We start from the raw sequence: 105,992 nt of genomic DNA, 5'->3' as shown, positions 1-105,992 counted from the left end.
TTCAAGATGGGACACGGTAACAACCAGTACCTGGAATGAGAAGAGATAAATGTATTGTTATTCTAGGCCAGGGGTGGCTGAGGAATTCTGAGAGTTGAAATCAACAAGTCATAAAAGGGCCAAGTTTGAAGACCCCTGTCCTAGACAAAGGAAATGTGCTAAAGACCAGTAGAGCCTCCAGAGAACTTCATTTTGTGTTAGAGATACACCAGAATTAATAGATATATTAATCAAGGAGGTTCATGGGCAGATAAATATATTGCCTTCTGGTGGAAATCAAGCAATGAAGAAAGATTCTGTTTAGGAAAGCCTTTAATTGCTCTTCTTAATCAAAGCACAATGCTGAAATCTGCTGATGTGACTATATTGTATCTAAGAGAACTAGGCTCAATATTTTCCTTAATGAGTTTTATTTTTAAAAAAGTCCAAATAATAAGATTTAAGCTTTCCCTTCAGCAGTCCTGATCTGTATCAGCCCTTTCTGTGTTTATGCTAGAATAAAGTTGCATTCTTGTATGGGGTGTATTTTACAGTACCTCTCCTTTCCCTGAAAAAATAGATGAAAAGCCAGTCCAGCCTGTGAAGGTGATGTTTGGCATTCTCTTTTTTAATGTTTAAAAGAAGAGCAATGCTCATTGTTCATGTTCAGTAAAGTGCTTTCTTTAAAACAAGGTCATGAAGTGAGCCTTAGAATAAAGATTAGATTAAACAGTGCATGTTGCTGAGCTTGTTTGTATTGATTGATTACATAAAACATTGGAGAGAAGTACTTTCAACTCAAAGAGATTTTCCTACTTGTTCATAGTTACAATGGCCAGACAAAATGATTTTTACATGGATCATTTCAGAAAGCTCAAAGACAATTGAATTGCATAGTTCTACTACCAAAAATTCATCTTGTGCCGAATTATAACTAGGGATGTGTAGAATAATGCAAACTATAGGAGGGCCCTGAAACAGCTGCTTTTAATAAAAAAAAGCACACCTGATTTTTTTTTCTCCCTATATTCAGTCTGCAATTATTTATTATTCCTTTTTCTCATTTCCACATGACTGGTTGATGATGATTCATAGCTATAGAATTTATTCAATGCTGGAAGCCACCAAAAGACCTTTTATCTTGAGATTTTAAAACTGTCAGATTCTATCTGTTGAAAACTGTATGGCCATCAAAGGTGAGCCATTATTATGATACTGATAAGGGTGTAATGCTTTGTCCAAGAATTTTGTCTCACTAGCCAGTTATACACAGCAAGTTCTGTGGAAAGAACAGAAATTGGTAAGTAATACGTTCAGATTTGAGACTGCAGAATTCATAAAAATAAGCATTGAAAGTTTTGCGCAATATATGTGTCCATCTATAACCACTAAGCCAATGCATTCTAGAACCCTCCCAATCATTTTCAATAAATTTATGTTTATAAATTCTGAAACCAGCACAGTGCACACCAGGATGGTTGGTTATACCTTTAAATAGATTCTGATAAAAACAGGAGGAATTTTTGCAGAAACATTTTAGCCAAAAGTAGTGAATTATTGGGTTTCTAAATGCTCTGAGAAAAAAGTTCCCAGATGGTAAAATGAAAATTTGGAACATTTTTTTTTCTGCCAGATGGTCTGTGCTGCTTTCTTTAATCCAGTTCTTTCAGCTAGCCTTTATGCATCTGAAACATTGCTAAAGGACTAGAGTCTTTTTGCTGAACTTTAAAATACAATCATACCTTATTATGCTGTAGCTATAAAAATGAATCATCTTAAATGTAATCTATAGCATTAATTGCCAGAACCATGCATTTAAGCATAAATCACTTTACACAAATAAAAATTCCCTTTGTGGGTCTCTTGATCCACAACTTTTTAAAACTGTATGCACCTGCCACATGGTGTTTATATTAAAAAAAATTGTACAGGAGCCTAATAAATATGTTTGTGAACAATATATCACTTTCTGATTTTTGCATAAATATATTTGCAAAACCAGAACAAATTATATGAAGTAGCATGTAAACATGTAAACATCATATTTATGCACTTTTAGTTTGGATATATGGGAGATGTCTCAGTTTGAGTAACAAGTAAGTAGTTCAACTCACACTCAAAACTTATAAACAGTGCAGTGTCATTAGCTCGAAGAAAAACAAGCAGCATAGAAGAACTACCTCAGGCATGTATTAATGTTCAATTAATAACTTTATTTTACAAGCACAGCAAAGAAGAGTGAATGCAGAACTTATTGTATGAGAAGAAAATAGACTGGCTTAAGACAATGTGTGAATCTATACAGGCAGTGCTCAACTTACAACCACAATTGAGCAAGAAATTTTGGTCATAGTTCATTGAGGTCATTGTGGTCCCACGGCCTCTTGATTTTACAACCATTTTTATAATGTTCATTAAGCAAATCATGTGGTTGTACATTAAATCTGAATCCAGCTACCCAGTGTTTTTTGCTAGAGAATAACAAAAAAACATTGCAAAATGTGATGCCCTTGGACACTGCAACTAGTTATAAATGCGAGCCAGTTGCCAACTGCCCAAAATGCAATCATATAATGGTGAGGATAATGTGGCAGTTGTAACTTTGAGTATGGGTCATAACTTTTTTTCAATTCTGTCATAGCTTTGAACAGGCATTAAGCAACCAGTCATAAGCACTACTTGTACATGGAATGGGTTAAGAGTCAGAGATAACAATGGATGTATTCTGGGCAATGGGAAGAAATATTTAACTTGCTGTTACTAAAATCAAACAACCAAAAACAATCATGAAGAACTATTGCAAATAGTTTATGTATTAATTTGTATTTCAGGAGAATAGTAATATTTCACATTTGAGACTTCCCTATGAATTATTTCTTACTAATTGGATACAAAAGTCTAGAGTAGGGGTATGAAACTGCCGGCTGGCAGGCCGGACATGTCATCGGGAAACCCATTGCCAGCAATGGCGAAAAAGCTCTGATACATTGCGTGACGTCGCGAGTTTGACATGTCTGGTCTAAAGGTAGTCCTTGCTTAATAACCAATCATTTAGGAACTATTCAAAAATATGATGGACCTTCCCAGAACTACTTATGACCCTCTTTTGAAATTCTGATGGCCACAAATGCACAAATACACCCTACAAACACAGGATTGCATGTTGGGCACTTGGCAAGTGGCTCGCATTTAGGACTATTTGCAGCATCCCATGATGAGAATGATGTCATTTTTGGTGGGTTTTGCTGGTTTCCAGCATTTACTTTCCAGCAAAAACAAAAGAGGGAAAAGAAGTTCACTTCTCAATTGTGTTCATTTCACAACCACTGCAAAAAAAAGGTCGTAAAATTGGCCATGGTCACATGGTGATCTTCTTAACCACTGTGAATTACAACCATAATTCCAGGCTCAGTTATGGTTATAAGTCAGAAACTACATGTATATGGTTTTTTTCAGACTAATTACTGGGTTGATGCATATACCCATCCTTAAATCAACCCATCCCATAGATATATCAATAATAGTAATTGAAGAGAAACAAAAAAAATCTAATTTATAAAGTCTAAACCAAATATAAGGCAACACAAAATATGTATAGAAAGCTGGCAAATCTTAAATTCATCAGCCTAACCAAAAATATTGAGATTTGATGCTTACAAGAATTTAGACCACATATATCAAAAAACCATTTTTAGGGCACTTCTTATTGGCCATGAGCTGGCTTGGTTTCTATTATTTCTATTTCAGATAGCATTGATTAGCTGGATGTGATTGTTGTGGGTCCATTTTTTAATTAGATCTCAACAGTGGCAAGAACACCCACACAAATATGCTAAAACAGTAGGAAGATTGTGGGCATTATGAGCTGATATTAAGAAGATATCAGGAAGATGAGATCAACAGCTATATGGAATCACATGTCCAGCCCAGCACTTTTCCCTTTTGATTTTCCTCTCTCTTCGCTAGAAGTAAGAATGAGTGCTGCCAAATTTATTTATTTATTTATAAAATTTATATGATGCCCAATCCCTAGGGACTCAGGGCGGCGTACAAAATTAAAACAACAAATATAACAATAAAAATGAATACATTCACACAGCATGTCCCAGTCGAATCCCCCCCCCCCGGGGACATCAACCCCAGGCCTGCTGGAACAGGAGAGTTTTAATAGCTTTCTTGAAGGCCAGCAAGGTGGGAGTAGTTCGAATCTCGGGGAGAAGTTGATTCCACCACGTCGGAGCCACCAAAGAAAAGGCCCTTCCCCGAGGGCCCGCCAGCCGACATTGTCTGGCCGACGGGACCTGAAGGAGGCCCAATCTGTGGGACCTCACTGGTCTCTGGGAACTATGCGGCAGTATGCGGTCCTGTAAGTAACCTGGTCCTAAGCCATGAAGGGCTTTAAAGGTGACAACCAACACCTTGAATTGTGTCCGGAGACCCACAGGAAGCCAGTGCAGCTCGCGGAGGATAGGTGAGACATGGGTGTACCTTGGTGCACCCACAATCGCTCTCACAGCTGCATTCTGAACCAACTGCAGCCTCCGAATGCTCTTCAAGGATAGCTTATATCAGAAATTGCTCTTCTGCATGTATCTTATGTGCGATAAAAAAGAGGAACTGCTGCCCAAGATGTGGAGATCATGCTCTTCCGTTTCTAATCAGGACAGAGCTGCCACCAAAATTAAGTTCTGCCCCTGTGTAATGCTCAGCTTTTTTATGCCTCTCAGATGCAGAGAGGGCAGGGAAATGTACTAATTTCTGCATGCTTCTACTGTCAACTACTGTTACGTTACAATGGTTTATACTAAACCATAAAATACCAACATAATGAAAATAACCTTTACAACTAAAACACTAAAATATGGTTAAAATGGTTATCTGGTAGCAGCTCTCTTGCAAAGATCTAAAAAAATAAACTGCTTTTCCTGGGAAAGTTCAGCATAGACTTGCTTGTTTTGACACCTTTTGTTAGAAGATCTGATCCACCCACAAATGCAAAGAGAGCAGCTTTAATGTAGGAGGATTAAATACAAACAATTGTAATATAGGGAAGCATATAGAGTACTGTATTACATTAAAACAGTGGAAATGCATGTTTAAATCCCTCTGACTATTGGGCTGAGTCACTAAATCCCACTTTACAGTGTTGTTTTGAGAATAAATTGATGGAGGACCATTGTATGTATTTTAGTATACATACCATATAAGGGAGAATGGAACATGAGGATCTTTTCAAAAGATAGTGTCATACAAAAATTAGCTATTTATCTTGGCTCAGTCTTCTAGTAGTAAAAGTTAAATTGGCTAATTCTGGGTGATTGAAACTAAACTATCAACATCTGTGATGCAGACAATGAATGCCATTGCAGACCATTTGTGTGTTAGGTGATTATGTCTTGTAAATATTGGTTGTAAGTAAAGTTGTAAGTAAGAAGCATGGTTTAGGTCACATATGCTTAGTATGATTAAGCTATAAAACTTTATTCCAGTATATGGGATATTGGAGCACACCCAGTTGTTCCTGGCATCATTTTAAGTTATTGGGTCCTCCCTTGAAAATGAATGGGTAAGATGTCATCAGTAAAATCTAATTCTTTGCTTCTCACTTAAGTATGATTGTAATCTTAGAATTTCTGTGACTGGGGAGGAATCTTCCTATGCACAATAAGCATCCTACTATCTCCTTTTTATTATACATGCAATGGAGAGCAAGCTGTTTAGGCGCACATTTATCAGTAACATCTTTCCCCCATTGAGGTCTATTCCTTTCCCATGCTTATGCAGGAATAATAAATATAAAATATGACAGTCAATATTTTTTTAATATTCAAAGGAGCTTATGACCTGTGTCATTGTCCTTGCCACTGGCCTTTTTCATGCAAAAACACAATATCTATACAATGAGCCCATTAATAAAACTAGAGATAAGTCTTCTTTTATACAAGACTGAAATTACTTCCTCCTCTGTTTCTTGCCTATTTAACACATTAATGAAAACTTTTATATTGCTGGAAAGCCAGTTTGGTGTAGTGATTAAGGCTTCAGGCTAGAAACTGGGAGGACATGAGTTCTATTGCTGCCTTATTCTGTTAAAGCAAGCTGGGTCCTTCTCTCTCAAGAAGCAGACTATGGCAAACCACTTTTGAAAAATTTTGCAAGAAAACTACCAGAACCTGTCCAGGCAGTGGCCAGGAATCAACATTGACTCAAAGCATGTGTGCGCACAAACACACACCAAACACACACACACACACACACATCTTGAGTTGTTTTTAATCTGATACAACGTGCCTGGTGACTGGTGGTCTAAAATTGGGGAAAAGCTACCTGTATATTCCCTTTGAAATGTTTCTCAGATTATGGTGATTATACTGTCTATAATCCACTTGAACACATACAGCAGTGATGGCAAACCTTTTAGAGACTGAGTGCCCAAACCACAACCCAAAACCCACTTATTTATCGCAAAGTTCCAGGGCCGCATCAGCATTGTTGTGCCCTCGTGGGGGGGGCAGGGAGGCACCTCTGAGCGCTGCCTCTGGCATGCAAAAACCAGGGACGCAAAAATGGGCCACCGTGCTGCAAGGCGCAAAAACGGCCATGCTGTGGGGTGCAGATACAAGGCGCTGCACTATGCAAGAACGGGGCAGGGCTAATATCACGTAGGCACTAGTCCCGCCCCATTTGCAGCACATGTGTGCTCGCGGCTCCATGCACGCATGCACGCATGCATGTAAAATGCTTCCCCCTCCCTTTTCTTCCAGTCCACCAATCAACAATGGTTGGTGACTTCTGCTCTACCACCTCTACTCGAGCTTGCTAGTCAAGCTCGAGTAGAGCCACTTCACCTCCTTTGTGCTGGGTGGGGCTCCTGCTCTGGGCAGCAGTGGTGGCCTGATGCACCTGCTGCTGGTGAGGGTGGCACGTGTGCCAACAGAGAAGGCTCTGAGTGCCGCCTCTGGCACACGTGCCATAGGTTCGCCACCACTGACATACAGTATGTTAAAGAATTAGAGTTGCTAATCCATAGAATAGGGCTGCACTTTCAGCTCAAGAATAGAGCAGATGGCCAAATACTACAAGAGAAATAATGTATTGATTCTGCTGATATACAGCAAAGATTTGTATTAAAACCCATTCAAAATGCATCCTGATTTATGCATGTACAATATAATAACCTGCAAGGGAAAAATGATCCATACATAGATTGGCATTTGTAGGTTCTTCACTGTTGCAAGTTAGGTATATACCACAAATCTTTTTCATACTATTGTGGGGAAAATTTATGGACTCCCATAAATTACTCCTGAGTTATTTTTTATATTCCCAATATCCTATGTCAAAATTTGATTTCAAATGAAGAAAGGGAAAACTGCCATTCCACGATAACTGGAAAAAAAGACATTTTTACTCAGTTGTCAAAGGTAATTCAAATTTTTTGCACCTTATCCAGGAGGAGCCAGTTTTACATTTTTAAAGCAATTATCTAATGCCTAGTGGTTTGTGTAATCCAAGTACTAATTCAGTGCTTTCATAAACATAAGACTTGCACGCTGCTTTATCAGTGGTCTAATCTTACTAAGATAATCCTTGATTTATAACCATTAGTTTAAAATCATTCAAAGTTAAAACTGTGCTGATAAAAATGACCTACGACTGGTCCTCACACTTATAACCCTTGCAGCATCCCTTGCAGTTGGCAACCAGCATATATTTGTGACAGTTGCAGCATCCCAGAGTCATGTGATTGTCCTTTGCAACCTTCCCAGCAGGGTTCAAACAAGCAAAGTCAATGGAGAAAGCCTGATTCACTTAACAACCATGGCCAAAAAGATTGTAAAATTAGGCACAATTCACTTAATGACTGATATTCTGGTCCCAATTGTGATCATAAGTCAAGGGCCACCTGTATAGAAAGCTTAACTTTGTGTAATAGCAGAAGCACAAGGCCATTATATTAATCAGTGCAATAATCTACCTACCTCTGCACTCTGACTGCTGTAGCATCAAATATTTACTTGCATCTATTAATAAACCATCACAAAATTAAAATACAATGAGACCTTTCATAGGACTTAAAGTGTTATTTCCAACTATTCTATATTGACCACAGATTGTTTGAATAGGCTATGGGAGCCTAGAATTTATCTTTATTTCTTTAGCTCTTCAGAGGAAATTCATTAATCATTAGAATAAGGCTACTTAATAAAATGAGGTTTATTTAACCATGTTCTGTCCGAAGTATCCTGCCTTATTCTGCCTTTCTTTTTAATCCTCATATGCCTAGCATCCCTTGTCCTGTTTATGGCAGTGGCTCTAATCACTCATTTCATAGCTAACAATAACCTAAATATTGCATCCAATATCTGAACCTAGGAGCATGTTCTGCATGGACTAATCTTCTTTGGATCCCCTTTTATTAAAATCTGATTGCCAGGCATCACCAACTGTCTACATCAGCTAAGCTACAACTTCTTTTTACCTTTTCATTTCTTGGCATTTTACTATCTCTGACCTTATTTGAGTCAGCCAGTAGCTGTTAAGGATGAGAGGATCTGCATCTGTACTATATGTACATCAAAATTATTCCTGTTTGTATTCTTGTAATAGCATGTGGGAATGACCTGGAGAAATAAAGGGAAGAGATCCTGCCTAGGGAACTATCAGATAAAAGGGGGAGGAACCCACAGGCAAAGAAAGAAATTTAGAAAGTATCTTCCCTTATCTACCTGATAGTAAAAAGATGGCAGGAGGATTGTACTTTCAGATTTGCAAGATAATGTTAATGTAGCCCTGTAATAAAGTAGAATTAAGCTCATCTTGTTGTGTTTCCTATCTAGTTTATTTGTGAGACTGACACTTCCACAAAATAAAACTTACTCTAGAGATTAAGGGAAATTCTTCATGGCCACTTGAGTTGCTTGTCTCTTGTATGACACTTGGCTGCTTCTGAAACTGATTTAAACAATTCTGGAACAAATTGCAATGATTTGGAAATGAGTACTTAGTATAGATTATAACCACTACAGATGCCCTTGCTCATTCTCCTACTTCCCAACCTTCCCATCTATGCAGAGTAGACAAGCTTCATTGGTTGACCATTGTCTACCAGTAACTTCCTAGACTTTTTAGTAATTGTTCCTCCATCACTTTTCCACATTCTTTCCCTTTGCAATCCTAGAGGTTTTCACACCTAGATATCTTCATGCACCCTTCTTTCCTTTAACTCTGTGACCCTTCCTCCCCGTTTACCATTGTTATTCTACAGTAACCTTGTGACAATGAAGAATAGATGGTTCAGATTCACGGAAGCAAAGCATACCATTTCCTGAAACTTTATAGGTTTATAGAATGTTATGCATACATATATACAAACAATATATTCAGTAATGTTTGTCAAGTGACATATTTTTTTACTTGTGAAAGCAGTAGCTGTGAAAATAATGCCACAACAGTGCCATGAAAGCTATCCTAATTGCTTTCTTTTGTTAATATTTGTCACCGTGTTAGGGAGAGGGGCAGCATAGAAATTTAATAAATAATATTTTAACATTTCAAATATTTCATTGTTAATATTTAATATTTCATAGTGTGCTATATTCTAAATTTGTAAGCAAATTTTCAGTATCAATATAACAGATTCAGTCAAAGGAAGCAGACTTGCAGTCAATCAGATGGATATCTATCTCAAGAAGTCAGTCTGTTAATTCACAAGCCTTCAATTTTTGTTCCCATTTCTAACCTAGTATTCAGTTTTTCCCACTCCTAGGCTTAGTGAAATATCAGGCTCACATACCCTCCTGTGGTACATCATCAGATAATATTTCACAGCCTGCCAACATAGCAGGGCATAATATCTATGCAAGCCTAAGATCTTTAAAGATTTATGGCTCTGTTTTCCAAGCATCATGGGGTAGCTTTTCATCCTGCTTGAGTCTAACTACCTAAAAAATTGTGCCTACCCCTAAAGATTTTTTTTTAAAGGTAAAAAAGAATTACTGTTCCGGCACACTAAAGATTTTCCTCCACCCCCACCAATAATTAAGGTCTGAATACTTTTTCTTAAAGATATAATGGGCATTAATCAAAATAAATCCATAAAAACAACATACGATCTATGATATTTTTAGAGGTTTCTAGGTTATTTTTCACACAGTAAGTGCATAACTTTTATTTGAGTTAAATAGGATAAATAAACCCTTTACCAAATTAGCACTTCTGCATTAAACATAGTAGGAACCTCAAGATTTAGGGCTGATATGGATCTCAATATGTAACTGTAAACCATACATATTAAATCCTGAAATCATAGTTGTGGTCAAAAGACCTCAGCTGTATAAGAGCATTTCATAGGATTGCTACATAATAGAAGATTTTGATCAAACCACCTACGAAGAAATTTCTGCATGCCATAAATCATAGACCAGGGGTGTCAAACTGCCAGCCCATGGGCCGGTTGCATCATGCAGAGGCCAGGCCCAACCCAGCTCCGACAATGTGAAAAAAGTCACAAGACGTCATGTGATGTGATGAGTTTGACACCCGTGTCATAGACCATAGAAAAAACTATTCTATTACCAACTATAATTATGGATTTAAGACTTACCACTGAATTAGATGTATCTTAAAACTTTCTTGTCTGTATACCTCAAGTCAGAAGAGAAGAAAGGATTTGGAGACAAATGGCCTGGAAGTGTGACAGAGTTTGGAAAGAAACAAAAAAGCTGTTAAAGTAAGTATTTCTGTGATAAAAGCTTGTTTCTTTCAGCAAGAAACAATTCACTCTGTTAGTTTTCCAAGAGATATGAAGATCTGATACTTTACCCAGCATGTAAAGTTTATGAGATATTGCAACACTGTGGTTGGGGTATACACTGATGTTGGAGGGTTTGGCAGATTTTATTTATTATGTTTTATTATTATTGCAAACCATCTAGGATTATCTTATATAAGTGGCCATATATATTTCTAAATAAATGCTAGCTGTTGGCATTTTGAGAATCTTTAGTGAAAGCTAAACATTATGAGACCTCCTGATGTAGGCATTCTAGCAATTCTTCCAAACAAACGTTTCAAAGAAAAAATAACCATTTTATTGATATAAGTCAGTCTGGGAGAAAATGCAATGATCTTCTTTTGCCACATATGCATGAAGTAGATAGCCACAATTAACCATGAAATGATATGTAGGGAATCACACCATTAACAATCTGAAAATACGCTTCAAATCTACCCTACTTCAGAATGCTCCTGAGACCTAATTTCAGTGCATTGGAAGGAGCCCAAATAACTAGGGGATGGTAGCACATGAACGCACACATTGCCTTTTATCAAGTTTTATTTACTATACCCCTACACTCTATTAAGTTAACCTCCTTGATTTCGCAGCACAGGAGAAGAACATGAAAAGAGAAGAGCAAAACAATTGGGGCCGACTGCTGAGAATGGTTTTTTTTAATGGTGTTCTGTACACTTTATAAGATATAAAAGGCAACATTTAAAAGACTTCTAAAGCTCCATTGTGATACAGTATAATTAATTTAGGCAGTGTCAATTGGAATTAGAGTCTAGGCTTTGAGGAGAGCAGCAAATGTTGCAAAGTTCCCATCTCCTAATTGCTACGTGCCATGGCAACTGAAAGACATGCCTTGTGTTTTTTAAAACAATAATATCTACTTTTGTCATTGGTGCAAGAATACAACATGGCACATAGCCAATTGTTCTGTGAAGTTCTTCCTGACTTTTCAGGCTTGTCCATTCAGTAGTTGCATACTTGGATTTCTTTCTGATTACAGTAGGTAGTTACCACTGTATTGTGCAGGTTAATTCAACTTGATAACATTGCCTAAAGCTCCAGCAGCATGGAAGAAGTCTTTATTATTCTCTAGTTCACTGCTTTCAAAGAGAATCTGACTATAGCCTGTTAAATTGTTCACTGTGAAATAATGAATAAACATATTCCAAGAGGGAGGAAGCATATACCATCTGCAAGGCTATGATTACTTGCCTAAGGAGCAAGACTACATCCAGAATTTAAAGCCAATATAGGGAATCTTCAGCTCTCCAAATATTGCTTAATTAAAACTCTTAGCATTTTTATACTCTTGGCTTGCTTCAACCTTTACTTAGTTGAATGATCACATTCATTCAAAAGGCCACTGAAAAGCATAAGATTGAGAGCATAAATAACTTTTTATTTTTTTCATCCATAAATTGTGAATATATATAATTTTTAGCCATTACTTTGCCATCCTTTTGTGTTTATCAGTAACCAAAGTTGAATGGGTGCTGCTAGGCTTAGTTGGCCATATATTCTATTTTACAAAATGCCCTCTATATAAAACCTGACTCCTTTTACAGAATAAGAGTTGATACTATCAACTCTTTCTCCTGACCTCAGAATGACTACCAGCCAAGGAGTCAAATTACAATAATTGTTCTTAGACCTATGTCTTATGTTGACACCTGCAAATATTCAGGTGTGTTTCCTCCTTCAGATTATTTCTGCTGGCAATGTTGTTTGGTCAGAGTAACCAGGAAATGATAAAAAATACCTAGATCTAATGCATCTAGGCCACAAGATCAAGGCAATCACCAAATGGCAACAAAGGCTTGGGGTTTTCTGCATCACTTTGCTGACATTAGATTATTGGTCCTAGATTACTTCTAGACTAGAGGATAAAAGTAAAATGTTATGGCTCAACTCTACTAAAGCTTGGATCCTTTTTGAGGGAATAGAGGTGAAAAAAATAGCAGTAATGAGATTGGTATGTATTTCTTTTCTGTTTTTTGAAAACATCCTTGATTCACAATACATTTCAAGGTGAAGATAAACCAGGATAAATAGCAATAGGTTTTCTCAATAAGCATAATACCTGTAGAAATGAATGGTCACCCTTTTGTTGTGGCAGGGAATTTTCTGTATTCATTAATGCCAATAGGCATTTCTCTGATCCAGAATGGAAAGGAAATGAATGTGGATCTTCTTTCATCAAGTCACTTTCCTCACTTATTTAAAATAGGCTTTGAGTAGCGTCTAGGCTTGCAACGTATAATTGCATGAACTATCAATCTGCATTAGTCATCAGAATAACTGTCCCTATGACTATATACTGTAGCTTACAGGACCTGGGGCAAGAATTACTTTGCTGACCATAGTACTTTGTTTCAATTTCTACTTTCTGCTTAAGAAATTCAATGTAAATGGCTTGAAATGGATAAGGAATGAATAGACTTTACTATAAGAATATCTTGAAAATCTTAAGTTCATCCAACTCCCCAAATTACATTTATAGATCTTAAATAAACAGACATGATGACTTCTGCTTCTGTATTTTCATATCATGAACTTGATTATTATCAGAAACAACCATACACATCTGGTCACTGAGCAACAATTATGCCTGAGCAGATTGGATCCAACAACGTGTGCATAAAAGCCAAATGCAACACACAAAATATAGCATAGAAAAGGTGTTCTTACAAAACAAACAAATTCTATCAGTATTGGGGATGATTCCTGTTTACCTTTTAGAACTAGAAAAGGATTTTTGTACACCATAATTGTTTTTGGTGTCTTGTAGAATGTGGATTTATCTAGAACTCTGCTAGTTGGAAATATTTTTCTATGGTGCCTCTACTTCTGGTGTTTCTTTATTCATATCAGAAGTACCTTTAAATTATAGTAATGCTTTGAAAGACAGACAAGTAATTGTTCACCATGCAATCCTATTCAAGTTCACTTAGAAGCAGATCCCGTTCAATTTAACAGGACTATGAATCTTTTTTCCTGTGATGCAGTCTTTCAATGTAGCATCCCAATGGCACCAAAAACACCTTGGTCCTCATAATTCAATTTTATGCATGGTAATTTGGAACTCGGTCTGGAATTGCTGCTGTAATTATTTAACAAATGGTATACAAAAAGTATCAACAATTATTGATAGTCACAATTGCATGAGAACCAAACTATCACCTTAATAAGAGTCATATGCATATATATTTTATGCAGATGAAATTAACATTGACTTCTTATTATAAACCACTGTTGCAGCAGTAATCAGAACAGAACTTCATTAACCCAGCAAGTTCCTCCAAACCTTCATCTAAAGACTACTTAATTCTTTCACAGTGGCATTGTCTCTGTAATTCATCTGTCACTAACTAATTATTACATGCTGTAGTGTAGCAGGTTATCTATGGAACAGTTTGCATCCCATTACATCAGCCCACCTGGTCAGGCAGGGAAGACATCTAGCTAAGAAATTCTGACTGGCATGATCCAGATAAGGAGCCTTCTCTGCCATTGCCACCACCCTGTGTAACTTCCCTTCCCCAGAGATGAGGTGGGGCCCCACTCTCCTAGCCTTTTGGAAAGTATGAAAACCTGGCTCAGAGGCCTTGCTTGCTACTCACAAAGGACAAGGGGCTGGTAAGTGCCCTGAAAGCTCTTCCCCTGCCTTTTAATTAATACTGATTTTTAATTCATCATTGCCTTTCAAACTTTATGTAGTGTTTTTATGCTTTAATATTTTTTTTTTGTACACTGCCTGGAGTTTCTCTGTGAGAGGGATAGGCGATTTCAAAATTTGGTAAATAAATATGTGGTCTGATTTTTAAATTGCTTTATCATAGTCCCACCATGTCAGTGGTGACAGAACCTAATAGCTCTTGGGACATTTTTAGTAGGTGTAATCCATCCAAAATTCAGCATCCATGACTCCCATGGGATTTAGTGCCACCACATCTTCCAACAACACATCCCCAAAACCTATAGGTTGCATGACACTTGAGAAGATGGAAAGGGTGCATTCCCACTCTCTTTCCTGCCTCCCTCTGGACCCTGGACCCAATCAGCCGGCACAAGGCCAAATGGATGAGCAGAAATTGGCTGCTTTGGAACCAAAGCCAAAATTTGAAATTCTTAATGGTGGTGGCTGCTGATATTATATGTGAAAAGACTATACTATATGTGGATAGAAGAATGACCCAGTGAGTCATGGGTTGTCTAGTTAAAGGCTAATTCTTTTAGAATAGAAACACAGATCAATAGAAATACACGTGATGTCATACTTCCATCCTCAACACACATTTAATTTTTTCTTGAAAGCTCATTTTTCCATAAAAATGTCATTCCTAATGCATATATCAGCTATTATAATGCATAAATTCCAACTTTTGATAATAAAAGCAAAATAAAGAGGATGAGATACATAGACTTCAAAGAGCCCAGTCTAACCTCCTGAAAGCCTTAATGACAGCGATTATAGATTAATTATAGATTTGTTGGTGATCTTGTGGAACTATTGCAATGCAATACAGAGTATCTTTATTTTGTCTGAATAGTACTAAGACACTGAAAATTCTTGGCTCAAGCATCATTGTGATTTTGTGCCAGTTATTATCTCTCGGCCCAACACACCTCACAGGGATATTGTTGTCGGGAAAATAGGAGAAGGAAGATGTGTTAAATGTGTTTGCCATCTTGTTATTTATAAAATCAATAAGCGTGGGATTAAAATAAAATGAGATGAAAAAATAATATAATAAAATAATCATTATCTTTCCTAGGGGCCCTTAGTCTGGGTGGAGCCCACAAGTCAAATGCTTGTAAATATGCAAGAGCATATTAATTCTCTAGTCATGTTCTTCTTTCACTTAGTAATAAAATATAACGAAAAATAAGAATGTGTTGAAGTTAATAAGCATGTGAAGGTTGGGCTATTTTAAAATGTACATAATTTATGCAAAATTGTAGAACTGTTTGGCAGAACCCAGAAGCAGAGTGAAAATAGGAATCATCCTAGAATCCCTACATGAACAAATGAACTAAGTCCGTCCCCCTTGAGTGTCATTGATCCACGTCTAACTCTAACCAGGTGCTAACCATTAGTTGAGAAGATTCCTGTACATGGCTTTAGCAATAAATCAGCTTCACTGAACCTCACTTGTGGACCTGGTCTTTTATGCCTTACAAGAATTACTTATTGAATTATACCTATGTTTTTAATCAGAAATTCCTGTTCCTTTTTTTCTATTTTAAATATTCATGTGGACATCTTTAATATTTATTTTTATTTTATCTGCATCCCACTTTTATTATTTTTATAAATAATTCAAGGTGACAGACATACCTAATACAGTACTCCTTTGTTCTCCTATTTTCCCCACAACTGCAAGCCTGACAGGTGAGTTGCACTGAGAGAGAGTGACTGGCCCAAGGTCACGCAGCCAGTTTTCATGCCTAAGGTGGAATTAGAACTCAGTCTCTTGGTTTCTAGCTGGTGTCTTAACCATTAGGTCAAACTGGCTGTTTTGACAATATGTCTAAAAAATAAATATTAGGATGATAAACAATGACAATGCAGAAATTGTTTTAGAAAGATATATTTAATGTACAAAATATTTTCCTAAAATTCATGTAAACTTTCTGCTATAAATTCTAAATTGTTTCTGAGTAAATGGAAAATAAATGTAACAGGGCAATCCTATTCATAATACCATGGGAGAAAGGTGTGCTGAAAAAGGTACTTGCATTTCTTAAGAAAAAAATCAATATCATCAAATTACAAGCTGTGAACAGGATGCTCTCTCTCCCTCTCTCTATTGCTCAACAAATATTGCTGAAACAATAAAGCATATGGAATTGCTAGTATTTCTGTTTGAAACAGGAAGTATCACCACAAAATGTGTAGTACTTTGAATTCAGACTCCCCAAAACATTTCAAAGAGTACCTGCATAAATATCACAATCAGATCTGAAATGATACATAGCCCTAATACAATCCAGAAGGAGCCTTAAATTTGATTTCTATGCTGTCTGAGGATGTGAACTTGGTGACAAAGTAGTGCAACTGACAACTTGTATTGGTAAATGGTTTTGTTTTATTATGCTGTGTGACTTAGTATAGCAGCACCATTAACTCTTACAGTTATCTTTTAGGCTGTATCACTGTTCCAGTGATACAGCCTAAATTTAACACAGCCAAATTACAAAAAATAGCCAACAGTACAACTGTTATTTTGGGAAGAGTGCCTTTCTTTCAATGTTGACTCCTGGTAATTTCTTTTTTCTAAGGTGGAAACAGAGTGACTGGCCCAAGGTCACCCAGCTGGCATTGTGCTAAATGCAGGACTAGAACTCACAGTTTCCTGCCTAGTGCCTAGTGCCTAGTGCCTAGTGCCTGCCTAGTGCCATAACCATCAAACTGACTCTCTAGTAGTTGCTAGACTTTAACACAAATTCTGCACTACCTATTTTGAATTATAGTTATATTAATAAAAAGGGTAACCCTATTGTTAATTTGGAGCCACATGATGAAAAAGAAAAATGACTGACATTTCCTATTCTCCTTGCTGCTTCTTATTATTCTCTCCCATTGTAAAAAACAAAAAGAGGTTAAGAGTTGGGTTCAGTAAGCAAGTGAGACAAATTTGAATCCTGCACTTATAGCACCTCTTCAGATTCATCCATGGCATACATACTCTCCAATATTTTTTACTGACTTCAGGAAAGGAAGGACTGCAGAAATACAGTTCATCCAAAGATCAGAATGGGAAATGAATGTTGGATTTCCTCATCTGGGGTCTTCTGACAGAATTCCAATACATTCAATGATTGCTGGACATCTCTCTTTTCCTATATGGACCACATCTGGGTTTGATTGCAGATGATGTAGTACACTGCGCCATAGTTACACTATGCATAGCCTGTAAGACCACAGAGCATCACTAATGTGAAATTTATCCCAAAGGTGGGATATTCTGTATGCATGCCAAGTATTAAATCATGATGACATCTTGGTGCAATTTTGCTTTTGTATCAGTCTTCTACCTTCTACTTTTTACCTGAACATTCTGGTGTCCCTCTAGATTTTCTTTAATTAACTCTTACTTTATATTGCAACCATCAGATGTAAATTAATAGTTCTTTGGGGGATCATCTTTCCAAGGTTAATTGGCACACCAGCCACCTGTTATTGCCTATCATATTAAACCTACAGAGTGCTGAGTTGTTTGGTAATGTATGTTATTTGCACATGCATTTACACCACAAAGCATAGCCTGGATTTTGGATCTGCTTTATACACAATGCAAAGTAAGTAAGCTGAAAAATGCAAATCAAAGCAGTACTTAACTATATTTTGTTAAGACTTGGTATAAATATATAAACCCCTTTTTATGTAGATCATGTTTATAATAGCACATGTTTTAGCAAAACTATGTTTCCAGCTACTGAGTCTTCTGCTAAAAACCAAACAATAATATATAATTAAGGTACTAATTCTATATAACATGAGCAACATTTTATTTTTTTAAAAATAAGGCACAGGTATAAATATAGATGAGCAACATTTATAACATTAACTTTATGGACTAGATATCTTCCTCCAATCTCATTTCCATCCAAATGTGGATTTTTTTTTTAACCTGCTGGCATTTTGGAGGGTGGGGGGAGGGAGAGAATTTCTTCTGATATTCATCAGTGGTTGTTTTTTTTTAACTTTCGGGTGGTTAAAGCTGCTATAGGAAAATATGGGGCTACTTCTGCCAATACCATTTTTTTTTGGTTTAGGAATTATGTTAAGTTCGACTAGCCATTGACATGATTAAAGCAACCTTTTCTTCACCATGCACTCCCTTTAAATACCATTTGTGGCCATGGACCCCCAAGACTTAAGATTTAAATCATAGCATTTCTTCAAGCCTTTGCAGACCTCCAGTGACAACACCACAGCCCTCCAGGGTCCACAGACCACAGGTTGAGAACCACTGGATTAAGGCAAGGACATCTCAAGAAATTTAAAGAATGATCATAATAGTGGAATCAGATGAGAGTTCAGGTAAATCAACTCTATAAGGTCAATTCATCTAACAGCATTTCAGTTCACCACAACTTGTCCAATTATACTTGACAACATGTGAGGCAGTACTGTTTATTCTTTTAGAGGGAAAATATATCGTCATGATTATCTTGATAGAGCACCAATATTCTCTGTTTCTCCTTTCCTTGGCATATAACTTAACCAACTGAACATCTTATACATCATGGCATAAAACAACTATCACTACTTGGCTAATGAGATAATTACTATGGAGACTTAATGCCCCACACAGAGAAAGCAGGGAACATTCTCAGTAGCTGTATAAAATGATAGGATAGACAACAACCAGAACACACTGGGAAAAGATTCTGTTGCCAGCCTAGATACCATTTACAGTCATATAGAATCCAGCATAGTTATGATTTCCATGGGATTTGTGATAAAGATCATTTCTATAGAAATGACCTTTATTACAAATCCCATGGAAAGCATAACCATGCTGGAGTCTATATGAATACATACATATGCAAGTATTCATGAATTCATTTTGTGCTTAAATCAAGTGCATGCCATATAAAGGTATTAATACAGCTATTATTACTTTATAATTTAGACAAACAGCTGACATTTAATTTTATATGTAGAAGATAGAAGTAGTCCTTGACTTACATGTAACATAAATCAATATTTCAACATTTAATATTTTCAGTCAGTGCTTCTGATTACCACAATACAAAATGTAGCAGGAACTGAATAAATTCAACTTCCTCAGTCAGTCAAGTTAAAGTAGGAGTTATTTTCAGAGACAGGATATCTGTATCCCCAAGTCCTGTCTAATGTAAGGACCCACCCCACTTTGCATCTTAAGAAGACAGAACTCTTGGAATAATTCTTCCAACAGGAATCCTTTATTAAGAGAAAATGGTTGTAGGCATGCTAGACAGGACTTGGGGTCCAAGCTCTCCCATTCAAGGTTTTAAGGGGTTCCCCAGTAGTCCCACCCAATCAACCCCCCTTCCAGTGATAGTTTCAAGTATCACAATTCCACTCCCTTTCTTCTTTCTTCCGTCTGGATGGAGACTTCAGATAACTACATGAAAGGCAACTTCCCTCCTTTGGTATGTTAACGCTTCGAGGTTACAATAAACACACATTCAGCATTCAGCTCTTTGAAGTGTAAAGAAGGAAGTGAGGGCCATAAAGCCCCTTTGTTCTCCCCCTTCTCTCCCTCTTATGGCAGAATCCAGAGAAGGCAGAATTGGGAGTTTCTATATTTGATAATTTAAAGATGAAATATAATTGGATTCTGACAAGGAGGCCAGTCTAAAGAATCCTGTAATTCTCTATTTGCTTTATTGGCCTAAAAGAGTTAGTGAGCTCAGTTATAATCTAGCTTGCATTTTTTAAAACTCCAAATCCATTACTCTCTTTTAGGAGATGAAATAAATGAAATGTAAGAAAACAAAATGTGCAGTTGTAACAGGCTATGAAGCTGCCTATCAAGACAACCAATTCTTCCTAAACTCTATTCCTATTTCATTGTGATCATTTAGCTTTAGTTGCAATTACAGAATTATATTTGTAGCAGAATTAAGTCTTTTCTACAGCCAATCCGTTTCTTTGAAGCACTTATTTTCAGAAGTCAAAAAGCTATTTTGACAGGTTTTTAAAAAACCCTAAAAAGACCAATTTTAAAAAGTATTTGTTGATTTTTCGTTGCTCCAATTTTAACTTTGGTTTTTATATTTCACTGTAAACCATTGAGAGATCTAAGTAGTTGACAATATATATAGCATATTAAGTAGCTGACAACATGTTGAGTTGACACTATATTAAGTAAGCGAATACATACATCAATCAGTGATATTCTTTTTACAAAATGGAAGATCTTGCCAACTCATAAAAATGCTGTCAGGTATAAATGTAGTTGCTATTAGAATTATTTGTTCTCATAATATGTTTCTGTATTTCTTACACCACTGTTTTTTAAAACAATTACTTCAGATGATTTAGCACAGACCATGGGACAACAGCATCTGTGGAGAGGTTAAAACTAGCAAGATGGTAGACGGAACATTGCTATGCAAACTCTGCTTCTTTTGAACATGAGTACAACATCAACACATTTACCAAAGGAAGAGGGTTGAATCACAACTCTCTTCCTAATTTTGACACGCACATTCTATTCCACTGCCATGGTGGCTATGAATGCAATTTCCAAATGAAAGCAAGATGTTATACAATTTCTTTCCTATTAGAAGTGTGTTAAAAGAGGTTCTGAAAAATGTTAGATTTCAGTTACAAGGAAATGGATTTCAGATAAACATTGGGAAGAAACTCTTGAATATAATGATTGGATTCACATATGCTAGCCTATATTGAGATTTGTTAACATATTGTATGAACTCAGCCAATTGTACTTTATTCAGTAAACCTTGATTAAATGAGCTGTAGCTTAATGATATATGATATACAGCAATAGTCAATAGATTTGATCCAAGTTAAATGATGGTTTGATGAAATGAATATTTTATTGTTCAATCATTTAGTTGCTTCTAACATTCTCTGTTATGTGAGGGACAGAATTGTACCAGGATTGTCTGTCCATATAAATTTAATTCTTATAAATTCATGTACATGCCATTGTCTTCTATTAGCTTTTTTCTAATTGCTTTGGATTTTTCCAAGCATCTGGCTTCTTTAAATTATTTGTATTTGCATTATGTCTAATGTACTTAAGCTTTGGTGTATGTGTGTCTTTAAATTGATGTTGCCTCCTGACCACTGCCTGGACTAGTTCCTGAAGTTTCCTTGGCAAATTTTTCAAAAGTAGTTGCCATTGCTTTCTTGCTAGAGTTGAGCTAGAATGATTATCCTGTAGTCACCCAGCTGGCTTTGTGCATAAGGTAGGACTAGAATTCACAGTCTCCCTGTTGCTAGTCTGATGCTACACCAGATTGACTCCATTTAAGCTTGTCTTTATTCTTAGTACTTAGTACTTCTACTGTCTTTGAGGCATACAAATGAAGATGCTGGTTAAAAAAAAAATCTCTGACTGTATACTCTGCCTGTAGAGTATATTTAGAAGAAGTTCTCTTGCAAATCTTAACAGGAGATGCAATTTCTTAGATAGTTCCATATTAAAGTGAAAACCCATGAATGATGATATTTTTATAAGAGCTGTGCATGCTTCTAAAGTGTCTCAGACTAAGCACTTTGGACCCCAGTGCAAGTGCAGGATCTTTCTGCTGCTCATTAAAGTAATTTTATATTTTTCAGGCTTTTGCACAAGCTAAGAAAAAAAGTTGCCACTGCTTTAAAGTTGCATAGAATGTAAAGCTCACATTTAGTCTGTGAATAGAGAGCCTGGTATAGCAGTGAATTTATACTCCCCAAATCTGGATCTTCTGTGATTTAGATTTTTGTTTAGGAAGTGAATATCTGCTTCCTAGTCTTTCATCTGATTTGATATCTGCTTTGGTTTTTACTTCATTTGAACTCCTGCCCATTGACAACTGTCTCTGCCATGGGGCTCGTTCTTGATTACCACACATCATTCATTTATCTCTCCTGACTTTCTTCTGAAAGTCACATTCCTGCCAAAAGCCTCTAAACAGGAAACACCACATCTCAAATTCAAGTATTATTCAGATTTCTGGGGACATGAAAAGAGAGAAGCCAAGCGTCAAATCAAAAGTGAAGAAGCCAGAATCTAGTTGATTATTGGCAACCTCAGACAGTGGGTGACAAGAATAACTTATCTAAACTCCAGGCCATGAAAAACAACATGTTCCCTCACTTGTGTTTCTCTTTTGTCTCTTTCTCTTTTTAGAAACGTTCCCAGAGATCTCAGTGGATGCAGTTCAGCTCATTTGATAGTTAATTCTGAAAACCAGCTAGCACTGAGATATAAAGTAATGAAAGCAAAAAATCAATGTGCAAACTATTGATCCTGTCAGAGCTCTTTAGAGGTAATTACAGCATAACACTGGCTCCTGACAGCGCACCACAAAAACATAATAAGGTCACTGGGCTATAATAAAGTGCAGTCTTTGGCTCATATATTCCTTGGCTGTTTTTAAGCTGACCCACAACATCTTCAGTTTATAGAAACCATAATGCTCTTCCTTTAAATATAAAATAAAATGCAGGAATGGACTTCACTTAGACTATTAAAAAGGTTTAAATAGAGCAATGGAGGAAATGGCTATACCACCACAATTTCAGATTCTTCCATGAGAACGTAGTTGTCATGTGCATTTTCCATGCTATTTTGTGTCACTGAGCACCATCAAAAATGAGAAACCTTTTGAGCACCATAGAGGGAAGCAGTGTTTGGACTCATTGATATATAGGACTGTATTTCAAGCAAGATATATGCAACTATCAGGGCTTTTTTTTCTCATAGAACGCCCAGAATGGAGTTCCAGCACCTTTTTTGGATGGAACCTTATAGAGTAGGCAAGGCAAGTTGTATGACATGTGTGAGTTCCGGCCCTTTTTTTTTTTTTTTTAGAAAAAAAGCACTGGCAACAATTAAATATGAATGTAGACAACCATGTTCTAAATGACCATAATTATTACATTAGAGTTGGATTGTTTAAAGCAACAACCGTCAAGAGTTATATAATGAATAAATGATCATATGTAGCCCGGGCACTTATACCAGTGATATCATTATATTGGATGATATCTGCATGCTGAATAGCTTCTTTATTTCATTGACCAGGTTTTCAGCTGACATAAAGAAGAGGAAAAGGGGCAAAAGGAAATCCTATTTCACATATAGAAGTACAGTATGCTTATATAACACTGCATGTTGCTCATTGTAAAAGATTGTTGAAGGATGTTATGTAAGAGCAATAAGTTCAAATGGCACATTATAAGGTAGTGAAATCTATCCTTCACATTCACTTAATTATTCTTTCCCCAGAGGAAGAAGTCTTCAGTTCGTTCCTCTCATTTTCAGAACACTCCAGAATTGATTTTGCTGGGGGTTTTGAGCTTACAATATTGTTAAGGATGCTGGTGTCTGGTTTTCTGTTACACACCTCTCCATCACGTGGGGGGGGGAGTCAAATGTTATAAAAGGCTGAAATGAATCCACTTGCCAATTAAAATAGGCTGTTTGGTTTCCATAACCTCAGGATTTCCAAATGTTTAATTCGCTTTCCATATTTAGAAATGGCAAGAAAGACAGATTTAATGCTCCTTGTCTAATTAAAGTTCCCCAATCTCCTTCCAAGCCGTTCCTCTGGCAACTCAAATCATACACGACACAATGACAGGATAGCAGCTTGTGTCAGAGGGTGGAAGATGAATATTGGTTTTTGTACTAAAAAAAATGAAATGTGCTTAATAAAACAGTTTTGTTTTTTTGTACAGTGGGCTTATGAGTGTGTATCTATATATAATGTTTCATTTTGAGGAATTCTCACAAAACTCCTGACAAATTAATTGTAATTAAAATGTAACACTGTAATTGTTGCATTACACTATTACATAAAATATAATGATGACACTATTACATAATGTCACATAATTTAAATGTCTATCCATATTGAAAGTTGTGTTCCTTTGTCACTTAATAATTTAAGACAGTTTTTTAAAGTTCACTTGATCTTTTAAATCTTTTTTTAACATTATAGCATATTCATTTAATTTATCTTTCTGTTCAGAACTTGATGAGTTAGAATTTTCAGCACTACATATTTTGTTATTATGTATAAAAGAATTCTAGATAATTACTTGTGTATATCTCATTTAGCAGAAATACCAATAGAAATATTTTAATAATACCAATCCAGTTATCTTTTGAAAGAATTCCATTAATTTCATATTATGTTAAACTTTAAGGTACGTAACTTTTCTTGTATTAATTTATGATGCAATCTTTTCAAAGGTATACCCTGGATTTGGCAGAACCATAATAATAGACATTGAGGGATGCACATTGAAATGTTAGTATGGAAAAGAATAGAAAGATATGAGGGGATCCTGTTAATTAGCTATGTATCTTGCTAAGGTAAAAACAAAAACTGGATCATAAGAGAATATCTATTTTTAAAAGTTGTAGTTTCTAAATTTTGAAACAAATTATTTAATATTTAAAATACAGCATGACTTGTTAATATGAACTGAACTGAAAATTAAAACACTAAGGATAAACATCAGTTGCTTTTTAAGAAATACATTTAATAATATTCAGTTTCTAGCTGATTTGAGAAAGTGTTATTTAAACAACAATAATAGCAGCAATTCATTTCCTGTCTTTCTGCTTAGAAGGTATTCCAGATGACTTCAGATAAGCAAAGTATCATCATGTAATTCCATGTAATTGAACCGCCCTATTTATGTTTCCTGGACTGGATCCAGACAGGTATTTGTTATAGTTTAATCTGCTGATTAACAGAATTTATATAGAGGAACTATAGAGATTGCATACACTGTGCTTATACAAAATAAAATGCCCCACAAATAGCACAAGAAAACTGCAATAAAATATATAAAAGGCATTATCCCATGATAATATGGATACTTAATCATTCAAAATACTAAATACTTGAGAGGGAAAGATTATCTTACTTTGGCACTGAGAGCAAGATAAGTGCAAGGAAAGGGGAGAACATTTTAGAAGTCAGATACCATAACTGAGAAAGTAGCAGCGGGCCAAACTGATTTCAAAAAGCTAAGTAGAGTTGACACCACCATCAGGAAATACATGACGGTAATTCAGACAGAATTTAAACAAAGAATAATCCTAGTGGCAAGACAGTGGCAAATCACTTCTATGCTGCTGCCAAGAAAACTACAAAGAAGTCAGCAATCCAGTTTGACTTTAAGGAGATATAATTTATGTTCTTTATCTTACTTCCTGCTAAGGTCAAAAGGATTCTAGTAATGGCTAACCTTTATATAGCTTACATAAAATTAATTTTGCAGTCACTTTTACCAGACTGCACTATGAAGATTGAAGGTTGAAGGGTGGGATATACAAATTAATAACAGTTAATATAAAGTACACTTGAACTAGAAGTAGGTTTTTCTGTTGCTTGCTTTACTGAAATTTCAGAAAGAATTTGCTCTGGTGAGTTTGCAAAAATTCCAACATACTGTCTACTGGCAGTCCAAAGGAACCAAGTTACATTGCAAGAATATAGACATGCTTAATCAATTGATAATAATAACCCAGCATACTACACCTTGTATAGTAGATTTTTAAAAAAAGAATAGTAAGCCATACCAATGTTGATCAGTTCACATTTTTATTTTACTTCAGATATCATAAAAACTAGAATATAATATATAAAGATATATTAAAGAAGTATTGTATTTACCTAGCATCTATTACAGGAGTGTCAAACTGCCAGCCCACGGGCTGGATGCATCATGCCGAAACCGTGCCCACCCCATTGCTGGCAATGGAAAAAAAATTGTGATATGTCGCGACACGTCATGTGACATTGCGAGTTTGACACCCCTGATCTATTACAACAGAAATGTGTTGATTATCAAGTTAGATTTCTAATCTAACTTGTCTTTTAGTGCTGATAGGTGGAAAAATGGTACAGGATATAGAAAGAAGACTAACTTTGAGAAGAGAAGGAAAAGGGCTACAAACATTGGATTAATAGTTTAGACTGGATCTTCACATCATGTAGAGCCATTCTCCCTCCCAATACTTTGGGATATTGCCATATCAGAAACAGCACCCAGAAATTAATTTGTGGTCATACAAACATCACACAAAACACATACAAATGCAAAGAAAGTTGGATGGTGGCTTTTCTGCCAACGTAATTCAACTACAAACTCTTATTTATCAATTGGAAGGTTCAAATCTAGGAAGCCCCCACTGGCGCTTGCACAACATCTGCTTAACAAATTTAACACTGATTCCCAATGAAAAGCCAAATGATTTGCTGAATGCCTAAAGAAAGACAGGAAGACATATAAACAATCCTATGCAAAAAGTGCTAGGCTTTGAATTACTTCACCAACATTAAACAATCCTGAATAGGATTTACACCTCACACGGTATCTGCTGGGATTCACTATATAAATGGGGCTAGCATCCTCCCCTCAGAGTGACTGTGGAGGTCTCATGTCAAATTGTAGATCACATCCTGACCAGTTGTAAAATGAAGGCATATACCAGTCCAGTTCTGATTTCTTTTAGATAAATGATGCTGCTAGATGGCCTAGATCAGAGGTCCCCAACCTTTTGGGCACCAAGAACCAGTTCTATGGAGAGAGAGTTTTTTCGCAGACCGGAGGGGGTGTGGTATTGTGTGCTACCTGCATCCTGCAGATGAGTCTTTGCTTGTTTGCATGGACCGGTTTCTGGCATGCCGCGGACCAGTGCTGGTCCAGGGATCGGGGGTTGGGGACCCCTAGCCTAGACATTAGTATTTGAATATAGATCTTTTTAATATTCATAGTTTACTTGTATCTTTTTATTTAGGTGAAATGTTAATATACCTTGCAAATCCTTGTATGTTGTGTCATACACTAAATAAATAAACTATAAATAGAATTCTGATGTATGTTGGCTACCCAAAACTCGGCTTCTTCAGTGGGACCTCAGAACTCACATTTTAATATATGTGAGGATCTTAATATCATAAATATTAAACAGATTAATATTGTATTGCAGAGGACCCTTTTGATTAATTTCTTCTGTTTTATGCTCCATTGCTAAGAAATTAGTACCAATTATATGTTATATAGTTGTACTGTCAGTTATGACTTTAAAATGTTTTACGTCACCTTGGGAAAACATTTATTCTGAAGGGTATCAAATAATACATGAACAAAACTTAACAAATGGAGTATTCCCTTCATTCTGGATACAAAAACTTAGGAAGTCCCTTAGATGTTCAGTACAAAGTACAAAAAACTCAGCAACATGCATCAGCAGTCTTGCCTCACCTCACAAAACAGAACAGGGAACCATCTCTGTGTCCATTTAAATCTCCAGCTTATCACCAGAACTATAGTACTGCTTTTAAAGTTGCAGGCAAATTAGACACACCCTCTAATGAGCATTCTTCCTATAAAATACAAGGGAGTAGAAGACACATACAGCATTTTATTGATTCCCCAGTGCCTGTACATCTATTTGCACTGCTTGGTTAGCAGACAGAAATGGTGACTATGCAACTGTCTCATAATACAATATGTAAAGTATGTCTGGTATGTTGAATGCTTTGTAGTCTAGCCATCCATGATCAGAAAATATTCTCAATCAGAGACTGTTATGCTAAGTTTTACAGGATGGATTGGGGTCATAGGAACATTGCACAAAAGACATACAAATGTAAATTGCACAATAACTAGATAACAGTATCTTTTTATTACTAGTGGTATGGTTATCAAAATCAGATGCATTTGTAATAACAATCACCATCTAGTGAACTTAACAAATTCCTTTTATGAAAAAGATATCCTGCATATATCTTTGTGTATAAACATTACATTTTTTAACACCCCTGAGTGCTTAGGTTCTGACTGATACTGTCTGGGTTTATACAATATTTTAATGCGTTTTACACATCACACTAATCTACTTTGTTTACTGGCTATTTTGTCTTCAACTGGCATCATTTATGAACCTATGTATGTGATCTCTGAACCTCTCTGTACAATATTGTTCAGTTTCCAAGCTAGCATGCCTTAATTCATAACAAATTGTTTTTGAATTTCTGAATTCTTAAAAGTTTCTGCAGTTTCTGAGTTTCAATTTTAGAGAAAAATAAGAAACATTCATGAACTCAGCAATGCTTCTGCCTTCCCATTTCAGTGAATTGAACACTTCAAAGTCTTTTTTATAACTGAAAGGGCTTCATAAAATATGAAGTGAATAAGAGAGAGTTTTTCTTTCTTCTGGTCTTTTTGTAATTTGGGGAAGAGAGGAATGATCTGTATCTCAAAGATATGGTTAATGTAATGCAATAAACCAGGCTTGCAAAATACACACTCATCTAATTTGTTAAAGCTGTAATAATTTAACACACATTTTGATTTTGCCAGTAATAGCTGTCCAAATAATGGTGTTTTGTGGTTACTACCTAGGACATAGATTTCTTGTTTTCTCTGGAATAAGCAAGGATTCTTAATAATAGCTTCAATCTGATCTGGGGAAGTCAGAGATGCGGAAAGGGCAAGCACTTTGTGAAAAAGTATATGAAAGTAGGAAAACGAATCTTTTGCAGGAGAATCAATTGAGCTTCACCTTTTTCAATCTGTGCATGAAAAGTAATGTCAGCCACATAAAATGAGAGCAAAGAAGTTTCCTGCTAAACATTAAGACACACTCCTAAAAAAAAGGGGGGGTTGTCCATTCTTTGTCAGGTTTACACTAAGTCAACTCAGATAGAGGAGAATATTTGTAGCTCAGGGTTAAACTGTGGTGTCCTTGATACTCTCTGAGTTTGATGGTTTTCTTACAGATGTTTCATTACCAAACTAGATAACATTATCAGTAGAGAATGGGGTTTGCTCTTATTTTTATATACTAACTAGAGGCTTGCCCTGTCAGTGTTAGTGGAAATGTTCTTGGTGGTTCCTTGATTAGGCAGTATACTGTTAGCTTGTTGGTCTGAGTTGATAGTTCCTTGATTGAGATATTGTTTACTTCTTGATTGTTAATCTAATATTAATCTTGATGTTATTCTCTGTTCATTTGGGTGTTGATTGCTGGGGAGGAGGTGTTTTGGTCTTTTTGTTTTCATTCGGGCTTTTTGATTGTCTCTTTTGAATGATATGTAGATCTTGTTTATCAATATGTGACCATCGATGACCAATTTGTCTATGTGCCAGGCTTCCAGGAATTCTTTAACTTTGGTCTTGGCTTGATCTTGGTTTCACAGTTTCCCAGTCAAAACTATGGTTGAGTCTATCCTTTTGTTGTGAAATTAAGGAGTTTTCATCATGTTTTCTGATTGCTAGTTGATATTCATGAATGTGTTCAGCTAGTCTTCTGCCTGTTTGTCCTACATAATGGTTGTTACAATCCTTACACTATATATTGTAGATGACTCCTGCTTTTTCTTCTGGGGCTGCTAGGAGTTTCGGTTTACTTAGGGTGTTTTGGAGAGCTTTAGTTAGTGTGCTACTGTAATGCCATGTGGTTGTAATAGTCTGTTGATGATTCTGAGTCAGCTGCACAGCAGTCTTATCTGCAAGACATTTGGCATACAGGATTCATGTTAATCTGAGAAGAGAGAAATAGATTTATTGCTTTTATTATTTGGCACACCTTTCTTGTCATTCTTGGGATGGAGCAGGGGAGGGGAGTTTCCTTTTGGTTGCATTAGTCACTGTATAGAGGATTCTGTGATGTTTTCAGCTTTGCTTAGCTGCCTATGTTGCGTCTTCGTCATGAACTTGCTTAATTCCAAAGTATTTGGCATGCACAAAAGAATTTCCCTGATCTTACTAACAGTCCAGGACAAGAGGAGATTTCAGTAGGTTTAGATTGCTTGAATTCCTCTCTTCTACATGCCTATTAAAGGTGCAGAAACTTCATCTTTTACATCTATCCACCCTACGTTTGGTATGAAGATCTAGTTTCCACAAATATCACAGGCATCTCTTGTCCAAAGATTCTACAGGAACATTTTGATTATTTCCCTGTGTTCAAAGGCAACCCACTTTCCCCTCTCCCACTAGCTCCTTGTTCTTATATATGGAACTTCTCAGATGTTCAAATCCAGTTACCTTGAATGACCCACTATTACAGGAGGAGTATTTTTACCAAGGAGCAAAAGGCAGTGAATATATAGCTGACTGTCACATAGCCCTATTAGAACACTTGTGTGACATAAGGTTGTAAGGAACAACTTGCACATTATGAAGTCTGGGGTGGCTGATTTCCTTTGCTTGATTTTTGACCAAAGTTATTCAGATGTATGAAACCAAAGATGTTTCCACTACTTAATTACTCAAGAGAGAAAGGGGAAGATGGTGCTTCCCACCAGCATTTAATGAAATCTATGGAACGTGTTATAAATCTTTTCAGTCCTGATAACAAATCAAGCCGCAAAAATTGGGAATAATAATTTTCATTTTGGAGCTGAGGCCCGACTACATTACACATAAAACTCTGGTTCCCAGTTTCCTCACATCACAGAGGCACTCACTGTGTGTGTATATAACCAAAGGAATAACTAATTCTTAAGATGGGCAAACATTGCCCTATAACTAATAGAAGTGGTGAGATGGACAGCTATATAAATTTAATAAATAAATAAAGTAAGTAAATAAGTAAGTAGCCTGTTTACAATTACCCTCTGAATCCCTTCTTAATTTTTTTTTATTTTATTTTTATTTTTGCTGTTCTTTCTTGTTAACTGAAAGACTATACAGCATATTCAAGCAACAGATTTGACATTAAGGTCAACTAATGCAACAATATCACATATACTATATATCAAGGATGAATTTTCAAATTAATTTCCTAACCTGTATTCTTCAGTGTCTACAGAATAATGGTAACTGAATAACCTTTTTCAAACAGTGAGGCACATCACAGCCTGGTGGCTACAAGTTAAAGTGCAGCTTTAATGCTAGGAACATTATGTGATCAGAATCCAAAGAAGTAGTAGCATTTTCATTTGATTAGTCACCAACAACCCATCTCATCTAACCAACATATTTAACAAAGACATTCAGATCATCAGATTGTCCACTGGCTGACTCAGGAATTCTGGGAATCCACAAGTCATGAAAGGGGCATTGTTCCTCACCCCTGCTATAGACAATAAGGAAGATGACCTTGACAGAAGTATACAGGTTATTTATTGATTAAATTTATATGCTGCTCATCTCACTATCAAAGAGACTCCGGGTGGCTTACAACACAATAAAATAAGAATAGAGAAACATTAAAAATGGTAAAAACATTTAAAGCATTAACATTGTTTTATGTATAAATGTGTAAAGGTATACATCATTACCTAGGGAAAGGGGGCCAAAACATTTTTTGAGCCCTGAGACACACAATGATATTTGGAAACATCTCAGGTAGAGCCTGATTCACTGGGATATGGGGGTGAGATTAACTGCGAATTAGCACAATCAGACTTGTAAGATTCTTTTACAGTAGACAATTTCAGTAAAGTCTTTGTGTGAACTTCATTTCCTGCTCTAGTCTATCTAAAATTGCTGACAGTTGCCCAGTCCTGGGTCTAGGTCAGGGGTAGGCAACCTTGGCTCTTTTATGACTCGTGGACTTCAACTCCCAGAATTCCTGAGCCAGCCATGCTGGCTCAGGAATTCTAGGAGTTGAAATCCACAAGTCATAAAAGAGCCAAGGTTGCCTACCCCTGGTCTAGGTGGCCTAATTATTGGAAGTCTTGGATTCTGGTTGCTGCTGATTACCATTAGGTATGTTTGGAATAAGATAATGCCTGTGTATTATATGGTGACACGTGAACATGCAAACCTGGCACGTATTATTGAGATCTGGCTGGGCAGCAATTTAGTTGAAAATCTGCTAGCTCAGGCTTCACATCCTGAAGCAACAGTGACACCAAGGGGAAGGATGGGTAGGTCATAATGCTTGCTTGCTGGATGTATTTTCAATTTTCCTTGTGCATAACATCATTTATTTCTGCTCTGGTTTGGATATTAGTTGGAGAGAAACAGCTGGGGTAAATTGGAGTCATCTTATGCTGTGATAAAGATTCTTTTGAGTGTGTATAATCTAAGGAAGTGTCTATAATTCTCTACCACCCATAGGCTTCATGAATAACTCTCTTTGGCTATTTTGATTGGCTAGATGAGACCAAAAAAGACCCTGGATTTGCATACTTCCTTTTCTAATCACTTTCAGAAATTGCTTGTTAACTGCATTATATAAAGTTATTTAAAATATTTTATCCTGCCTTTCTATTTCATACTTGGAAAATGTAAAACTAAACTTAAAATCACAGTTTTAAAATGCTGTGTGATAGCATTTGTGTCAATTAGATGAGTTGGTATTAATTAATACAGTATACAATAATTCTTTTATTGTAAATAAAATCAGCAAGGGCTGATGGGGGAAGAGAAGTAATTGTGCACAAAAAATCTGAATTGGAGCTAGTACAAATATCCTGCTTCTATATGGATGTGAGCTTGGCTTCACAAGGGCAAGGTGGGGAAATCTCCCAAACTGTTGTTACAGATAAATTTGGGAGCAAGCTGTATTCTAGGTATTTTAGTCCCATGTTGTTCTGCATATATATTTGAGCATTGTGTAGAATATAATAGATTCGTACTGCTTGTTTTCATGCCCCTTTAACTTCTGCTCATTGTTATGCCATATATCTGTCAGCTGAGGATAACATGTTATTCATCCAACAGACTGAGCTGCAGTCCTAAAAGCAATAAATCTCTCAAGTATCATAGGATCCTTTTTGTGTCATGAAAATAACCCCTGAAACTATTTCTTAAAAGATTATTTAATAGAAACCATCTGGCTGTGAAAATAAGAATATACAAAAAGGAGCTCCACCTTTCATTCTGGTACAGCAATCCCTGTGCTGCTGGAGCACACACATCACCAGCGCTTTCTTGTTCTTTGAGACAATGCCCTTTTGTTCTCATCCTTTTGTATGGTGATACATGAAACACTGAATAAATGAAGTTAATTGCCAACTTCTGCTTTTTTCCAAGCGGAACAGGATGGAATGTTGTGGTTTTCCATCTGCATGCCTGCAGAAACATGCTTTGCTACAGTTTGTCATCAGATAAATGTATTATCCTTTCCTACAAATTAGGATTTGTCACCCACTTTGGGGTACCACGATCAGCCCCTAAAATTAGAGAACTGGCATGAATGTTGTGGAGTGGCATGCAATCATGGTATTGTTTAGAAAGTGTATGGTAAGAGAATCAAGAGAAGGGAAGCTCAGTCAGTGAGGTTAAAATCAGAGAAAAACATGTCTACTATTGTATTTATCTATACAAGCTCAGTACCAGTGTGTTTTCATGTAACTGGAACCTCTTTGTAACTGAGGTACCTCTAAATTAGACAATCATAATATTACGGTCTACCTTACATATTTTTTCCTTTAAGTTTTAATATGGGACTTTTTCTTAAATTTTAATTTTGATTTGAGCAAATCTCATAGACTGGAATTGGTGGAAAGATCACTAGATGAGTCATTGTTTGGAAAAAAAAGTAGTGGCAGTGATAACTACTTAGCTGCACACCAAAGTAGAAAATTGAGCTATGTATGGAGCAAAAGGGGGGCTTTTAGGAGAAAGGACTGAGATCTTCAACCATTCACCCTCCATGTTCCATGCCACTTCATCTGTTTATGAGTCAGATAAACACTTAAGTTTACTTAGTAAAGTAGAGAAGGACTCTCTTGTCTTAATTTATTAAGCCTTAATTTTTCTGCCTTCATTCTCATTTCCTTTGTTTTTTTTCCAAATGAAAAGGACTATTAATTTTCACACAAATAATATTTTTTCTTAGACAATTCTGTGTTGAGCACCTCACAGATTGTTCCTGCTCTTCATGGGCAGAGAGAGCCAGGAAGAGGAATGTCAATCATTCCTTTTAAAGTTTTCCATCAATGACTAGAAAATGAAACTCCTGATAATATTTGCATTCTCTGCTCTTTGAAATATTACTGTGGTCATGGTGATGAACATTTCTAGCATTTTTCAGAAAAATAAGGCTCAAAAGAATATTTTGGAAATAGTTGGGGTTTTATATCCAATGTTTGGTATGCTTGATTTATGAACTCTGTGCCCCACCAAACTGTTAGATATGCAAAGTGCCTCCAGCAGTGACCAAAACCTGCCTGCTTATTTTCTGGGATGATCTTGAAAATTATGTCTTTTTTTTTTAACTCTCCTTAAGCACTGTGAAAGAAAAGGATATATCCATACTGTAGCCAGGTAAAAGGTGGGTGCAACACACAATTAGAAATGGTGCTTGCGACTGTGAGGTGGAGGGATCAGGAAAAACAATTTTTGGAAACATAATTTCTATTAATAGCCTTGATTATAACAGTACAATCTCATACAAGTAAATATATATAAAAATTAGAAAGTAAAAGAAAAAGATAAAAAGAGAGAAAAATAAAAATATAATAAAGATCAAATATTTAAAGCATATCCAACATTCATCACAACAAATATCAACAAATTTAATTATTCCTCATCCCTTCTAAGGTTACAAACAATTATTTCTTCATCCCATATCTCATCCCTTATCTATAGGCAAATCCATAAAACATCATCTTTTCAGTCCTGGTATCAGCAGAAAGCCCATAAAGGGTTGCCAGATGTAACAACTTATCTTGTTTTAACCTTGATCAAATAATCAACTTTATATTCCTTCTTTTTACTTCCAACAGTCTTAATCTTTAGTTCATTCAAATATTGTCCTAGGATTTGATTGTTATTCATTTCTTCTTTATCCCTTTGCAGAGTTCTTCAAGTCTTTTACAAGCCTTCTTTGTAATTCCATTAAAAAAATTAACTAGGTCACTTTCTTAATCATTTGTATTTCCCTTTTGATTTTTAAAACATCAGCCAGTTTATTTTGCATATCCAGAAATATCCTTTACATGTTGTTCTTTTGCCCTGTCACTTGTAAATCCAATTTCAATACTGTCTATATCTTATCAGATAAAATTTGTTCCATATCTATTATTTCTTCAGTAATATCTTTTGAACACAATTATCCCTAGATGCAGACATCATGACTGACATTATTGACACTGTGGCTACTCATTTTTGGCTCAATTTTTCAAATGTGTCCTTTATTTTCAGTGTTATAATGTTTTGCATTATTTTGTAGATCCCAATAATTAATACAAAATGTAGGCTAGTGTTTTTTCCCTCTGCCTAGAATCTTTATCCCCTCTAGTATACAGTTTTTAAAATCATAACATTATTTAGCTTTGCTGTTTTGCAAAAAAAACAAAACATTTATTTTCTACAAGAAGCTTTTGTTCTTTAATTTTAAAATCTTTTGGTAAAAGTTTCTATATTCTAAATTTATCTACTATCTTAGTCTAACGGTCCCCAACCTTTCTGACTTGGCAGACGGGGGGAGGGGGGAGGGGATGGTTTTGTATGAGTGGCAGGCATGAGTGCTTATGCACGCAACTCCATTTGTGCGAGTAGCAGGCATACACACCTGTTACAAGTGCAAATGGACCTTCGCATGTAAGCATTTGCCGCTCAGGCAAGTGGAGCTGCTTGCACACTTGCCAACCACTTGTGTGGCTTGGCTCCAAACAAACCGTGGCCTGGTAGTGGGCCATAGCCTGGGGGTTGGGGACTTCTACTTTAGTCAATTTATAGCTTTCTAAAATCAAAATTGTATTTATTTTTTTGTTTATTTCAAATTCTTTAAATTCTTAAGCTTATTACTACAATTTTCTTTCATTCAAGACTGAAAGCAAACTCACCTGGCATTTTCAAACTTCTTGTTCTAAAGGTTTCTAACAGCTTAAAAATACCTATTTAGCAATTTCTGAAAGTGATTATAAAGTTAGATTAGGGAACTTAGTATTCTTTAAAAGTCACCAATTGTGTTTGCAAGCAAGATGGATATTTTCATCATATATCTGAGTTCACACCCACGGAAGACCACTATCTGGTGTCTCCTTGTGAAGAACAGCTACCTGAAGCAATATATGGATAATCTCCATTCTCTCCTTGTCTGAAGAGGTTCTGAACAGTTAGTCTGATCACAGGTTCTTTATTTTTTGCTGAAGCAATCAGCTCTACTTTTGTGGAGATATCTTCAGTCCACCATTCCATCCAAAAGCCCCCGGGGGGGGGGGTGGAGAAATAGTTTGAGGGAGCTGCTTAATCCCGACATGTCATTTTGAGTTGTAGCAATGTTGTGAGTACATTAAGAGAACAACTACTGTCAGATGTGGCAACTTTAATCTAAATGTAGTACCGCACTAACACAACAGGAAAGTGACTCTCAAAATGTTTTAAAATCCAAACCACAAATAGGGTCTTAATTTTTTTTTTAAAGCAGGAATAAAGCAATGTGCTTCACATAATGTGGACTCAATTTTTGCTGTGATTTATCTCATTTGCATAATGATGTTATTCTGCAGATAAATTACAGTATTTGCATTAATTTACAACCTTTGTTGTGATACTATCACACAAATGATATAAATCCTCACAATACCCTGTTCTCTGATTCAGTGGATTTCCCCCAATAACAGACAGCTCATTCTCTTAGCAGTGAGCTCATTCTGTGGATGTTCATTTTAGTTTGAGAAGCTCAGTCTGTTCTTGCAAATATCAAGTAATTGCTACTGCTGAAATCCACTGCCTGGCCTACCATCTGCCTTGCATTTAAAAATATTTCATCAGCTAATGTTATGTTAGTCTCAAATGACTTTAAGACCGACTTTATGTTTGACTGCAGGCCACTGCACGTTTCCTGAAATAATTTAATGAAAAGTTCTGCCCACTGTATCTCCTTCCCCCACTCCTCTCCAGTTTTGCTATTATCTTTTGCAAATATTAAGGAGCAATTGATGGATACTGGATATGGCCAAAATGTTAAAATATTCTTCATTGTGCAGCCACTTCTGCTATATCGACATTTTTGATCCCTACTCCATCTGAATAATAACAGAATAATAACAGATTTGGAAGGGATCTTGTAGGTCATCTAGTCCAATCCCCTGTTCAAGCAGGAGGCCCTATACCATTTCTGACAAGGGGCTGTCCAGTCTCTTCTTGGAAACTTCCAGTAATGAAACACCCAAACCTTCTGAGGGCAAGCTGTTCCATTGGTTGATTGTTCTCATTGCCAGAAAATGTCTCCTTATTTCTAGGTTGAATCTCTCCTTGATCAGTTTCAATCCAATGTTCCTTGTCTGATCTTCAGGTGCTTTAGAAAATAAGTTGTCTCCCTCCTCTCTCTGACAGCCCCTCAAATATTGGAATATTGCTATCATGTCACCGCTGGTCCTTCTCTTCACTAAACTAGCCATGTCCAGTTCTTGCAATCATTCTTCATATGTTTTAGCCTCCTAATCATCTTTCTTGCTCTTCTCTGCACTCTTTCTAGAATCTTAACATCTTTTTTATAGTGTGGTGACCAAAACTGGATGCAGTATTCCAGGTGTGGCTTACTAAGGCAACTTACTTACCTGCAGGCATTGCTGCAAACATTGCAGATTCGGAGAGCATCTTGTCTTCTTCACAGGTCTCTCAAGATGGTTGAAACTCATCTTGACCTTTTAGAAACAGTCACCAAAGGTATTTTTCTCTTCCATGTTTGAGTGGGGTTTGATGTCTTTTAAGTTGCTTCTGGTAAAACTTGGTCAGGATGAGTGAGAGGAACTTACGTAAGTAAATCTTGCAGTGCTGCAAATTATGCCTTTGGCCAACAGAGTGAAATACCAAAACTAACAATTTATAGACAAGAATAAAAAAGTAGGAGTGCTAATACATAGCTGTGAAGGGTAGTTGACATTGCAAGCATTATTTTCCTTATATTTCTAATTGCAACATTCTATCTTTTTGATGTGATGGCTACTAACATGGTTTAATCCAGATGCTAGGTTAAGACTGTGTTTTCTGTGCTTTGTTTAGTACATTAGAGAAAAAAACACCATTTATTCTTCATAATGGCCCATAATGTCTCTTGGTACACAGGCTTCCCTCAGTACAAACTTTGAGGCCTGGAAAGGCTCTGAAGCAAAGGAAATCAAATCAACTTGCTTCATTCTTGGAAGTAAAAGAACAACTTGGCCTTGTGAAGCAATTTTAATAGACTGGTTGTTTTGAAGTTTTGTCAAGCAACACACTTTATTAAAGCTTCACGTTGCCTCATATATAATGAACATTTCTCTTCATCTTACATTTGTTTTCAGCTAATTGCATCAATGGTACAATTCCACAATTTCAAAGATCAGATGCTGTGAGGTGATTTACCAAAGCCTCCTCACCAAAATAGACCCTACTTAAGAATCAGTGTATAATTCACACAAGTTACCAACTCCTTCAGACCTGTGAATACTTCAAGAGATACAATGTATTCCCCCTATAACAAAGAGAAAAAAATTAATTACCAGCTATAGAAAATCATTTTGTTTGATAATTTCAAGCAATGGTTGCCTGTAGCTTCAATTTTATACCTTTAAAAGCTTCAGATATTGTGAATTTGAATTTTTGATTCTCACAGTTGTCTTGATTGTTTCTGCACAAAAGAAACAGCGATCAAGAGTTTGCCCAAATAAAATTATTTTGTTATTTTTCCACAATTTAACACATACAGTAGGAGGAGAAAGCAGTATTCAAAATACATTTAGAGGCATAATAACTGGATAATTATTGCAAATGACAAGGGGGTAAAAGACAAAAAAATGGCTGCCAATACTTTAGCCATGCAAGAGCATTGAAACAGAGTCTTATATCAGCTGCTGTGTCCCTGATGAAAAGTGATGCCAGAGGCATCATGATATAATTACACAAGTGCTGAAAATTTGTTTAATCTGCATGATGATGTAATGATGCACATAGCATTATTGCAGCTTGTACATGATGTCTTTAATATCACCTCATAGAGCAGGAGTACACAACTTTTGAGTGGTGAATTAAAAAGATACATCTCAAGTGAAGACCACCTTCTTATAAAAGATGTGCATGCGGCAAGGAAGATTGTATTTATATGCTACCTACTGATGATGATGTTGTTGATGTTGGTGATGATGATAATGAAAGTTATTATTCTGATGTCAAATTTAGGACTACCAAAAACCAAATTACAAATAAAAGATGTGCTAAAGAGTAATGTGTGATTATTTGACAGGGGGATTTGTGCCGAATGAAGTATGAAAAAATTCTAAAGGAATTTATTATATGAAATTTATCTTAACAGTAATTGATGTACTGTCCAAATATGCCTGGGCTGTCTCTTTACCTGATAAGTCAGGACAGAAGGAGGCAGCTGCCTTGCAGAGCATCTTCAAAAGTTACAGACAGATGCCAGGAAAGAGTTTAAAGTGTGTCAGGTGGAGTTGCTACTGCTAAAGAAAATGCTAAGATTTTATTTCGAGCAATTTCTGTAAAATATTTTAATCTAGGACAGTGGTTTTCAACCTGTGGGTCAAGACCCCATTTGGGGTCGAACGACCATTTCACGAGTATCACCAAACAACGCAGTCCGCCATTTTTTCCCCCTTTTCCTTAGCTGTGCTACTCCCTTTTATTCTATTGGCTTTTGAAAGCCAATAGAATAGACTCTCTTGAATAGAGTCTAATTCTATTGGCTTTCAAAAGCCAATAGGAATTGTCCAGGCTGTCTCTGTCCTGCTGAGCCCGCCAAAAGTGCCATTCTGCAAACAGTGCTGCAAGTTGTCTGCAGTGAAGGCGAGCTGTCTGGAAGTTTCCACCTCTCCCTGCTGAGCAACTACTAAAAATGTAAGTAAAAGAGGGCCAGAGGTGGGAGGTGGGAGGCCAGCGGGCGCAGGGAGGGTTGCTGGCGCGCGTGGGGCCCGGCCGGTGCCTAATCTCCCTTGGGTTGGGCCAGCTGGTGGCCCAGCCAGTGGTCGGCCTGCTCCGTCTATGCCGCTTGCCAGCTACGCCTCGGCCGGCGCAGGGGCGGCACCACGCATGTGCGGCGCTCCCAGGCAGGGAAAGTCCTCGACTTATGACCGGTTGGATAGTCCTCGACTTACGACCGGTTGTTTAGTCCTCAGCTTACGACCCGTTTGGGGTCGCGGCATTAAAAAGGTTGAGAACCACTGATCTAGGATGATAACAAGAGACTTAAGTGAAGTCTTCATTCTTATATTTGTTTGTATTTCTTTTTTATATTATGTTTTGTATTTTTATTGTGTTTTGTTTTTTTAGGTCTGTAGTTTTAGGGGTTTTTTTAACTATTGCATTGTTTTTGCTGTATTTGGTCGTTGTTTCTTCATTTTTCTTTCTTCTTTTTACCTTGCTAATAATGGACCATAATTACTTTTTAAGAAATTCAGCACAGTTGTATACAATGGTTTTACCTGTTTGATCCTAAGAACCACCAACTGATAGTATGCATTTTTGTGAACACAATCCACTTTATACAATTTAGAAAACATGAAGTTTATCAGCCCTCAATATATCCTGTTCTGTTGTTTTGTTCACAAAAGGATATATTGTAAGTCTGAATAAATACAAGAAAATACAAGAATGAGAACAAATTTCATAGGTCTGTTAAAGACTACATATTCATACTTACCTCCCTTCAGAGTTCCACAATATGAATAGTCATCATCCACACCATGACAAACAGTACTCTCCCATTTTAAGGCTTTTAAAGGTCCATTCCACAACTGTATGCGTGCGTCAACAACTGTCAAATCAGCCTCTGCAGAAAAAAGTTCATTGATAATATCTTTATGCAATTATATAAGTCTATAACATATTCCTTGTATGTGTATGTGTATGAGAAAGAGAGTGAAAATCTGATCACTTTAATTTTTTTTAAATCCATGGGATTTCACAAAACATTTTGTGTCCCAGAAGAAGGCATCAGTTGAAAGCATATTTATACAAACAATTATAAACTGTGACAACAAAGCCAGAGGAATGATAAATATTTTATCATATTTTATCATTTATGTCAGATTATATATTTTCAATCTTGTAATGAAATTTGGGACTAATCAGAGACCTTCCACAAATAGTTGCTTCCAGATGTGTTACATTATTCCTACCATCATTTCAATAGACTACCCTGGGTCTCTCTTGTTTTACAAAATACAAAGCCATGATTTATGCATCACAAACTGCAATGAACAGGTTCACATAATAATCTAAGGAAAAACAAACAAACGTTTGATGGCTCAGCAGTACAGAATGTAAACTCAAGTCATTGACTGGGAAATAAGCCCATTAAGCTGAACAGAACTTAAATGTGTACAATGAAAGGCTTGAGCCAATTTGTCTGTAGTAAGGCTCGCTTAGGAGAAATTGCTATCTAAAACATTATATGAAACAATAAGAACAAGGTTGCTTATTTTATATAAGTGTACACCCTTAATAGGCTGTATTTTTATTAGAACCAACTGTATGGCATAAAAGAGTGTTAGCAATCATTTTTATCAATATTTTATTATTTGTACTGCTCATCATTCTGTGAGTAATCGGTGATTGCTTTATTGTATTTCTTGTAAGCTGCCTATGTAAGCATATAGGGAGCAAATCCCACATTCACTAGTACTGATGTTACCTCAGTATGTTATAATGAAATACTGTATCTACAAACAAACAGCCAGATTCTGAGAGCACTAAGGACTCCACAGTTCAACCCTGAGCTACAGATATTCTCTTCTATTGTTTAAGGTTACTGTGAAATATGTTGAGCATTGTGAATCTAACTGCTAGAGTCATTGAAAAAATATATTCAGAAATGAATATGAACTACTGTGACAGAGAGATATAGCAGTGAGTTCTATGAATGTTAACTTTGCAGTAGTTGACAGCACTTCAGCTTTTAGAAAAAATGTCAGTCTTAATTCTCTATCATGCTTCCCAATAATAGCTATTGAATACTGAAAGTCAGTCCTCCTGGAGTAATCAATGTATAAGTAGTTCTCAAAATATGACCAGCCAATTAATGGCCAAACTTATGACAGTCCCTCCAAAAGCTGCATACAAGCCTATTTCAAATTTACAGAGGCTGCAGTACCCCTGCAGTCATTTGCCTTTACAACCAACCACAAGGATACTTCAATGCCCCCCATCTTTCTCTCCCCATCATGCTCTGACAGGACTCCACAGTGCTTGGTCTGGTACCCATATTTACTGGAACCAGATGCCATTTTCAGCATTCTGACAATTCCTTGAGGAAAAAGTGGCTGCTTTCAGAACTTTTGTTGTTGTTGTTACTTGCAAAGTCTGTCTGACCCATCGCGACCCCATGGACAGCCGTTCTTCCAGGGGTCGCGATGGGTCGGACATGACTTTGCAACTAACAACAACAAAAGTTCCTTACTTAACCCCCTCCCTCTTCCAAAAACCCACATTTCTTCAATAAAGAAAACAAAAACAGCTCAGAGGGTCAGACTTGTTGATCTCCCCCCCCCCACAATTACGTACTGAAATTAAACTCTCTGCCTCTGCCCTCCAATTTTGATCCTCTTTAACCACTTAATTTGCTAAATTTAGCTTATCCCAAAACTGCCACTTTGGCATGCAGGCAACTGGCTTCACAAAGCCCAGCAAGGGCCAGGAAAGGTTTGAAGTTTCCTGATTGCCAGCTGATCAGGGCAGAGGCCCAGACCCCTCAGAGGCTTGCTTAGAAGCCTCTCTGGCATTGAAATAAGGAGCTAGGCCTAATCTAGCTGGGCTCTTCCCCCCCAGCTGGGCTGTTTTTAGCTTTGAAAATCTTTTTGCTGTTTGTTTGCCTCCTTTAGGGACCTAGCCTCACTCATCCATGAGGTACCCCATGCTCGCTTAACGACTTGCACATTTGTTTAACAGTAGGATCAGGAGAGCAGGGGCTAGGGGTTGTTAAACAAGGCTGTCTAACTTAACAGTTGTCACTATTTGCAACTGTAATGAGCAACTGAGCACTATTTGTATTTGCAGTCCAGTGAAACACTACAATAGTTGCAAAGATCAGCCAAGTCTGGTGCTTGATCCTGAATAAGCAGAAGCACTTTCCACCCCATAGAAAGTTACCATCAGATCCAACCCAGCAACAGGAAAAAATAGCCAGCATGGTATACTTGCTGAACAAGTAGTACCTACAAGTGGTCATTAAGCAAGGCCACCTGTAATGGAGAACAATTAAGTCCAGTGTGGATAGTAAACTCACTTGGAATCCAGAAAATAGTACCTTGCCATTCTGTATGATCCCGTAACAAACATGGCTCCACTGAAAAGAAGAATGTATCTCTCCCAGAGCCTGCAAGGCAAACAAATTTAATAAAGGGGGAAAAAATCATTAAAAAATGACACAAATCTTTGACCATTCCTGTTGGACTACTACAATACACATCTAATATATTTTTGAAAATAATATCAATAAGTGTCAACCAATACTTTGAGTCTGTGTGGGGATAGAAGAAACTAGCAAGACAATACTTAACCAGGATAATATGAAGCAATTGCATCTAGAAAAACAGATTATATAAAAAAAGATAGTTTAAGGCAGGGGTCTTCAAACTTGGCCCTTTTATGACTTTGGACTTCAACTCCCAGAATTCCTCAGCCAGGCACGCTGACTGAGGAATTCTGGGAGCTGAAGTCCACAAGTCATAAAAGGGCCAAGTTCGAAGACCCTTGGTTTAAGGTTTCTTCTAGATCTGTAGCCAACTGAAGCAGCTGAGATTGCAACAGGATGATGTAGATATAGTATTCTATTTAGAGCTTTAAAATTTGCTTGTTTCTAATCTTTGGGGCCATGTTATTTATAGATTATTCTATTTTTGCTCTCCTACCAAAATATTCTACAAACCATGTGACCCACCAAGTCATAAGAAGTCATCTTCTCATAAATGGGGACATGCCAGAGGTTTCAATAAGCAAAGGAAGAAGTTATTAAACCATCTCCGACCATATTTGATGGCTGAACTTTTCCGAGTGGATCTCAATTTTCACGTGGCACTCAAAACAGTTTTAATATAGTATTATTTTCTGCTCCAAAGCAAATATTTAAAAAAGTTCTCTTTCAGCTTTGTAGGTTATAAAAAGTGGTAAAATAAATGTAAAAGCATGCCTTCTTATTGTAGAAATAAAAGGTTTCAGTCCCCACTGCTTGTTCAAATGTGATATTAATTCATTAGTTCATTTTATTTAAATTAGAAGAAATTGTTATGGTTCTCCACCAAGATTTAAACTAATTTACTAAATGAAAAATAACTTTTGTGCCAATTCTAAAATAATTCATTAGCAAATGAGTGGGACCAAGAGTGTCCATGAAAAAACAAAGGTGCAAGTGAAGGCACAAATGTGATGGCATCATCACAGACAATGCAACTTATATATTTATATCAGATGTGATGACGTATTTTAATTAAAAGGTAGACTTTTAAAAAATGATACAGGCAATTTGCTTTATACTAGAACCATGTTTTCTAAAGTGTGGTCCGAGGAACTTTTGGAGAGACCTGTAAATCAAAACCAAAATTCTTGCCAGATATTGAAGATAATGTAGTTCATGGAGCCACTATGTTACCTATGCCCTTCTTTGGGCACCCAATATTACTTGTGGACCACATTCTGCACTAGCTGAAGCTTCAGATACTTTTCAAGGGTAGCCCCATTATGCTTAAATTTTGGAAGTCAATGAGCATTTTATTACTTTATTTGTTTATTGTTTGTTTGTTTGTTTGTTTTATTATACATTGCCCAGAGACCCTCTTTGAGGGTTAAGGGTGGTTCAGAAATGTGAAATATAAATACACACACACACACACACACACACATACATAATCTAGATAGAAGATGACAAAGGTTGTTCACTCCTGAATAGGGAGGATTCAAGATTACCATAACACTATCAACCTGTAGAATAGACCTAATAGAATTGTACTTTCTGTGTTTCATAACTATTTGACTGGAATTTCTACAGAAGTTATTACACTGACGTTATGATAAGGTAATGGAAATTACAGCATCTTAGGGTAAAAGACTTGGGATACCTATTTAAAATCTGAAAATCATTCTGTGATGCTGCAGTCATAAGACAACAAGCTTATAGGTGTAGATCTGACACCAATTTAGCCATGAACCAAATATTGGAAATATATTTGAAGTAGGGTGGAATTTTGTCTTTCTAGGTACTGCATTTTTCTATTTTATTCTTGATTGGTGAAAAGAAAATAACTTCACTTTTGAAGTTTAAAAATCTGTTGAGATTAAGTAACAATTAGTTTCATTTTCCTAACCAATACCAATGCTATTTTTACTAAGAACCTGAAATCATAAAGCATCCAATTATGGTTTTCATTTTACAGAAATCTGTTTTGGCCAGATGTTAAATCAAAAGTGGAAAGCATGTGAAATAGAAATTGCTAATGAAGAGCATAGTGGAAACCCAGTGCAATATCCAATAGTCTTAAAATCAGGAATTTGTTTGGCTCCAACTAATTGAGGGATAAATTTCCTAAAGAAACAAAAAGGTAAAAAGAAAATTTAAATTTTTTAATTTTAATGAAATTAAAAAAATAATTTTAAAAATTACATTGGTTTAAAGTTTTGCAAACCAAAGAGTTTTTCAGCTGAAAAGCACCACACATGTATGGTTTTCTAATTAAACTTGAGCATCCTAGATTGCAGGTTATCACATTAAGAATAAAGACCATACTGATACGTGACACTAAAGCTAAATTTGTCAGGGTTACTTTATTGCAAAAATAGAGCAAATGGAGAAAGAGTTCCACTTTACTGAAAACACAGCTTTTCAAATGTCTGTAAGAATGTGTGTCAGTGTTAACTGCCAGCAATTGCCCGGACAAGTTCTTGGCAAGGTTTTTTAGAAGTGGTTTGCCAATAGAGGAACTTGGCTCAAAGTCACCCAGCTAGCTTTGTGCTTAAGGCAGGACTGGAACTCAGGGTCTCCTGCCTCCTAGCCTGATGTCTTAACCACTACACCAAACTGTCTCCCTTTTCAAGTTATACCAAACTGGCTCTTTACTTAAGCTACAACTAGCCTTTTTGTAAATATATAACAAGAAAAGGAAGCACAAATACTACGCAAAAGAGCTATAGGTTAGTGAAAAGAGCTGTAGGTTAGCCAAACACACAGAGAAATTTAGAAGTTCACCAGAATGAAGACTCAATGGAAGTCTCTCCAAAATGATCTCCCTCCTTCTGATCTGTTTCCGAGTACTGTACTATCCAGGACACATTTTTTCTAAGTCTTTTAACAAAACAATAAAGCAGAAGAAGGAACAAACTAATCTGAAAAGTTTTGCAAACTCTACTAAACAAAGGCATAGTGGTTCTTTACTTACCACAATAGGAATATAAAATATCGATGTCATGGGATGTACAAAGCAGTTGTTTTTGCAGTGCCACTGTAAAACCATAAACAAAAAGAATGATGACAAGTTGGAAAATGTGTAGATATCTCAACACCATCTTGTCAGCAACAAAGTAACTTCATTTTCAATAAAAAGAGGAACAATGTTTTGCTTCGTCATCCTCAAACGACATTTTTTTTTAAAGGGGAATAGCTATGTTATATCTTAAATGATACCAAAACAATTATTTGAAATTGCCTTCCAACATTTTAGCCATTGTTATAGAAGACATGCAATATATTTTCTGAATCTCATTTTGGCTTTCTGTTAATGAATTATATAAAATTATACAAATTACAAAACAGAGAGAGAGGGAGGGAGGGAGGGAGGGAGGGAGAAAGAGAGAGAAATTACTCTATTCACTGAAGCTTGATTTGATTATGACTGTCAGGAGGCAGACCCTCAAGAAATATTGGTTTCTCAATTCAGCTTTATTATGGCTTTCATAACCCTCATCTAACCACCAGCCTTTTCCTTCATTCACAAGCATGAATGGACCCTTTCAGGACATTATATATGCTGGAGTAAACCTGACTACACAAACCTGACCCAGAGCTTAATGAGTAGTTATTCCCATGGTGGCCTCTTTAATATGCTCAGAAATAGCAATTTAATTAAGCAAATCAACTGACCAAAACCTGCTTTTAAAAAAAATGGAATAATCTGGGTTGGTAGATTCCTGTTGTGTTCTTCCTGTTCACATTTATATACAATAAGGTTCTGATCCTAAAAATGATGGGGTTAGTTAAAATCAACTTTGATCTTATATCTAAAAACAATATAAATTATGGTATACCTGCAAAAGTTTTATCATAGAAAATTATCTAAGATAACAGGTAAGTTTTTCTTATACTATATATATAAACTTTTCAAAAATTCTAGTTTAAGATTAGGTTTGTATGCAAGGCTGTAACACCAAGGCAGTTCCTACTAGCATAATAATTAAGCAGATATGCACATTTGGGCCACTGCTATGGCACATTTGTTAACTGTCTATTGTAGCAGCCAAGATGAATAATCATACCTGTCATTCTCCAAAACTGAAGAGTAGATATACTGCCATCCTCCTTTATGTAGATGATGCTGTTATCTCAGTTTCAATTGGCCAAAAGTGAGTTATGCATTGCAATGCAGAAGCATTCAAAATTAATTATACAAATTGTACAAAACTTAAAGGATGCCAAGCATCCTAAAATTCATCTCTGGCAACTAAATAGGCACTCAATTGTAGAGATTGAAATCTTCATGTGTTTGGGAATAGTGTTTTATTTTACTGGACAGAGTACATATGGAATATATTCTTCAAAAAATCACAAAAATTAACATGAGCTATGACACATTTCTATTATTCTAGAGGTACATGCTTCATATAAAGGTAAAGGTTTCCTGTCCAGTCATGTCCAACTCTAGGGGGTGGTGTTCATCTCTATAAAATATGCTTCTTTTTGACCACATAACTTTTATAATTATCTAATTTTTAAATATATTTTTTCTTTTATCCTGTCCTTTTCAAACTGGTCAGTGACCATAATCAAGTTAACTGAGTTATTTTATTTGTCCTACTTTGTCCATAAATGAATGGAAAACAGCTGCAAAATCATACAATTTCACAGCTTTTCATAATGGAGATAATCCATTTTTGTAGCTCAGGTGTAGTAGCAGATGCCATAGAAAATTTTGACTGTGATTGCCTATCACAGTAATCATGTACCTTTCTCAGGACAATCATTTTTTGGAAGAACCACATGTATTGTATCTTGTCTTAAATGTTATGCATATTCCAAAAAATTAGCCATCTTTCTAGCTATCGTTATGTATACATTACTGTTAGAGCTTCTGCCTTTTTGTAAAAGTGCTCATCAAACAATATTTGGTTGTGATCATTACAGATGCAGGAAATATGCATGTAAGCTATTTAACCACAGATAAAATTGTTGGGTATAGCCGTAATGTTCTTCAGGGTAAGACTAACCACTCTTCCCATGTAATTGAAATCATTTTGAAGACTAGATTGATAAATCTACCCTTTATTCAGAACTCTTGTGTAAAAAACCTGTGCTTTATTACCAAACTATATTCCTTCTTACCTCTTAAGTATGGCCAAAGGTCATAGAAGCTATATGTGCACTACAGCAGAGATCCTCAACCTTTTGGGCACCAGGGACCAGTTCTGTGGAGAGGTTTTTCCGCGGATCGGAGGGTGTGTGTTTTGTGTGCTGCCTGCATCCTGCGGATGGGGCTTTGCTTGTTAGTGCGGCCCGGTTGCTGGCATGCCGTGGTCTGGTACTGGTCCATGGACCGGGGCTGGGGACCTCTGCACTAGAGGAGCAGGCAGTTTACCTTTGCATAAATATGTAGAATGGAAGTTATGTGACTGTGTAGACCAGGTTTGTAAAATCCATCCTTCAAAGGATATAATTTTTAATTAATTTTATTAATCAGCCTTACAGAGAAGAAATAAATCTTTCTACTGTTGTCACTTAAGCCTGAGCTAGTAAATTCTCATGATAGTTCATAATCAAGTCGTAATATTACTGAACTCAGTGTCAACAATTCAAAAGCACAGTAACCCTTAAGTACATTTTTTTAAAGAAAAAAATTGTGTATGCCCCACTAAGTTATTTCACTTATTAGTAAGCCAATTATGGCTCCATTTATTTAACAATGCATGCTTTATGAGCACTCCATTAGAGCATTTAAAGGTGTCATACAGTATTGTGGTACAGGTCCCTCTAGTGGCAAAAACGCTTACTGTAGTGAAGTGCATCCATTCTTTAGTTATCCATAATTGTGAATTGTAACTTCCTCAATAGTACAGTTTTGGAAAAACTGAAGAACATTTCAATAGGCAGAAACTTAAAAATAAAGAAATAAAAACAGGTACTCCTTAAAGTTGAGCTAGTTCTTAGAACTGGGAGAGGATTCTTTGAAGATTGTATCAATCCATCTGTGAAATAGATTCTATTGTCATAAAAATGCTTTTTCAAAAGGCAATGGACCATGTTTTTTCCTTAGACATTTTGTTTCTCATCCAAGAAGCTTCTTCAGTTCTGACTGAATGGTGGTGGCAGCGGTGGGAGGGGGGGAGGGGAGGATTTATATTCCTTGCAGTCATCTGGTCATTAGCACTCTTTCAGGGAGTTGTTGAGGCCACTTTGAAGTTTATCAGGGTCTTGTGAATCAGATTGCAAATGGTTATGGAATCTTCTTGGAACTGCTGAAAGGACAGTGTTGTAAACAGGGGATAGTGGTGTCATATCCCTCCCCCTCTACTGAGAGAGGACTGTTCAATTTTAACATAGATGACCTTTTTGACCCTTCACTGTCCAGAGAGTGGTCTCCTTTGTTCAGAATGTGGACTCTGAAAGAGGGGTCAAAGACGCAATATCTTAAAAGACCATATTTTTGCTCAACAGACTAAATGCCTATCCCAGTAAAAGCATTTTTAATCACAGTCATCAATATTTAAAATAACAAAACTAGAATATGATGAAAAAAGCAATATTAGGTCATCTAGAACCTGTGAAAGACTTCTGAACATGAAGCATTTTGACATTTTAGAATTCTATTCTTCTGAGTCCTTCAAATGAAACTGAAAGGGTTTGTCATAACCCATAAGATGGCTGTAGTCTTGAGCATAATTAAAAAGGATTGGGTTAACAAGCATTGATCTTCTTTTAACATAAAATGTTGTGAAGATCTTGCTCGTTTCTGGAACAGTCACATCTTTCTGATGGAATAAAGTTTTCTTTTCTCTCAAAATGCCACTATATGTAATTGCTGTATATGTGTCCATTTTATCTTTATGGTACAGACGGATAATATACCTTCTAGTAAATAAATGTAAGAGAAGTGGTGTTAGGAAAATAAAGAATAGCGTGGCACTATAAAAAGCAATTTCTGAATAGAGTTTGTCAAAATTTAAGCCATACTTGTGTACGATACCAAACAACATGGAAGCAGTAATTATACTGGTGGTAACACAGAAAATCTTCACTCCTGCAAGAAAAAGAAAAATATGTTAATAGTTAAGAAGTTCAAATTGGCTCCCAACCACATATATGGCATACGCTTAGACAGTAATTCAAGAACTATGAAGTACTAAGTTCCATTTACATCCATTTGCTGGAAGAGCCATCTTCCCTCAACAGGACTGGCTTCGGAATTGATATAGTTCAGTTAACAGAGATAAATGAAATATTTAACAATATGCAGCAGTTTGGATGGGAAGCTGAAGAGATACTTCCTGCCTCTTTTATCATTCCTGTAAGAAAGACAGCTTTTCCTGGGCTTCCATGGCTGCCAGAAAAAGCTGTATAAAGGTTCTTGTTTAGCAATCCCAATTAAGACTAGCAGCTCTGTTAAATGAAATATTTGCTAAATGGAAAATCATTGTGCTTTCCTTTTTCCCAGCCCTCCCAAGCTTTGGGATGCTCAATTCTGAGAGCTGGGAAACCCTGCTTGAAATTGATAAACTAATCAGTTTCACACCTTCCACTTTTGCTTCCCTCCTAACTACACCCCTGCCTTTGAATGCTCACCCTAGCTGAATGCTGGGATAATTAACAGGAAGGCAATTAATGGTTGTATTTACATTTGTTGGAGAAGGATTACAAGAGAATATATAGGCACACAATGAGGAATATACATCAAAAGCAATGTGATGGCACCAGGAGCTATAAACATGCTATGCAAATAGTCCAGTATATTATCTATTGTCTGCTTAATTTCCTGTAATCCCTTTCATTCTAATTTTCTTTTCTGGGGAAACAAGTAGTTTCTAAAGCAGTATCTTCTGGACCTGACTCGTTTTCCCTCCCAACACCAAGAGTGGAGACACTGGAGTGGAAGGGATTACAAGAGATCACCCCTTTATTACAAAGTCCCACTCTTTTGTTACAAATCTAAGATATATGCCACTGGTATGAAGAATGTCTTTAAAACTTGCTAGTTAGCTTCTGAGTCCAATTCAAGTGTTGCCTTTATCACCTTTAAAGCCCTTTATGGCATGAATACAGTCTCTCTGAAGAACTGTCTCACCCCAGTGGGATTGGCCTGCCCCACTTGAGTTGTGGGGGGGGGCACGGAGAGAGGCTCAGCCAATCTCATTGTATACATGTTGTACTTTGATAATAAAGGTTCATTCATTCATTTGCTCTGGGTGGAGGGAGTATGGTGCTGACCACATTGGCCAAAGAACTTCAGCTGGCAGGGTCCAGGAGAAAAGCCTTTTCTGTCGTAGCTCCTGCCCTTTGGAACATCATGCTCCTCATGGTGGAATCTGGCCTTACCCTCTTGGCCTTTCAAAAAGTGTTGAAAACCTGGCTCTGCCAGCTAACTTGGGCCTTCCGCTTTGGGGGTGTTTAGTAGATTGAGAAAAGATTCCACCTCCACTCCATTTACTTATTAGTACCTATTTATCTAGTCCTTGGTTAATTTTAATGTTTTAATCCTTAATGTTTAACGTTCTTAAATGTTCTATATTATTTTTTTATATTATTGTGAGATGATTGGCATATAAATTTACTAAAAGTATAAAAGAGCAGAGGAAAAACAAAATATTTTGTTTAAAAAGATTTTGGAAAGCAATTAAGCTGGCCAGCGTTTCTCATGTTGACTGCCAACTAAGAACTTGCAGTAGTTCCTGATAGCTATTGTGTTTCCCCAAAAATAAGCCCCTCCCCTAAACTAAGACCTACCATGATTGGGGCAGGGGCTAATGTAAGTTCTACCCCCAAAATAAGCCCTAGTTAGAACCCTGCCAACTCCGTCCCACCTCGATGCCGCAATGGGGAAGGAGGCCCCATGGCACATCCCGCAACTGCCGTCACAAGGTGAGGCAGGTGGGGGAGGGAGTGTAGCTGCCCCATGCGCCCTGCACCCACTTACTGGTACTTTAGCCTCCCCCCACAAGGCCATTCCTTGATCGGCAACCTTTCACTCCCCTCCCAAGCTGGACTGCCATGCTACGGCAGATGGTATGGGAGGAGAAGGCCTGGTCCCCCTCTGCCATTTCAGAGCCAGGGGGGAGTGACGGCGAATGGCTCTGCTGCCATTGTGCACTTTAAGCTTCACCCTGCAAATCACCTGCCCGCCACCACTTTGTCCTCTGCCAACTCTCCAGGCCATCTACCTCCACCAGCCCTTTGTCGCCTGTCGAACGGAGAACGCAGCAGCTCTGCCTAGAGATGCAGAGCAGAGAACAGCACTTGCTTGTTGCCTGGATTGCCCCGCGTCTCCCTTCTGGAAACGACAGCCCCATTTCTTGCCGCTTCTCCTCCCGGCGCATCTCCTCCCTCTTCCCAAAAGCATTTCTTTGCTAACCTGCTTTCCAGCTCTGGCACATTTCTCCTCTGCTGCAGAGAAACTGAGTTTGTGGGACTAAAAAAAGTTCAGTCACCAAAAAAAAAAAAAAAAAAAAAAAAAGATTTTGCAAGAAGTTGGAAGGTCTGACTGAACTTCCAGCCACTGTTTCTCCCATAAACTAAAAGGAGCCACCAAGGTGCTCCAAAAGTGTTTTTGGATTTCAGGCAGGAAAAAAAGTCATATGCAACAGAGAAAGTATCTTAATGTTCTTCTTTCTAGCAATAGTCCCAAATGCCTGGGTTAAACTACTACATAAGTAGTAGTTAAATAAGAGATTTAAATAAAAAAATGTACATAGTTATGCACTTTGCATACAGTTCTGTATGACAAGAATTCTCACCCATGAAAAGGTTTTTTTTAAAAAACAACGAATTCCAACACACTTACCTAATACAGTTTTTGATAAACTTCCAGAATAAATTAATCTTCCATATTCTGAATGTTCCTCCAGGGATGATGTACCAAAGCTGCACAGAGACTCCGCATGGAGAAATGGAACCTAGAGGCCAAATACCATATATAACCAGTAGTATCAATATCTTTTCCAGTAAGTATACTCAGATATAAACATATATATGCAGACATGCTTTCTTCTAGCAACTAACCTAAATAATGATCCTGAGAGCCAGTTGAGATTGGCAAACTGCTGCCCTACCTCTAACCATGGTTCCCTTTGTTATGTGAGTTATGCATGGACCACATGAAAAATTAAGATGCCTATAATTCAGAAATATTTATTGTTTAAGATTTATATGGCCACCTATCTTCTGCAATATAATCTTGGACAGCAGACAACTGCAATTTATTTATTTATTTATGAGACTTATATACCGCTTTAAGTGCAAGCACTCTCTAAGCAATGTATATATATATATTTACATTGCCCCCAACAATCTGGGTCCTCATTTTACCTACCCCGGAAGGATGGAAGGCTGAGTCAACCTTGAGCCAGATTTGAACCGCTGACCTGCTGAACACAGTCAGCTAAAGTTGGCCTGCAGTACTGCACTATAACTGCTGCGCCACCTCAGCACAGCAATGAAGGAAATGAATGTAAATGCAATGAAGGAAACATAACAAAATTAAAGCTACAAACATTAAAGCTACAAACATTTTTTAGATATCCATCCTTAATAATTAGCAATTTCAACTCTGTTTGCTACTATATATACATTTTAAAGAAGCAGCAACAAAAACATTTTGAAGTATTTCCTACCAAATTAAAAGTAACCATTTGTTTATATCTCCTGATGGAAAAAGAAAACAAGATACATGTCCCAGATTTTGTTTCCAATTTCCTGCTGCTGTTGGCTATGAAACCCTGATATTTTTCATCCCAAGTACAGGTAGCATGGATCGCTCCATTTGGTGGCTCAAGAATTTTGGGAGCTGTACTTCACTCATCTTACAGCTACCGAGGTTGAGAATCACGGGATTACAGCAGCGACTGTTGATCCACACGTGCCATCTGCAGGCCAGGAGCCGCGTTTTAAACCCCGGTTGCATGTTTTCTACGGGGACTTCCGTCCTCTCTCGCCGTGTAAGGAAGCACCGTTCGCTGCAGCACCTACCTGCTTATTTTCCCCCAGCCAAAACCGGGATCCAAACGCTCGGGGCGAACCAAGCGGCGTTAACAGTTTGCAGTGGGAAGCCGTGAAGGGCTGGCGCTTCTCGAGGATTCCCGCCAACCTCTTGGCCGGCTGAAGCGCCCTACATCTTCCGGCGCTTTGCTGCCACAGTTTTAGGCCGGGAGCGTGAAGCCTCAATCCGGCCACCAGCAACATCTCCGCAGGAAGTCAGAGCTACGGAAAAAGCAGAGCGAACGCCACTGCGGGGCCTCCCCTTCCGGCTTACAGAAGCCGAAAGCGGCCTTGGGAAAGCTGCTGCAGCACGTCGCTGTGGGAGGGGCGCGACGTTTCAAGTTCAGCGCCTGTCTGAAGGTGGGGCTGAAAGGCGTTTGAAATTACTCGGATGCAGATCAAGTGCCGAGAACCCGAGTGTTCTCAGTCGACGAATAGATCTCCCAGATGAAGAGCCACTCTTCAAGTGGTCTTGGGGAAAGAGGAGCTCGAGAGGCGATGGGAAGTTGGTGGGAACTCTCTCTTTCGTCTGCAGCAATTGGACTGTTAAAAAAAAAAGTAGCAATGCCAAGTGAATCAAAAATACACCCTGGGGAAACCGACATAAGCCTTGGGAATGTTACACCCCCCGTCCTCCCCTTGGAATACGAGGTACATAGGTAAACATGCTGCAAGGGATTCTCTCTGTTCTGTACCTGGAATAAAATGGGTTTTGTTTTTTTTAAGAAGCTGGAGGAAATAAGATTAGGAAATAAAAAGCATAGCCTTTGAGATGGTGAAAAATTTATTTGAAGCTTACATGTTTCAGCTACAAAACTCAACTTTCTTATAGGACCAATATTTACAATCTAATCTGAAATACATGGAAAACTTTTATCTTCAGTTTTGTTAAGTCTGATACTAAAATTAATGATTACAACTGAATATAAAGGAATACCAAGGAAGTTTTTTTGGGGGGGAAGGGTGTAGCATACAAACACACCAAGTATTTGGGTACAGAAATGCAGGTTTAATCATCCTATAGAATAGCTCTTCATAGCACAATATTCCCCTGCTGTCCTAATCTACAACTACTCTAATTACACTATGGAAAAGCATCAGGTTGAGGAAGGTAGTTCGGAATATTTACCAAATTAGGATAAAATGTTAATCATCAATATACTGAATGTAAGGATTAAAAAACAATGGAAAAACTATTGACTAATGAAGTTCTACACATTCCCCCTACTTGGTGTAATAAACCTAGAAAGTCTTGCAACAAGTCCATTTGGGTTTAGTTATCTTTTCATATGAGAATATTTTATCTTTAAACCCAAGAATATAGTTTATCTAGTTCGCCAAATAACTTTTGACTCATAGAGGTGGCTTCATAATTTCCTTTAAACTTTCTGGTGCTGCAACAATAGTCCACTAAAATTCAATGCAAAAAAAATGAATAATCTAAACACCCCCCCCAAAAAAAACCCTTCTTAATTTAATGTGTTAATTTAACACATAATCTTTAAGGGTTGGGTTGAGCCTCAACTTGTTGCTCCAATCTTTCCACAATGTTTTTCAGACGTTCTTCATTGTTGAAGAAGAACAAGCAGAGTTTTCTTTCCATCTCCTGTACTTTATTATTTTCCAAGACCTTCTTCTTAGCTTTTATATCAGCAAGAAAATCCATAATAAGTTGATTTATTTTATTCAATTGGAATTCCAACTGCTGAAACTGTTCAGACAGTTCCTAAACATGAGAGAAATACAATAGTGAGTTCAATATACTTCTGTCCCACTATACTCTAGAAATATCATTATATTAACTCCTTTATGTAGGCAATCATGAGCTTTTTCTGCCCACATCTTTTTGAAATATGGTTATTTAAAATTTCTGATTCTTGGCGTTTATATTGTAAATCAGGAATATGAACATTTTGATTTGATTCTATTGGCCAACTATTACTGGTTGTTGGCAAGATCCTTCTGCTGGATAAAAAGCTATGGCTGGGTTCACACAATACATTAGATTGGGAGTCTCAAGCTCAAATATTCAAAAGTGCTGATGTCAACTGAACAGCCACTTCACTTTGGTCATTTAATTTGTTGCATATTTATTTATTTATTAAATTTATATGTTGCCCATCTCACTATCCAAAGCAACTCTGGGCTGCTTACAATATAATAAAAACACAAATATAAAAATATTAAGATTAATAAGAATTAGATAAAACTAAGAACCAAATACATGAGCAGTATGAAGGTGGGATCTTTAACTAAAATATCAATATCTGGTGTAAGTAACCTAGATCAAAAGAGCTGCCCAAATCCTATTTTTATGTTCTTTCCCTCTTCTTGGTGAATAGAGCAATTTTAATTTCCTGCATTCTTTTTTAGATCTGCCCCAAGAGCACAATTTCCAAACTCTTGATAAAAATGCCTCCAAGTAACCTCTTTCAGTGCACCAATTTCAGTATATATTTTGGTCCACTGAGGAGGTCTAGAAGATGCATCAGAATTGTCTTAGTAAGGTGAAAGGAGCAGAGGCCAGAAAGTGTTTTCTACGATAGTGCCAATGCACCTGAACAGACCTCTCTTAAACAAGCATGATTCCCACCTGCAGTGACATAACCCTAATAGGAGAGGGCCTTCAGAAAATTATTATTCACAACTGGTAATGTTTACTGAGTACTGCAGTCATTTTTCATGAACCTGAATTGAATTATATTATTTGGGGTTGCAGATTATTTTACTGTATACCCTTCATATAACCAGTGCTGCAATTTTGTGTTGGGTTTCCATTCTCCTCCAACAGTGTAAGTATAAGAAATAAAATTGGAAAGCCAGAGAAGACAACTATCCCTCTACAGATAGTCCTTAACTTACGACCACAATTAGGCCCAAAATTTATGTTGCTAAGTGAGAAATTTGTTAAATGAGTTTTGCCCCATTTTACGAATTTCTTGCCACATTTGTTGTGAATCGCTGCTAAGTTAATAACATGATTGTTAAGTGAATCTGGCTTCCCCCGTTGACTTTGCTTGTCAGAAGTTTGCAAAAGGTGATCACATGACCCTGGGACACAGCAACTGTTATAAAAATGAACCAGTCGTCAAGCATCCAAATATTGCTTGGGGATGCTGCAACAGTCATAAGTGTGAAAAATGGCCATGAATAACTTTTTTCAGTGCTGTTGTAACTTCGATCAGTCACTAAATGAACTGTTGTAAGTAAAGGACTACCTGTATTGTCACAGTGAGGCAGGGGCTGTAAAATTAATGAGTGAACATTCAACAGATGTCAATATGAACTGCTGATAGTACTAAGATGGTCAAGGAAAAAGAACCACTCTCAGTCAGAATATTTAGGTTAGGTCCAGACTGTGTCACAGATTTGGAAGGATTTAATTCTACCTATCAGCTTTATGATAGTTTACTAGAGAGTTTAGATTAGACACAACAAAAAGTTATAAGGCATTTTCTTATAATTACAGTATTAACAAAAGTACTGCTGAATACTCCATGAAACCACCATCTCGGGTGATCATAATCCAATTACTTACCTGATTACTAAGACACACACTTTCTTCTTTGCAGTATATTGAATCATGAAGAATTGTTAAATCAGCATCCATCTTTGACAAAAGAAGACTTTGTTCTTGGCCAGCTATCACTAACTGGTCAAACATTGATACTGAATCCAAATGTAACTTTTCAGCCATCTCTTCAAGCCTTTCGTATGTTGTAAATAATTGTTTTGGATTCCTTCCTTCCAGAAGTTGACACATCCTTTAAAATATACATAGACATGGGATAGAAATACAACAAAATTAACAACACCAGTATTTCATTAATGATGAAGCATAAAATATAACAGACCTTACATTAGTGCTTCAGTAAGTTTGAAATAAGTCAGCTTCTTACCTATGTGCTGCAATATTCTTTGACTCAACAGTGCTATTTTGTGTCCTAGGAAGGGATATAGAAGGCTCAGACACTGTTTCTATTGTCCGCACTAAAATGTCATTGCTTAATTTCAGGTCTTGCACCATATTTTCCAGCAGACGGCTGTTTTCCCTAAGTTTTCGAAATTCAATTTCATATGCCAATTGAAGAAATTCGAATGATGCCTTCTGTTTGATCAGCTGGTTACAAATCTGATCCTGCCTTGATGTATAGTAGTCCTGTCGAGCAATTTGTAGATCAAAATCCCCTTTAACCACAGGCATATTCAACAACTCTGCATTCTCCTTAATCAGCAAAGGTAGGGTTCCACTGTTTATTTGTGATAAATCTGTTTTTATTTTTGCAATATCATTATTCAAACTAGAAATTTTAGCTTCAAATTTTTCTTTTCCATGAATCTGCAAAATAGACAAATAGTTTCTGAGTTTTTGTTTAAGTGAATTCTTATTGGGGATATACAATACAATACAATACAATACAATACTAATACTATACTATACTATACTATACTATACTATACTATACTATACTATAATACAATACACACACACACACACTTATAATATTGTTCCATTCCTTTTCCTTCTCCTCCTCTCTGCCTATCCCACAGCATCCAACAGAGTTGAGGTGCTCTAGATCTAGCTCAACAATTGAACAATGTCATCTTGTGAGGCACAAGAAGCATACCTCACAATGCCTGTTCTATGGAATACATCCTAACCTGGCCTTTAAAAAATTCCTGAAGACCTGGCTCTTCCACCATGCTCTGGGCCAGGATAATATATAAGTCTGTTGCAACTACTTGAAATCTGTGTTTTTTCCCTAGAGAAGTGTTTTTTATTTTCATTGCCTTCTATGTTGTTATGTGGTCAGCTATATAAATTGAATACATTCCATAACACACTTTATTTTGAAGTATAATTACAATTACTCATCTTTAAAACCTGAGTAGCTGTAGACCTGAGCAAGTGATTCCAAGGATGACTTCTTAAGCAGGGGTCCAACCAGCGCCTTCTTCAAATCTGAAGTATTGTTCCCCTCCTTCAAAGACTATTCTCTAACAGCACAGAAAATCCTATTTATTTCAAAAATCACTGATTCAACCTCATTCCAGCTAACACTTCAAAACCAGCCAAGGCCCAACTCAGCATAGATCTGAGCAACTCATACTACATTTTCAGGATTAATCTGTTCTAAAATGCCAAATGAGTTTGCTCAAAATAATTAGTGCCAGTGTATGGAACATTTAAGAGGATGATATGTTCAAGTCAACTCACTATGAATTCAAAGACCATTTAAAGTCAAGACAATAGCATTAAGCCTTATGCAGATATCACCTTACCTTTTTTAAAGTACCTATACTCTTCTCTGCCCACTGAAGACCCGATCTCATACTTAGGTTCTTTGCTTGCTGTTGAATTAATTGATGCTGAGCACAAATATATGCCATTTGCAATCTAGCCAGTTCTGATTTTTCATCACATATACCACTGCTTTCCTCACAACTGGAGGACTTACTTATATGTACAAGTTGGAAATTTTCTTCATTAGAACTTTCCACCAGTTCAGATATACCCTGGAAAAACTGTTTTTTTGTATATGAAGTAAGCGCTCCAGTGCTTTGTTCTTCTTGATACAAATAATTATCTAAAGCAAGTTGGGTTAGCAGCACAGGAGAAAAATCCAGGTCTTGTCCAGCTGCAACAGCAAAAAAAGAAGCAAGTTTCTTAACTCCTTCAGTTAGGGTCCGAAGCTCATTGTTTATCTTTATATTCATGTCTGTAAAGTTCCTTTGACCATCTTTCAGGATTTTAAGCCCTTCCTCACCTCTTTCTTTAATTTTTAGGGAGATAAAACTATTAGCTGAAGCCATGATTTGAAGCTTGTTACGACGATGAATCTTTACCTGTTTAATCTTTTTAAAAGCTTGAAATTCATTTTCTAACATTTTAAGAGTTTCCTCTTTTTCCTCACAATTGTCAGTGTTCATATCCAGAGGCTTGGAAATCTTAAGAACTTCACTGAGAGCTTCTTCTCCTAAAATTGGTTTTGATGATTTTAGGAGAGTGTTAAATGACTGCAACTCTTCTTCAGATAATACATTATGTTCATTCAAAGCTCCACAGAACCACTCCAAAAATGATTTATCTTCCAAAGTTTCAAATAACCAATCAAAGTCTTCTCCATTAAGTGAATTTGCCTTTAAATATCCTGTCCGCTTTAGAGTTTCAACAAATCTAGCTCCACCATCCATAATTCTGTCTTCACTTGTTGATGCTGGATATTGCAGCTATTCTCTACCAGGTTTTCAAATATTTCTAGAAAAATATGGCATAATAAAGATAAATTAGTTTTATAAAGATCTATATTCTGTCAATTTATTTAGAATGCATGGTTTCAAACTAATTAGAATTTTACATATTAATAACAATGCCTGTCAATACTAGAAAATAATGCAAAAAACTGAGTGGGCAAGTAAACTGCTTTAAATTTCCGGGGGGAAAATAAGCTCCTTTCTACTCGTTTCCTATTAAAGTCCCTTTTCTTTGGAAATTGTTATTTCTCCCCTTACTTGGTATAAATCCCCAGTGTCTTTCCTAGGTTTATTACCTAGTGATCACATGAATTCACCCGCGTAGGATTCAAAGGGATCTGTAGGTTTGAAGAGACTCGCTCACCAGCAAACCCCAAAGCATCCCGCGCCAATCTCGGGGAAAAGCAGCTGCGCTGCTTTGGCGGACAAGGTCGGAGAGGAATTCAAACTTCCGCCTTTACATGAAAAAACAGCTTTCAGAGCCTCGCGAGAGCCAGATACATTCTCCCGAGAGCATAGAGATTGAACTTAATGCTGATCTCAGAATGTAATGATTCGATTTAATTAAAATGCTTCTCAATTAAAAATAATTAATGTAATTAATATTAAATTGATTAAAAATTAAAAGTGGAGCCATAAGAATTTGCAGCTTGTTACTTTTGGGAACTGTCTTTCCCATTATATCCAGTACACCCAAGAGGAGCCAGGCACAGGTTCGTCTTTTAGTCTAAAACGCCGTTTTTCCAAAATTGTCAACTTTAAAATATGTGTACTGCAACGTTTCATGTTGGTTGGGGAATTCTGAGAGTTGAAGTCCACACATCTTAGAGTTGCCAAGTTTGAAAAACACTGATCTAAACGTTATAAGGAAAATAATCAACTTGTACAATTTGTTGTGTGATATTCTCATCACAAGATCGAAGTTATTCAAGTCTTTTGTCTCAGATTTTTGTAAGCAACTTCCTATGTGTGTATATTAGAAAGAAAAACTACCTTGGTTTATATCCACATGAGATTTAAACATGTACTATGTACATACTGGGATGTAATGTGGGAGTGTCGGATTAGCATCAGAAAGACAGGTGCTTCTCTGCTTTCAGCCAGGGAAGGGGTCATTCCAGTCTATTTCGTAGGGTGAGCAAGCCCGACATAGCTCTAATAATTCAAATCTGTACAGGACCATTCGTCGGCATTTTAAATACCGTTAGTTAGTCACCTCGCTGTCCAGTCGTTGGAGTTACTAAAAAAAAGAGTCTCCCAGTTGCTCCTATAGCATGTTACTCTACATTATATCTCTATCGTATTTGTTTCTCTTTGCATTTCGGAAACCGGAAATCATTATCGGTGACCTACAGGAAGTGGTTTCTGGGGAGGATTGTCCCGGCTGGAGTAGTGTCGTTCCTTGAGAAGCTGCTTCGTGGATTTGTGCGGCTGGGAAACGGTGAGTTGTTGGAGAGCAACCAGCTCGCGGCCTGATAGACCAGTTTCTTTCTTGCGCGTTTTGTTCGCCACGAGGACTCAATAGCTGGGAGTCGGGGAAAGGTTTGCCGCAATAGCTGAGAGCCGTGGGAAGGGGCTGGTGTCAATGCTGGACGGAAAGTGACTTAATCCCAGCCTTGAATCTTTTCAACCAGCCTTCCCCAAATGTGCTTCGCATTGCATTGGGGAAACCGGTCTTACGTCTGATATGACTTATTGATGCCCTCTTAAAAGCACCCCTTTTCTATTTTCCTCCCTGAGCCCCTGAAAATTACTTTTTGCCTCAGAGCTGCCATGTCTTTAAGACTGCTGTTTGTGAAAAGAACCCTGTAAGGGTTGCTCCGCTTTCTTCCCTTTTAGTAAGAACTAAGAGGACTTTGTCAATTTTTCTGTAGGTTTCGGCTCTTCATTATTTGTGAGCTCCTGGATGGATTTTTCTCTCTTTTCTCTCTCTTTGTCACACATATATTTCTATCATTTCTTTCCTCCATTCTCCAGCATTCTTTTCTGCTCCCCCCCCATTATGATTAAAATGAAACAAGCCACTCTGATAGCAAGACATTCATAACTCAAATATTTGTGTAGTTTAGAAATCAAATGTGGTAATTTTGGTAATGTGATAATATTCCCTTACTCTTTTTAAATCTGTTCTTTGTCTACAATTCCCAAGTAATTTTCAACACTATTTAAAATACGATCCATGCAATAAGAATACAGATATACTGTACATATGCCTTCCAGCCAGCACTGACTCCTACCAATTGCCTGGATTTCTGCAGGTTTTTTGGCAAGATTTAAGAACGGTTTATTGCATTCTTCCTAGAATTGAGAGAAAGTGATTGTCCCAGGGTCACCCAGTTGTCTTTGTATCTAAGGCAAGACTAGAAACTACAGTTTTCTACCCTGGTGCACCAAATTGACTCTCTTACTGTACATATAATGCTAGTAAATTAGGTTCAGCAATAAATTATGTATCTATCAAAACCAAATCACACATATCAGCCTTCTCTGAATATGGAGCATTCTATATAATATTAGGACTGCAACTGCCCCCAAATCCCCATCTAATGTAGCTGTTTGTCTTACCAGGTAACAATTCTGAGAATTATAGATCTGAAAGATCTGAATGGTACCATAGGAGGAAAAACCACCTATGTAGTGTCACTTTGTATGTGCTTAAACAAAAAAACATTTTCAGATCCAGTTTGGTGAAACTAATTTTGATTCAGATTAAATCAGCAACTGTTTGCAACCTAAGATTTAGAAATCTAAAATCTCATAAAAACATAAATCAGTACAAGTTTATCATTTTGTTTTTCACAATGGCCAAGCAGCCTCTAGGTTTCTTGCAAACAGGAGATGGAGGAATTATTCTTTTCACCATTGTTCTGAGATTGGTATTTTGGAGATATTTGAGTCTCAAGATTAAATGCCCTCGATGTATCTGTCCTCTATGAAGTTATCCAAATCCTTTTTAAAACTATCCAGGTTGGTGGGCATTATTACATCTTGTGCTAATTAATTCAACAAGAATTTTACAGTTCTTGTAGACTAGGATGAACAACCCTAAATAACTAAAACGTTTAAAATGTATATCTGATATACTGAAACTGAAGACACAAGGTAGCTTTCTGATGAGATGAAGCATGCCCCCTTTCAGGGCATCTGAGCTTTTTGCCCAGAATATCTTTAATTTCATATTTTAAAAGACAACATGTATAATTGTAGGTTAAATTAGATTAAATATTCAGGTAGCAATGTCCCTTCTACAGGAATAATACCTCCCAAATGTTCAAATAAATTGGTGAAAGATTTTGTGCAAAGTGACATTCAAAGTCATTTTCTTTGCCCAGTGCCAGTTGTGCTGGTATACTGATCAATTGACAAGGCAGATATTGATGTAATATCTAACAATAGTCAGACATTTTTTAATCTCAATTATTTTATTCAATAGGTAGATGATAGAATTAACTGATAGCAAGTGTTGTGTTTTGATTCCCAACTTGGCACATCACAGACTTAACTTAAAATTAAGTCCTGCTCTTTCTATGTGTATTTCAATTTTAAATAAGATCCCTATCTCTGTATAGTATAGAGGGCAAGAAAGACAATTCTGTCTTTAAATGAGGACAATATTTGTATAATGTGCCTATACAATTTTTAACAGAATTCAGCTGACATTATATCTGGCCATGCTGCCTAGAATGAGAATTTCCTAATTATTACTATCTGCAAGGAATCTTGAGGTATCATCCAGTGTGTGTGCGATAGGATAGTATTTATCCTGAAATATATACCTGTAAATTCAAGAATGAATATATATTTATATAGTTATGTTAATACATAGATATAATATTGAAATACTTTATATAAGAATATACATAAACACAATATGAAGTGTTCCTTATTGGAAATTATCATACTTGTATTCTGATAATATGGGCAGTATTTTTGCCAGAAGGAAGACTTATTCTGAAAATCAAGGTTACACCTGGCCAAAAAAATCCAGTTAGATATTTTTAATAAAAATAGTATGTGACATATATTCTTGGACTGACCAATTATTTATCCGTTTACTTTATGGTGAAGTGTACCATCCTGTGTTTCCACATAACAGCTTGATTAAATAGATTGGGTTAAGAGTGAGTGAAGACTATATTTATATAGGGTTTTATAAAATTTCCTGACAGAATAATCAACCATTGGAATAGATTGCTTTCAGAAGTTGTGGGTGCTTTATTACTGGAGGCTTTTAAGAAGAAGACTGGACAGCCACCTGTCTGAAATAGTATAGCGTTTCCTGCTTGAGCAGGAGCTGAACCACTAGAAGACATCCAAGATCCCTTCCAACTCTGATATTCTATGTTCTATAGACTACCCTTACCAAGTGACTTCTATTACTGGAAATGGACTGCAACCCAGCCACTCTTAATCAAATAATTTTACCACCTTGGCTCTTTGTGCAAGCAATGCCATGGGCACTTAAATAGAACCTTTGTAGATATTTATCTTTTGGGCTTTAGATTATAGGAGATATAATCCAACATATCTGATAGGTATTAAGTTCTGGAAGACTGAATTAAGTCATCTGACATGCTTGTTATTGTAGTTTGGGTAAAGAAACATCTGCAAGAAAACAATCAAGCTTAGAGAGGACCAAAGATCCCTTCATTTCAACCCTGAGCTATAAATATTCAAATTTGTCTTTTATTTTGATAACATTTCCCATGATAATTTGAGTGTCTATTAAAAGTCCTTCAGGAAAAACTTTATTCAGTAACAATCTCCAGATAATGTCACAAAATAATCTATTTAGTATAAAGTAGTTCTTGGACAGCAATTGAGAGTGGGATTGCCATTGCTAAGCGATGCAGTCATAAAGTGCAATGTCATATGACTATCACTTAGCAGTGGCAATCCTGACAGGTCCAGTTGCTGTTGTGTTAACTGAAGACTGGGCTATTAACTGAAGACTGGGCTATTGAGGAGGAAGCAGAGGAAGTCCCAGGTAAGGAGCACAGGGTTACCAGAGGGTAGGGAGGGCTTGGGAGGCCTAGCTAATGCTTTGTGTGAGATGAAGGAATTGAGAGAGTGAGTTAGTGGAGGTTTGAGAGGGCTGGTGGAAGTTGTGCACAAGCAAGAATATGTGCTGCAGATGGGAACAACTTACCAGAGTGATTTGCAACTTTCCTTGCTGGCTTCCCCACTTTGTTTGTGGGGAGCTAGCAGTGAAGTAGTGATTATGTGACTGTGGTTGCCTGTGACATTGTAACTGATCTACATTGAAACCTATTGTAAATGTTTCTGGGCTACAAATACCTAGATAAGATTTTAGCAGGCATGCATGGTCATGTGATTGGCCAATCAAATTTATGATTGTACATTAAGGTTCCTTAGATAACCTTGGCCTCAAATTAAGGGGTAGTAATGTAAACACCATGCTATATATGGTATGGTAATATAGTACAATAAACATAGGTAAATCACGTTTTTCTTTGAGGTCACTATCAACTGTACCAAGAACTGCAGTTAGTGACCTTTTTGTACTGCCACCAGACAATATTCTTTTCTTTTCATAATGAACTTGAACATGTATGTACTTTTCCATTTGTTTTCAGATCCTGTTTAAAAGCGCCAAAGGCAAAGCAATTATCATTTGTTAAGAAGATATGGGTAAGGATATTGACAAAAATATCCTTTAGAAATATCTTTGCTTTTTAAAAATATATTCAATATATCATGAAAATGCTAATTTTGCTTCCAGTCATGTTTAAATGAAAAGTTGGGTGAGATTTCAGAGTAGTAGTAATTAATATAATACTTGTAGTTGCAACTGTTTTAAAGTTCATTTTGTTTGCTGAATAACAAAATGATACTTTTGTAATCTTACATTATTTGGAGATATATATCACTTCTTCAACACCTCCCCCTTTTAAAACTTCAAAGTTGTTTTTCCCTCAAGTTATTTGGAGATAAATCAAGATTTCGCAAAATTTAAATATGAATAAAGTAGGAATGAAATTACATGGGGATTCTAAAAATCTTCAAAAACCAAAGAGAAATAAAAAAGAAAGATGGGCAAGGGACAAACCATCACAAAAACCTGTTTCCCAGGAAGGAAGTGGCAGTATAAATAAACAGTTCTGAAAATTGGAGAAGGAAGGGAAGTAATTACCACCTCAAAGCCTGCACAATTGAACGTATTGAATGTTTCCTTCAGCCATTCTCCCTCATGAAGCTACTTACCATTAACAGCCTATAGAAAGAATTCTACAACTATCGTCTTTTTATAAGCCATGTTTTGAGTATTGTTATCCTGAGAGGTGAAATATTTTTTAAAAAAGAAAATTACCAGTACTGGTGGGAAGGGTGGGTATAACAGAAAACACAGAATTCGTTTTACTTTGTAGTGTGCTGAAATTGTATTCGTATTTAACATTTATCTTTTAAAATTTATTTCCTATTATGATGAAGTGTTTTAGATAACTGTCTCTCAAAATATTGTTGATAAGGATGCCTTTAATTTAATTTAAATATTACCAAGGAATGCTATAGTATTTTGAAAGATTTCAGATTAGTAGATTAGTGTCCACCTAATATTAAAGCAACTTGAGATAAGAAATCTTACAATATCTATCTCAAATAAGATCTCAATATCGTATTTACATGTTGGGCTTGCTACCATTCTCCTATATATTTATTTTTATCCCACTTTTATTACTTTATAAGTAACTTAAGGAAGCAAACGTATCTAATACCCCTTCTATTTTGCCCCCAACTACAATCCTATCAGGCGGGTCAGGCTAAGAGAGAGTGACTTACCCAAAGTAACCCAACTATCTTTCACGCCTAAGGGGTGAAACTCATGGTATTCTGGTTTCTAGACCAAAATGGTTCTCCATATCAAACTATACATAATATAATAATTCAGTGTTGCATTGTTTACTATTGTTAAACCTAATAATCATAAATTGAAATTATTCATTTCATGTTGTAGATGGAGAAGAGAAAACATATGGTGGGTGTGAAGGCCCTGATGCTATGTATGTGAAGTTGATATCTTCTGATGGCCACGAATTCATTGTTAAACGGGAGCATGCACTCACATCAGGAACAATAAAGGCAATGTTGAGTGGCCCAGGTTGGTATATCATTCATTTCTGAAAAATTGGGATTGAGAATTTTTCTGTTTTGTAATACTAAAGTAATCTCTAGAACTAGTTACTCAAAAAGAACAGTACAGTTTTGTAAGATTTAGTATTTCAATTTCAGTCAGAGATTGTCTCCAAACAAAAGTGAAAACGATTTTAGAATCATAGGGATTTTCCAATATTACCAGAGGAACAATTTTAAGCTTTAGGTACTTTTTTATAAATCAGTTTTTGTTTTTTGAAAAGGGATCAGTTTTGAGTTAGCCATAATACCAAATTGGGTCAATAATATATATTATGGAAAAATAATTTCCATATTCATTCTGCTAATGATAATAATTGTACAATTCTAGAGACTGAGAGTGTATCTGCCAATACAAGGAGCACTACTGGTGGGATTAATTTCCCTTCCTCACTTTTTCCTAACAAATATATTTACCTACTATGCCCATAAATCCATAAAATAAATTTGGGTTCCTACAAGCCAGATTTATGGGGAAAAGGAGCTTGTATTTCACAGCTTATATTTCATATTATATTTCACATTACGGGGTGAAGGAGCTTGTATTTCATATCACATTCACTTATAGTTCACATATGTTCAATCATGCTTACTACAGTTTTATTCTAGGAATAAAATTTAGGGATAATCAACAGCTATCAAAATCAGAATTAATTCAAATTTATGACACTTTTATAATGATTAACATCAGTATGGCACAATTCCCAATTCGTTTCTTTTTGGAAACAAAATCTGATTAAAATCCAATTATTGTTAAAATTACATTTAATGTTGCTAAAGGGATAGTTTTTAAATTTCAATTAGATACAGATAATCCCTGAGTTATGAGCGTTCACTTAACGTTCATTCAAAGTTATGTGATGAGTGCCCCATAGTGCTTATGAGTAAGTCCTGAAGTTACAAATATTGCAGCACCTTACGAGCGACCGCAGTGGCTCTGCAACATTCACCCTGGTTATTCTATCCCTCCCTATCCCCGTCCCAGGTCTCCCTAGGCACTAGGCCTTCATCGCGTATGATCTCATGGTACTTTAAGCTTCTGTTCTCTGCAACAGAGAATGGAACTGAAGCTGGGAGATGCTTTCACGTGCCTCCAGAGGCTGGATCGAGGCTCCACATGCCTCAGCGGCCTGGATCTAAGTCCGGGGGAGGTTTCTGTGCACCCCGTGTGGCCTGATCCAGGCTCCGGAGGCCTTTTCCAGGCTGCTGCCGCCTGGATTTGAGGCTGGGGAATGCTTCCGTGCAGCCCGATTTGGGCCTGGAAAAGGCCTGTGGAGCCTGGATCGGGGTGCGCAGAAGTGTTCCCCAGCTTCAAATTCAGGCAGCAGCAGCTTGGAAAAGGCCTCTCGGGCCCAGATCAGGCCATGGGGTGGGGGGTCACGGAAGTGTTCCCTGACCGCAAATCCAGGCGACAGCAGGAACCACTGCAGAAAAGAGATGGTTCTTTTCCAGGTGAGTCCGGCATAGCAGGAAGGGAGGGGGAAGCATGCAATATCTTAGTGGGTCGGGGAGGCCTTGGGGGTCTGTTCCATGGCCTTCCCCACCCTGAGATACCTCATGTTCACTTAACGAGCCACGCGAGCAAGGGAATGATCTCGTACCTCGAACGAGATTCACTCTACAAGTTTTCGAGTAGAATGGGCAGGCTCCATTACACTCAACTTGAGGACTACTTGTAAATGTGAGTTTAATTAGCTCTACAATGTAGAGGCCTAATCTGCTCTCACGACAAAAGCAAAGTTATAAATAATGGAGTCATGCAGCAACACCTGACAGAAAACAGGTCCCTCATATATAGGTATAGATACAATTTGCAGAGGTATTACTGAGAACTATAAACGATACCTGAATGTTGATTTTAGCTACGTTTTGGGATGCTTTCCCATATTCCTAACTATAATTTATGATTTAAGATAACAATTAACTTCAATCATATTTTTATATCTATAAATATATTAATGAAAATATCTGTGTTTTTTATGTGCACAGGCCAGTTTGCTGAAAATGAAACAAATGAAGTGAATTTCAGAGAGATTCCTTCTCACGTCTTATCTAAAGTATGCATGTATTTCACCTATAAGGTTCGCTACACTAACAGCTCCACAGAGATTCCTGAATTTCCAATTGCACCTGAGATTGCACTGGAACTGCTGATGGCTGCAAACTTCTTAGATTGTTAAATAGAATAAATTATAATAAAAATGTAAACCACCCCTCTTCCCCTCCAGTATTTAATACATATGTTTAGTTAGCAACTTTTTCGTATAGCATGTTTTATATGTTTGGCCAAGAACTGTACTCATCACTGTGGAGGATATTTCTCACAGTGGTTTTGCATAGGCATCGTTCATGCTCAGATTTTGTTTTGCTGCTTACACAAGTACGGACTTCTTACCAATTGATAAATAAACATGCCAAGTTATGCATGATCTTTGCCTTATCCTTCAGCAAAAAAAAATAATGTTATCAACGCTATGAATTTGCTGAAATTACTTTTTTCTGAGAACAGATCACAGTTAAAGATGGAATCCTCTATGGGGATGAATCCAACTTCACTCATTTGGAAAGCTCAATATTGGATATGCTACAAATGTGGTGGGGGGTTGGAATTTTACGTTAGCATATTCTCAGATTGTGCTAATAATAAAATGAATTTATGTTATAATTGTAAAGATGTTATATAGCTATGCTTATAACGTATTTGTTGCAATACTTTACTGCATTTAGTTTGTTTTAACTATTGGTAGGTATTATTACATTTACATAGTAATCTATCATGGCTTTTTCCATACTTCCAGTTCTTGTTTACTTTTAGTATCTTTATAAATTCATCTATAGCAGGGATGTCAAACCCAATCACGCTGTGGGCTGTATCGTGACATATCAGGATTTGTTTTGCCCTATGGGGGTGGGGTGGGGGTGGCCTGCACAGGCCGGATGCGGCCTATGGGCTGCACGTTTGACATGCCTGATCTATAGACCTTATAAAAATGATGATTCCTGACTATATTGTCATGTGAAACAGAGGACTATGACAGAAAGACACTTCTCAATTTAACATGAGCAAATTTCATCCTGAATAATATTTTCAATCATTACTGGACCTCATTTTGTGCAGTAAATAATAATTTATTAAATTCATATGCACCCGACTCCCAACAATTCTGAATGGTTTATAAATTGTTAAAACACATAAAAATACAGTACAAGAAACAAAAAACAAAGAAATTAATATGGCAGAGAAAACAAACCTGGATAAGAACAAGGAAAGAAAAACAGACATCAACTATCCTCACCAAATCCCTAATGAAGACCTTTGTTTTCAAGGCCTTTTGAAATCGCATTGGGGTGGGAGCTGTTCAAATCTCCAGAGGAACCTTATTTCAGAGAGCAGATGCTGCTACAGAGTAGACATACTTTCAGTGTCCCACAATGCAGCATTATTTAATCAATGGAACCTGGAGCAGGCCAATCCTGCCAGATTGAACCAGCAAGGCACACATTATGGGACAGTGTAACTTAGGACATTATTTAGTATAGCAGTTTATACATCATCTCTAGAAATATAGAGTATAAGTATGAGTTAAATGTTTTTATCCAGCAGTGTTTTTGACTGCTTCAGAGCTGGTTACAATAAGGTCGTTTTGGATATTGCTGTTTGCTAATAGGTATGCAAATGTTTCAAGGAACATTCTGCCATCCTATTTTGACCATGCATCAGGCAATTCAACTATACCAGAGCTAGTCCAGCCTCAATTTTCTTTTTTCTTTTTGCAAACTTCTGTTTAATAAGCATTACAGAAAAGAAAATGGTTTTGAATAAAAAAGCATGGTGAATCCCATCTCAGTCAGAGGTAAAAAGAAACCAAACCTTTGCAGATTTGATACGTGTTCAGACTAAGGCATCTGTTCAGTTTTTAAAAAATGGGGTGGGGAATTAGGGAATACTTAAAATTAAATACTTAATTTTTTAGTGACCTTACTTGTGAAATAACATTTTTTTTCTTTGTCTCTGAGTCAGTCTTGACTCCTGGTGACTACCTAGACTAGTCTCTGCAGTTTTCTTGGCATGATTTCAGAACTTTCTTCCCAGTGCTGCCTTCTAAGGGCTGAGGGAGTATATCTGGCCTAAGTTCAGCCATCTGACTTCATGACTTAGTCAAAACTAGAACTTACAGTCTCCCAGTTTCTAGTTTGATGACCTTTAGACCAGTTATAATACTAATTGCATGATCTGTAAAATATCTGGATGAATTTGTTTTGCCATAATTGTATATATTTTTCATAATGTACAGTAGTATTCAGGCCAAAACAAGGCATGATACTGGGATAGGGGGAAATCTAGAGATCCAGCTTTTCTAGTTGAATTTAACATTCAACTCTTGTGTATACTAGTTCCCCATGTAGAACTGATGCAAGTAAATATAAGCAAACACTACTTACATTCCAAGTAGAAATTTGCAGTAAAGGTTTCTTCTGGCACAATTTGATCTAGAACCTTACATTAGTCAATTGGTTCTTCATTTATTGATTTTCCCTTCTTTCCCAGCCAATATTCCTGTTTTATTTCTCACATACAAGTCGGGTCTGTTTTTTTAATCTATTCTGAATATTGTTCATTGTGTATGTATTCTGAAAGTATAGTTTAATGTGATTATTTCAGGATTATTCTCTCTCTTTTTTTGAAAAATGAAGGAACTGATATATAGAAAAGGTGCACAGTGAAAACAAAAAGTATACCATGAAATTCAGTTTTGTTTCCAAATGCTCTCACTATCAATAGTTTCTAGTTTTGCATACCCTGAAGATAATGAGAAACTGGACTAATTCTGTTAGGGTATACTGCTCATAGTGAGGTGGCCTCCTGGTGCTGCAAATGTTAGTTGCTATGCAACTGGCCCAACAAAAGGATGTGAATATAAATCTTCCATTACACTGGGCAAGACAAAACAACTATGCTGTCAGGGAAGTACAGAAGTACATCTATTAATTGGGTAAGATGTTCAAATATCCATTTATTTATAAAATAAATTATGTAATTGATGGAATTTAACATCCAGGTCTTTAGCTGATAGGAAACTGTCTCTACACATATGAAGCTTAAGGTTTATTTCCACACATTTTACACTGCAGAACTATTCCACTTAAAATATTCATATGGATGTATTCCATACTGAAGTGGAACCACATATTTTCTTTTATGAAACATGCCATTTTCCAGTTTTAGTCTATTATTAGTTTTTAGTGTGTAGTGACAGTATATGTTACATATGCTTATAGCATTGGTTGTAAATTAGTATTAAATAATATAATTTAATGTATATTTAAAATTAATTATGTTTCAGAACTCAGTTTTAATATTAGTATAATTGTTTTCTCCTCCAGATAGATCCTTTTTAATGCCTTTGACTCAATGGTAACTCCAAGCTGACTGCCTGGTCTATTCCCTGCAAATTAATAATTTTATAAGTTTCTGTTTTCCTGGAATAAAAAAAAAATCTTGCAAAAAACTACCCATGAGATTTGAGAGTAGAATAAGACTTCTTAATCTTGTCTATGGAAGCAGTGGAATACTTACAGTGAATCTGATTTTGATAAAGCTAATCAGGGCTTTTTTTCTCATAGAACGCCCAGAACGGAGTTCCGGCACCTTTTTTGGATGGAACCTTGTAGGATAGGCAAGGCGGGTTATATGATGTGTGTGAGTTCCGGCACCTTTTTTTTTTTTTTTTTTAGAAAAAAAGTACTGAAGCTAATATTACAAATGCTCCAGATATTTCAAATTATTCAAGGAGTCCTAAACTTACATTGATTGGATTCATATGCCTAATTATAAATATGGTTTACTTATTTTGATTAAAGAACAGTTTGAAACCAGGCATTCTGGTTTATAAATCATGATTTACGGTTTATACATAGTGTGAACCAAATTATGGTTCATTCAATCAAACATGTAATCAAGTCACTTGCTAATGCAGTTTTCCTCAATCAGTTATCCTCTAGATAACATGACCACAGAAGTCTCTTTGGACAACACTGGCTCCCTCAGCTAGGAATTGAAAATGAGTGCTGGCTCCTAGAGTCAGAAACGACTGGACAGGGCAAACCTTTATGTATGTTTTGGATTATATTCGTACAGCATTGTTCTTGTTTACACAGGATAGTAGCCCAATGAAATACACATGCCTTCTTCCTAAGTAAAACAAGTATGCTCCTCAAGCAGCCTAGTTAACTTGTTCCATAAACAAAGTATCAGACTGAACTGCTGAAATATTAGTAGGTTCAAAAACAATTCCCACTGAACTAATGAAAATAATGAGATAACTGATATAATAATAGTTTTAACAAGCAAGACAAACTGAAAAGAATAATCTGATCTAGATTCATTTGGTTTCTTGTCATATTAGACCCATGGAAGATTATCTGCGGAATCGGTTTCACTAGAATCCTGGCCTAGCCAAAGTCCTGGTGTAAAATGCAAACACAATAACAGTTTACACATGAGGACTGAAGAAAACTCATACTGGTTCCCATACCAAGTCCAAAGGATGTAATCTTGTGTGTGTATTTGTGTAATTTGTACCTTTGAGATAGAGTTGACTCCTAGCAACTTCCTGGACTAGGCCTTGCAGTTTTCTATAGCAATTTTTTTTCCAGAAATGATTTGCAATTGTCTACTTTCTAGGGCTGAGAGTGAGTGACTGACCCAAGATCACCCAGGTAGTTTCATACCTAAGATGGAACTAGAATTTAGTCTCCTCAATGCCTTAATCCAGACATGTCAAACTCACGACGTCATGTGACATTGCGCAACATATCGGGCTGGTTTTACCATTGCCTGCAATGGGGTGGGTGTGGCTTCCACGTGACGCCTCCGCCCCGCGGGCCGGCAGTTTGACACCCCTGCCTTAATCACTACACAAAATTACTCTTATTAACCAGTAGAATTTTAATAAAGATTATGGCAAATGCTTTAAAAAAAAGTCAAGTTCAACATATTAATCTATGTTTTTGTATATTAGCCACATTAGCAAATGTTCTGTATGACAAAAAAAACCATTTGTGGTCCTAATGGGAATTATATGGTTGTGGGTATCATTTGGCTGGATGATGGTGTAAGGTTTTCCACTTAGCCTCACAATTATCCCAGCATTACTCAGGAATTTAAAAGAGCCAAAGAAACTCCTGAGCCGAGGTTTCAGCAAGCAAACAACTTTTATTTTGATCAAAATAGAGTTGGGTGACCCCATCTCTCTTCCTGGCTGGTAGAAAGATGAAGGCAACAACCAGGAAAGATATCTTCCACCTTTCCAGAATAAAGAGATCAGATCTTTGTATCAGGAACGAAAAGGTACAGAAAAATAATTCCAAGATGATAACTCATATACAGCAACCCAGGCTCCATCTGTAACTCCTTTCTCCCCTCCCTTACCAGGCTCTTTTCATATAAGCAATATATATAATGATTACAAAGTATCACTACTAATATCAATATTACTAATGTCAACCTTAAGCATAATAAAATCCCTTCAATGGGAAAATCTAAAGTTGGAGTGAATAATCATCTTCCAATTGCTTGTGTAAATATTTTCATTATAAATAGATCAGTACATGCAAACCCTTCATGAATTGGTAAAATCATGTATTTCTGACAAAAACATTTAGGATTTCAAATTCCCTGCTCAGAAGGACAGGATGAATCTGCCCAGGTATATTTGCAAGATTTTACTGGATTATAACAACTGGCCCAGTAACGAAAAAAACAGGCACTACCAGAAAATAAGCATTTATTATGGCATGGTGTCATTTCCTATACATAGCTAATTATTTCTGTGATAATATATTATGTCTAGAATAAAGAGAAACTATTCTTTTTATAGCATGTTAAATGTAAGCATACATTTTGAAGGTAGGTTATCTATATGCTGTATTTGAAACAGGTCACTTGTGATGTCATTGCTGTCGATATGGACGAGAGTCCAGGTGACAATCAAAATGCGCTTGCTTTTCCTCAAAGCTCATTAAGTCGAGCCCTACTCTGAGTGACCTCACATCGTCCGTGAGGTTTCTTTGGCCCCCTTCCAGATGCAAGGCCGTAGTCGGAGAAAATACTTAAGGGGCATGAGATGTCTGGTGCGTCCACGAAGACATATACATATTTTTTTATAAACCGCCTGGTACCCTATACTCGGGAAACCAGCACAGCACGCACGTGGCCTGCGATCTTACCTAGTTCTGACGCCGTAACAAGAGGAGCTACGCTGCTACGGTTTGTTTTGAACCTTTTGGGTGTTTTGTTTTTTTTTTTTTTAAAGGAAGGCCAGAATTTCAGCAACCCACTCGAAGACGTCCCGTGCCCAGCTGGCACCAACTACGGCAGAGCTTCGGGGCGCATGCGCATTTTTCACGGGATGGCCGGAGTTCCCACGTGACCCGGAGGGGTGGGGGGAGAGGCGAGGAGGAGAAGGAAGCGACCGGGGAAGAGTGCCGGCGTTGCTGCCGCCGCCGCCGCCGTCCTGCGTCTCTCCCGGTCCCGGCCGGCGGCGCCGCGAGCGGATAGTGTGGGGAGGCGGATCCATCATGGCGTCTATGCAGGTGAGCAGCCTGCGGCAGGCTGGGATGGCTGTCGGTTCGTCCCCAGGTGACTCTCCCGGGACTACGGAGAAGAGTGGGGCGGAGAGCCGCGCTGCCGTCAGGGGTGCCAGAGGAGGAGTTGGTGAAGGTTGGACCCGAGGCTCTCACCCTCTCGTTCTTCGCCTGCGCTGACTTCCGTGGAGCGGCAGCGGTTGGAGCTGCTCTCGTGTTTCCTGCCCGAGCGATTGGGAAAAGCGCCGAGAGAGGAACTTCGTCCTGAAGGAACGGCGAGAAGCCGGGCGAGGGGCAGAGAAGGCCAAGGAGGGCTCTCCCCACCTTCGTCTCCCTTCCCGGCTGAGGAAGGGGCTGGTGAGGGGAAGGAAAGCTGAAAAAAGGCGGGGGTGGAGGCGGCAAGCCAGTTTGGGCTTCAACGGGAAGAGCAGGTGGCTGTTTCCTAGGTGTGGCTTTCAAAGACTTGGGCTATGCTCGGCCTGGCTTGGTTGGTGGTGAATGTGGGAAGGGGCAGTAAAACGCGCCTACTGGCTGAGGCAGGTCTGTTGCTGCTTCAGGAAATGAAATACCTTAAGTATCCCTTTTCTTCGGAATCCTTTGAAGGATCGTATTGCTCTGGAAGTATGGAGAAGGAGTTTTGATGGAGCGCCTGCTTGTGAGGATTTGAGAAAGAGGGAGAGGTCAGGAAGTCCTTATGGAAAGTCATTTCGGTGTGCTTTCTTTTGTACCTTAGTCATGGCATATTTTGTTTTTGTAGGAGTTACACTGGCACTGCAGTCTCCATTGGATAGAGTTTGGATTATTTGTCTGGTCCCATAGACCAGGGGTCCCCAACCCCTGGTCTGTGGACCAGTACCAGGCCACGGCATGCCAGAAACCAGGCTACACAAACAAGCAAAGCCCCATCCATGGGATGCAGATAGCACATGAAACCATGCCCCCTCCGTCCATGGGAAAATCTTTTTCCACGGAACCAGTCCCTGGTGCCCAAAATGTTAGGGGCCCCTGCCATAGACCAATTACCCTGACTTCAGGGATGTCTCTGTGGTACCAGGATTTCAGGGTCTCCAAGGGAGCCAAATTAAAAAGAGTGATGGAGAGAGGTGAAATAGGTACAGAATAATCTGTTCTTCCCACTAAGTGGTTTATTACTGTTATCTTCGACACATTTTGATGGCAGGCATATTCAAAAACAAGTATGTATGAGTTGTGAAATTCTAACTGACATTTCTGTTTTGCCTTTGCGTTGGAATCAGGAAGTCAACCTCCTTCTGATCAACTAATTGGCCACTGCAAATCTTTTTGTAATATCTCATTTGCTTTCTCCCCCTTATCCATTGAAAAATCTCCCCACAACCATTTCTACAGTTTTGTATTTATTTCTATTGCTTTTTAAATTAATAAAAAGGACAATACAGTACACAAAAATATAGTGATACATATATTGTCAAAGACAAAAAAACACATAAAAATTATTCTAACAAAAAGTGAAAAAACAAAAATGTAATGTCTTTTATAACAATAAACAGTTATAATTCTATATATGTCTAATGTAAATAGTGAAGATGTATATCATTTTGATACATTTATATGATTATTTTAACCTATTGTATAAATGAGTCCCATATTTCATTATACTTGTCCATACAAAGCCTAGGTCTGTAGCAGTGGTTCTCAACCTTTTTAATGCCACGACCTCCAACCGGTCGTAAGTCGAAGACTAAACCAGTCGTAAGTTGAGGACTAAACCGGTCGTAAGTCGAGGACTACCCAACTGGTCATAAGTTGAGGACTTTCCCTGCCCGGGAGCGCCGCGCATGCGTGGTGCCGCCCCCTGCGCCGGCCAAGGCGTAGCTGGCAAGCAGCAGAGACGGAGCAGGCCGACCACTGGCTGGGCCACCAGCTGGCCCAGCCCAAGGGAGGTAAGGCACCCGCTGGAAAAGGGGAAAAAAATGGCGGACAGCCTTGCTTGGCGATCCTCGTGAAATGGTCGATCGACCCCAAATGGGGTCGCGACCCATAGGTTGAGAACCGCTGGTCTATAGGAAATTTACTCATAGATAGCAAGTGCAATCAGGTCTTCAATCCATTGAGTGAAAAGAGGCATACATTTATCTTTCCAATGCTGCAATATTAGTCTTTGGCCTTAATAAGAGCATGGAGAATGAATTCACCTTGTCTTGTTCTCAAATTCCATGAATTAAGATATGTAATTCAAGAGAATATTACCCTCTGAGAATTTTAGTTTTAGTTGTACAATCATATATCATCCACTACTTTCTCCCAAAGATGTAGCTATAAGACATTGCAAAAACATCCATTTTAAAGAAATGCTACCATTATTACATCTGCAATAAAATGCTGTTTTTGATAGTCCATTCTATACAACGTAACAGTCCAATAAATTCTAAACATTTTTGTTGTATAAGTTGTAATTGGAGGTCCATTGACATTCTTGCTATAGAAGTTAAGATAGTCTCCCATTATTTAGATAACATAGGAATGTCTAATTCTATTTTCCACTCATTTTTCAACATTTGCTATTGAATTGATTTTTTAATAACAAATATCTATAAAAAGTAATAATAGTTTTTTTTAGTTTTAAAGGATTTAACAAGTTGTTCTAGTACCTCAGGTGCCTTAGAAACAAAATGCTGCTCTTCCAAATAATGTTGTTAGCAAATGTTATAATTCTAAATATTGTCATTGACTTATATCTGATAGATGATTTATTTATCTTTGTACATAGGATAAGTTAAAAATTCATCTTTATCATCTATCAGTTGGTCCAAAGTCAATATGCCAGCTTCTAAGCTGTTTCTGTATTTGACTTTCCCATGCTTGTTTTTTAAAATAATATTTAAGAATTATTGAAGTAGTATTCTGCTCCTTAAAAATGATTTACAGAATTAAAATAATATACTTTCATACTGAAATCTGTCAGCAACAAAGATCTCAAGAAGCCATTATTTAAGCAGTTGATGAAACCAAAGAACTATAAATGCCCAGATTACCGAAGTCTTCAGAAAGATTTAGTAACCATAACTAGAGACTGCCTATCAACAACCAGGAATATATGTAACTTACATTAAACCAGTTTTTCTTTTTAAAAATATATATGAAGAAGTAGTAGTTGTGCAGACTATCACAGCAAGTCCATCATCCAATTAAAAAATGTTTTTGCCTATTAAATGTTGGCTAATACACGCATTCAATAGTTTTCAGCTTAGCATAGAACAATTTATTATCTAATTAGCTGTGTGTAATATTTTGATTTTAACTAAAATGTTTAAAATATACAGATATACATATTTATTAAAAATAAACAACATAAAAACTAATAACTAATACAAAGTAAAGAAAAGACAGGAACAATGACAAAGAAAAAATAAAAAATGCAAACAGAAAAATCAAAGTTGCTGATTTCCTTTTCAGCAAGTATAATTACAAATAAAAAACTATCTCTTACTCTGTGGTTACAAAAACATTCTCTTTATTATATTACCTATTTTTTCTAATTATCAAATCTGTAAGTCAAGTTCATTATTTTCTGTTTCACACAAAAAGTCTATAAGGGGCTTTTACTCAAAAAATGACATCTTTTCTCTAATTAAAGAAGTCAATTTAGCTATCTTTGCAAATTCCATCATCTTCACAACCATTCCTCAATTGTGGGCAATTTGAGTCTTTCCACTTTGATACATATTTTGTACATATATTCTTGCTGCAGTTGTATAAAAATAAAGTCCCATGACTTTTTTTCCAGTTCTTTGTCCGTCAGTCTCAAAAGAAAACCCCTGGGTTCTGTTGTATGTTAATCATCAAAAACTTCTGCAGCAGTGTATTCATTTGCACCCATAATTTTCTGGCTTTTTTATATCCACTAAATATAATAAAATGTCCCTTTATGTTGTTTACATTTCCAACATAAATTTGAAATACATCCTATGCAGTTTTTCTGGTCACATATAACGATTATCCATAATTTTATAGAAATTCTCTTTGTTATAACAAAATGTAAATTTCATCTTGTCAACCACTTATTTTCCATTTGTAAAGAGTTCTATTTCCAATTCAGTCTTATATGTTCATACATTCTTTTATCTATTTTAAAGCTTTTTGATAATTATGTATAGGAGAGCCATTGATAAGTGTATCACTTTGCTATTACATCTTCTCTTGACTTTAGAGAAGAGCCAGAGAGGTGTTTTCGGACAAAATCTGGGTGTATATCTATTCCATATTCTCAATATGGTACAACTAACATAATGATTTTTAAAATCTATGTTAACCTTAGTTTTATCATATGATAAATAATCATGCCATCCAAATCATAGATTGTATCCTTCTAGCTCCAGCTCCAAAAGTCTTTTATTTCTCAGCAATGCCCACTTTTCATCCAAAATAAACAACAAGCAGCAAAATGCAGTTCTGTTCTTTTTGTAGAAGAGGAGGCAGAGTCAAGAAGGGAATCAACCTGGAGTCGTTATGTTCCCACAATTGGTCCAAGTCCAGCTCTTCTTGAATTCTATTAACTCTTATCTAGTGGCAATTTAGTGCTGACTGTTAGTCGACTAGATTCTTGTGTATAGGCAAGAGTAATAAATCATCTTAACTAGAACTTAATATGTGGGCCTGATTCTTCATGCCTGACATTAATAAATTAAGGAGAGGCAGAGCCTGGGGGTAGAGTCAAGAGAGGAGTCAGCACTAAGTTGGCGCTAGATAAGAGTTAATGGAATTCAAGACTGGCTACCCTTGAACCTCCTTGGGGCTGTAATGACTCCAGGCTGATTCCTCTCTTCATTCTGTCTCCACGCTCTGCCTCTCCTTCTCCCACACTTTGCTCTGCATCTTGTAACACCTTACATTTAACTAGTGGCTTTTCCCCTTTTTATACAAAGGTATGTATGACCACAAGGGTGCTTCAACTCTACCCATCAGCTTATTTCCCCCCTTATGTAGCTCCCAGCATCCTGAGGCCCCTGCCAGGGTACCCGGTCTTTGCTGTTTTCCTGTTGCCACTACTAACCAAGCATGACTCTTTGTGATGCAGTTGCTAGCCACACAAGGCTTTTTTCCTCAGCAGTTTCTTCATATGACTTGGGGGAGATGGCCTCATGTGTCCAGCAGCTGCCTTGTGAAAGACCAGAGTGGGTATGCCTTGTCAGCAGTGGGAGAAAGAAGATGGCAAATATCAGTTGGAGTAGCAGAGCTCAGGACAGCAGGGGCCCCAGAGTGCGAGATGGTGAGGATAAGCTTTGTGCCACTGCTGGGCCAAGCTTTGTGTGTGAAGGACTTTGCTGTGTGCTGAGGGTCATGATGTAATGGAATGTGGATGATCTTGGGGGCAGTCGGACAAGAAAGGAGAAACTCCTAATGGATTAACAGTCAGAGGAAGAAACTTAGGAAGGACATGCCCTAATGGATCAAGCAGTTAAAAGTGGCGGTGGGAAGTTTGTACTTTCAAATTTGCAAGATTCTGTTAATGTGGCATTACAATAAGATAGAATTAACTGATCTAGTTGTGGTTCCTTTCTGGTTTACTTGGGAGGATGACATAAGGAAGTGATGGCGAACCTATGGCACGGGTGCCAGAGGCGGTACTCAGAGCCCTCTCTGTGGGCACGCGCACCATCACCCCAGTCCTAGGCCTTCAGCTGGGTTTTATAAAACCTTTTCGTTTTAGTCCTCTGCCGCCGTATACAAAAAAAAGGATTCAATCAATCAGTCCATTTCAACTTCTCGCAGGAAAAGAGAAGATCTTGCAAAGTTGGAATTGATTGATTGAACTTTTTAGTCCCACCCAGTCTGCCGTTACCACCACAGCTGCACCCATCCAGTAGGCCAACCCCACCTGGTACCCGAAGATACATAAGTGGGTTTTGGGTTGCAGTTTGGGCACTCAGTCTCTAAAAGGTTCGCCATCACTGACATAGGGGTTTTTAGCAGGCCCAAAGTTGTGCTATGCCAAGACTGAGTTGGAGCTGGGCTTCAAGTTGTGAAGAGCTTTGTGTGGTGGCTCAGGTTTGTTGCAGAGCCGTGTATGCCATATAGCAGTGATGGCGAACCTTTTAGAGACTGAGTGCCCAAACTGCAACCCAAAACCCACATGCATTGTTGAGTGCCCGGTGGGTGTGGCCCATTGGTTGGGTGTGGCTCATTGGCTAGGTGTGGCCTGCGATGGTAACGGCAGACTGGATGGGACTAAAAAGTTCAATCTTGCACTTAAAGCGGTATATAAGTCTCATAAATAAATAAATTGCAACTTTGCAAGATCTTTTTTTCCCCACGAGAAGTTGAAATTGACTGTTTGAACCTTTTTGTTTTTTTGCACACGGCAGCAGAGGCCTAAAGTAAAAAGGTTTTATAAAACCCAGCTGAAGGCCTAGGACTGGGGCGACGGTGCGCGTGCCCACAGAGAGAGTTTTGAGTGCCACCTCTGGCACCCGTGCCACAGGTTTGCCACCACTGCCATATACGTAGGATGTGGGCAAGGGTTTTAGCACCAAAGAGTTTTAATGTTGCCCGTATTCTCCACCGTTAATAAAAAAATCCTTGATGTTGGTGAACATTCTTCAAGCCAACTGTGATAAATTCAAAGCAACTGTGTCTTTTTCCAGGTTCACACAGCTATCCTCTGTGATTTATGGAAAAGATAATGTTTGGCTTTTTCTGCTTTGAATCTGAAACATTGCATAGCCTTAAAAAATACATGCAGAGTCAGTTTGATGTAGTAGTTAAGCCATCAGACTAGAAATTGGGAGATCGTGAATTCTAATCTCTCCTTAGGCATAAAACCAGGTGGGTGACCTTGAGGCAGTCACTGATTCTCAGCCCTAGGAAGGCAAATAGTAAATCATTTCCAAAAAAACTTGGCTAAAAAAATTGCAGAGACTAAGTCCAGGCAGTCGCCAGGAATCAACACCAACTTGAACGCACAAATATATACTACATTCATACCCCTGGACACACATATATAGTAAGGGAATTACCTACAAATATGTATTGGGTAAAATGTCTAGGATTAACAAGATAGGGAAAATGTGCATAGCAAAGGATTACTTTTATTCCAGCTGTTTTGGGGAAAGTATTGTCCTAAATTCAGGGTCATCCTCTTTTCAAATAAAAATGGCAATTAACATATGCTGCCTGGTAATTCCTTATGACCATTATAAAGAAGCTGTCATATTCACTTCAAAATAATCATTCTATTTTTCGAGCATTTCTTATTAAACTCTCTGGAAAAAGTATTTCTCAGCAACAAACCGAAGTAGGAAAAATATAACAATACGCTTTCCATGTGTTTGAAGATATATTATACAGACCTTAATTTAAGATGAGTCTTTAACTTTAGTAGATAATAAATATCGTCTTGTAATCTTATACACATAACTTAAAACTTGATTATCCTTTGTAAAATTCCTGGGATAAGAATCTAAGGGTGATTTTGAGAAGAAGACTCAAAGGCACATGGCAGGTTGTATGAGAAAAGAAAGTAGAAGGGAATCCTGTTGCCCAAACAGACATATACTCACATAAGTTTTACCTCAAATTTTCCTATGGAGCTACTAGGATACTAAATACATTCTATCCTATCATTATTTTCTGAAATTCTAAAAGAGATTTAGGGGTGTTATCCTGTAAATAAACTGGAGCTCACATATTTATTTAATTAAATGTTTTAGTTAGTCTGTTTCACAGGCATATTTTGCAAAAACATACGGATAGGTCAATCTTTAATAAACCAAAACATAGCTTTATAAAAGGTAGTGATTTCTAAGTATATGTTTGTTTATTACTCTGTACATTTATGTAATTAGTACTTTAATATCAACTTTTGGAAATCCCTTGCAAAATAATAATATAGAGGAGGAGTAAAAGGAGATGACAGTGAATAAACATGCTCATTAATGCAAAATTTTAAAAGGTCCATTAAAGATGGAAAATAGGAAGTGAGAATGAAATGAAATATTCAGGAGAAAATGAAGTAGGGCAACATTCTGAAAAGAAGCATTCTGTATTTTATTAGCACACACTGCAACATTTTGTTCTGGGTACCGTTCGTCCGCAATTTGTATACATTTTTCCAATCCTCATTAATATTTTTTAAAGCGGTCTCCTTAAACTTTGAGGTTTAAATAAATAAGTGATTGACTGTTGGCAACTTATTGGTCACATACATATACCGCAGTCTCCATAATTAACAGAGGAAAGTGAAATTCTGGGCTCATATAATTTCATCAGTATATGAATGTTGTGAAACTTAAGGAGGATGCATTATGTAGTAATTGTTTTGAATATGAATGTTCATTAAAGTATATTTCTCTGATTTCTAGATTGCTTTTCCTGTATCTGCATCATGTCTTTCAAGTAAAAGTATACTTTCACTTTTTATCCTCATGTTTATGGCAGCTCATGTTTGTTTTATTTTTTTCTTAGGCTAACTATGGGTGATAAGAGTGCTAATCTAACAAATCTAGAAAGCACCAAGTAGTGGAAAGCTATAGTTATCTCACGATTACTTGGAGAATACTCTGATTATTATTTTTTTTAGCTGCTGAGTGTAGGGATATAATTTTATCCAGTCATGTACTACTCTTATCTATTCAAACATTATCTATTTGATATAATACTGTAAATAATGAAAACCAGTTTCTACAATTTCCTTATACCTTCATGCATTAATTAATTAATTAACGTATTTTTTTCCCATTCAAATGTGTTCAATTCTCAAAACTGAGAATTGCCATGAAAAGTCCCTGCAATTTTTTGATGAGATTTTTCCGAAATGGTTTACCTTTGCCTTCTGAGAGGCTTTGTGCCTAAGACAGGTCTAGAAATCACAGTCTCCCAATTCTTAAACCACTACACCAAATTGCCTCTCAATATATTAATAGTATGATGTGATGTATGTTTCCTCTGAATTATCCCTGTATATTCAGTTAGGTTCACTGTTAAGTAAGTTTCACATATTTGCAGTTTTACATTATGTGAATCAAGTCTAGATCTGTTTTGAAGTCATGCTACATATATGGACAGTTGTTCAGATAAAATTGAATTATATCCTTTTACTAATCATAAATTTAATTGGTGGTCAAGCCAATTTGCATAGTTCTTAGAAGAATATCTAGATAGTTTAATTGAAGTTTCTTTACTTTCTGATATTTATTGTGTTAAAGAAATGTTGAACTTCATCAATAAACATTTTATATTGGATATCTGTTTCTTGTACTGTACTGATTTTCCATATAACATATTTTGTTATTTGTGAAGTACAGTCTAGCTGTCCCAGTCTTGTTCAGAAATAATAGTTCTCTGGAATGATAACCAGTATGATATTCATTTATTTACGTACTCGTCTTACTAGGCTTATATGCTATTTGAGTCATTACCAATTCTTAGCAGCTTATGTATCCTTAACCTACCTTTGTATGTAAGATTAGAACAATATATAATTAAGAATAAAATGTAAGCTGCTGTTGACTTGCCACACAAAATGCAAAACAAATAATATACATGATGATTATAGTGTTTAAGACATAAATAACAGGCTTGGCCATTCAGACTGAGCAATGTCTTGTACTATATAGATAACATCTTTAAGGACTAGTCAAATACTTTATGAAATGTTTTAAGATTTTTCTTTCTCTTTAGAAGAGGCTACAGAAAGAGCTGTTAGCTTTGCAGAATGACCCGCCAGCAGGAATGACCTTGAATGAAAAGAGTGTACAAAATTCAATTACACAGTAAGTATATGTTTTTTTTTTACTTTTGTGAAAGATACTGACTTGTAGGAAAATGAAAATAGATTTGCCATTATTGTATCACTAAATATTCGTTTGATCCACTTATCCAGTTTACATTGCTATCAGACTTGGGTATAAATAGTGTTTACTTAGATGCATGTTTAAAAAGGATACCGTGTGGCAAGATGGGCAGCTAATAAATTTTACAAACAAATACCTCCTATTTATTTAAGTAAGGAGAGTGCTCTGATATTTTATCACAGTTTAAACCTTCTAAATAAACTAAGTTTGTGATATTGGACCATGAAATACTGTTTTATAACATAGATAGGCAATATGATACCTATATGACAATAAACGTAAACCCTCAAATTCTACTTATGAATTTATTTATACCTATATGCATATTCTGTGCGAATATTTTTTGTTTTGGGGCACTGGCAACAAATTTTGTCATGAACAGATTGATTATTTTGCAGTTCTCTTACCCGTTCTCTACTACAGGGTGGCAGGACCCATTCATGAGGGGGGCCTATACGATGATTATAAATGAAGGAGTTGTTTTTCCAACTGTCATTTTTCATATTATTATGATTGGTTGTTTTTAATTCTGTTAGCTGCCTAGAATTGCTGATTGCAAGATAGATGGCCATATAAATTTACTTAAGTAAATAAATAAAAATTTGGTCCAGCAAAGTGCCAGATGAATGGTGTTGGGCTTTGGAGGGTACTAGTTAGAATTCCTGATGATCAGCTGCAGAGACCTTAATCACCACTCCGTGGCCTCTATTTTTTTTGTTGTTGTTGTTTCCCTTAGGGCCCCCTGGTTTTTACAGTTTATCTTGTGCATCCCACTCCTTACATATAATCACTCATATTGCAATCATCTTCCAACATGATTAATGCAGTGCATTCTTGGTGACCACTAAGAAGCTTCAGCTGGTCCAGAATCAGCAGAATGAGTAGTTATGGAAGTATGTCAGAGCGTGCACAGTCTTATTGCGCGAGATAACCCAGGAGTAAACACAGTAAACAGTGGTCTATATTAAATGGTGGTTTATCTTACACTATCTACAATATCATACACCAGGAACAATATACATACACGTGCTAATACAGCAGGATCCAACAAATACCAGTTAACAGCAGGAAACGGAAGAGATAGAACACATCAGCAGAGCCTTCCCTTTATACCAGACATATCAAACACAAGGCCCGGGGGCCGGATGTGGCCCGCGAAGTGGTTTCATGCAGCCCGCGAAGCCATCCTGGAAACAGTCACTATTGACTACCTTGGCTGGGATTATTGAGATTTTTATTGCAGTAGTAGCTTGTGTATCAACCACTTATTGTTCTCTACCATTTTGGTAAAATCAGGATTGTTGAGGAATATATGGCTTTAAAGAAAGTGATATGCACTATAATAATATCTGTAAGCAGTAAGCTGAAGGAGATTATTCATGCAACATAAGAGTGAGACAAGCAATATTTTAATTGCAGTTCCTGTCAGAATTGATACATGTGCCCTGTATAAGGGATTGTGGAAATTTAATTCCAGACAATCTGTACCAGATTCCTTTTTTAAAAAATATATTTTATTGATTTTTTTAACATAAACACCTTAATATTGGGTAAACAGCGTGTTGTCTGGGTTTATATTTACAAAGTAATCATTAATAGTTAGTTTCTATATTCCAAAATCCACATAATAGCTTTGCTTGATTTTCTCTTCTTCCAATAATAATCTCTTTGCAACCTTAAATTAATACAATTCTTATTAATTTGATAGGTGACAATTAAATATAAATATTTTTCTAAAATTTCTACCAATAATAATCACATCAATATCATGCTTCTTTTCTTGGTCATCTTGGTTGCCTCATGATAAATCCTGTTTACAATTCTTGTTTAAATTTATTCTCCCTACAATGTTCAAAACATTTCTAAAATTAATTTAAAATTTCCCAGAATTAATTACCTTAAAGTATTTAAATCTATTTTCATGTCTTAAAAAATAAGTAAGAAAAAGACACAAAAGAAGGACATAGAAAAAGAAAAGACGTGAGAAAAAAAAATAATATACTACTTAAAATACATATTCCTCTTGAGCTAGTATACACTTATTTCCATTTTTTTTCTGTTCTCTTTACCTATAATTAAATCCAATCATCTAATCTTTTAACTCTATTCAAAACATTTTCCCATTTTTAGTTATCTATTGAAATTTTCTTAAAATCAATTACATTTAAATATCTAAAACATTTCCTTTATGTTGATCACATTTTTATAGTTTTCATATCAAAAAACAAAAGAAAAAAAGAAAAGAAAAAATACTGTCTTACTTGGAGGGTTCATGCCTCTTAAACTAAAATCTTTCTATTTCTTCAGCCATATTCAAACAAATGTTTAATTTTTAAATATTCCCTCTGATACTACCATCATCTAATTCTTCAATTCTCACTTTAGGCCTTTTCTTTTGCCAAGAATCTTTCCCAATCAATATATTCCATGTATCAAAGAATCTTTACATAATCTTGTAAATGTTGTAGATATAGTAGGCAAATCAAACATCATGTCTTTGTAAAAAGATTTTGCCCCTTCATATTCATTGAAGATTTCTCTCATCATCCCTTGTCTCTCCATTTCTTGTGGTACTCCTAACAGTTCAGCAATCCATTTTGTCAAATCTTTTCCCTTATCCTCAAATTTACTTTGTGGTCTTAGAGTACAAGTTATCTTTTCCATGTACAATGTTTCTTTTAAGTTTCTCCACTTGAGTCTCCACTAGCTTATATTCAGTTGTCTACTTTACATGATCTTTTTTTTGTTTTGTTTTCTGATCATTTGATTGTGACATTAAATTGAGAATGCATTCGTTTAAATTTTCAAATTCATTTTTAATTTCCTCATGGTTTGAAGTTAATATTATTTGCATTCATTGTAACAGAATATACATTTCCTCCTGGTAAGTATTTTTTTTTGGGGGGGGGGTATGTTCTTTCTGCATGCTCCATAATGACCAAAAATCTTTTCTCTGCCAAACACTTTAAAGTTGCAATTTGAAAAATATTTATAATCCAGGAAGGTCAATTTTTTCTAAGTTTTATAGTTCTCACTTTGTAGATAGTCCACAATGTTTTCTTTTGTTACAGCTGCTCTTTGTTTAATCAAAGCCCTGAAGGTCACAACAGGCTTTTCTTTCTGGGCTGTATATTTAGTATTTTCATCCACCACTAGATGTTAGTACTAGTCCATCTTTCAATTTTCTGTATTTTTTCCTTGTAAACTTAATTTGCCGCTTCTGTTTAGAGGAGGGTGGAACAAAGACACCCCCCTCGCTTTCAGAGGATTTTTACTTCTGGGTTTTTTTTCTCTTTTTTTCTCAGGAAATCACTCAGATAGAAGAGAGAAAATCAATATTCTTATCCAGTTCAGTCATGCTGTTTACAATCACACTTAGTTTAGTGCTTTTTGGCTTCAGCTGCATGTAGCTTGGGCTAGTCTCATGAATGATGCTAGCCTTTCTTCTGTCGGTTTTTGGAGAGCTTTTCCCAGATGTCTGGATCAATCACTGTCTCTCCAGGATCGGTGGGCTTCCCTCCTTCCTTGCCACCACTCTGGGGTGGCTTTGGGCCCATTTAGGGTCCCCAAACAGAGAGAAATCAGCCGTAGGGATCGGAGTGTCTCGATCTCTCGGCTGTTGCGCTAGGTGCACAGAACTGGAAGCCTTAGTCTGTACCAAATTCTTGTTCCTGACCTAGAGACAAGTAGAATTCTTCAATTAAAGTCAGTAAATATGTTTCAGGAAAATACTATGAGTTGGCTTCTGCCAATTTTAAAATTGTTTCATTACTACAATCACAAGGAGGGGTTTTTTTTTTCTTCCTAGCATTTTCCTGCAAGTGTAGGATCTGCTTTTCCCCCCCAGATCAACCAAGCATTGAACCATTGGTTATGATAGAAATTGATTGACCAGCTTGTTGCCTGAGCCTGTTGTGGGCTGAGAGAGAGTGACTGGCCCAAAGTCACCTAGCTGGTTTTCATGCCTAAGGCGGGATTAGAACTTATAATCACCTGGTTTCTATCTTGTTGCCTTAACCACTAAATCAGGCATGTCCAACCTATCACCTGCAGGCTGCATGCAGCCCTGGACAGCTAGTAATGCAGCCCCACAATATATAATAAAAATATTTAAAAAATTAGGATTTTTTATTTACATACATTAACTATATTTTATATTAACTATATTTTATGTTGCCCAAAACAATTCCACTTTGTTCAGTGTGGCCCAGACAAGCCAAAAGTTTGGACAGCCATGCACTAGATCAAACTGGCTCTCCTTACAATAATTTCTACTTTAGAAATCTCAGCTGATCACAAAAGTCTTCCTTCCCAAAGGCAGCAAACATAATAGTGTAGAAATGAGCAAGTAACAAGCAGTGAGTAACTTCAATAAGGGCTGTAAAAAGATTCAATCTTTTCAGTTTGATTTATTATTGCCGCATTTGCATTTATTAAAAAACGCCAGACATATACAGTGCAAACAGGAATTGGGGTTAAAAACTTACTGAATGATCAGGAAGTAGAATTTTATGAGTGAATATTGTGAAGCCCTACTCCAGTGGTGGCAAACCTATGGCACGCGTGCCAGAGGCGGCACTTGGAGCCCTCTCTCTGGGCACACGCACCGTCGCCCCATCCCCGCCTCCTCCCACAGCCCCCGCCTCACCAGCAGCCCTCCGGAGGAGAGTCACCCCCAGGCATGGCCCACGCAATGCTGTGCAGCCAAGGACATGATAGCTAGGCAGCGGGGACAAGATTCCGCTCTTGCACCCCATCGCACGCAGATAATGCTGCAGGGAACGGGCAGAGGGTGTGGCCGCCAAGGCACTGCTGGGCTGCCTGAATGATCTGTGGCAGGCCGTGGAGGTGGTGAGTGATTCAGCGGGCATGGCAGAGCAGGGACGGGTGGAGGGTGGTTTTGGGGCACTCGATCTCTAAAAGGTTCGCCATCACTGCCCTACTCAGTTGGGCACAATCAGGGAAGCAAGAAATACGCAGTGTCTTTAATTCTAGTCTGGAATAAATACAGAATCGTGCACGCCATAAAGAAATGTTCCACCCTCATTTATAATTATTTCATTAAAGCAGAACTACTGAATGATTTAGAATATTTCCTTACACTTTTTGCCACCTGGCTGCCATTTTTTGAAATGACTTGCTGGTGTCCCAAGGATGCTTTTTCAAAACGCAACTGGACTTCCTTGTTTTTCTTTGAAAATGTTTTACTTCTCATCCAAGAAGCTTCTTCAGCTCTTCTTCAGAGAAAAACAAAAAAAGTCCAGTTGCCTGTTAAAAAAGCACCTTTGGGACAACCATGATCTGGATGACTGAGAATCTCCATTGACCTGCTGGTGGTTTATCTTACTTTTTTTTATCATCAATATTTATTCTTCCAATTATTTCTCAACCTCCTTACAATTTCTAAGAGGAAAGATAACAGTTTGAGAATAACTCAAGAGCAGTTAGGAAAATACCAGCACATACTGTCCATTGCTCAGTTGTCATCGCAGGGAGAGGGAGCCGACTAGGTGGTTCTGCCCCAGGCGCCTAATGGACCCAGATCGGTTCCAGGAGGAGCTTGGGGAAATACCTGACTCCCTTGTCCACAACTCATCAGGGTCCCTGGTTGCGGCCTGGAATGAGGCGGCGTCTGGGGCCCTGGATCGAATTGCGCCTTTGCGACCTCTCTGTGGTGGTGGTCCCCGGAGGGCCCCTTGGTTTACTGAGGAGCTCCGGGAGATGAAGCGCCACAAGAGACGTCTAGAGCGATGTTGGAGGGCCAGTAACTCTGAATCTGACCGATCACTATTAAGAGCCTATCTTAGGACTTATTTAGTGGCGATAAGGGCGGCAAAGCGTGTTCACTTTTCCGCACTTATTGCGTCCGCAGAATCTCGCCCGGCCGCCTTGTTTAGGGTGACCCGCTCCCTTCTTAAAGTGGAGGAGGCGGAGGAACCCTTGCAGGGGAGAGCTGAGGAGTTTGTTCAGTTTCTGTCGGACAAAATCGCTCAGATTCAGAGAGACCTGGACTCCGACTGGGCAGTGCCAGCCAAGTTGCCAGGGGCTGGTCTTAGTCATGTTATCTGAAGCGAGTTTGAGCCTGTGACCCCTGATGAAGTGGACAAGGCCATGAGGGCAATGAATGCCGCCACCTGTTTATTGGACCCGTGCCCCTCCTGGCTGGTTTCTGCCAGTAGGGAGGTGACACAAGGCTGGCTCCAGGCGATAATCAACGCCTCCTTGATGGAGGGGTCTTTCCTGCAACCTTTAAAGGAAGCGGTGGTGAGGCCTCCTCAAGAAGCCTTCCCTGGACCCAGCTGTTTTGAAGAACTTTCGTCCCGTCTCCAACCTCCCCTTTGTGGGGAAGGTTGTAGAGAAGGTGGTGGCGTCTCAACTCTTGCGATCCTTGGAGGAAACCAATTATCTGGACCCTTTTCAATCTGGTTTCAGGCCCGGCTACAGCACTGAGACTGCTTTGGTCGCACTGACCTCTGGCGAGCCCGGGATAGGGGTTATTCCTCTATCCTGGTGCTTCTTGACCTCTCAGCGGCTTTCGATACCATCGACCATGGTATCCTTCTGCGTCGTCTCGGAGAGGTGGGGGTGGGCGGCACCGTATTGCGGTGGTTCTCCTCCTACCTCTCTGACAGGTCGCAGTTGGTGTTGGCGGGCGGACAGAGATCGACCCCTAGGCGCCTCGATTATGGGGTGCCTCAGGGCTCGGTCCTGTCCCCCCTCCTTTTTAACATCTACATGAAACCGCTGGGTGAGATCATTCGGCGACACGGGGTGAGGTATCATCAGTATGCGGATGATACCCAATTGTATATCTCCACCCCGTGTCCTTTCAGTGAAGCAGTCGACGTGATGTGCCGGTGCCTGGAAGATGTGAGGGTCTGGATGGGGGTGAACAGGCTTAGACTCAACCCTGACAAGACCGAGTGGCTCTGGGTCTTGCCTCCCAAAGGCCAACTGGATGGTCCATCTTTAGTCCTGGGGGGGCAAATTTACCTCCCTCAGTGCAGGCACGCAACTTGGGTGTCCTCCTGGATTCACAGCTAAATTTGGAACAACATCTATCGGCTGTGGCCAGGGGGACCTTTGCACAGGTTCGCCTAGTGCACCAGTTGCGGCCTTATTTGGACCGGGAGGCTTTACTCACAGTCACTCATGCCCTTGTCACCTCAAGACTGGATTACTGTAACGCGCTCTACATGGGGCTACCCTTGAAGGGCGTTCGGAGACTGCAGTTGGTTCAGAACGCAGCCGCGAGAGCGATTGTGGGCGCGCCAAGGTACGCCCACGTGTCACCTATCCTCCACGAGCTGCACTGGCTTCCTGTGGGTCTCCGGACGCAATTCAAGGTGTTGGTTATCAGCTTCAAAGCCCTTCATGGCATAGGGCCAGGTTACTTACAGGACCGCATTCTGCCGCACAGCTCCCAGAGACCGGTGAGGTCCCATAGATTGGGCCTCCTTCAGGTCCCGTCGGCCAGACAATGTCGGCTAGCGGGCCCTCGGGGAAGGGCCTTTTCTGTGGTGGCTCCGACCTGGTGGAATCCCACCCTGCCGGCCTTTAAGAAAGCCGTTAAAACTCTCCTGTTCCGGCAGGCGTGGGGCTGATGTCCCCGGGGGGCCGGGATATGATCGGACTCTTGGTATGACTGGATTATTTTATTCTTTTATGACTGTTTTTAACCTTGTATGCCGCCCTGAGTCCTTTGGGATTGGGCGGCATATAAATATTTGTAAGTAAATAAATAAATAAATAAATGGCAACCCAACCTAGTGATTCAGAGAAAGGGCATTAGAAATGGAAGAATTCTCTGTTTTGGATTCCAACAGTCCAATTGTTGATACAATATTTCTGTAACATAACTTCATTATTTTTTTTCAAAGGCCAATATTACAGAGATTAGTACTTTTGTTAAAGTACATAAAATGATCTTTTAAGAAAAAAGAGAGCCCGATAACTTACATCAAATTACTTACTGAAGATCAAATACTATGGTTATGTGTTTTCATCATTGTAAACCATTTTGTTTCCCAAGGTGGATAATAGACATGGAAGGGGCTTCTGGAACATTATATGAAGGGGAGAAATTTCAACTGCTATTTAAATTCAGTAGTCGGTATCCATTTGATTCTCCTCAGGTAATTTATGCTCAATTAAATTATAAAATATTTGGTAATAATGAATGTTTATTTTATTGAATTTTTTGCTAGGATAGCTCTTCAGAAAACAGCAAGAATAGTTTAATCATATATCTGGTACCTGCAGAGGTTGAATGAAAAGCAGTGTGTCCAATATTGTAAGACATCAAAAGACAGCAATAATGATATGGTAGAAACTTTGAGGTGTTCTTTTGGCAAGTTCTTTCACTTCAGTTGTTAGGATTTTGCTGTGCTATTGTTTGTTTGTAAAGTGGAAACCTACAGTGAGCATTTGTTGACAGGCTGTAAGCAATGTGCTGTGTTTGAATTTTTGACTGTTGAATGAATTCTTCCAATTGAAATTCACCACTAAATGTAGATTTTTTATGTTGATGACTGCATTAACTTGAATATGTGTTCTTGAACAAAACGTGTAAAGATGATGAATTGGGAAGAGTTGACTCACAGTATGCGATCAAAAATGAAGTGGAAGACACAGCAGACGAGTTTCATTTGAGAATAGTTGATGAACTAGGACAATTGGCAGATTACTCAAAGGGAAATTGTTGTCCATCTCACAGGAACATATAGGTCACATTATTTATGTTATTTAATATTGGAAGCTTTGCCAAGATATATTTCTTGCAAACTGACAGCAGGAAATGTGAAACTTTGGTTGAAATTTGCCAGCACTTGATGACATGTTACAGGAATGAAATTGAAGACATTCTTTATAGCATTATGACAGCTGATAACACATGTTTATCATTATGGTCCAGAAATGAAGCATCAGTCCATTCAATGACATCATAAAGCTTCACCTGTAAAAAAAAATTCAAAACTCAGCCTTTAGCAGAAAAACTCATGGGTTACAGGTTTTTTGGGGGGCGGAGAGCCACACAGATTTACATAGATTTCCTTGAATCCAAAGCATGATCAGTTCAAAACTTTACATTGCAAGAAACCTTTGAAACAATCAGAGTTGAGAAGGAAATTTGCTATAATGTAACAATAACAGGGTTCAGACCTCACAAGCAACCCACAAGGTAATTGCAAAGTTGGATCTTTCCATCTTAGCAACTTGGTCCCATGCAACTTCCATTTTTTCTCCAAATTAAAGAAATAACTTCCATGGGCTATTTGACACAATGAAGAGGTAAAAAGTACTATTAGGCCAGGCATGTCAAACTCGCGACATCATGTGACGTCGTGAGATGTATCGCAACTTTTTCCCCATTGTTGGCAATAGGGTGGGTGCGGTTTCAGTGTGGTGCATCCGGCCTGTGGGCCGGCAGTTTGACATGCCTATATTAGGAAGACAAGTTTTGAACTGCATGGATTCACAGCACAGAATCAGGATTGATTACTCTGTGAGTAGAAAATATTAAGATTCTTTTAAAATTCTTAATATATCTAACTTGTCTGAACAATCTTTATAAAAACCTTCAAGTTAAAAAAGTTAAGAAGAATAGTAAAAACAAATTAGAAGAAAAAAATCACATTGAGAATATTTGTCTGACAAGAATTAAATATATAAAGGTGTAAGTCTTCAACTTACAACAGTTCATTTAGTGACCATTTGAAGATACAATGGCACTGAAAAAAATGACATGACCATTTTTGACACGATCATTGTAGCATCTTCATGGTCATGTGATCAAAGTTCAGCCGCTTGGCAACTGACTCATATTTATGATGGTTGCAATGTCCCAGGGTGATCACCTTCTGTGATCCTTTGACAAAGTCAGTGGGTAAATAGTGATGCTGCAGTGATTCACTTAACGGTGGCAAGAAAAATAATAAAATGGAGCAAAACTCACTTAACAAGTGTCTCACTTAGCAACAGAAATTTTGGACTCAATTGTGGCCGTAAGTCGAGGACTACCTCTAATTAGGCAGTAGCACCTGAAGTAACAGAATGTACATAACAGAATATAACCGAAAAACCACTAACTTGGAAGAGATATTGGAGGCCTTCTAGTCTAATTCCCTGCTCAAGCAGGAGATCCTATAGCATTTCAGACAAATGGCTGTCCAGTGTTGGAGCATCCATTACTTATGGAGGCAAGTCATTCCACTGGTTAATTGTTCTCACTATCAGGAAATTTCTTCTTAGTTCTAGGTTGGTTCGCTCTTTGATTAGTTTCCATTCATTGCTTTTCATCCTGCCTTCAAGTGTTTTGGAGAATAGATCTTCCTTCCTCAAATATTGGAAAACTGCTGTCATTGTCATCCCTAGTCCTTTTTTTCACTAGATTAGACATACCCAATCCCTACATTCTTCATATGTTTTAGTCTTCATCCCCCTGATCATCTTTTGCTCTTCTCGGCACTCTTTCTAGCTCCTCAACATCTTTTTTATATTATGGTGACCAAAACTGTATGTAATATTCCAAGAGTGGTCTTACCAAGGCATTATAAAGTAGTATTTCATATGATCTTGAGTTTATCCTCTGTTAATGCAGCTTCTGACTGCTCTGGCTTTTTTTGCACTGCAGAATGCTGCTGGCTCATATTTAAGTGGTTGTCCTCTAGGATTCCTAAATCCCTCTCACAGTTACCACTATTGAGCCAGGTACCATCTATTCTGCACCTGCGCAACATACTGAATGATAAATTTCATTAAATTCAAGACTGACATACTGCGATATATGAAAGATAAAATTTGATTAATACCCTTCTCATGTCTTCAGTTATTTTACAGATTACGTCCACGTTTGAATTCAAATGTTTTTTGTATAAAAATTGAGCATTTTATAAATAGCATTAGTATTTTTATCTATAATTTTAATAAAGTATTAATTTTATTTTTACTTTGTAGGTTGTGTTTACTGGTGAAAATATTCCTGTTCATCCTCACGTTTATAGCAATGGACATATCTGTTTATCTATTCTAACAGAAGACTGGTCTCCAGCTCTTTCAGTGCAATCAGTTTGTCTTAGCATTATCAGCATGCTCTCAAGCTGCAAAGAAAAGGTATGAATTTAGAGATAATGTCATTTTCTTCCCATATATTTAAAGTGTGTGGTGGAGAAAGAATAGGAGGAAGCTTCTGATTATTATTTCTTCTAGAAACTGCTATTTAAAGTTTGGCAGAGAAATATTTTCTTATTTAGCCTGCTTATGTATTATTCACTTATTTCTTTCTTTATCCAGTTTATTTCTTGACACAACTTGAGGGTTTTTCCAAACCTGGACTGATTACATGCTAGTTTTGTCTGGTTTATCCAAACATAAGTAGAGAAATATTATATTTGCTTAAATATATGTGTCTGTACATCAGGAATTATAAGGTCACCTGAAATATTAACAATTTATTCACTGAAATTGTTTAAGAGTTGAGGAGCAGTTGAAAGTATTGAAAATCAGGAATAAAAGAATAAATGCCAGATTTTTTTCTTATTTCAATTAATGCATTTCTGAAATTTACTTCGTCCCTTTCCTTTATTTGTTAGATTTATGTCCTACTTTCAGTTGAGCCACTGATGTACAGTTTTGTATAATAAAAATAGGTTTATAATTTAATATAGTTTTACTTTATTGCAGAGAAGACCACCAGATAATTCATTTTATGTAAGAACATGTAACAAGAATCCAAAGAAAACAAAATGGTGGTATCATGGTAAGCACTTAGTTTGAAAACAATATTCTAAGTAATGAATAATTAATATGTAATTTACAAAGCTTCCTGTATAATGCTTGAATGTTTAAGTTTCTTAATATTCACAAATAATACTACAAATGAGTTTACTAGTACGTTACTTTAGACATGTCTTAATGAATTTAGGTGAGAAAGATCTATATCTTATAGACATATGAAAATTTCAAGTACAGATCTTTTCCAAGAAATCTGCTAGGGAATGAAGTATTGTCATTCTGAACTGCAGAAGCACTGAAAACAGGCTTTCCTATATGTAATGCAGATGCTGAGCTTTAAGGATTTTACTCGAATTGAGAATAGCCATGAATAAATGAGCCAGTTAGTACATTTAGTGTAAAGCAGTGCTTCATATCAGTAGAATGAAACAATGAATAATCTTACTGCTTACTATTGAATGAATAGATCATTAACAAAATGGAATTGAACTGAAGAAATAGGTTGCCAAAGCTAGCATAAAATAAAATGCAATGAATAGTTTAAAATATAACAATTTGTTTACTCTGCATGGAAATATCAAGACAAAATAGTATTGAGGGTTTTTCTACCACCTCTTATCCTCCAAACCCTTTATGATGTGAAGATACTTGCACAGCAACAGATTTTTTTCCCCAAATCTTCCACGGTTTCTGAGACTTTGGGCTTTTTGTATATTTGCATTTTTGTTTGAAAGATGCACTATTTTACTGAGCCTTAGTACATTGTCAGATTTGTGTGAACAAAACAAGGCAATTCAGTGGTTCAGAATTACATTGTCTCCTCCAGAATTTATAATTTTTAATCCTTATTTAATTTATTGAAGTGGTACTGTCAGGGGCTATTCCAGATAAAGATCTTCATAAGTTTTAAACAATGTATATGTGCATATTATAACATTTTACATTTTGTTTTTCTTTTTCTTTTTTTAAATTGAAAATTTTTATTTTTTAAAAGATACAATCATTTATAAAAATACAATAAAATTTTAAAATAGAGAAACCCCCCCCTTACCCTCCCTCCCACCCCCACCCCCCCTCCCTTCATTTCCCAGAGCAGAATACAGGGTTAAAAAAAAAAGAAAATTATAATAATTAAGAAAAAAGAAAAAAAAAGTGAGAAAAAAAATCATAATTAACCTTTAACTCCATAACCTATAAAACAATTCTCTATAATATTTGATATTCATTCATAAAATAAATAAAACTTTTTAATTCCATACTTTTTCTGAATATAATCTATCCACCTTCCCCATACAGTAATATATCTTTCTTGTGTATGATCCTTTAAATAAGCAGAAATTTTTGCCATTTCTGCAAAACTAGATACTTTAAATATCCATTCTTCTAAAGTAGGCAAAGAATCTTTCTTCCAATATAAACCTACTAGTAACCTTGCTGCAGTTAATAAATTCAACATCAAAGTAGTTTCTTTTTCATTTAAGTCAACAAAAATACCAAGTAAAAATAGTTGAGGAGTAACCTTTATCTTTTTTCTAAAAATCTTTTGAATGTTCCACCAAATCATAATCCAAAAAGCCTTTACTTTTTTACAATTCCACCAAATATGAAAGTATGTCGCATCATTATTGCCACATCTCCAACATTTGGGCTGTATGTTGGAATACATACAAGATAATTTTTTAGGATCTAAGTGCCATCTATAAAACATTTTATAAAAATTTTCTCTCAAATTTTGAGCTTGTGTAAATTTAACATTTCTTATCCAAATTATCTCCCATAAATCCAATGAGATCGGCTCCTGTATATTCTGAGCCCATTTAATCATACAATCTTTAACCAATTCTGTTTCCGAATCTAACTCTAATAAAACATTATATATTCTTTTTATATGAGCCGGACCTTGGTTTTTAATCTGAATAACCAATTGTCTATCTTCTAGTGTTATTCCCTCTTTCTTGTCTACAGTCCATCTGTCCATTATTTGTAAATATTGAAACCATGACTGTAGAATATTTTGCTGCCTTAATACATCTAGGGATTTCAAATGCCAATTCGAACCAGAACAAATTAACAATTCTTTGTATGAGATTTTATCAAAATTTGTCCCCTTAGAGGTTCCCTCAATTGCATGTCTGGGAATCCCCCAGATAGGTATTTTATAATTTAATCTATAATAATACTTCTTCCAAACACGAAGTAAGGCATTCCTCAAAATATGTGATTTAAAAGTCCGATCAACTTTCTTATTAAAAATTAAATATGCATGCCAACCCTATATTAAATCCCAACCTTCCAAAAAAAGAATATCCATATTTGTTAAATTAAGCCAATCACTTAACCAAGTTAGGGCGGCTGCATCATAATATAATTTCAAATTAGGTGCCTTAAGTCCCCCTCTTTCTCGAGCATCCTGTAATATCTTAAATTTAACCCTTGGTTTCTTCCCGGCCCATATAAAATTATTGATACCCTTTTGCCATTCCTCCAAATTTGCCTCTTTTTTAAGAATAGGTATCATCTGAAACAAAAAAAGAAACTTTGGTAGAACATTCATTTTTACAGCTGAAATTCTCCCCAACAATGACAATTGCAATTTTTTCCAATCTCTTAAATCCTTTTGGACTTTTGCCCATAATGGTTCGTAATTGTTCTTATACAATTTTCCATTTGAAGCAGTTAGATATACTCCCAAGTATTTAACCTTTTTTACCATCTGAAAACCTGTGGCTTTAATCAAACTTTCCCTTTCTTTAACTGACATATTCTTAGATAATATCTTAGTCTTATAATTATTAACTTTAAAACCAGAAACATTCCCATACTGTGTTATAAGTTCTAATAAACCATCAATCGCCTGATTCGGCTGTTCCAAAATTAAAACCAAATCATCCGCAAATGCCCGCAATTTATACTCATTCTTCCTTATCTTTACACCCTTAATTAACTTCGATTCCCGAATCTGAATCAATAAAATTTCCAATGTTAAAACAAATAACAATGGGGATAATGGACATCCTTGTCTTGTCCCTTTTTGAATATTAAAATTCTCAGTCAATCCCCCATTTACAACAATTTGTGCAGATTGCTGCTGATATATAGCTTTAAGTGCATGTAAAAAATTATCCCCAAAATTCATTTTCTCTACCAAAGAAAATAAAAATTGCCAGTCCAATTGATCAAAAGCTTTTTCAGCATCCAAAAAGATAAAAGCCACAGGAATCTGATTATTCTTATCCAAGTACTCAATTAAGTTGATAATTTGTCTGACATTATGTTTCATATATCTCCCTGTTATAAATCCTGCTTGGTCACTATGAATCAAATCTTTCATGACCTGCATTAATCTATTTGCCAAAATTTTTGTAAAAATCTTATAATCAACATTCAATAATGAAATTGGCCTATAATTCTTAGGCTCTGTAAGATCCTGATCTTCCTTCGGAATCAGTGATATAAAAGCTCTTTTCCAAGAAGGAGGAACTTGCATACCCAACAAAATACTATTAAAGAGTTCCTTTAATGGCTCTATCATTTCTTCAGATAAGATCTTATAATACCTAGAAGTCAGTCCATCTGTTCCAGGAGACTTTCCAACCTTTAACTGCTTAATAGCTAACCAATTTCCTCCACAGTAATTAAACTATTCATCCCATTTTGTTGTTCCTCTGAAAGTCTAGGAAAATGTACTGATTGTAAATATTTATCTATATCCAAACCCCTTATATTATCACTTGAATATAATTTTGTGTAAAAGTCCAAAAAGCTTTTTCTAATCAAATCTTGCTGAAAAACCTCAGTACCTTTATATTTTACTTTCTCTATAATTCTAGCTTTCTGTTTCTTTCGTAACTGATAAGCCAACCACCTCCCAGGCTTATTCGCATTGCAAAAAGTATTATGTCTCATGTACGACAGATTGGTAGCCACCTGATCTGCCATCAACATGTTAAATTGTTCCTTAAGCATCTTTATAGATACCTTTAAATTATTATCAGTAGGGTTAAGAACCAACTCTTGTTCTTTTGATTTGATCTCTTCTTCTATTTCTCTATGTCTTTGTGACCCTTTTTCCCTAAAAACTTTATTCAATTGAATCAAAATTCCCCTCATATATGCTTTACTAGCGTCCCACACCATAGACATCGATGTTCCCTTATTCATATTTATAGTAAAAAAGTCCTTTAAATGTTCTTTACACTTTTGTACGAACTCCTCCCGATTAAATAGGTTCTCATTCAATCTCCAGGATCTTCTATTCCCGTCTTCCGAATATAACTCCATCCACACAGGACTATGATCTGACAATGTTCTGGGAAAAATTGTATATTTTTGTATATTTGCATTTTTGTTTGAAAGATGCACTATTTTACTGAGCCTTAGTACATTGTCAGATTTGTGTGAACAAAACAAGGCAATTCAGTGGTTCAGAATTACATTGTCTCCTCCAGAATTTATAATTTTTAATCCTTATTTAATTTATTGAAGTGGTACTGTCAGGGGCTATTCCAGATAAAGATCTTCATAAGTTTTAAACAATGTATATGTGCATATTATAACATTTTACATTTTGTTTTTCTTTAAAGATGACACTTGTTGACACCATCATTCTATGACTTTCCTAACAGAAGATAGTCCTACTGAGAAAATGAGCACTTTGATCATTCAGTCTTTGAACTTTAACCTCCTGACTGGAAATGATAAATAGGCGATGAAGACTACTTCCTTTGACTGAATTTTTACTAGTATGCATTCTGAGCACATGTTGATTGCTGGTTCACACCATGCTACTGACATGCCTTTCGTAGTCATACAACGTTAATGCTGGAAAATGTCATTCAGTTTTAACATTTGGAAGAATTCCAGGTCTTCATGTATTGTGCAATAATACAAATTTCTTGGTGGTTTTGGTATACCCATTGCCGCAAAAGATTGTTTCAGGAAACATATATGCTTTCCAAACAATACTTTAGATGCATGATAGGGCCTATGAAAGGTTTTAAGTATATTAGGATGATAAGTAACCTATCTTTTACTTTGAAAGCCACCTAATTTGTTTAGATATGGATTCTGTGCACTGTGATCATACAGTTAGCAGCATAAGTTAAAACATGCTTAACTAAGAAATTAGTAAGATCATTGCATATTTACTGAACTGTCAGTGTCTTGACAAGCAAGTTTTTTCAAGTTATGTCAGCAGAGAGGTACGTTCTGTGGTAGATAAATATCTTTTGTTTTATATATGTTATGTTTCTGAAGAAAGGTATGAATAAATAAGGCAGAAGTGGTTTAATCAAGGAAAACTTCATTATGAAATAGAAACAGGTAGCAGTGATAAAACTGAATTTGCTGCAGTCCATGATTGGGCTTGTTAATATGTATACTAGAGCTATATTCCTAGTAGATTGCACACTTTTATTTCATACTAGCCTTCAGCATGAGCCCTGTTGCCTACATAATACTTCATTTATTTATGTGTCTAGAAATTTTTGAGTTCACCATTTCTTTTGTGGTCTTATATGTCATATTTGAATGTTACAAAACAATATTTTCACTGAAAAGCTATCAGAAGATATTTTCTTGTAAAATATTTCTTTATTAACATTTATCTTGTCTTTTAATTCTGTACCATAAAGGAAGAAATACATTTTGGACAGAGATGAACTGTTTTGACAAAAAAGTGTGGATCTTTTTATTTAAACTTAAGACAAATATATATAAATATATATATTTTTCTTACCTTATCCCATACAGCCATAACAATTTTCCAGGTTTTCTTTAAAGATATGACAAAAACTAGAATTACCTTTTATACAGAAAAACAATTGTTAAACAATAGTGAATTGATCTTCACCTATATGTAATTTTATGATACTGGATCTAGGCTGTCTTTTTAGGAAGCAATGATGTGTCTTTTATAAACTTGCTACCTTTACACATATGCAAACTTTCTATTTCAATGCTCTTTTTAATGTTGCCTTATTGTTGCACTAAAAAATCAAATCTAGTAGTCAATAAATGAATGTTTGAACTACAGAGTAAACCTCTTACTTGATTTTTAAAGTAAGAATCATATAAGCAAAACCAATCTCCCAGGATTAGCTGAAAATACTCTAGTGTGTGTGGATTTTTTTTAACTGCTGCATTGAATCTTACAAATTTTATAGATATGTATATATTGCTGTAGCTATATTTAAAATCAATATAATTGCTAAGCTCAGGGGTGGGAAGAAATCAAATGAAAGAAAAAGAGGTGTTCTGTCCAGGCACTGAATTCCAAATTATTGTTAGAGCAATGTTATCTTTTTTGTTTTAAAGAAAATTATTGGCCTCTTAATCAAAAATAAGATACTGTGGGAAAACTTGTATATAGATGTTTATATTTCTTCATTGCATTTATTAATGTTACTATAATAATTTTTGTTCAAACCAAAAATAATTTTGATGTTGAAATTTGTATTCCTCCTTGCTTTTCTTCTTTTCCCATTTGTAAATTAAATTGTGAAAACACGTTAAGTGTATACATGAAGGGTACCACTGAATATTTAAATGGAATCGTCATTTCCACAATTCACAAAAACTATGTATTCATACATTTAGATAATGTCAATCTGTTCTGTAATTCACTATGAACAACCTCCATATGTCTAGAGGTTCAATTTCTCATCTTAAAGATTAATGCAACTGTTTCCATATAATAGCTGATTTTTAAAGGTTGGTTACACAATCCATGTTTTAGTTTTGCATGTGTTTTATTTGCCTATAGATTTCTCAGTTTGGATTAAATCTAAATTGCTCAACAAAATACTACCTGGGTGGTTTTATACTATTTTTTGGATATGGAGGCTGTTTAAATATGTAATAAGGATTTTAAACCAAAATTGTATCATTTGGATTTCCATAAAACTATATGATCCCACACTAGGACATGGACGCAGAGGAAGAAATCAAGGTTTGCTTTTTTTGCTTTATCCTTAAATTCTCCGTCACCTGAAAATCTGTTTTGGGAAATAATGGAGCTCACGGCAAAAATATATGAAATGACATAGTGAAAATGAAGGATTGACACAAACGACCATTCCATTTTTGGGGGGGGAAATGGTATCACTCAAAAATATGTTCTCTACAACCGGTACATGCTGAGTTGATTCTGTGCTATCAATAAGAAGTTCAGGATCTACTTTCTACTTAATCACAGTTCAGTCTGCAATATATACATGGCAGATGCCCTTTTTTTCCCTGGAGGTTGCCCATCTTTATCAATTGCACTTGGTAGTACACATCATAGTTTATTATTCATTTTATTTATGTGGTATTTTGCTTAGAACATGCAAGGCAACTTACAAAGAGATGTTCCTTAATTTTATCTTGTTTATTAACCCATGAGGTAGATTGAATTAAAGGAGAATGATTGGCTTAAACTCAGTGAATTCCTGGGTTTCTTTAATATTAACCACTCACATCAATATCATTTTAAAATTTTATAGTCCACCTGTATGTTTTCTTCATTATTTATTTTTGGTATTTTAGTAGCCTGGGCTATCCTAATGTTATGAATAAAGAACCACCTGTCTTAGTATCAGTTATTAGTTAAACCGTCTTTTTCCCACTTCATGGTAAAAAAAATGTCAGTTTATATTTTTCTGTTGTATGGTATGATGTTGGTGTATGAAAAGGACA

The 105,992-nt window shown here is 36.8% G+C and overlaps 5 protein-coding genes and 1 long non-coding RNA gene across 18 annotated transcripts; 3 read left to right on the top strand and 3 right to left on the bottom strand.

The window, feature by feature from the left end:
• The first annotated feature begins 18,006 nt into the window (after positions 1–18,006).
• LOC120303006 lies at positions 18,007–26,101 on the top strand. Of its 2 annotated transcripts, none has more exons than XR_005555310.1 (3): positions 18,007–18,076; positions 18,685–18,821; positions 22,636–26,101. It is a non-coding gene; the product is annotated as an uncharacterized LOC120303006 (long non-coding RNA). The 2 variants fall into 2 exon arrangements; XR_005555309.1 differs by having other exon boundaries at positions 20,808–26,101.
• A 118-nt stretch (positions 26,102–26,219) lies between these two features.
• LY96 (lymphocyte antigen 96) lies at positions 26,220–49,700 on the bottom strand. Of its 3 annotated transcripts, none has more exons than XR_005555307.1 (7): positions 49,566–49,696; positions 46,745–46,807; positions 43,603–43,692; positions 41,020–41,148; positions 38,933–38,994; positions 37,943–38,838; positions 26,220–29,983 (listed from the first exon to the last, which is right to left on the bottom strand). XR_005555307.1 is itself a non-coding variant. In XM_039332081.1 (7 exons), the coding sequence occupies exons 2-7, from the start codon at positions 47,842–47,844 to the stop codon at positions 38,755–38,757; spliced, it is 435 nt and encodes a 144-aa protein (XP_039188015.1). In that variant the 5' UTR covers positions 47,845–49,153; positions 49,566–49,700; the 3' UTR covers positions 38,577–38,754. The 3 variants fall into 3 exon arrangements, 2 of the variants coding, with proteins under 2 accessions (XP_039188015.1, XP_039188016.1); XM_039332081.1 differs by lacking the exon at positions 26,220–29,983 and adding an exon at positions 47,838–49,153 and having other exon boundaries at positions 38,577–38,838; positions 49,566–49,700; XM_039332082.1 differs by lacking the exon at positions 26,220–29,983 and having other exon boundaries at positions 38,577–38,838; positions 43,624–43,692.
• Positions 49,229–55,090, bottom strand: TMEM70 (transmembrane protein 70). 2 transcript variants are annotated; one of them, XM_039332072.1, is made up of 4 exons: positions 54,751–55,090; positions 53,567–53,678; positions 50,746–50,812; positions 49,229–50,174 (listed from the first exon to the last, which is right to left on the bottom strand). In XM_039332072.1, exons 1-4 carry the CDS (start codon positions 54,961–54,963, stop codon positions 50,009–50,011), a joined length of 558 nt encoding a protein of 185 aa, XP_039188006.1. In that variant the 5' UTR covers positions 54,964–55,090; the 3' UTR covers positions 49,229–50,008. The 2 variants fall into 2 exon arrangements, with proteins under 2 accessions (XP_039188006.1, XP_039188005.1); XM_039332071.1 differs by having other exon boundaries at positions 49,229–50,812.
• Positions 55,091–55,496: 406 nt separating this feature from the next.
• HAUS3 (HAUS augmin like complex subunit 3) lies at positions 55,497–61,701 on the bottom strand. Of its 2 annotated transcripts, none has more exons than XM_039332070.1 (5): positions 61,379–61,701; positions 60,043–61,018; positions 58,659–59,098; positions 58,298–58,523; positions 55,497–56,485 (listed from the first exon to the last, which is right to left on the bottom strand). In XM_039332070.1, the coding sequence occupies exons 2-5, from the start codon at positions 60,952–60,954 to the stop codon at positions 56,261–56,263; spliced, it is 1,803 nt and encodes a 600-aa protein (XP_039188004.1). In that variant the 5' UTR covers positions 60,955–61,018; positions 61,379–61,701; the 3' UTR covers positions 55,497–56,260. The 2 variants fall into 2 exon arrangements, with proteins under 2 accessions (XP_039188004.1, XP_039188003.1); XM_039332069.1 differs by having other exon boundaries at positions 55,499–56,485; positions 61,311–61,700.
• Positions 61,702–62,363: 662 nt separating this feature from the next.
• On the top strand, positions 62,364–70,831 carry ELOC (elongin C). Of its 2 annotated transcripts, XM_039332083.1 has the most exons (4): positions 62,364–62,455; positions 66,612–66,666; positions 67,991–68,134; positions 70,156–70,831. In XM_039332083.1, the coding sequence occupies exons 2-4, from the start codon at positions 66,663–66,665 to the stop codon at positions 70,344–70,346; spliced, it is 339 nt and encodes a 112-aa protein (XP_039188017.1). In that variant the 5' UTR covers positions 62,364–62,455; positions 66,612–66,662; the 3' UTR covers positions 70,347–70,831. The 2 variants fall into 2 exon arrangements, with proteins under 2 accessions (XP_039188017.1, XP_039188018.1); XM_039332084.1 differs by lacking the exon at positions 66,612–66,666 and having other exon boundaries at positions 62,370–62,455.
• A 2,275-nt stretch (positions 70,832–73,106) lies between these two features.
• On the top strand, positions 73,107–105,117 carry UBE2W (ubiquitin conjugating enzyme E2 W). 7 transcript variants are annotated; one of them, XM_039332076.1, is made up of 6 exons: positions 73,107–73,160; positions 86,410–86,501; positions 94,615–94,717; positions 97,539–97,694; positions 98,265–98,340; positions 102,899–105,117. In XM_039332076.1, exons 1-6 carry the CDS (start codon positions 73,122–73,124, stop codon positions 102,910–102,912), a joined length of 480 nt encoding a protein of 159 aa, XP_039188010.1. In that variant the 5' UTR covers positions 73,107–73,121; the 3' UTR covers positions 102,913–105,117. The 7 variants fall into 7 exon arrangements, with proteins under 7 accessions (XP_039188010.1, XP_039188011.1, XP_039188014.1 ...); XM_039332077.1 differs by lacking the exon at positions 73,107–73,160 and adding an exon at positions 75,437–76,761 and having other exon boundaries at positions 86,413–86,501; XM_039332080.1 differs by lacking the exon at positions 73,107–73,160 and adding an exon at positions 76,526–76,761.
• Positions 105,118–105,992: the final 875 nt, after the last annotated feature.

Source organism: Crotalus tigris, unplaced genomic scaffold, assembly GCF_016545835.1.
Source record: "Crotalus tigris isolate CLP2741 ecotype Arizona unplaced genomic scaffold, ASM1654583v1 scf7180000024445.887990, whole genome shotgun sequence".
Lineage (NCBI taxonomy): Eukaryota > Metazoa > Chordata > Lepidosauria > Squamata > Viperidae > Crotalus > Crotalus tigris.
The sequence above is the reverse complement of the archived record's forward strand: the minus strand, read 5'-3'. Positions and strand labels throughout refer to the sequence as shown.

Bases quoted from the DNA above. Each gene is read 5' to 3' on its own strand.
- LY96 (XM_039332081.1), bottom strand. The intron at 41,149-43,602 runs GTGAGTTTACTA...TTTTTTCTGCAG, and splicing joins TACTATTTTCTGGATTCCAA to AGGCTGATTTGACAGTTGTT. The intron at 38,839-38,932 runs GTATAAAATTGA...TCTTTGTTATAG, and splicing joins AATATCTGAAGCTTTTAAAG to GGGGAATACATTGTATCTCT.
- TMEM70 (XM_039332071.1), bottom strand. From the start codon at position 54,963: ATGTTGCTGGTGGCCGGATTGAGGCTTCACGCTCCCGGCCTAAAACTG. The intron at 53,679-54,750 runs GTAGGTGCTGCA...TTTGGCCTCTAG, and splicing joins GGCTGGGGGAAAATAAGCAG to GTTCCATTTCTCCATGCGGA. The intron at 50,813-53,566 runs GTAAGTGTGTTG...TTTTTCTTGCAG, and splicing joins TTTATCAAAAACTGTATTAG to GAGTGAAGATTTTCTGTGTT.
- HAUS3 (XM_039332070.1), bottom strand. From the start codon at position 60,954: ATGGATGGTGGAGCTAGATTTGTTGAAACTCTAAAGCGGACAGGATAT. The intron at 59,099-60,042 runs GTAAGGTGATAT...TCTATTTTGCAG, and splicing joins GTATAGGTACTTTAAAAAAG to ATTCATGGAAAAGAAAAATT. The intron at 56,486-58,297 runs GTAAGTAATTGG...TCTCATGTTTAG, and splicing joins GTGTGTGTCTTAGTAATCAG to GAACTGTCTGAACAGTTTCA.
- ELOC (XM_039332083.1), top strand. The intron at 68,135-70,155 runs GTTGGTATATCA...TTATGTGCACAG, and splicing joins GGCAATGTTGAGTGGCCCAG to GCCAGTTTGCTGAAAATGAA.
- UBE2W (XM_039332073.1), top strand. From the start codon at position 81,803: ATGCAGTTGCTAGCCACACAAGGCTTTTTTCCTCAGCAGTTTCTTCAT. The intron at 82,001-86,409 runs GTGAGGATAAGC...CTTTCTCTTTAG, and splicing joins GGGCCCCAGAGTGCGAGATG to AAGAGGCTACAGAAAGAGCT. The intron at 97,695-98,264 runs GTATGAATTTAG...ACTTTATTGCAG, and splicing joins TCTCAAGCTGCAAAGAAAAG to AGAAGACCACCAGATAATTC.